Source organism: Rhododendron vialii, chromosome 4a, assembly GCF_030253575.1.
Source record: "Rhododendron vialii isolate Sample 1 chromosome 4a, ASM3025357v1".
NCBI lineage: Eukaryota > Viridiplantae > Streptophyta > Magnoliopsida > Ericales > Ericaceae > Rhododendron > Rhododendron vialii.
In genome coordinates, this window is record NC_080560.1 from 17,053,030 (window position 1) to 17,169,379 (window position 116,350).

Sequence of the window (116,350 nt, forward strand, 5' to 3'; positions counted from 1 at the left end):
AAATAACTAACCTGAAACCAACACAAAAGTTAATCCAAATATTAAGGAAAATGATATTGGCACTCCAAAATCAGTGTAATTCCAAAGCCACTTTCCTTTGTTGTTTTAGAATGCCTCCATCAATTTTTAGAGTGCCAATATCATTTTCCAATATTAAATGTAAAAATAGAAAAATTTATTGACCCCAATAATGTATCGTCTTGAGAGGAGATATCGGATATAAAGCTTTTAGAATTGTTTCTTTCATTAAGTGCACCTCATATATCTTTAATCCTAAACCGTCATGATTTTGGATTATAGAGGACGTGTTATCTTGTTTGATTCGCGAACTGAAAAAGATATATGGAATTAATAGTCTCTGATCCCTAATTTCACCCAATCCCACATTTGATTCGCGTGGGATTACTTATGGGATAGGAATAGTATTTTTAAAAAAACTTATCACAAAACAATTTGGGAAAAGTTGTTTTAAGAACTAATTTTTTATTCAAAAATTTAAAATATTTGAAAACAGATTTTTGAAAATATAAGCTTGTTAAAAAAATTTAAAAAAATTGTTTTTTGAAAACATTTTCAAACAAAATAGTTTGTGAAATCATTTTTTGAGAAAAGAAAGTTTTAAAAAATATATTTTTGTAGTATTTTTTTTAACAAAAATAGTTTTTGAAAAATAAGAAAGTTTCAAAAAAATAAATAAATAAATAAATATATATATATATATATATATATATATATATATTTTAAAAGTGTTTGTAAAACAACTTTTTGAAATTAATATTAAAAAAAATAATTCTGAAAATACTTTTTAAAATCAATTCCTATGTCATCGAAATATTTTGAAAACAATTCCTTTTTTGTTAATCCTATGTAATCCCACCTCCCTTGAGATAATATAATTCCCCCATATAGGGATAAAATTAATACTAAGCTTAATATAGTAACCACATGTTCATCATATATTTTCCTATTAATAACTCTATGCCGATAAATTTCAGGAATCAAAAGTGTACAAAAGCAATATTCGGGTTCACATCTAGTCCCACACAAAAAATTGGATTTCATTTTGGAAAGAATAAATTCTCAGCCTCCCTTGTAAAAATCAATCCTATCGGATACCGATAAGTGCTTGATTATTCATCCATATTTTGATTCAGAATTTGCAGTTCAAAATTCTGAATTGAAAGTTCAATGAATGGATAAAAACACTTATCGTGGTATCCCATTGAGTTGATATTTTCTTGTCAAGGTTTAAACAATTATCCTCTGAAAAAATGAACGACTGAGGTTATTTACATGGGGGCTAAGGTGAACCAAAAATTCCATGTGACTCGAGGATGCTGCCAAGCACCCCCTTGTCAAGTGGGGTGCTGAGTGACATCCAACCATTCATCTCGGTATGAATGGCTCTGATTGAATTTAAGCGCATACAAATATGAACCGTCCATTGCTTTCTCTATCAATATCCAAGCCGTTGATTTCCAATATGAATAGCTGGATCAACTGCTCGACACCGCTACTAAGTGAAAACACCGCCATTTGACAGCATCTCCCAATCGACGAGACGAATCGGTTATTTGAATAAGGACAAATAAAAGTAAAAAGTAAAATTCTTATTTTTTCCAAAATATTTGGGTAAAAGTAAAAAAAAAAATTACTTTTTCGATTTGTCTTGTCGAGACGAATCAATAATCCACTAAAATTTGGCGCAAAACTAACAAACATGAAAAAAATTCGAATAAGGACAAAAAGGGCTAAAAGTTAAGTGGAACGGGATGTCTTTTTTAATTTTATTTCAAAATTTTTAAAAAGTAATGCACATAAAAAATGTTGGGTTGTGAGTTTTTTAGGTGGTAATTTTTTGTCTTTAATCAACTTTCCTTGCTTAATTTTGCCAATTGTTTTTACCTTTTAGTACATTTAGTCTAGACATACTTGAAAAGTGACAAATTATAATAAAAGTTTAAATGAAATGACTAAATAGCCAATTTTGACTAGTCATATTGAACTTTTTTTAATATCCTTCTCATTGTAGTGAATTTGTTAGAATTCTCAAATTATGAGCAAAATCAAAACCTGTCGCAACTTGGCTTTTTCTTAAAAGAATTTGAATTTTGGACTTAATTTTTTACTTTTCTGATTCTTCTCGTCGATACAGACCAATAATTCATAAAATTTTGGTGCAAAACTAATAAACGAAAAAAAATAATTGAAAAAGACAAGTTGGATTTTTGGGAACACCCAGCCTAAAAGTGGAATAGGAAATTAGGAAGGAACTATGGTGAAATTGGGATGTAACTTGGTATGGTGTACACCAATAATGGTTGCAACCATTCAATAGGGCGGTGGTGGAGAACAGGTTAACATCGGAAGCGATGTAAAAAAATAAAGAGATCAGGAAAATGGAACAAGAGGAGGTGCAGATCATAGAGGGCATTTAGGTATTTTTCTCTTAAAAACTAACACCGTTTAGGTTTACTTGACTTGATGGGGAATCTTGCTATTTGTTTCAAAAGAAAGGGAGGTCACTGGTATTTCAGAAACCTCGAGGGAGGTATGTGCTTTTGTCAAAAACCTCAAGGGAGGTCAGTGAAATTTACCCTATTTTTTTTTAATAAATCGGTTATCCATACACACCAACCCACAGTTTGGCCACACCGTCCATTTTAGTAGTGTATAAGGAAGGGTAGGTCCCACTCTAAATAGGTTGTTGGCGATTCTCTCTCAGCTTCTCCGTGACAGCTGGGTTGTTTCTGTTGGGGAAAATTGTTCAATGCCCTGCGACATGGTGTTCTTTTAACTCTTTTTTCACAACACATTTATACAAGGTCCGTTTCACATTTCTATTTAAAAAATAGGAAAAGATCTATTTTCAAACTTAAAAATAATGGATATATAAAAACATTTTTTTTAATTTTTTTTACAGAGTTTGATAGATCTCATTAGATTTATATTGCATTTTTTTTTAGTAAGCCTATTATTTTTAAACTTAAAAATTGCAAATAAGTAATTATTTTTAAGGGGGTAATTCGGAATGGGGCCTGAGATTCACAGACTTTGTAGTGAAGACCACAAAAATGTGTGGTAGAAAGGAGTTTGGAGCACCGACACGTGGTGCCCCATGGGATGGAATAATTACTCGTTAGGGAAAATTACCTCTTCGTTATTTTTTGTTGCACGAAAATGAATCACCGAGTTTTTCTTGTAATCGGCGTCATAAGTGAGTAATTATTCAATGGTCTTTGGTCGCCACCATGTGATGTTTTCACACCTTTATTCACCGTCAATTTTCGTAGAGTTCATATATACTGAGTACTAAAAACCACTAAAATGTGTGATGAATTTTTGTGAAATCCATACACTTTCGACTAAAATTCACCAAAATGACGGTAAATAAAGAATTTGGCGCACAACATGACGGTATCACCAAGTAATTTTTTGTCATGAGTATATGACACCCTCCTCCTAACCCCAACCCGTAACCATTCTTTACTTTTTCCCTCTTTGTTTCCGTAGAAGTGAATCCTCTCCAGAGTTCTACGATCTTGTTGGACTATTTGTGAATTCCTCTCTAATAATCAAAATTGTTCATTTTTAAAAATTGGTAGAAAATATAAACCATTTCAAAAGTTATGTATATTAGATTTTTGTCAAAATGGTTTAAACATACATTTAATGAAGAAATAAATTCTCTCGGAATCCGAACCTATTTACTTCAAGATAAATGTGTTGCGATCATACATTTTTTTTTACCATTTGATGTATATATCTTTTGACATGATTAATGTTCTCCATGACTTTTCAAATAAATACAGTTCGATCATCAAGCGGGTCCAACAAAACCCCAGAAGGACCCTCACATGACGGCCAATTAAGGATATCCTTTCTCTCAATCTAAAACAAAGCTTTTCTTTTTTTCCAATCTGAATCCACCCTCGCAATCCAAATCCAAACTACAAAAACAAACGCATCTCGATCATTCATCTCAATATTGACGGTCATGTTTGTTAAACCATTTTAATCAATAAGAGTATCTTACCGAATCTAAACACAAAAAATATTTTTAGATGTCGCAGAATGTCTCTATAAAATTTGTCTACCTGCGATTCTCCCTTTGTTTTCTATAACATAATTGAGAATAAATTCTATCAACTGTCGGTGGAAAACACTTTTTAGGCACTGCCATTGTAGGCCCCACCCGGGTGTTTATTGCTGTAATATGAACCGTTTATTTTACAGGGCCCTCACAGTAATATATCCATGCAAAAAAATTAACTTGATAAGACATCGATAAGTGTATTAAAATTTGAGTTTTCATTTATAAGATGGACGGTCTAATTTCGTCAATAATTTTAAAGTTAAATCTATCCCTGACTATCCATTTCTACGAAACAAAATCTAATTTTTGATATGTCTATTGATGTTTGATCAAGTTGATTTTTTGCGTGAATATACTATTTTGTGGGCTCCACAAGCTGATCATTTAGATCAATAGTAAGCACACGGTAAGATTGACAATGGAGGTGGTGGAAAACTCACGATTTTTCACCAATAGTGGAAAGACACGGCAGATAAATTGTCTACGAGTGTACCCTATAACATTAATCTGAAATGAATGAAAAAAGATACTCCATTTGTCTCAAAAATTTTGAACTTTTTCGATATTTGTGTCATTCTTTAAATTCTTATATCTTCCAAAATGAATTTTCAAAAATATGCAATATAGATCTTGTTTGATAGTTTTCGATTAGATCTATAATACAAAGTTTTCAAAATTATTAAAAATGTCATAAATTAGAAGATATAAGAGTTTAAAGAATGACGTGAATATCAAAAAAAATCAAAGATTTTGGGAGCGTTGAGAGTATAAAGAAATTAAGAACAACGGAAATCCTTGCGGCAGACACGTGAAATTCTTGTTGAATTTTTAGGCCGTTCGAAAATTTTCTTTTCGGAGTAATTTCGGGAAACCATTTTATGAGTTTAGTCTTTTCAGACATGAGACATGATTTCCATGGACAAATCGCTCCCCTTGTACAGTAGAGACACGGAAACGTGAATTGCGAGTCCTAGAATGAGTCCACCGCTTCCAAAATCCAAACGCATCCCGCTCAATTCTCCCCCCCAAAATCCCCTTTCTCTCTCCAAACAAAGCCTTATCTTTATCCACTTTCTCCATCGATTCTCCCCAAAATCTTCCTCCTACGCTATCCCCTCTCTCTCTCTCTCTCTCTCTCTCTCTCTCTCTTCTCAATCTTAAAAAATAGATTTACGAAAATGATTTTTTAATTTTTTTAAAGGTTTAATAGGTCTTATTAAAATTTATCAATCAAAATTTATATTACATATTTTTTAATTTCAGTAAATTTATTATTTTTAAGCTTGAAAATTATAAAAAAAATACTTATTCTTTAAGGGACAAAATTGAAATGTCACCTGAGTCATATAATTTGGGATTCGCACGCCCTCTCAATCTTTACACTCAATAAATTTTAATTATTTGAAAAATTTTTAAAAAATGTGTTTGCGCTGGCGTTCATAATCCCGCACCCTCACTCGTCTGCGTATTATATGACTTGGGCTGTGATCCATCCAAGCCAAGTCCAAATCGTTATTTTAATAAGTCACCAAACTAAAATAAAATATTCAGAACCCGCAGGTAAATGTAAATCCGCTTTCGACTTGAAACTTCTGTGAACCCCCCGGTAACTTTGTAGTTTGTGCTCCTCACCTGCCCCCCTCCAAAAAACCTCCTCTCTCTCTCTCTCTCTCTCTCTGTGTCTTTTTTTTTCCTTTTTTCTTTTGGTAAACTCTTCGGCTTTTTTTCGCAGCACCTGATATCATTATTCCTGGAGAGAGAGAGACACACACACACACACACACCCCAAGAATATAATCTGATTTCTTCCAACTTTTTGCCCTTAATTAGGAGTACATAAATATTCCTCCACCCAGATTTTTCCTCCGTTTCAGTTTCTCGTTGATTTGATTAATACAGACGGACTTGAGAGAGATTGCTTTCCCATTTCATAATATCCCAACATAACTGCGTTTTATTTTTTATTTTTTATATATACATATATATCGAATTTGGAAAAAAATTCAGAACTAGATTGTGCTGTTCATGAGAATCTGATCGTATTTTACGATCATATCACAAAAGTCTTATTGTCTGTTACGTAATCCATTACCTCATCGAAAAAAAATTCCTGAGTCAAAACCGGTAGGAACTCCCCCTAAAGCTCTGTTCCTCGATCGTTCAACATCAAGACCGATCATTCACGAGAGAAAATCCAAAATCCAGTTTCTGGGTATTGAAAAAAACCTCGATTTTTCGATCTGGGTTCGTCCCGGTTACGGCTAAAAGTCCAGTCTCCGATCATGGGTCTGAAACCAGGAGCCCTGGATGACTGGAGGGATTATTTCAGGACGTCAAGTTCTGATATTTTCGATATAATCGAGCATGCGATTATGGTCGCGGCCTCAGATTGCCCGCAGGAGTTTAGAATCAGGAGGGATCGAATTGCTGAGAAACTTTTTTCATGTAAATTGGCTAAGTGTGTTGTGTGTGACAACGTGGAGCTGTCGGTTCCGGCCGGGGGCGACGGTGGTGGTGAGGAGGGAGGAGGGTGTTGTAAGATTGTGAAATTTGAGGAGGTTGGTGGTGGTGGGAGTAAGGGGAGCAAGGTGAATAGTTGTAGAGATGATCAGGTGGTGGAGATGAATGTGATGATGAACCAACTGAGCAATTACAGTTTCGGAGAGGCTGAGGCATTGACTGATGAGATTGAGGAAGAGAGCCAGATTGTTGGGGAGGTTTTGAGGATCAAAGAGATTCTTGATAATTGTCAAGATGAGGTTTATTTCCTTGAACTTTTGTTAGACCTTTTTGTTTTATGTAAATCCAATTAGTATTTCTCTGTGCAGTCCAGTTATTCTGTTAAACTAAAGATTGGTCTGTGAAGTCTGGTCAGCATCTGTGTTACCATAGTTTTTATGGACCAAATTTTGAAGTTTTTAACCTCTTGTAGTTGATCAAATCATCGATTTTGTTATTCTTTTGAGTTTTGAGCTTTCTGCTATGGCAGATGAAGATTTTGAAGTATTTTTTGTGTTATTTGGAAGATTGTTGGGTTATAGTTATACTTACCTGATAAGGATAGACTACAGAGCCCTTCAATTTTTTTGCCAAATCTGGTTGTTGACAACTTCTGCTTTTCCTTTTTGCGACAGTCTGATTCTGTACTGTTTGAGTCACTGAGGAGGCTTCAATTGATGGTTCTGTCTGTCGATTCACTGAAAGTAAGAACGTTATTTTGTTGGTCCTTAACTTCTTTTGCTAAGAATGTGAAGCTGCTTAAATGCTTTAGTTCATTTTGTTTTGTTGAGTTTTCGAGAGTGTCCTCACTTACCTAGTGCTTTTTATGCCACAGGCCACCGAAATTGGAAAGTCTGTCAATGCTCTTCGAAAGCACAGTTCAAAGGAGATCCGTCATCTTGCACGGACGCTCATCGAGTATGTTGTTCTTGCTTCTGGCTAGGCATCAGTTTATGTTGCAGCTTGACCATTTTAAAATGAGCTGATGTGCAATTGTTTGCTTATGGTGGATACCTTCTGAATGCTTTTGTCATGTTTTCCAATGAAGAATCAGCATTTAGTTTAACCATGCTTTTGTTTTGGAAATAATCCACACTCACTTAGCAGAGCTACCATGCTATTGTCTTCCAAATTATTTGTTCTCTATTAAAGATTTGCAATTCTGTTTGCCTTATTTTTATAGTTGGCATTATTCTTGTTAAGCCAGAGGTTGGACTTTACATCTTTCCATCTCAAACGATTATCAGCAGAGAATTGCACTGCTTCTTGAATTAGACCACCTACTTTTTTCCTTATAGCTGTGCTGATTTCGATTGCCCTGATGGAGGTGATGGTTATGATTGCCTTATTCGAGCAATTATCATTGTATCCTTTCACTATAAGAAACTATCTCATTTGCATTGTTCCAATTTTCTGTTCTTATGGCCACATTCGTTGACAAAATTCAACTTGTTTGGAAACATAGGAATTACTGAAAAGCTTTCATTGTTTTTGTGTTTTCCCTTCATTAAGTAGCTATCTAGTTTTATGCTGCCTATTTGATACTTCGGTGTCTTGACGGAGGAGTGTTTGTTAAAGTGCTCTAAATTGATGTGCTCTACAATTTTCTTTTTGTTTTTGCTACATTAGATTTGTAATCATGCCTTCCATCCTAATTGAAATATTGTGGATGGATTGCAGATTTTGGAAAGACATGGTAGATGAGTGGGTCAATGCTACAGCAGCTATTGGAGGTAGGGATTTGTTTGTCAAGTATTAGTTGTTTTAGATGCATATTTTCTGGTCTCTCATTGTATTCTTTACTGAAACTGAGTTCTAAACTCCTAGTATTGATATTGTACTTCATAGGTACAGAAGGTACTCCGGAGTCTGTAAACCCATCTGTTGTGGATGACGAAGAAGGCCTCCCTTCTCCTCCATTGGATGAAGGAGTTTTCTTTGCTACCAACACTACAATGGAGTTGTCCCAGGTATGTGTGAGTGTGTGTTTGTTTCTTGTATTCTTCACTTTTTCCTTAAGAAATTAAGTTCCTTTATCATGTTTCTGGTTAGAAGCTGACGGAAGTTTTTTTATTCTGTTTCTCAACTGTGCTTACCAAAGTTCTTTGACGGGATGGATGATGATGGAAGTGAGTTGAAATCCCAATCCTTTATGCTTTTATTATAAAAGCTTTTGCTATTTCGGTTCTTTATTGGAATTCCCCACTTTTTAGAGATTCATGGTTTTGAATTGGGGATGTTGTTTCAGATCCTCGGAACAGTGGGGAATTCAACAAGAACCGTGAAAATGGCAGGAAACCTCCAAGGGAGGACCGAAATATTCCCAAACAGAAGCCTCGCGAGACTCATGCACCTGTCATTGACAAAAAGGGTGATGAAATGAGACCTGCATTGAAGAAACAAGGCGCTGTCGCAAAACCCAGTAAGCCCTCATCAAACACTGAATCTGGGCCTGGGAGACCGACAAAAGCTGTACATGTGGAGCGAAAGGTTAGCAATGGGACAAAATTCCAGGAAAAATCAGACAAGGCTACAATAATCCAAAAGCCACTGGCTGTTCAACAAGATGTTAGTATAACACCAAAATTATGTCACGTAGTTCATTTCTTGGTTCATCAACTTTTATCTGATTTTTGGTTATTTGGTTTTGTTTTTAAACTACTGCAGAAGTGTTTGGACGACACTGCAAGACTTGAAGCTGCAAAGAGGAGGCTCCATGAGCGATACCAACAAGCCGAGAATGGTTCGTCTATCTTCCTTGGAAATTGCTAGTGTAGTTTTAGATTTCTTGAGATTCTTGTTTTGATATGATTTAGGTCCTGGCGTCCTGGAAACGAAACTTTTTTATTCTACGTTTATGTTCTCTGTTGCTTACCCAAATCTCAACGCTGGTAGAGACGTCTTTTTTTTTTGAACAGCAAGGTAGAGACGTATATTTCGATTGTTGGCCTTGCAATTGAAACTCCATTAACATTTCGAATCTGGTCATATTCAATTCGGTGGTTGAGTTACCTGTTTTTTTGGTTGTTTTTTCTGATGGTGACCTCTTCTCATTTTGACAGCCAAGAGGCAAAGAACAATCCAGGTTATGGAATTGCATGATCTCCCCAAGCAGGGGCTTGGTAGCCATAGAAATGCAAACATGAGACCTGGGAATCACAACAGGCATTGGGCAAGCGGTCGACGTTAGTTTTGTCCACTTTCGGGAACTCATCTGCTCTTTGACTTTCTCAAGTTTCTTCCATTTTGGAAAATCCAGAAAGTGGAATAACCCGAATAAAAAGTCGCTGGCTTACGATTGGCTGCACGACTTCAGCATTGCTGATGATTGAGAACTTTGTCCGCGGAGATTGCCAGAGATGGACGAATTTGGTAACTTTTCTTCTAAATTGAGTCCAGTTTGAGGTATAGACTTTCTTTTTGTTTTTCCATTCGACTGGGAAACTGGTATATAGGTTATGTGGTCTACATCCTTGGTTTTGTTGGAGGAACCTGATTTTCCCAGTCCCATATGTTGAGTTCTCTCCTCCAGAACAAGACTGGATCAGATTTATATATCTGCACAGAATAAGTGCATTTTGTTAGATTATATCAACTGTATAAATTGACTTCAATGTTAGAAGAAGTAATATTCACTTGTAGCATGAACTATCTGTCTGTTTATTTTCTTGCATACATTTTTTCCTATCATTTGTTAAACCTTGTCTATCCTATCCTAGGGGACTTGGGGAGGGGGATAGGTGCTTACGGGAATCGAACCCTACCCACGTGCATGAGAGTATAATCACCCTAACTACAACCAACTCTACCGACTAAGATTCAAACCTTACCTAACTACAACCAACTCTACCGACTTTCGCCGAGGGAAAAAAAAAAAAAAAAAAACTATGGGTGCTCTTACATTTTGTAGAACTTGAACTCTTGGCATTATCTCTGATTTCAGCCTTCATTGGTTATTTAGACACGTGTCTTCCTAGGAACAAATAAACTTCACTGTTTATGTAATTTTTTTGGTCGATTATCTTGTTTATTTTGTTATGAGATATTACTCGTACTTTAGGAGTAATTTCTTTCATTATGTTTCTTCGTGAATGAGAATAAGTACTTTATTTTCAAATAAGTACTTATTTTTTGAATTAAAGGTGATATATTAATTGTGAGAAAATTACATATCTCGTAAAATGAAAAATAAATACTTAAAACATAAGACCTTTAGCGGAACGGGGTCTAATTAATGAATTGATAAGGCCCTAAAGTTAAATAATTAAAAGCGAATCGAGCAATGAAGACAATTAAACACGACTAGTGTTTTTGTCCGACTTTAAGAAAATTATATAGTGATAAAATAAATAAATTAAAAGAAGATAAATGGAATCCCCCTATCCAATTTTCTTAGTGGTGCCGCATTTACAGATTCTCTCTTTATTTATTTATTTTTTTAATATGCGAGTGATTCGAAATGGTTGATCGTGGCGGAACAACAATGGGCCGACGGGGCTGGCTCCACTCAAATTTAAAATAATTTTTACAATTATATATATAGTTATATTTCTTTAATTTACTCTTTTACAAATTTAGAATGATTTTAGTTCAATCTAGTAAAATAATTAATTATCTGTTTGGAATTTAGGAAAAATGAGAGAAAATAAAGGAAAGTTAAAAAAGTTTTGTTTTACCGTTATTTGGTTATAAGAGAAACTGAGAAAGAAACAAATTCTAGATTTGTAAATTTTTTCTTTCATTTCCCTTTCTTTTTCTTTTCTTTTTTCTCACTATCCCTAAGTTCCAAACAAAGCAAAATTTAATTATACAATCATTTTGTGTTTTCACTATATTTCATACATAAAATTAGAGCTTGTTTGATAACTTAAATTTAGCACTTAAAACTGAATCAATTAAGTAATAAATGATTTAATAGGTTTGATAATGCTATTCTACATTGCTTAACAAATTAAGTGCTACTTAAAATGTAGGCTAAAAAGTTGAAAAAAATTAATAAGTAGATTTGAGCTATTTAATTCTGGCTGAATTCTTGTGTACTTCCATTTAATCATCATACCACCACCACCACCACCACTCCTACAACCACTCCACCACCACCACCACCACCACCACCACCACTCTCCTATCACTTTATCACCACCACCACCATTACCACACTGCCACCCCCACTACCACACCGTCGCCGCCGCCGCCGCCACCACCACAATGCCACCATTGCACAACTATCATTCCACCAACAACACTCACTGTCACCATTACACCATCACTCCACTGCCACCACCACCACTCACTGTCGCCGTTACATCACCATCACTTCACCACCACCATTACGCTACTATCGCCAGCACTCCAATACCACCGCCGCCGTTGCCGCTCCCACCACCACTCTATCACCACCAACACACCACCACCGCCACCACAATCACCATTCTACCATTATTATAAGTACATTGTGACCATTAGTAAATTAAGAGAGAATCAGAACTAAAATTAATTTATTATTTTTTTAATTCAGTACTTAATATATTTATTAAATAGCTTTTCAGCTTAAAAAATTCAACATTTAGCTTTCAGTACTTAATTTTTCAACATTCAGTTTTAATTTTATCAAACAGTCCCTAAGTATATAGATATTTTAGTTGTCTTACAATTCATTATACTTGTATTATACCGAAACAAAAACCATGAACGATTGCATTTCAAGTGAAAATATGTCTCTTAAGTTGCCCCCTCCAACCAAAGTTATGACTCCGACTTAGTGGCGGCTCTAGAAATTTATAGCAGGGTGTTCAAAGATTATCTCAATTCTACTGGCTGATCTATTCACCAACAATATATGTGCATAACCTCATATGCTAGCATAAATAGTGCAGAACAAAAAAAAATAAAACATCTATTCGAAATAAAAAATTTATTTGGCATGCGAAATGAGAACTTAAAAATTTTCTATGTTTGTCAAAAAAATATACTCCTATAAATTTGTCAACAGAAGTTCTTTTTTTTTTTTTTTTTTTTAAGTTATCATATTGTGCAGTGGACAATGTTTTGAGCATGCATGTATGAATTAAATTTTACAATTGTCCTAAAAGAGTTTCTCATATTTTGTGCTAACGTTAAATTGACGTATTAAACTACTAGTATTTTGTTAAAAGAAATTGGAACGAATAGGTTGGAGAGGTGTTTTTTTTTTTTTAAGATAAGCTCTTCTATAGAAGGAATATTGGCCAGGTTAACGGGCTTTGTAATGTAGTTGAATTTTTTTGAAACTTGTCTATAATTCTATAATCTAATCAAACAAAAAAGAAACTAATGCAATTATTGTCATGAATACGAAGTCAACAAATCTAGACTACAGGTAATGAATGTAGAGCACAATTAATACTTACCCCAATAAATTCTTCTTATTGGAAATGTTTTTTTTTTTTTTTCCTGAAAGAGTACTGTTCAATTGAACCTTGTGTTGGCTGACTGTGAAGCTGCCACCTCTGCTCCGACTCCTAATTGTCCATTTTAGCATTATGTGTCCACTACGAGTCTTATCACGATGATTCATGTCGCAAATTTAACAAACAGTCGAGATATGATTATTTATTGAAGTTAATATACTCATATTAGCCTAAAACTGGAGTGTATAACAAGGACGGAATCAGGATTTTATTCTAGCAGTGGTGAAATGTATATTAAAAAAATTTAGTGATGGTGAGACTATATAAGTTGGGAATAATTTTTTTTTTACATATAATAATTATATTTTCTAAAATTTTTGTCGTGACGGTTGCCGCCATTAGACTCCCCCTGATTCCATCCTTGATGATTATGTGTGCAAAAGAAGTTCGTTGATCTCCGCTCCACCCCACTCCACCCTACTCAATCGAGTCTTATCTTTTATAGTACTGAAATTACTACTCCTACTAATAAGAGAAAGTGTTTACACATGCAGTACTCCCTCCGTCCCTTTTTTTGTGTCCAGTATTTTATTTTGGGCTGTCCCTTAATAAGTGTCCATTTTGTAAAGTTAAGAGGGTAAAAGTTGATGTATTGTCTATTTTGTCCCTAAAAGTAGATTTTATTTTGAAAAGTTATTGAGTAAAAGTGTAATGATGATGGGTAAGTAGGGAAAATGGAGGAAAAAGTTGATGTGAAAGGTGTAATGATGATGTCTTTTTAATAAGTTGGAGTTACGAAGCAGGACACTTAAAAAGGGGACGGAGGGAGTAATACTTTTACCCGGTAAGTGGTAACTAACACGTAGTCGGTGAGTCAGTCATTCAGATCAGAGAATTGAATCCCTCAAAGGAGCGCGTGCAGACTTTGACTATTTCCAGAAGAGAAGAGAAGAGAGTTTCGCATGTAGGGTCCACGCGTTCGGATAGATAGATAGATTATACTACTGTAGATATTCCTCCTTTGGGACTTCAGCCGGCGACGCCACATGTCATGTCACTGTCCTACCATACTCTTTTTGCGCACATGTCTGCTCCCACCTTTTTACAATCAGAAAATTTCAGCGTCTCACCTTTCACGCAAATCATACATGGACACATGATCTTAACAAAACATCACATAAATACTTGACGTATTAAAAAATTTATCAATTAAACCCCAACCGTTAACCTCCGTCTAAAAATTAACTAACTGAAAACATGTTTCTCTCTCTAATTTTGCCATCCACACTGACTTTTTTTTCACATATTTTGCACATATTTTGTGGGTCTATTTTTGGACCCCACACAAATTATTCGATTTGTTCACTAATTTTAAAACATATTTTCAAGCGATCTTGCAAAAAATCAGCTCCATAAAGTAAATGTAAGTGTATATCCAATCGTACAACTTTTCATTCTTAATTCTGGATTAAAATTTTGAATAAAAAGTTGTAAGATTTGATCAAATACTTACATTTACCCTGTTGAGCTGATTTTTTTACAAGGTCACATAAAAAATATTTTAAAACTATTGAAATGATCAAATCATTTTTAGGGACCCAAAAGTCGGCCTCACAAAAAATCTATGTAATACTAACCTGTGTGGGTACATTGGGTAGCGTTACTTGCTCCGGCAAAAAATAAATTAAAAAAAACAACTCAGCACTATGCGGGAAAGAAAAAAAGAAAATAATAACGCAGAAGAAAAGATTTGTATTACAAATTTTTTTGTGGGGACCAAAAGTGAACCGATCCGCTCATTAATCTTTTTTTTTTTCATGTTCCTATAAAAAAATCAACTCAACGGGTAAATGTAAGTGTTAGATCAAATCTTATAAATTTTCATGTAGAATTTTGATCCGAAATTCTGAATAAAAAGTTGTATGATTGAATCATATACTTACATTTATCTGATGGAGGTGATTTTTTGCAAAGGTTCTCAAAAAAATATTTGACATAATCAATAGATCAGATAATATGCGTGAGACCCAAAAATGGGCCTCACAAAAAAAATGTGCAGAATGTGAAAAAAAGTCAGGCAAGTAGCAAAATTGGAGAGAGAAACATGTAGCAAAATTGGAGAGAGAAACATGTTTTCCGTTTGTTTTTGGACTGAGATTGACGGTAAGGGTTTAATTGATGAGTTCTTTAATACGTCAGGTGTTTATGTAATATTTCGTTAATGTCAGGTATCTATGTGTGAAAGGTCAAGTGTTAATATGAAATTTTTCCATTCATTTTGCCACCCCATTTTCTCTAACGTCACTCCCGTTGGTGTTTCTATTAGGTGATTTATTTTGTGAGAAAAGCGCAAAACGGATGCGGTTACAATAATGGATAAATTTCACTGACGTCCCTTGAAGTTTCTGACAAATGCAAAGACCTCTCCTAGGGTTTCTAAAATGACACTAACCTCCCTTGCTTTTGAAAGTATTATTCAGATTCCCCCTTCCATTAAGTCTACAATAATGCCGTTAGGATTTGCAACTAAATGACTAAAATGCCCTCAAATATATGTAAACTAAAAGATCAACGCTTCTTGTTCTATTTTTCCCTAATTGGTGTTTTTAAGGTTAAATTGCAACTATAAATATTTGGTCAAATTTGAACAACTAGTAATACATCTTATATTTTAATGATCATTGTTTTCATAAAGTTAATTCGTTTTCCTTCATGTTTCTCATTTTATTTATAAAGTTATTGCTTTGTATATTTCTAAGTCATCACATCCCCAAAAAAAAAAACAACCTTGATTTCTACCTCTTTGTTATGAATGAAGTCAATGTATATTTTCTTTCAATTTTTTTAATGTTTGTATGTTGGTTTTTTTCTTTGACTTGCAACTTAATATTTAACAAAATTAGACTTGAGTTATACATACTTTGGTCAAACTTGTATAATGAGTTATGCATTTTATATTTTGATAATCATGGTCTATTTTTTCCTCTCCTAAGTGGATTTTGAAAAATTAAAGAGGCATATAAATGCCTAATCCAACATACAAAAAAATTATCGTGTATTTTTAAAATTTGTTTTTCGACGATATAAAGTCGGTATAAAAAATTATCGTGTATTTTTTAAAATACGTTTCTTAGAAAAATTGACATAAATAGTCACTTTTTTTTTCTGATCGCAAAGCGTCATGTTTTTTTCCCCTAGTACGGTGGATTAGATATCTCTATGTATCTTCCATTTGGAAAATTACACTTTGAAGAGAAAAAAATGACTGAAAATGAAAAATGCATGATTAATTATTCAAATTCGACAAAAGTTTGTATAATTGGGTCTAATTTGATATTGAAATTAAATTATATAACCAGTACAATGTTACTTTTAATATTTGAAACTTCAATTAAAGTACAAGAAAGAAGAAAAAGACTTGATTGTTTAGTTCAGTAATATTCGAGGGCATATCAGTATATTAATTTCAAAAACTTACGGTGTTAGGGTGAATTTAATAGAATGATGGTATTTGAACAATAGTTTGTAAAATAAGGGAGATAGTATAATTATTAGAACATCAGGGGATGTTTCTGCATTTGTCAGAAACCTTAGAGGAGGTCAGTGAAATTTACCCATTAATTAAATCATGGGAGCCATCACTTTGAAAATCGAAAACATTCATTTTGTAAAACACGTCAAAATAATATCATCATAATTCATATTTATCAGATCACATCACATTTATAATTACTAACTCACACAGAAGATGAATATGTCTTCACATGCATTTATTCATAAAAGATAAATCTGATTTTTTCACGTAATTAATATTCATAATGTTCTCTATAAGGTGAAAGTTTTCGAGCATCAAAATGATGAAACTCCTATGCCAATGTGACAAATCGTTTTTTAAATTTGGTGGTAGAAGTGGAAGCCAGTGTGAATAGCTAGAAAATTTTCTTATTTGAACTGGTATTTCTTCTTGGAAAACACTAACCACGTGCGTTCCTCCTCAAGGAGATCAGAAACAATATGGGTAGGGTGCCTGCATTCTCGCACATGGATAACTTTGGGACCTGTCTCGGGTCCGACAAAGATGATTAGAGCTGTTCATTTTATTCAAAATATCTTATTTAGGATACCTGTTAAAAACCAGCTTGATTAAATATCGGTAAGAACATTTATGAAATATCCAACTTTGTTTCAAAATTCAATAGATTAGAACATTGATATTCTAGAAAAGTATTTTGATATCCGTGAAAATCTATTAGTACCTTAACTTATTTGGTATGAGTCCTACTTTGGGTACACCATTTGGTGTACGCCAAATATATACCGCATTTCGTTGGACCCATTCACATAAATTATCATAGCTGTTCAATTTTTTGAAAACATTTTTTAAGGGTCACTGTAAAAGATCAGCTCAATTAGATATCGGTAAGAGCTTAATCAAACCTTTGCTTAATTTCATGTCAACAAATTGGTTATAGAATCGATCAAGCTTTTATCGATATTCAGTTGGACTGATTTTTTTACAGTTATCCTTAAAAAAGTATTTAACACAAATAGAGTGGCTCTGATAAGCACCCAAGATTGTATGATCGTGGAACTTTAGTCCTTTAAATTGTAGCGTCTTTATTTCTAATTCTTCATTTTTATTTGATATTACTCGTAAGGTAGTTTGTTTGGTGTTACAGGTAAACATCTTGAAAATGGCATGTTTTGATCACGAGGTTAATTAACTCCCAAGAGAGTTCAAGTATCCGCGCCAAGTGGAACTCCTGCCATGAAGACTCAAGAGCGACGGCATGAGGCGTCGAGTGAACTCCGGGGCCGATGGGTGCCAAGTTTTGAAGGCTGGCCTGAAGACCTGGAGATAAGTTTTCCGTATCGATACAGCCTCTAGCCGTATCGATACACATTAGATTAGTGGGAAGACAGATTTTGTTGTATCGATACGAATTAAGGACGTATCGATATGAGCACTACCGGGAAAATGGCCATTTCAACTTAGCAGCGTGGTATTGATACACACCATAAATAGTATCAATACCACGAGCATTTGGCCAGATATTTGTTGCTTTTTAAACTTTTCACTTATGGAATGTTTTCATTTTCTAGTATGTTTTTAGATATTTGATGAATGAGAAAGGTCATTTTGTATAAATAGGATCCTCCCCTCACCTCTTTAGCATCTAGCACATTACACTTTCAAGTCTTTTTCTCCATTAAAGCTCTTTCAAGCTTTTTAGTCTTATTCTCCAAGAACACTTGTAAGTTTTACTAGTTTGTTAAATTTTCAAGTATTAAAGTTGTAGGTACAGACTAGATCTTTACTAATATCAAGTTTATTTATGTTTTTATCGATTAATCATGTTTTCACTTCCTAGCATAATTTCTAGTCTTTTCAATATATGTGAGTAGTTTCGTGGGCTAAGTCTTGGGATACTTTTTTTTCCTATGACTTAGGTTGTTATTTGGTTCTCGAACCCTCAGGCTTAAAATCATGATTTTTGGAATGAGGTTAACCTAGCCATTTTGGTTTAAGCGAGGGGTGTTAATTCCTTGATATGTTGTTTAGCCAAGCGTTCTTGGCACGCGACATATTGAGGGCTCGTGATCTCCTATGTTTTAGATACATTAGCAAAAATAGGTTAGTTTAATTCCGTTTAATCACATCTTTTGAGAAACATAGTTGTTAAAGCTAAATCTTCCGGCGTGAGCACGCAGTCGTGACTCTCACTTGAGTTATTTTGAGAACCAGTAACGGCCTTTGTCAGGGGAAAGACGATCTTTAGACTTGCCTCTTTTAGTTCATAAAACACATTTCTAGTCTTTTTCCTTAGTATTATCACTTTCAAAGTAAAACCAAGTTGGTCGTCTTAAACGCCGAAATCCACCATATACAACCTACAATCCGATTAAGCTATATTCAATTTTCTGTGGGTACGATCCCGGACTTTCCGGTTATTATGTTACCGACGATCTAGCCCTATGCTTGGGGTTTTCCAACCTTATATTTGAAGGCGAGGTTGCGAAATTAAGCAGGCTCCGTTAATTTGTTTGGGATCTCGAAATAGGTCCCAAAGAATGCGGTGTATATTTTGCATACTCCAAATAGTGTACCCTTAGTTTGTTGATTTGGTATTATATGCATCTTATTCACCGGCTACTGAACAACAGTTAGAGTATCCATAATGACATAATCAAAACTAAAAGATTTCTAAAGTTAGTACTGTTGGTCCAAAATATTGTTTACAATGATATAACCAAATTTAGCAACCTATTAATCAATAACCAATTTTCTTTGAAAAACCAAAATTAGCAAACCTTTTCGATTTGGATAACAAAATTTAATGGTGACCGCACTCTCTCCTTTTCCTTTCTCTCTTCTTCCGTCACTAACAATGGACCCACCTATTTACTTTTATTCTCAATTTTCTCTATCTCTATCTACTAAAAACAATTTTTTGATTATGGACTATTGTGGATCTCAACATTTTGGACATATGTTGCGTTTTTTAGGAGATATAGAATCGAATGTCCATGAGAGAGAGCTTGATACTACCAATACCAATAGATCTCTCTCTCTCTCTCTCTCTCTCTCTCTAATTAAGAGTGTGTACCTTGTTTGTTTTGGGCAAATGTAAAGGTGTTCAATTGTAAATTACCAAAATTAATGGTTGTTCATAATATAGGACTGAGTGTTAAAAAAAAAATAAAATTAGAGTGTTCCAGCTGCACACCCCACCCATGCCTGGGTGTGAAGTCGACACTGAACCTCATACACGTAATAATAAACATAGTTTGGGAATGTCATCTTCCTTAATTAAGCTTGTACAAATTATATCTACTCGATCGCAGGTGTCGAAATGACTTGGTATTGTATCATCTTTTAACCAAAAAAAAAAAGCCCGGCAGAATTACTTTGCCAATGCAAAGTCATTTTGAACTTCCTCTTTTTTCCTTTCCAACACGTTTCACCAACTGACCTTTCTTCAATTTTATTTACCAATTACAGTTTCTTTAACCAATATTTTTTCAATTACTTTTTTTTTTGTTGTCTCGTCATGCTATTTTTCCTAAATACAATTTCTTCAACCCATGCCAAAATTCTATTTTTAATTAAACTATACAATCAAATTTCTACAGTAGTTTTAACAAAATGATAAAAGTAAACAAAAAAGAGTTATGCTAAATTTTAACTCGAGCCGCCTAAATGACTTGTGCTAGACTTGCTAATAGTACAACAACAGTTTCCTTAAAGCTTTTTCCCATCTTTTTCTTTCATTTAAAGCGACTCGTGTTTAATACTTTCCTTGGCCCACACTTTTGGTGGTTAATTTTTTCTTGAACCATATACTTTAAATTAGAGTTTGGTAGCTCCTTTTTCCATTCGCACATATGGAGGACCCAAAACACGTATGAAAGCTCTTCTCAGTTTTTTATTTTTATCGGCAAAAAAGATTTTATTAATCTTCGATAAGGAATACAAAGATTAAACGGATCTCGGATATGCCAGCAAAAAAGCCAACCGAGAACCAAACCAAAAAAGGACGGCAAGTAGCCAACTGATACACCACAGGCAAAGCAAAATCCTCACATCCACTAAAATACCCTCCAACGTTAACATACACACAAAACAAACTTACCCAATATATATACCCAAAACAAACTAAAGCCCAAAGGGGAAAAAAAAAAAAAACTACTACTACTATTTATCATCATTGACAATGAACCACTATTATAATTAATTAATTCAAATCAATAAAAAAAATCTTGCTTACTAGGAAATTCTCAAAGTGTGTGAGAATTAATATATTCATGACCTAATGCATGACCTCGTAATTACTAATTACATAGTCAATTACTTACACTCATCAGACTAAAGGTTCATTAATATAAACATAGTGAATAATTTAAAAGTGGAAAGTTTGCGTAAATTTTTTGATCGGAAACTAAATTTTATTGAAATAAAAAATACCCTAACATTTTCCGAAAACACAAAATAATCTTGTTTTGCTTAGCCCTCATATTCTGCAAAAATTTGCAAAAAGCACCTAAGATTTTCCGAAAACACAAAATAGTCTTGTTAGGCTTAGCCCTAGTAATCTGCAAAAATTCACAAAAAGCCCTTAAGATTTTCCTGAAAACATAAAATAATCTTGTTAGGCTTAGCCCTTGTATTCTGCAAAAATTCGCAAAAAGTATGAAAAGTTATATATATAAAATGCTTCATTGGTCACATGACAAGAACACAAGGAAGAAGGCACAAACATAAGGCATGCGTAATAACAGATGCAGTACAATGTTGTACATTGTTCTCTCATATATGCATTCTAGCGTTTCCCAAAAAAAAAAAAAAATATTGGTGTTCGAATCCACAATCAAATATTGGTGTTCGAATCAATTGTTGAAATTCTCTCTCTCTCTCTCTCTCTCTCTCTCTCTCTCTCTCTCTCTCTCTCTCTCAAATTATCATGTTCATGTTTTTGTTTGGCTAGCTAAGAAAGTGACTTCAAAATGTATTGATGATATATTTTTTTTAATATTTCCGATCTATTGATGATTAACCCTCATTGGTTGTTGAGATATGAAAGTTTAGGTTGACAATGTTTTCTATATATATTAATGAAGTACGAACAAGACCAAGAACATGGATCGAATAGGTAGGTTATGTAGATATAGTTGGTAGAGGAGGTTTAGGTGTCATTTTGGGAGCTAAGGAAAGTTGGTGGGATGGTAAGCCATGCTTATCTTCCTCGCTCTAAACTTTTGATTGATATTGTAGGCAATTATTGGATACTCCTGAAGTACCATGTGACGCTGTCATGGTATTCTTCGCAATTAATGGATCCACACCATGCAATATGGGTGACTCCTTATCTCCCAATACCGTACCCAACAAAAAATGAATGATATATAATGTCCTTACTGTACAATTATTTGTTGCTACGTAAATGATTAGGAGTATACCACGTAGACAAACAACATATGGTACTCCGGAAACACTGCATAATTACTCGATATTGCAGTGGTCTCTCTTTTAAATGGACATTACTGATTGGACCAAATTAAAAACAAATTTCAATTTTCAGGGTTACGACTGCCAGAAGTAAACATATGAGGAGCTCATAAAATTGATTGCTCCATCTTGCGCCTCCAACAATGCTAGTGGCGGCATACTTTTATTCACCGGCACACTTGAGTGCCTTTACGCTATGTGTGAACATGTGTCTCTAGATTAGTCCCTGTTTGTTATCATTCGTAAGTTCAATTTGTACTCCTATAATACGTCAAAATTCTGTTAACTACAATCGACTTTCGGCGGAGGAAAAAAAAGTTGCAAAACAATTTATTAGCATGTAAATATCTATATTGTCCGATCATATCCTATAAACATTTGTCAAATTGCTGGCAAAAAAAAAAAAAAAACCTTGGAAAATATTTGTGGAAAACCAAATCAAAAATTGGAAATGGCTCACAGTTATTATGCCCAAATTACTATGTTGCATAAAAGATTGTCATCCAGGGCCAACAAGTAAAAATTCCAAGCATCAAAAGATTCAAAACTACAAATGGCAATATCTTAGCATATTCTATGGCTTTTTGCACACAACAAAAAGCCTCAAACCTCAGACACATACTTCCACAAGTTGGGTGGTTGGAATATTTTTATTCACTTGATTTAAAGGTCAAAAGAAGAGTTAGAAAAGCAATTGCTTATGTGGGTGATTGAAAAGTCCTTTTCCATTTTATTTGGTATAGTGGGTGTGGCAAGAGATTGCTTGACTTTCCTTTGTTCCATAATTCCATTTGATATCAAGTGAGATTGCAAGGATAAGGATCTTTCATATTCTTATCCTTTGCCAACCCATCCCCTCTCTCTCTCTCTCTCTCTCTCTCTCTCTCTCTCTGTGCACATATCAATGGATACATGGTGGCCAAAAGGATAATATTTTAAAAGGGTTGGAATAGTTTTGATAGTGAAAGCAATACGGAATGCCACCTAATTAAATGAGCAACAAATAGCCCACAAGGAATAGATTACCCAACAACATGTTTGTAAAGTAATTGCGTTTTTGGGCACTTGGATCACCATTATTCGCGGCTATGTTATCCAAGTTGGATAGGCGTTACCATCTCATTACATCAAATCCAAATAATTTCACAATTTTATGAATAATATTGAAAATCAAAATCGTCATATACTCGTACCATTCCGACCAGAAATTTGGTACGTAAAACATTTTTGCCCATGACATTTTCCCCAATGTTCAGGTGCCCGGCACTTCGTAATTTTCGATGTGATTGATGTCGTGTACAGAACATGTGGACTCCTTTCTATTTTGTATATTTTTGCCTCTATTATTTAAAGTGGATGAGAGAAGTTAGTAACTCTCAACACAAAACACTCAAACAAGAGGGCACTATCAATCCCACGAGTTTGGTTCAGTGAGTAGGAGAGCAAATAAGTGTTTGTTCTACATGAGGTTTCATGTTCGAACACAACGGAGGTCAAACACTTTAAACTTTGGAACCATCGGAGGATTTGCCCCTGGTCGTTAATCGAGGTGCACGGAAGCTAACCCGGACATTATCAGGAAAAATGAAAAACCAAACAAAACAAGAGGGCACTATCGTTTCACAAGCCGGCCATAATTGAATAATCAAATATGTTCCATGAGCCCTTTTAGGTGATGTGATTCACAGATATCAAAATGATCTAATTTGACACCCAAATAGATCGCCACATTATTTCATTGGCAAATCCTAGCCCAGTGGCGTACTCAATTTAGAATGTTATAAAGCCCAAGAAACTCATAGAGAAGCCCATCTGGCTAATCAGTATATTTCAGTTTTAAGTTTTGCTATCTAAACCCTTTTGCGTCCCATAATCAGTATAATCAGTTTTAAGAATTTTTTGCACCAACTTAAATATGTCAATTATTTTAAAAAATTGATACAAAATATTTGAAAATTATAAATAAAAGCTTTTTTTTAATATATTATTCAAAAACTAGTGAAACCTTTCATAAAGAACTCTAATTATAGGACGGATCACAGAGGACTACTTTGTTTTTCATGCAAAATATGTGAGGGGCTGTTCGTACCTATCTTCAAATCTCATGGGGTGTTTGTGAAATTTACCAAAAAAAGAAATGGGTAAAGGTTTGGTGACCTAGGTAGATGTTTAAGTCATAATATGTACTTTCTTCGTTTTTACTTCCAAAGTACAAGTTCATTTTCGCTACTAATATTGTTGATTATCTGATATTTGTGGTGATTACTTTTAGTTTATTGATAATTCTAACATAAAATTGCATATTTTTAAAATTGTGGTTATACATGAAGTTTTGAAGATATGCATGACATAGGAACTTTGTTGAGTTATTAGATTGGATCAATTGGAAATAGGCATGATAAATGATCACGTTGTATGTACTTTTTTTTTTGGGGAAATTACAGTAAGCCCCCTCCAACTATACCTCGGTAACGAGTTGCACCCTTCATCGTTTAACTCGGACACTTAACCCCCTTCATCTTTTATAGCGTAACACTTAAGCACCTCTCGTTAGTTAGCCGTTATGAATTTAAACGGAAGTCATGTGAGCAGTACATGAGCAGTACCTTGGTAACGGTACTCTCTCTCTCTGATAGAAGGTAGAACTGGGTCTTCCAATGGGGATCCATGTGCTGTGCAATTGTGGCATTAGAGCACCATTGATTAATGTAGTGCATTCCAACCCAGACATAGAGTACTGAAAATGGTAGTGCATTCCTCATGAAAAGATAGAGCTGATCAAACAATTCCTTTGGAAATAGATTTTTCAAATCATGCCTGTAAATTTGAAATTGAGTGTGGCAAATAACAAATATAGATGTGAGAATGAAATCTCCATATAAAGATTTATAAAAACAAGTATGAAATGGCTTGGACCCATAATAGAACATAGAGAGAGAAAGAAAAAACAGAGTGCTCTGTTTTTTTTTGCTTTTTGGCAGCCCCCGGATGAAGGCCCGGTGGCCGGTTGACCTATATTCCAACCATTACACCATTTGCAGAGGAACCAGCAGTTAGCTGCACTGAACAGACAGCAGCTAGCAGTATCCAATCTGCTGATCATAAACAACAGTAGCCGAAGTAACAACAGAATTAACTAGAGCTTTCTCGAAGTAGCAACAACAGCTACATCCACAAGTTTGTACTCTATCTTCTCACAAATCTAGATAACACCTTGAAACATACAGTTCATGATGCAAGGAAGCGTATAAGAAATTGAAAATAGAGCAACAAGGACAATCACCGAATATATAGGACGCAACTCTAACTCTAGAAAGTGTAAAGTAACCATACTAAAATTATTATAGACCCATAAAATAGAGGAAAAAACAAGAGTTCTGAAAAAAGAACGGGCTGAAACAGAGTTTCCTACGAAAAGTTATAAGCGAAACAAAAATAGCCCAAAACGGTTCGAAAGCCCGTTCGGAGGCCTAAATGGCCTCAGAAGGCTAAAAAACACGCACCACATAGCCAAAGGCAATGTGTCCTGACCGTTGGGCCATTTCAGATCGAACCCAAGTAGGCCCAAAGCCAAATTCTTCGGTCAGTTATTCACAAAAATACCTATTAGTAAGCCTTGGAATGCTTAAGGTGATACTCCTTCTCTTTGACAAGAAGCCGAAGGAACAAAAACAGCAGCAGCATCAAACATCCACAAGAGCGAAACTAAAAAACTAAGCAGAGGACAGAAATTAACTGAACACACTGCATACTAATTTAACCACCAAAGCTACATTCCTGATAATAACCAGTTACATTCCATAACAAAACACCAGTTACATTCCTGATAACAACCAGCAATAACAAGTCTGTTTGCCAAAATATGACCACCAAAGCTAGAGCTTTCCGAAATAGAACCACCAAAGCTAGAGCTTTCCAACAAAACAACCACCAATCCTACATAAGTGCTTAACTAATAGGGATAATGACAAGTTTTCCCAACATTAGCATGACAACATAAGCAGTCAAAAGGTTGTCAAACATAGCATGACAACATAAGTAGTAATAAGAAGTCTTCCCAACATAGCATAATAATTAAAATGCAGCATAATCAGAGTTTCCATGGCTGGATTGGGATGGAAGCTGCAACATGCTTATGGGGCTGCTTGATGATGCTTGGGAGTTTTGGAACTCAGTATTGCCTCTGCCCCTCCCATTGCTTCTGCCTCTGCTCCTCCCATTGCCTTTTCTTCTGCCCCTTCCATTGCCTCTCCCTCTGCCCATCTCATTGACTCTTCCAGGACCAGCTTCTATGTTGGTATTGTGGTTCTGTAAATTGGCCCACTAAAAAGTTCAAGTTATTAAGTGTTCATGTGCATATATTTAACTAAGCACACAAGTTGTAGTAGAAAACGTACCATAACAGATGTCATTCCAGGGCTTAGTTGTGAGGTGTCAACTGTGATGGCAGAGGTTTGTGAAGCCACAGTGCTTGCATTTCCCCCTGCTCTTCCCCTGCCTCTACCCCTTCCTCTACCCCTCCCTCTTACTCCAATCCTTACCCCAGCATTCTTTGGCTTCACTGGACCTTTACAAGTCCTTGTGTTAGGCCCAAACTCTCTGCATTTCCCACACCTTAGTGACTGGTATTGCTTCCTTACTTGGTTGGGATTCTGAACTTCATCAGCAGCCTTCCTCCTTGCTTTCTTTGGCCTTCCTGGTGGCCTTCTAAGTGGAGGAGGCATGATAGGGTCATAATTAGCTTGGACCCACATGGTCTCATCAGGTATTGGGGTGATGAAGTGAGAGTAAGTGGCAGTGTAGGTATCGATGTGGTAGTATTGGTGCACAAAGTTCTCGGGCAGTCTTTTATCTACCATTATAGCAGCAATTCCATGAGAACATGGAATGCCAGTCACATCCCAACGCCTACAAGAGCATGTGTGCCTGTCAACGTCACAAATGAAAGTCTTCGAACCAACCCTTACCTCATAAATGAAGTTCCCAGAGTATGTTACATCAGTACCCCTTGCTTCCACTTTCAACTCCTCCAATATGTTTTGAATCTTGGGACATAACTTTCCATTGCATGTAGTGATCCAATTCCTTTTCTGCTCATACCTACTCATGAGTTGCCTCCTTATCATCTCCATCATTGTGATTATAGGTTTATCTCTAGCATCCTTGATGTACTGATTAAAAGACTCTGAGATATTGTTGGCTAACATGTCACACTTAGATCTTGGACTGAACATGGACCTACTCCACCCAGTTGCTGGCTCTTTAATTAGCCAGTCATATGCTTCCTTGTTGATGTCTTTGATCTTGCTCATCTGTCTTTGCCATTCTTGAGGTGTAAATGCACAAGCAGCTGCCCACACCAGGTCTTTCAAATCCTTTCCCTTAAACTGAGTCTTGAAATTGGCATAAAGATGCCTCACACAAAACCTGTGTTCAACCCCTGGCAGCATTTGCTTGAAAGTCTCCACCAATCCCTACAAAAAATTATGGAATCAAATCACAATATAGAAATGGCAATAACTTAAAGCAAGAATAGAATGCAAGTATATTATGAAATCAAATTACATTTTACCTTTTGTCTATCTGATATGAAAGTCCATCCCTTTTCTTCAGGTCTTCCAATTACATCCAGTAGTTTTTCAAGAAACCACATCCAACTATCTTTAGTCTCAGCTTCCACTACAGCCATGGCCAAGGGGTACATTTGATTATTGCCATCCCTTGCAACAGCATGCATGAGCTGCCCCTGAAATGGGCCCTTCAAGTGACAAGCATCTAGTCCTATCATAGGCCTAATACCAGCTAGAAAACCCATTTTCTGTGCACCATACATCACAAACAACCTTTGAAAAACAGGTGCACTTTCAGGTAAAGGCCTTTCCACCTTAACCATTGCACTACTTCCAGGATTCTGCATCCTAATCATTTCACAATAATCCCACAACCTCCAATATTGTTGCCTATGATTACCCTCAATAGCTTCTAGTGCAGCCCTCTTAGCCCTATACACCTGACTGTGTGACACATCAACCATCCAATCTCTTTTAACTGCCTTTCTCATTGCACTCAACTTCCAAGAAGGATCATCACTTAAACTGTCCATGTATTTATTCGCTATCCACCTGGAATTGGCATGTTTCAAGTGATAACTCCTTGGACATTGACAAGGATGACCATATAAACTTTTAATCTGAAAGGCCTTTGTGTCTTGGAAAAATGAAGCATGCACCTTCCACCCACACTCATTCTTACAAACTGCAGTTACTCTATCACTATCATTCTTTTTAAACTTAAAGTTAGTTCCATTACGTATGGAATGTTCCCTAAGTGCAGCCCTGAATACTGTAGCAGAGGAGAATAGCATCCCCAACTTCAACTCTGGTTTGCCCATATCCCTTTCCTCATTGAACTCAGGGTAGTCAAGACCACCCTCAGAGTCAGAATTCATGGGACTATTAAGATCATCATTTTCAACCTCATCTATGTCCACTATGTCCTTTCTTGAATCCTTACCCTTTCCACTGCCACTTCCAATCTCAAAGCATTTTCCTTTCCCCTTAATTTCTCGCTCTTTTTTACCCTTCCCAACATTTTCATATTCATCAAAAATCATATCACCATCAGCAAAATATTCCAAGTCACTCTCACTAAAACTACCACAATCACTGCTAGCATGGAAATCACTGTCACCGTCACTATCCTCCTCCTCTTTGTCACCCAAACTCACCCTATCCTCTTTGTCGCCTAAACTCACCATATCCTCATCATCTCCAGCATGTAAATTTGGGTTCTCTACATAAATTGGAATTCTACTCCTTCCCACATGGATTGCAAACATGTCTAGGACATCAACATCAGTTTTAATCTCCCTCAAACCTCCATCCAAATCACAATCAGGCAACCTATGGTATATGATAGATATTTCTGGGCAACCTAACTGTTTTACTTCACCTAAAATCTCAAAATAGGACATCCTATCAGGGTCTACATCCTCAATCAGTTCAACCTTGTCACTTGCATAGATTTTCTGTGGTATGTAAGCAAATAAGCCCCCATGGTGAAACTCCAATGTGAATTTTTGATCATCCATCCTAAACAAAACGTTACTAGCTATTAAATAATGATTAAGGAATAATAAAAGTAGGTCAAAATTACCAAATAAATAAATAAATAAAAAGTAGGTCAACAACAGGAAAAAGAAAAAGTAACAGGAAAGGGGGAAAACCTAAGATTCTTTGGGACCACTGACAAAATCATATTCAAGCCTCACACCAACACACACACATTAAACGACACCAACAACCAAACACATGCACAATAAAGAACTCTTTGGGACCACACTTTTTGGTTGAAAACTGCAATCTTCTCTTATTTTATACCAGAAGCAACAGAGTATAAATACACGAGAAGCAAGAACCATTACCCACTCGTCTGCGTGAGAGATGAAGATGATCGATGGTTTTTCTTATAGAACTTCACTCGTTTGATCTCCAACTTCTTTCAACCTTCAAGAACCCTAGGTTTTCTAGTCATCTCCAAATCGGCTGTGTTAGGTTATGATGTTAGATTAGGGGAAAAGGGTATGACAAAGGGTAAAATACGCGGGAAAAGGTGAGAATTTCGAGGTCAAATTGGAGGGAAAAGGTGAGAATTGGACGGAAGTAGGTTTGGTTTCCCGCCAATCTCCCGTCGTGAATGACTCAGTGATCTCAGGGCATCATCTTATTTTGACTGAAAAAGGGTAAATTGGTAATTTCAGCACTTCCGTTAACGGCGTCTTCTATTTTGTGCGAGAGAAAAGATGAAGGGGGTTAAGTGTCCGAGTTAAACGATGAAGGGTGCAACTCGTTACCGAGGTATAGTTGGAGGGGGCTTACTGTAATTTCTCCTTTTTTTTTTTTATCTGACATTGTATGTACTTTCCATGCTACATTTTCATACTTAATCTATATCGTCGAAAGTATAGATATTTGTGACCATGGATAAGTCCTGTCATGATAAATATGGCAAAGCTCACCGTGATCATATATTTATGTTTCAATGGAGCAGAAGTAGATTGATTTGAGCTGACATTCATAAATTTTAAGAAAAAAAGTTTGAGATCCTAAGCTTTACAATGTCTAATATTAGGATGACCTATGTGGTCCATGTGGGAGATTGTAAGCAATTTTTTGTAGGTGGGCCTACATGGATCCTAAAATTAAATATTGTACATTGTCGAATAAGGTTTGAGTGATATCAGTATTATCCATTAAGTTGTGGTCGTTTTATAAATGGACCAGATAAATTGACAAGTCTCAATTAGCACGTATTTGGGTCATATCACATGCGTTAAGGGTTGCGGGCTTATTATTATTTGTATAGACCATTAAAAGGCCCAATATAATTCATCTGTTTTTTTTTTATCGAATGATTTCATCTGTTATGATGGGTTATGATAGAATTAGAACTTATAAATATGTGGTTAAGGTTCTCACTCCAAACCCTATTCTCTTTCTCTTACCATCCCATTGTGTGTGTGACAAAAGGTCAAGATCAAAAGAAAGGTTCTAGAGGTGGAATACAAACGACCACCTAAAGGTTTTTATTGTTCATGGCGACAGTTACGCATCCGATTTAATTTTCTTCAATGGTTTGACATGAGATTTTGGATTTGTATTTTCGCTTGAAATCCAACAACCAATTGATCTTGGACAAATTTTTAATGATAAACTAGAGCTCGAACTTGAATGGTTTGGTTTTTTTAGTGACCCTAATTCAATTGTGATAAATGTGCGCATAAAGATTTATATGCGCAGATTCTACACAGCTGTGTGTGGTTGACCTCGGGTCCTAAACAAATGATCCGATCCATTCATTTTGTAAAAACTAATTTTCTACTATGCCTTTGCATGAAATCAGCCCAATCGGATATGCGTAAGAGCTTGATCAATTCATCCAAATTCTGAATTAAACATTGGATGTATTGATCTACACTTACGCAAATATGATTGATCTACACTTACGCAAATATGATTGAGCCGATTTCTCTGAAAGCACTTAAACTTTCTAACAAAATGAGCAGCTTATATCATATGTATGAAATCCGAGATGAACCCCACATGCAGAATCTATGCATAGTCGTGTAGATTCATTGAGGTATAGCCCAACAAGAAAAAACTGCATCACTCTTGAATCCATGAATGTGGACTACAGTAAACTAACAACTTACCTTTCACGAGGTTTCTACCTCACCCTTCTAAGATCTACCTCAGCTCGCAGGTCCGATTCCATTGTCAACAAAAAAAAAAAAAAAATCTTGGGGCCACTGTAAACTTACTTAATCTTATGAGCTTCCAAATTAGTCGAAGAAAAGATTGGTCAAGGGATGGATGAACCTAGACGATCGCCCTACCTAAATTCAAAATTTCTTTAATTTTTTTTCTTCTGTAGATTCTAAAATAATGTTTAAGTTTGTCCGCCAAGATTATTGCCATCTAATTAAATTGAGACGTAGACCAAAGTGTAATTTCATTTTTGATGTCGTTATCTAATATGGTATTATGTAGACTTTGGAAGAAGGTGGGCCTAGCTAGGCCCAGCCTCAAGGAAATTGGGCAGTGGGTTAGGTGATATGAAATGGTTACTTTTAGTGCAAAGTCCATTAATGAGCCTGGTTGGTTGGGTTGGTTGAGACATCATGGTCATTCGACTTGCTTCTACGGGAGTTCTGTAACCAAATAAATTTTCTTTTGACTCGAACCAAATAAATTAGCATGGAAATTTATTTTAAACCACCGCGTCAATTATTATTATTTTTTGGGTCATTCTTTAAAGGGTACTTTTATTGATACAGAAATTATACGCCGGGAACGGCCAGCCACCCCTAATGAGGAAGGAAAACAAATTACAAAGGAGGCCTAAACGGTTTTTTATTTTTTATTTTTTGTCATGCTATATACATCAGCGGAGGTTAGTGGAGGGTGTTAGTATTAGCATGAGGGTCCAGAGGCTATCCATAGCCTTGACCCTCAAAGGGCCTATCTCATGTGGGGCTTGAACCCAAAACCTTTCACAAAGGGAAGACAACAACTGGAGCACCAAGCAGTTGTTGTCCTGTGGTTTCAATGTTACTAACAAATTTCCAAAATTAGTAGTAGCCGGCAATACTTGTTATCAGTTCAAACACAAAGGAGATTTCAATCCCAACATAATTATAAATTCTGAAACACGGACAGGATCTAATAAAGTTATGCAATCTCTCCAAAATGACCACCTTCAAGTGATCGTTTCAATCATGATCAGAAAGAAAAAAGTGATCGTTCTGCAATAGGCATGGCTGAAAAACCTTGACTAGAAAACGGGAGAAATCAAAATCTGAAAACGTAAGCAATAACATTGAGGAAAGACAAAATAGCAAATGATGCATTACATGAAACACAAAACGTTGACAAATCTGAAACGCAGACATAAGTTAGGGTAAAAACCAGACACAGTTGCCATTACCAGCCCCATGTCCACCCATTGCTTAACTAGGGGAGATTTTTCAAAACATAAGCAAACCTGAGTCACTAAAATTCATGAGAGCGGGAATGGGGGATTCTATTGGAAGATTATGTAACCTAACATGAACCCTAATGTTCCATTCCCATGGGTGAAACCTCAAATAGAAAAAATACAATTAGAGAAAACCAAAAGCCATAATTGAATACAATAACATTGAAGATTAGAATATAGAGCAATGATTCACTACATAAAACACGAAACGTGGATGACTCGGAAATTCAGACACGAGGTAGCAAAAGAAAAGGTAGCAAAGAACCAGAACATGCAACCTACACAACCTTATTTGCTCAGTCGCCATTATAGGGTCACAAATAAACTGAATGGTTTCAGACTGCCCTAGCCGGACTACCATAAGACCCATCATCAAATACATAATAGAGTGAACATACCCCAGTAGCATCGGGTACTCATATTCTCTTCACATTTGCTCCATTCCTTCTTCCTCCTCATCCTCATATTCTCCCTCCTCGTCAGCAGTTGCATCCTGATACTGCTGGTACTCAGACACCAGATCATTCATGTTGCTCTCTGCTTCCGTGAATTCCATCTCGTCCATTCCTTCTCCAGTATACCAATGCAAGAAAGCCTTCCTTCTAAACATAGCAGTGAACTGCTCACTCACTCTCCGGAACATTTCCTGAATGGAGGTTGAATTCCCTATAAAGGTGGACGCCATGGAAAGTCCCTTGGGCGGAATGTCACACACACTGGACTTCACATTGTTTGGAATCCACTCCACAAAGTAAGAGGAGTTCTTGTTTTGAACATTGATCATCTGCTCGTCCACCTCTTTGGTGCTCATTTTGCCCCTGAACATGGCGGAAGCAGTGAGGTAGCGGCCATGGCGGGGGTCGGCGGCGCACATCATGTTCTTTGAGTCCCACATTTGTTGGGTCAGTTCAGGGACCGTGAGGGCACGGTATTGCTGGGACCCGCGTGAGGTGAGGGGAGCAAAACCCACCATGAAGAAGTGGAGACGTGGGAAGGGGATCAGGTTTACGGCAAGCTTCCGGAGGTCGGAGTTGAGTTGACCAGGGAATCGGAGGCAGCAAGTGACCCCGCTCATGGTTGCGGAGATCAAGTGGTTCAGATCACCAACTACAATTAAGAAAAAAATGATAAGGCCTTGGTAAAATCAAAATGAAATGAAAGGATAACCGATAACATTTCCCCATTTTATGATACTAGTACCACCATATTTGAATATGACAAGAAGTCAAATGTGTTATATACTGGACCTTCACCTGATGAGGTATGTATCCCATAAGGCATCACATAAGATGGAAAACTTCAAACACGCCGCCAAAATAAAGATATGTATGCACCTTAGTAGCAGGATCCTTCTAAAATAGGTGCGCTCCCAAGACGAGAGCTCGAATCGGCGCTCCCAAGATGGGAGCTTGACGGGAGCTCACTCTCAACTAACATGGAAGCTTATTGGGCGTTTAAGGCAACTATTCTCTTACTCTTAAGGGATTTATGCCATTGTGGGAATAAAAATATGAAAATCTTATCAATCAAGAAGTTTTGCAAATTGAAAATATCGAACTCCCTATAAGTACCCATTAAGATCGTGAAAATTCTCAAAAGTAATCACTTTTCCTTCAATGTAAGTATTTTAAAGATACTTCATATACGTAGTTATATGAAATCTATATACACTTCTTAGGCGCTCCCAACCCTCGGAGCTTCTAGGTGCCTCCGCTCCCCCGCACCCGCTCCCGCTTCGTGCTACTAAGGTATGCACACACATATATGTAAATGAATTGTTCTATTCATGAAGATAAGTTATTCAGACAATCAAGAACATGAAGGTCAAACAAAACAATTGGCAAGCTGTAATCAGAAAACTAAAAAGTAGCAATATCTCAATCAGGAAAATTAAACCAACTGACCTATGCAACACTGACACACGACAAGAGTGTGAAGTATACTCACAGCTAGGAGTGGTAAGCTTAAGAGTCCTAAAACAGATATCATAAAGTGCTTCATTATCAAGCACCATGCACTCATCTGCATTCTCGACAAGCTGATGAACAGAAAGTGTAGCATTATACGGCTCAACCACTGTATCTGAGACCTTTGGTGAAGGGAACACAGAGAATGTGAGCATCATCCTGTCAGGATATTCCTCCCTAATTTTGGAGATAAGCAAGGTACCCATCCCTGAACCAGTTCCTCCACCCAGCGAGTGGCAAACTTGGAATCCTGCAAAAACACAAAACAATTATGCAGCATTAGCAGATAGACAGTCTTAAACAACAAAAAAATGTTGACAAACTCTTCAATGAACCAAAGCTGTCCAGAAAACAGTAGGGGCCCAATTGTTTGTCTCGACTAATAGTAAAGCGATAAATAATCCCATAGATAAGTTACCTCGTTGGACTCACAGTACGAGATGTAATAATATTCCATCATCCATGGTATTTCCATGTTTTGCAGGATTTTATAACCAACGGGTATCTAAACCTGACCAAAATCTCGACAGACTAATAGTTCAATCCTGTACTATGATCCAGATAAAGCAAACTGGCCTGGGGGTAAAAAGAGTAAAACGATTTTCCCTCCACATGAAAGGAGGATGCAGGCCATACAGGGTTCTAAACATTGGTAATTACCATATTCGACAATTTAACAGCCCAGAGTTTCCCATAGTAAAATTTTAAATTCTTCATACATAAACCCTACAAACTTCCAAATAGACAGCAAACCCCTGAAAAGAAGGGGGGAAAAAACATGTAAATATTATACCTTGAAGACAGTCACAGTTCTCAGCCTCCTTCCTCACAACATCAAGAACCGAATCAATAAGTTCTGCACCCTCGGTATAATGTCCTTTTGCCCAGTTGTTTCCCGCACCAGATTGACCGAAGACAAAGTTATCAGGGCGGAAGATCTGGCCATAGGGACCAGTTCGGACACTATCCATGGTGCCAGGCTCAAGATCCATGAGCACAGCACGAGGAACGAATCTCCCGCAAGAGGCCTCATTGTAGTATACATTGACACGTTCTAATTGTAAGTCAGAGGTCCCAATATACCTTCCAGTCGGATCTATGCCGTGTTCATCACAGACAACTTCCCAGAACTTCGATCCGATCTGGTTTCCACATTGGCCTCCTTGAACGTGAAGGATTTCTCTCATTTTTCCTGAAAATTATTGAGAGGTAATGAACTCAATACACCAACACCAAATGAACAATAAAAATCTTCTGAATTCCAACTACACTTCATAACTTAAAGTTAAAAATTATTTAAATGCAGTGATGTTATAATTTTAAGATCAATAATGGGAAAACATACTGTGAAGTAATTCAAATTAAAAGGCTCATCCTTAGTACTATCCATTTGATATTGAATTGATCATCCATAAGATCTACCAACCCAATGACTATCGACCAGAAACAACAGCTCTCAGTTAATAAATGATATAGCGTACAGTACCTAGATTAACTGAAACTCTAAAGATAGAGCATTCTCTATCACAATTCACAGGTATGATGCAATGCAGCAAGAGACAAGAGGATCTAACATCCTTCATTAGCATTAAATGGAAATGTACATATACATACATGAGCAGCAATATCTAGAAGTGTTATTCGAAGTTATTAGATCATGCCAGGCGCCAACCCCAATTTTCATCAACCAGTTTGGTCTATTATAGTGTCTATGGTGTACAGGTCCCAGTATGTACTCTAAAATGTACCTTACTAGTAAAATTTGGAACATCTTCACTAGATCTGCCACTGTACCTCACTCAGAATCGTGTAAAAGGTTCTCGTTTAGTCAAATCAAAGACATCCATGCAATGAGGTCCAAGTTAGGAGATCTGACACTATACATACACTATTATAAGCCTACATATGATCTATAAGACGGAAACTCAAGAGATCTGTAATAGAACTCACTCAAACCATGAAATTCTACTCAAAACAAACGAAATTCTACAGGTCCCGGTACTCAACAGTCGTGATCTTCCGCCCTGCATGGAGAGCGATCCCAAGGCCCGGGAATTTGATCACTGGCCGTTCATTTTACAGAGTTCGTCAGACTTCGGTAGTTAACTAGTTATATAACCTTTTCTCACAACACAGCCATCCAATTTGTTAACAACAAAAGTAATCGGATCTAACAAAATGAACGATTCCGATTACATCACGGACCCAAGGCCCGGGATCTAATGCGTAACAGGTAAAGAGATTCAATGCAGTACAAGATAAGAGGATCTAACAAGTAACATCATTCATAAGCATGTAAATCCAAATGTAGGTAAACATTACTGAGCAATATATTCAGAGAAATTGAGAATCTACAACTGATGTAAAGAACTCGAGAGAAATTATTTACCTGTTCGGAGGAAATGAAGAGACAAGGAGGATCGATCGACGGAGAGAGAGAGAGAGAGAGAGAGCGAGCGAGTGTGGGTGGGGAAGAGGATTAACCGATTTATATGCGAGTGGGAACTGTGACCGTGAGATCCAACGGCTGAGGTTTTCTCCCTCTTATTCCTCATGATCCATGTGATGCCGTCGGATGGTAGAGCTGGACGGCCACGATGAGTTTGAAGGAGGTTTGATTGTTTATAAATGGATATAACTCGATTTACGTAAATGACCTTTGTCAAATGACGGGAATATCCATTGACTTGCGTCTAGGCAGATGATGCGTGCGCGGTAGTGGGAATAATTTATGGAGGCAAAAAGTGTGTTAATCATAGATGTCTCTAAGTTGGGATCTGATCAGCTATTTTTCATATCTCTTCCCACCATCTATCTAATAAAACACAAGCGTGTGGAGACTATACAAACATAAGTTAAAAGAATGGCTGGGATTCATTTGATTCAAAAGTTGATGTGTAATCTCCAACTCTCTTAAGAAAACACTCATACTTTTACAAATATATTACAAAAATGTCATCGGTTCTTTTTACCCACCGCTTGGCTTCTGGCGTTGGCATAAAAAAACAAAAATATTTACAAAAATGCCCGTGCCTATGACACTACCGGGGTGCGTAGTGTCATAGGCACGGGCAAATACTATCTACCTAATAAAATATAAGGGTGTGAGGATCACACAAACACAAGTTAAAAGAATGGCTGAGATTCATTTGATCTAAGGGCTGATATGTGCTCTTCAACTCTCTTAAGAAAATACCCACACTCTTACAAATATATTACAAAAATGCTATCGGTTCTTTTTACCCCCTGCTCGACTTCTGGCGTTGGCATAAAAAACAAAAATGTCCTTGCGCACAGGCAAACACTAGTAACTCTATATGGAGTAATTTATATTCTCATTTCATGAGCCTGATATGATATTGAACTGTTCATCTCGTAGAATACGCAAAAAAAAAAAAAAAAATTAAGCATGTCTATAAAAAATCAAATTGATTAGATATCGATTGATGCATGCATAAGTTACATTTTGTTTTGTTAATCGTAAAATGTTCAGATTTACTATGATATATGTGGTATTTATTTTGTATAATAGAATGTAACTAGTTCACCTGTTATATATCGATCTTCGATCAAATTATTTGTTCGTAAAAGTGTGCATTTCGTGTTTTCTGTGATCTGAACAATTGAATCATTATTGTTGATTAGAGCTGATCGAACTCAGATGGTAGTGCAGATCGAGCAATATGGAGGGATGCAGATGGGGGCAACAAAAGCCTCATGTACGTATGTATATAACTAGATCGTTGTTTCAAAATACCATAGATAAACAAATGAAAAAGAAATAAGCCGTTCAATTTCCTTTTTATTTTAAGTTTATTATAGTCGTGCAATTAGAAAAGATCAAAAGAATCATCTATCAAATTATCAATTCTCGCTACCTCCTCTTTTTTCGTAACGCATCTCTAATCACACGTCTTTTATAATAAGTAATGTTATTGAATAAAAGCACATAAAAAGGTAAAAAGTGGCAACATTCATAGATTTTTATTTTGGTATTTTTGTTTATCTTTTATAAATTTTTGTTTCGTCCACGTTATATTTTTTGAATTAATTATTTGTCTCAACGAGAGGGATCTAAAAGTAAAAAATTATGACCAAAAAGTAAAACAACATTTTTCTAAACACAAAAAATACCGGGTATTTTTGTCTTCAGCATCATATTATATGATTTTTTTTTAAATTTTGGTTCATTTTTACACATTTCTAATTTCTCTCCTTGAGACCTATTATTAGTCCCAAAATTACGACAAAAATATAAACCAAAACTTACGAAAAGTAAAAAATGGAAAAAAAAAAAACCAGACTAAAAAGTTAGAGAGAGTGGGAAATAAGAGTTCACTATAACTAGAGGTTAAAAAAAACAAACTTAAAAATAAGTCGGCTACAAATGTTGTTGTAAAATGAAATACTTAGCCAGAGGCAGGGGTACTGCCATGATCACCTTAACTTTCTGAGAGATCTCTTGTATACATTGCATAATTGGCCAATAATTTTTTTCGTGTGTGTGTGATGTTTTGTTGTATCACTGTGAGGCTTATATTGTCCTAATGACTCTCTTGTTTTGTTTGGTCTATAAAAGCGCTATTCAAAAAAAAGAAGAAGAGAAGTTTCTTTTTTTGCTCATTTCAATGGTTAGAAAAGGCGGATCAAAAAAAAAAAAATGGTTAGAAAAGGGACGATTAGCGTGGAGACCCTCTTTGGTGTGACCATAGAGGTTTTTAATCGTTGTGGAATGTTCCGTAGGGAGAGCTATCTTGCAAGGTAATTTTGGTCTTGCAAGGGGTAGTCCGTCACCACAATCCACTATTGGGCGTGACTCAAATAAAGGTGCTCTCACACAAAGTAATAAATGGTTTACGAAAATTAGCACCACAAGCATATTCAAACTTCGCATGGAAAGGATAAAGCTTCAAACCGCACCTCTACCAACTCAATTATAACCTCGGTGGTTAGCGTGGCAATTATGCTTCCATGAAAAATTCTCAAATCCCTAAATCTAGCTAGATTTTAAAGGAACAGAAAAGAAAATGGAAATTAAAACTACTCTAGAAAATGGAAATTAAAACTACTCTATATAATACGTTGGAGCAACCAAAGGAGTATTTTGATTTTCCATATTAATTCTTTATGCACTCATTTTGCTATTCTAACAAACAAAATAAAAAAGTTCAATAATTCTGTCATCCCCCAAAAGAAAGGAAAGATTAAGTTCAAAGCCATCCCAAATATAAAAATGGCGTAAGGGTGCACGTTAAGCCATCAATAATTTTCATGCCTAATGATAGACAGGAAAGGCCCAACTAATTGATTAAAATATCACATGACATGGCTAAATTCGTCATTCCATACAACACAATGCATGTGAATCTCAAAGAGACAAGGATAAAAAGGTCACTTCATAATTATTAGTAGCACATTATCATCCATCTGGTCTGGGAATTTGTTGAAGATTTTTATGGGATCTAGACAATTGAGAGATCTATGAGACATGCAGCGAGTGTCAATCACGACCTCATTGATTGGAGGCCAACAGTGTACCAAGAGGACATGTGTAACTTCTAATTGACGGCTTGGGTTGATCGGAGACGGACCTAATCTTTGATAATATATGAACAAAGTGATTGATTTGTAAAGTCTTACCACTGGAATAATGACCCCTTTAAAAATCAAGACATTCAAGGAACATTATGCTGTAGAATTACTCTTCTAGATCAAAGTTAAAAGACAACAAAGAAGTTAGACATAAAGACTTGCGGATACAATTTTGTGCTGATAGTCTTGCTTTCTTCATTCAAAAACTTGAGCATCAGTAACACTTTGGACACAAACATTCGAATACAAGTTCAACCACCAATGAGACGTTCGTGCATGTGGATCTCAATCTATGTGCATCAAATAATTTCAGATGCATATGATACTATGGAATATCATTGCTATAAGGATTTCTTAGTGTTACTGTATAATAATGCAACGTGACATGAAAGTCACATAATCCTTCAAAATGTTATGCTCTTCCGTTCTCAATTCTCGTATTGTGATTGCGCTCTCAATCATTATTCTCGTAAATTTTAATAGTGTATTTTAAAAATGTTTGTGCTTTTGTTCTCGCTCGCACACGTGGACACGAATTATATGACGTACGGCATGACCGGATTTGTTAGAGGTGTGCTCTAGCTTAAGTGATTAGGCGCGTGTGGTTGGAAGACGAAGGAGACAAAACTGGTCCAAGTAATTTGCAGCAGCTCACATGAGATGGGGGTTGTCGGCATGTGGGATTGCCAGCCAAATCCAATCTGAGGTATCTGAATTAACCAAGTGGGTAACTCCATTAACTAACTCTAGTTAGATTCCAACCGCATCGTGTAGTTAACCTTGTGGATCCCATACCATGATTGCTTTTGGTGGGGAGTTAAAGATCCCTCATAAAAATTGTCTCGGTCCATCTCCTATTTGAGGAGCAAGTAACAAGAAGTATAGATTCACACACAAATAATTACACATACATATTTACAGTAGGCGGTGGACCCCACATATATTGAATGGGGCGGAGCTAGTATGGGGAGATGTCACGTGCCACTCTGAAAAATCCTAGATCACCTAGGTATATAGATTTGCTATGATTTATCTCTTTAATTAATTAACCCACCAACTGAAAATTAAATCAATCTCACCGATGGAAAGCAAACAAATAAAGAACGCCAGGATATACGTGAAAAACCCTAAAAGGGAAAAAACCACAGGAAGGAACCAAGCACTATAAACATTGTGCAGTTACAAGTAATCTTACCTACGATTTGAATCCTCACAATCGAGCCTAAGACCTACTTGCCGAATCCACGTTCACCACACCCAGTGCTTGACCACTGCTGCCTTGAATCCACAAGCCTTCCGAAATACTTCCAGAAATCCACCGGAAGATGATTCAAATAGTTGAATCAAAGATGTGTAAACTTCTTGAAGTTGTCATAGTATATCGATGATCGAAGATCGATCTCATTGTACTCCAAGACTCAAAGTACCAAACCGCTTCCAATTTCTGTCCCTCAAAAGTGGCGTCTCAACAATGGTTATTTTACCTTCGATTATTTCATACGGCTGTATGATGTCAAAAAGAGCAACCCTCCTGTTTTCCTTTCTCTCAATATATTGACCACTTTTCTGGCGAGCAATTGTAAGAAGTCCTGCAATCTTTTTTATAACGAAAATTGGAAAGCTAAATTGCACGATCAATTGGAAAGATAATCTCGTGATTTTGTCAGCCACCTAGCCAATGATCCGCCTTGCTCTATCTTTCCATTTGGAGCGGTTTCTTCCCTTACATAAACAAATCTTTCCTATTTTATCCGCCTAATACGCTCACTCTCAATTACATAACAAGATTCCTTCCACTCTAATCTTATACAGACTCGCTAGCTTAAAAAAGATAAAAAGAAATTACAACTCGATAAAGAATGGAATACAAAAGAAAATGTGTTTTGTCAATTGAATTGCCAAATAAGAGAGACCACAGAATATGGACCTTACAATCTCCCCCTTTGGCACTTCCATGACAAAACACACCTAACAAGGATAACCTATCCCCTAACAGATTGTGAGCACGATCTGTAAAGCTTCAAACATCTTGAAACACACAATTTGTTATCGTCAACAAAATTCTCCCCCTTTTTGTCACGGAAGGACAAAGGTAGAAGAAGAAATCAAATGCCAACTCAAAAAATATATAGAGAGAGAATGAATAACCCAAATGCCAACTAAAAATAGGGTAATGGCGCAAGTGTGGCTCTAGCAGTACAATAAGTTGGCTCGAGCGAAATTTTTAAGGCCTATGTAAAAACATCTTGCAGCAACAAAAATAGATTCTCCAAAGAAAAACTCCATCCACCAAGAAGCAAGCTAGAAACGAACAATCTGAACCACAAAACTCATAGATAGACAATATCATGTCATGTAAATTAATAAATAGGACCATGCTCACAAAAATTGATGTCAATCAATGATAAAGCCTCATAGACAACATATGGGGATGCTATTTGACATAGATAGAGATCAACGAGCAAAAGTGAGTATGAGCAACATTAGGAGTGAAATGGCTCAACTCAAGAATGACTCGAGAATCTCATGAAAATCAACAGATCAAGCAATTGTCCAATCAAGAAGTCAAACCATACTAGGTCCTGCTAGATTTTTTGTTGAATAAGTGAATGGCGGATTCTCCCCCTCAACAAGGACCCCTTAGAACATAATGCCAATAGTCTCATGATGATATTTTTTTTTTTTTTTAATATGGCCTTTGCTAACTCTTGCACTATCATTGGCGGCTTTCACACAACTGAGAGCGGTAGCCATCTCTGCTTCAAACAGCCGCCTTCCTTTCTCTTATAAGCCGTGAATATATATGTGTAGTATATGCCGCCCTTTTCTTTTTCTTGTGACCGTGTATATGCAGTGTGTGGCTCTCCCTTTTTTTTTTGCCGTCCTCGTCTTTTTATAAGGCAGAGCTCTAAACCTAACTAGGAAATAACAAGTCCATATATGGACCTCTTTTCACGTTGCCTTAATTTTACAAAAACAGTAAATGCCGATTGATAATAGATTGATTCCTCCATCGATCCGTCTTCACCAAAATCAATATCGCTGTAGTCGACCTCCATTTTATCCAATTTGCTTACCCAAATAGGTCTTGTCTTGACCTTCTCAAATTTCTCTACAATTTTAGGCACATGTTTAAACATAACATTCGTATTCTTTCCATGAGGAATTACCCAACACCTAGGTTTTTGGGTTCTATCACAATCATAATCAAAATAATTGTGCCTACGCTCATAGTTATTAATACGACGATATTTGAGAAGAGCAATAGGGTACCCATGTAGTTTAAAGCAATTTGGCCAAATGTGACCTTTCATCCCACAAAAATGACATGTGGGAACAAATTGGGCATGTTTTCGCAAATTCATTTTTCCAGGTGCATTTGAAATACAAGAAGCATGTAATAATTTCTTGCAATGTGGTCTTATATGTCCAATCACTCCCCAATTATGACAAGTAGGCTTAAATTTAAAAGAGCTTACCTCACCATGCTTGGTGGTGGATTTACCACTAACGCCTCTTTGAATCCTCGCATCGGTGGGAGTGGGTTTTTTGAACACATTGGTATCACCAATTTTCTTGATGGTTGTTTTGGCTATATCTCTTGGCGAGACAATTTGTTTTTCAGTGGGCTTTACAATCTTACCTTCCGCCTTTGACTTTGAAAATACTTTTACTTCATATCCAAGTCCACTTCTATCCGATGCCACCTTTTGATATAACAAAATTTGATCTAAAACTTGTGAACCTGCATTTAATTTCTTAAAAGTAGCATTGGCTTTGTCAAGTTCAACTTGCAAATTTGCTACCTTTGATTCAAGAAGCTTGTTAGTCTTAATAAGGCTATCCATATCATTTTCAACATTCATATGTTTTCGCTTAAGCACATCAAGTTCATGCAACGCATCAATTTTCTCTTTCTCACATTGTTTTAGCTTTGTGGCTAACCCTAAATCAGGTTTTTTCTTAAAAGAACGTTTAAAACTTTTCATAACCAAAGCCATAGCTTCCGTATCATAGTTATCTTCTCCATCGCTAGTTCGGTTAGTCTCAACTTCACAAAAAATATTATTGGTACTCTCACTGTCAGATAGAATACTATTACCACCTGGAAACATAGTTGTAGCACATGCTACATATTTGGAGCTGTCAAAAATCGGAGGTTTCATAATGAATTTTTTTCTTGGTGAATCCATAATAGCAAATTAAAAAAAATAAGGATCCGCTCTAGGAATAAACCTAATATTACAAGCGACCCGCTCTGATACCAATTGAAAAATCCTAGATCACCTAGGTATATAGATTTGCTATGATTTATCTCTTTAATTAATTAACCCACCAACTGAAAATTAAATCAATCTCACCGATGGAAAGCAAACAAATAAAGAACGTCAGGATATACGTGGAAAACCCTAAAAGGGAAAAAATCACGGGAAGGAACCAAGCACTATAAACATTGTGCAGTTACAAGTAATCTTACCTACGATTTGAATCCTCACAATCGAGCCTAAGACCTACTTGCCGAATCCACGTTCACCACACCTAGTGCTTGACCGCTGCTGCCTTGAATCCACAAGCCTTCCGAAATACTTCCAGAAATCCACCGGAAGATGATTCAAATAGTTGAATCAAAGATGTGTAAACTTCTTGAAGTTGTCATAGTATCGATGATCGAAGATCGATCTCATTGTACTTCAAGACTCAAAGTACCAAACCGCTTCCAATTTCTGTCCCTCAAAAGTGGCGTCTCAACAATGGTTATTTTACCTTCGATTATTTCATACGGCTGTATGATGTCAAAAAGAGCAACCCTCCTGTTTTCCTTTCTCTCAATATATTGACCACTTTTCTGGCGAGCAATTGTAAGAAGTCCTGCAATCTTTTTTATAACGAAAATTGGAAAGCTAAATTGCACGATCAATTGGAAAGATAATCTCGTGATTTTGTCAGCCACCTAGCCAATGATCCGCCTTGCTCTATCTTTCCATTTGGAGCGGTTTCTTCCCTTACATAAACAAATCTTTCCTATTTTATCCGCCTAATACGCTCACTCTCAATTACATAACAAGATTCCTTCCACTCTAATCTTATACAAACTCGCTAGCTTAAAAAAGATAAAAAGAAATTACAACTCGATAAAGAATGGAATACAAAAGAAAATGTGTTTTGTCAATTGAATTGCCAAATAAGAGAGACCACAGAATATGGACCTTACACACTCCATTTCAAAAATATCAAAAAAATAAAAAAAATACACATAATAAGGTTTTTTTGAAATGAACATAATAAGGTTAAATATTAATACATGAAAAATTTTACACAAGCAGCTTGCTTGGTCAAGTGACAACATGACTTCTTTTATGCTGTGTTTGAATAAGTTTTTGAGAATTTTTTTAAGAGAGAAATAATTGGAAGTAAGGGTAATGAGTGGAGAGAGATAGAAAGAGAAATGTGAATAATGATTGGAGATAAGGATAATGAGAATAGAATAATGATTAAAAGTAAGAGTAATGTATATTTTTTTAGTTGAATTTTTTTTTTCAAAAAGGAAAACGAACAAGGCATTAAGGTTTAGACTGCCGGGGGTTCTAATCCTCTGGTAGCCTATATTTTTGTGTTTTCCGAACACACTCTCTCTCCCTCCCTCTCTTTGGTAAGCTGGAAAACACACAATCTCTCTCTCTCTCTCTCTTGTTGCACAAGGTCTTACAAGATTTGTAATTTTTTTTCCACTAATCGGAAAGGAGGGTGACCGATTTAAAAAGTCAATGATCCATATAATAGTTGGGTAAATATTTTGATCAAGAAGTGCCCCCTCTACACTTAATTCCTGGCTCCGCTACTGATAGAGATGAAAGGTTTTGAATATTCCTGGACAAACAGAGCCTTTTCATTGTATTTTCAGAGTGAACATACTTGCGCAGTGGAGTAGATATTTAGAAGCAAAAATGTGATCTATAGTAAGTAATGAGATAGGGTCTATTGATAGAGTGCTAAAAAATTGTTTTGCAGGTGCAGAATTTGAAGCGATTTTTATGCAATTGGTGGTTATACCAACACTCGTCGTAGAAGAATTCTTTCAAGATTTGCATGATACAATTGGGTTACGTTCCAAGAGATTGGGTGTACAAAGCTGCTATGAGTACATATGTTTGAGTATATACCCCATGTATCCTACAAAGATGATCGAAGTTGTTCATTTTGTCCAAAATACTATGTGTATATTCTCCACACAAAAATTAGCTCAATCGAACATCGACAAGAGTGCTTACGAAATATCCAACTTTGTCCCATGCCCGGGAAGCTTGGCCCATGCATGTGTTTACTTGTTTTTCCCCTCAATCGAAAGTCGACAGAGATTTCGGAAAAAAAAGTCAACAACACAAATACGAACAATGCAGCTTGTTCCCAAAGGTGAATCCATGATTCCTCGCCATATTTTAGTACTTCATCGAATGCGTAGTGGCAAGCGAGTCAAATGCAAAATTGATGGTAAGAAGAATAATAGAAGACTAACTAAAGATAATTTCATTAATCTTCAAAGGTGTATCGATACATAAAAGTAAATCGGTGATTCAAGGCAAAAACCAATCTTGAAGAATGAAATTGCAACAACCCGTATTTTTTTTATTTAATAATATTATTAATAGCATTAATAATAGTATTATTAAAATTATTTTCTTAATACATTAATACAAACATGCATGCATTTATATTACATGCACACACATGCATGCACATAACATGCATGCACCACTCTATCTCCTTCACCTCACTCTCTCATGCAATCTCTCTCTGTCTCTCCCTCTCCCACAGCCCACCAATTCCCATAGCTCACTCTCTCTCCATTTCTTTCCCTCCAAGAAAACCACATTCATTCCCCCACGCGTAAACCAAAAAAATCCTTCACAACTGAGAAAAAATCTGAATTCAATTCATTCATATCCATTCCTTGCTTCCTCTCTAACTCTGCCCCAATTCGTCCATTTCAAGTCCCATGAACCCAACTCCATTAAATTCGGTCTTATCCTTCTCTTCCAAAATCCACCTATAAATACCCCACCCCATTGACCACGGCCACACCACGATACTCCCCACACTCCACCAGTCCGAATAGAAGAGAAAAGCAGAAGAAAACCTCTAACCCATGGAGTTTTAGAGGGAAAAAGAAAGAGAGAGAAACGTGGGTTTGTATCCTAGACCCAAACGAAATCCAATTCAACACTTCTAATCACTTCCCTCCACTCCTAGCATCACCAAACAACCATCAATTCGAGCCCAAGGTCCCCCGATCAAAGAACTTGAAGTCATCTTCTCTAAAATTCAAAGTTTCGATTTTGAATCAATTTGATCAAACCAAGGTATTATAATCCTATCCAACTCTTCTCTAAGTATATTTGAGTGTTTTTAAGCATAACCATGATTCCCCCATAGTCCCATGCATCAAAACCAAAGCAAATGAAAAAAAAAAAAAAAAAACAGTTCCAATCTTGCGGCACCCGCAAGGTCCAGAAAAAAGTAGCAGTGAAGGCTCCAACCGCAAGGTTAACCGGGTCAAACCTCGCAACCGAAGCTCAAGCCTCAAACTCCATTTGGTATTATTAAAGAATGATCGAAACGATTTTGGGACCTTCCGAATAACGTTTTTGACACCCGAACTATTTTTTGTAGACTTTTCGTATCTCAAATATGATATCTTGTTAAATTCAAAATTTTTTATTTAATTATCTATTTATTTTTTATTTTACCAAGTTTTCAATTGAAACCACTTTGCGACCTCACAAACCATTTCATTAATGCCGATTAATTTTTTTTAGACTCCTTACACTCCTAGGATAAAACCTTGTTAACCTCAACATATTTTATTTATTAGATTATTTATTAGCTAATTATTTTACTTTCGGTAATTTTTGGTAATATCTTTATTTAAAATAATCTCGCAACCCTCCGGACCCAATTTTTGACACTCAATCACGTTATGTAGGACCGTAGGAATCCTTTTAAGGTCATGCTAATTATTTTTGATATTGTATCTATTTATTGTATTTATTATGGTTATTAATCAATCTAAATTCTTAAACAAAACTAATACAAGCCTAGGATTATTTTTTTTTATAAAATTCTTTATTTAATAAAATTTCTTGTATCAAATTTGATTTCTTGGCCACACAAAATTAAGGACAATGACCCATTCATAAAATGTTTCGTGGTTGTTCCGTTCATTATTTATTTAATTTATCACTCTGTTTACTTGTTTTTTTTTTTTCAACTCTTGATTTATATGCTAGATTGGACCTAGAGACATGGGTTGGTTTGCAAATAGAATTCACTTAGATGGTGCTAGGTAATAGATAAATTGTAAAGTTTTATGATTTTAGAGATTGTCTGCATGCGGGATTTGAGATGTGAATTGAGATGGGTACTAATGGGGACCCAGTCTCCAAACTGGTGGGAAGTACAGTGCTGATTTGAAACTGGCGGGAGTCTTGTTGTAACGCCCCGAAATTTGAGAACATTAAATAAACATTTTTATTGGAAACCTAAATTGTAATGCCCCGAATTTTGGGAACGTTAAATACTCCCTCCGTCCCAAAATATCTGGTATTTTTCGATACTCGCACCGTTCTTTAAACTCTTATATCTCCCAATTTATGATATTTTTTATTATTTTGAAAACTTTGTATTATAGATCAAATCGAGAATTATCAAACAAGATCCATATTGCATATTGTCGGAGATTCATATTGGAAGATACAAACGATTGAAAACTGACACAAATATCGAAAAAGTCCAAATAATATGGGACGGAGGGAGTAAACAATTTCATTGGAAACTTAAATAGAGTCTGACTCGTTATTACAGCATAACTCTCGTAAGAGTACATTTATTACACAAAGGGAGGGAAACTAGGGTTTCTATCTATAGCTCTGTTTGCTCCTCCATCCTAGCCATCTTCTCGGCTCTGAAAGCATCCAAGGTATACAGCTCACCTTGATCATTTATAAAGTCTAACACATTATACTAGCGTTGCTCCCGGTATAATATGTCTATGGAAGGTTGAAAAACTATGAAAAGCTGTCAGTAAGCAATCTGTATCCATACAACCAAAATGGTTGTATGGACACCGAGCTGTTAAGCCTGTGTTGGGAATTCTCCGTAGAGGAGCTGTGTGGATATATACAACCAAAACGGTGTATGGATACGCTGGAAGCTGTCCAAAAGATAAGGCCACTGTATCGATACAACCAAAACGGTTGTATGGATATAGCCTTGTTAACTGCAGAAATGGCCTCTAGCTTCAAAACTTGGCACTCGACGCTTCCGAACTTCACCCGATGCTTCGTATCTTGCTCAATAGAGAACAGTGGCACTTCGCCACTTGGTCTTGGAAGCTCGGACTCCCTCGAGGCATGTCCATGGTGTTTAAACGCGCCTTATTTGTACGAATTACCTGAAATACACAAAAACCTACCTTACGTACAATATCGCATAAAAACGACAACATATATGTACAAACACAACATACTAGAGGACTTAAGCACCGAGAATATGCATTGTTGGGTGCTTATCAGAATGCTGATGGCACTATTTCTAGATATAAAGCCAGACTAGTGGCTCAGGGTTTTCAGCAAACCGAAGGTCTTGATTATAATGAAATGTTTAGTCCAGTTATAAAGTAGCCTACTATTAGACTTTTATTGTATCTGGCTCTTCATTTTGGGTGGGACATTCGACAACTTGATGTTTCTAATGCTTTCTTACATGGTACTATTCAAGAGCATGTCTATCTTAGACAACCCCAAGGTTATGTCAGTTCTCAATTTCCTCATCATGTATGCAAGGTTCACAAAGCTTTATATGGTCTTAAGCAAGCCCCCAGGGCCTGGTATGATATGTTATCCACAAGTCTACTTAAAAAGGGGTTTCATAACAGTTTAGCAGATTCTTCATTGTTTATTCTCTCTCAAGGCTCAGATCTTGTGTATGTGTTGGTCTATGTTGATGATATCTTGATCACTGGTAACAATCCATCATTAGTGACTCAAATAATTCAAAGTATGGGCATAGATTTTGCTCTCAAGGATCTTGGCCACCTCCACTACTTTCTGGGCATTGAAGTAGTATCTGTACCTTAAGGTCTCATGCTCTCTCAAGCTAAGTACAGTACTCTAGATTTACTTAAGAAGGCAAGTATGACAGATTGTAGGCCATGTGCCTCCCCCTCTTCTCTCAAGCCTTCTCCTATCTTACCTGATGTTCCTTTCTCTATTCCAAAGTTTTATAGAACCTTGGTTGGGTCCTTGCAGTATCTCACCCTAACTAGACCTGAAATATCCTTCTTTGTGAATGCTGTATGCCAACATATGCATAATCCACTAACTAGCCACTTCACTGCAGTCAAATGCATCCTTAGGTATCTCCGGGGTACTATTAATTTGTAACGCCCCGAATTTTGGGAACGTTAAATAGACATTTTCATTGAAAATCTAAATAGAGTCTGGCTCAATATTACATCATAATTCTCACAAGAGTACTTTTATTCAACAAAAGGAGGGAAAACTAGGCACTACAAGAAAAAAACACTTTTGCCGACTAATATAATAGTCGCCAAAACCTTTCCGCGACTAAATTTTTGGTCGCCATTTTGGTCGGCGACACTTGGTCTGGGAAAGTTTTTGCCGACCAAAATTTTTTGTCGCCGAAGCTTGGTTTTCCCGACAAAACACTTTTGTCGCGAAAAGTATTCGCGACAAACTTTAGTCGCCATATGTAATTAATTCAAACCCCTTTGCAAAATCATATTTACATACGGTGACCAAACTTTTGGTCGCCGAATACAACTTTCCCCGCCTAAAACGAATTTGTCGCCAAATGTCATGCGAAATAAATAATATTAAAAAAATTTTGAGTGCCACGTGGCCCCCATCTTTGAACCGCCACGTCGATCATTTTGGATCTTCCACGTGGCACGCGTGGAATAATCCAACTTCATGCCTTTGCCAAGAATCAAACCGCCGACCTCCCATGCCTTACGAGGGCGCACAACCGCTGGGCTACATGCTTAACTTGTGCTATATTCCTAAAGATAATATATTTATTACATAAGAAAATAAAATAAAATATATAAAACAATATTTATATAATATAATATAATATAATATAATATATTATATATTATTTGTGAAAAATTATATATATAATATAATTATGTTTATTATGATACAATATATAGTAAAAATATGGTTAAATTAATTACATTTATAATTTACCCTTAAATAGTCATAATTAATTTTTAACTTTATGCTCTCATACTAGAGTCATATGACCAAATGAAAAAAATATACTTAATTAGAAAAGCCCTAGAAAAAATATTAATTATGGCCCGTTAGCATAAAATGATCAGAAATCCTCTTCGTATATTTTTCATTATTGATATAACTATTTTTTTTATTAAAATTCAGAAATTCCTAAGGACCTAATCTAAATTGATACTCCACTATCGCAAGACCCCAACCAAAATCCTTTCTTCTACCAAAAAACGACTCTCTAAAACACTACCTTTGAGTCTTCGACATCTAAAAAAAAATTCTAACTTCTAAAAAAAATTATCCTCATCTCACTCCATTTCTTTTTCACATTGAAGCTACCTTCTTCTTCTTCTTCTTTTTTTTATAATTTTGTTACATGCCTAAGGTCATAATAGTCGAACATGTACCATATCAAATGAGTTTAACGCAACTTTTTCCTGTCTTGCTTTTTTTTTTAAACGCTTCATGGAATGCATTTTTAATTGTAGACATTGTAGACAAGAATATTTATTTTAATTTTCAATGGCTGTGGATCTGTGGTTATGTCTTACTAATGGACCTGAAAAGCGTAAATTAAATTAGTGTTTAATTTTTTTAGTGCCTTAGTAGCATAGGAGGATTTTTTTTTCATTTGAGTTAAAAATAGAGAAACCATGGCCAGATAGAGATTTGAGAAGTTCTTCGTAATTCATTTTTTTTATAGGGGGGTTTTATGACGAGAATTTGTGCAATGTACCAATGAGCATCTTAGAAAAACTAAATGACCCATAAACAGCATGTTATTTTCATCCGCTCGGGTACATTTTGTAGATGCACACTATTTTGATTAGATGATGAACGTGGATCTCCTCCTGGCCCGGTAGGAGGACTTCCTTCAACCTCAGACACACGACAACCTTTCATTGGCCTAAGCTAGCTCCTTTCTCCTTAATCTCCCTAACCTCTACCTAACGGAAGTTAGCCCAACCCATATTCCACCGTAGGGAAATTAATTCTTTTCACCATTAACTCCAACAATTCAATGTCCTTTTTTTTTCCTCATCCATGAATTAGTTATAAGGCTAGACAATCTTTCTTTGTCTGAAAATATAACAGAGAAAATATAAAAAGACCAATAAAAAAACATGAAACAACACATATCCAACAGATGAACGCCAACAGAAAACCTTAAAAAAGAAAAAATTGGAATAGCTAATTTGAACGTTCAATCAAATTTAAAAGAGTCCGGAGCAAAAATGTCATTGCCTTTTGAATTCCAACAATGTCATGCCGCAATTGAAAAATATTTTCATCGGTGTAGATGGGGAAAATGATATCGGTAACTCATTTTGCAGTGGCTAAAAGTTGGACTATATATGATTCATTGAATAGCAAGATCATTCAATTTGATTGATTCTTGTAAAGATTAGCGTAAGAGTTAATTGGATAAATTTTATTAGATTTTTTCTCTTCCATATTTTAAACGAAGGTTTTCTCCATTCATAGGAGCATTTTTTTTGTTTTTTTGCTTTGTTGAGAATATATGGAACAGAGACAAACTGAAATTTAAAAAAAAAAAAAAAAGTGTAAGGAGAAAAGTGAGATTTAATTAAGGAGCCTTTTTTTTTTTTTGCTTTGGTAGCATTTAACATTTGATTTAAGGAGTTGCTATTTAAAAAAAAGTGAGATTTAATTAAGGAGTTAACGGTAGAATATGGGTAAAACTTCAGTTAAGTAGATGGAATAAATATATAAGTTTATTATGATATAATATATAAATTGTCATCGACAAAATGACCTTTGGTAGCTAAATGGTAGCCTTTTGCCGACTAAAGATGTTTTAGTCGCCAAAGGCTCAAACAAACAGCGACAAAACAAATTTAGTCGCCAATTGGTAGCTTTCTCCGACTAATATTTTTGTCGCCTAATGTTTTTTTTGCTGACTATTGGTTGGTCGCCAATTGTTTGTTTTCGGTGACCAAATTATGGTTGGTAGCCAAATGGTAGCACTTCGCCGACTAAAAATGTTTTAGTCGCCAAAGGTCTACAAAATCGGCAACAAAAAAGAATTTAGTCGCCAAATGTCTACGATCGGCGACGAAAAATATTTTAGTCGCCAAAAGTTGACAATCAGCGACAAAAAATAGTTTGGTCGCCGAAAGTTGGTTGCCAAATGTGTTTTTTTCTTGTAGTGAGGGTTCCTATCTACTGCTCCGCCTGCTCTTCCATCTAACCAGCTCCTCGGCTCCGAAAGTCTCCAAGGTGTAGAGTTCTCTCTGTTCATCTACAAAGTCCGACACATTATACCAGCGTTGCCACCAGTATAATTTGTCAGAGTCACCAAAGGTAACACCATGAGCAACGAAAGCTCAGCAGAACAATCTCATGCCCGCTAACCCATAACTTACACATAATAAGGCATAGAATCAGTGAGATCCACATAGTACATGCGTATTTAACAAAATAATTAACAATGACACATCTACATTTACTATTCAACTAACGTTGGTGTCCGTGATTTCTGAGTTTCTCCTACGCAATATCTCGAAAACCGTGTCTCCATTTTCCACTTTTCATTTTCCAAATTGACATTTCCAAAATCATTTTTTTTACACACCCAGCCTCGGTTCCGCGGCTCCGGGTTCCCGAGTATCCGCACAATGGTTCCACCGCTCCAGATTTTCATTGGCACACAATTGGCATTGGCACCTCTCCGTGGTAACCAAGCCAGACACCCTACCTCGGTTCCACCGCTCCGGATTCCCGGGTATCCGCACAATGGTTCCGCCGCCCTGGGTTCCCATTGGCACACAAAACACACGCTACACAATGGGCTACCACGTCTGGCCACATTGTGGTTTTCAAAACATTCTCGATTTTCGTGTCTCATTTTCATGCAACGACTCCGCGATAGGACTTTTCACATACGTAATCACAAATCATTCATTGTAATCTTGAAACTAAACTGGCAAGATCATCCAACTCTATATCATTCTATCAGGCTCATATCACAACTTAAAACATAACGCCACATGTACGGACTCCTTTGGAGTGAAAATCACTTATGTTTTACAACAAGACAAGTAATGCAAGCAATTCATGTATACATGCTCATAACCATCTAAAAATCAAAATACGAATACTTCTATCAACGATAAGTCTTATCTTTAAAAACCGTTCTTTCTTCCTTTGTGGAAAATTCAAAACAACACATGTTTACTAGAGTAAAAGTTGTTTATTCCAACATGCTCATACTTCTATTAGTGAAAATAAGTTATTAACTATCATGCATTTCAAACCCATAGGTGATAGATAACCTTATATACAGAGAATCTACTTATACTTCCAATATACGGTTCTACGTTATACTTTCCAACATACGGTTCTATGTTATACATTGAGTTTAGTGGATAAAGGGACTCTACATATACTTAGAGATAGGGGATAAGATGATTCTACCATTCTTCCTGGCGGTAGGGCGGCTACGGAAAAGTAAGTCGGCTATCGGATAGAGTAACTTCCTACGGTAAGCTTCCGGTAGCTTCGAAAGAGAAAGGTTTCTCTCAAAACTAGTTCCTGACTAAAAACTACTAACTTTTGGATTGAGAGGGTGGTCGGGTGGTGGTTTAGTGGCGGCTTAGGATGAGTTGCAAGAAGAACTTCAAGAAAAACTCAAGTTGAATAAGAAAGAACAAAGTAAGAACTCAAGTATATCTAGAGAGAGAAGTTGAAAGGTTGGAAAGTGTAAGTTAAATGGCAAGGATGAGGTGCTATATAGAGCAAAAGTCTTGGTTATTACCCAAGGAACAAAATTTTCCCTAGCAATTATCGTCCAATGGTTAAGATTTTCCTAGAAAAATAATAGGCCAAAAGGTACATGTACCCATATATAAATATATTTGTGTACTTAGAAAATCTTGTAAAATACTTTACAAAGTACTATATAATCTTTTAAGATTTTCAAGTATCCAATGAAAAAAATATAAAATCAAAATTTCCTAATAAACTAATCTAATAAACACATGTTCCTATTATATTATATATATATATATATATATATATATATATATATATATACATATATATATATACACACACACACACACACACGTCCAAATTTTCAAATATAAATGTAGGTACTATTAGGTACCATATGATCCATCAAGATTTTCAAGTATCAAATAAAATATATGGCCAAGATTTTCTTATTAGAATAATTCAAGAAGCACTAGTACTTATATATTTATTAGTGTACTTAGAAATCTAGAAAATTAGATATTCACATATCTTTAATGCATATAAACACATGGAAAAATCTAGGAAGTGATTTATTTAATAAATCCTAGTACTAGTTAGTAAGACTAACTTATTATCCAATGGATAATATTTTCCCTTGCATTTTTTGACCAATGGATAAAAGGAATAAGGTAATATATATTTGAATAATTTTTAAAATAACCAAATGTCCTTTAGGCATGTGTATATAAGTCTATATACAACTATATATGAGTACTTTATCAAATCTAGCACAAAATATCTTTGACAGAAAATCTAGGTTTTCTATTGTTCAATGGATAAAAGTTTTCCTAACTTTTATTGTCCAATGGGTAAAGGTTCATCTATGGTTAGGAGATTGTAACTAGGTGAATTGGTAGTTCGGTTTGTCCAACTAATCGATTGAAAAGCAATTCTACTTGCCAAGTAGGATTTCTAGCGAAGAAATAATTTTAAAGGACTAAAATCTAATTCTGACGGATTTTTAGAATTAAAAAGGAATTTTAAAAGAAACTAAGTAATTTAAAATAAAAATTCAAATATTTAACGAAATTTTTATTTACCCAAAAAAAAAAGGGTCGTTACATAATCAAGGTCTTCTTTTTACAAAGGGTGCTTTGAAGTTTTTTGCATTTTTTGATGCAGACTAGGCCGAAAATAGTGTTGACAGAAGATCAACAAGAGGGTATTGTGTTTATTTTGGTTCGAATCTCATTTCTTGGTCTGCTAAAAAGCAACCAACGACGGCACGCTCTTCCACTGAGGCAAAATATAAAGCCTTAGCCAATACAGCTGCTGAACTAGTATGGTTAATGCAATTAGTTAAAGATTTGCATTTACCTACTCCTGTTCCTCCTCCTTTCTTATGGTGTGATAATGTTTCTGCTATCTCTTTAGCCTCAAATCCTGTTTTCCATGCCCGAACTAAACACGTAGAAGTTGATTTTCACTTTATTCAAGAGAAAGTGATTCAACATCAATTGGTTATCAAATATGTTCCCTCTCAGTATCAAGTTGCAGATATTCTTACAAAGCCCCTAACTATTGCCAGATTTCAGTTTCTCAAGACCAAACTAACACTGTCACCTCTTCCAGCATTAGTTTGCGGGGGTGTGTTAAAGGAATTATCTTCATGTACTCCAACGGCTGTAACAACCTCAACGGATGGTGATGTAAGCTGACATCAGCTTAGTGGCCAGCTCATCCCACTTAATCTTTAGTTAGTGCGTTTCTGTTAGGGATTCTGTTAGTGTGTAAATGCAGTTTTAGTCTGAGCTAATGACTATCTTGATTTTGTATAAGTACAGAGCTAGGGCGTGGTTGTATTGTAACTTTGTAACTCTGATAATCAATTCAATGAGAAAAGTTACTTCAGTTTACAAAAGTTTTCACAAACCCTTACGTTTCAATACTTGTTTTGTTATGTTCTCTCTTCTTTCTTCTCAAAGCAAACAATCGAAGAGAAAATTTCCTCTTCTCTTCCCTTGCGTTTACATTATTTAAAAAAAAAAAAAAGCAATAGAAACGAAGGTTTTGAATATTCCTAGAAAAATAGAGCCTTTACATTGTAGTTTCACAGTGAACATACATACGCATTGGAGTAGATTTTTAGAAACAAAAATGTAATCATATACTAAGTAATGAGATATGGTCTACTGATAGAGTGCTAAATTGTTTTGGAGGTGCATAGTTTGAAGCGATTTTGATGCACGGGTTATCGGGCTTGGATTACTGAACAGACAGCTCTGATGGTGCACAGCACCGTCCCCTAGTTCCTTCGAATTGGTGGTTATATCCATCTTTAGGTTGGGTCTTTGACAGCGGCTTACAGTCACAAATGCGAGCACCTAAATTCACATGAATATATATTTGAGTACCATCACTGGTTGTAGAAGAATTCATTCAAGATTTGCACCATACAAATGGTTTGCTTTTTGTGTGTATTTAAACAAAGCTGCTATGAATACATACGTTTGAGTACATACTCCATGTGCATATATGGCTTTGGAATTCGTATCGGATTTCACAAAGATGATCGAAGTCACTCATTTTGTTTAAAATATTTTATTTATAATTCTAATAAAAAATTAGAACATCTAACTTTATCCCATGCTCGGAGAAGCTTGGCCATGCCTGATCTCAAAATTGCTCCACTGTAAAAGGAAAAGGAAAACAATCCCAACTTTATAAAATTATTTACTTGATAAATGTGGATGTGAAGTTAAAGTGGGAAATTATTTGAAGGGTGTGGTTGTTTTCCACGGCGAAAGTTTGCCCAGAAGGACAAAGACAAACCCTTCTCATAAATCAACTCCAATCTTATATATCGGATGAGCCAAGCACACCAAATATACACCAAATTTCGTGATATTAATTTGGAACGGAGTTTTCATACCAATAACCTGAGCCGTTTAATTTGTTGACCACATTATTTACCTTAAAAAAAATCCAACTCGTTAGAATATCGGTAAAGATTTTGATCAATTCATTTAATTTTTCTCCTGGCAAATTCAGAGACGAAAATTGATCAACCCTTTACTGATATCCGGATGAACTGGTTTATTACAGAGACACTTAGAAAAATATTTTTATAAATGAAACGTTCTGATCATTTGTGCATGTATGTTCCCGAGATGAGTTTATCTTGGTGTATATTTGATGTAAACCAAATGCTTTAATCATAGTTTTTAAAAAAAAAAAAAAGGAAACCAAAGCCAGCATTATTTATACTACCTCTTTTAAATGTACGAAGATGTTTCCTCCTTTTCCTTTTCCACAAATGCCCCTACCACTTGCAATTAATACCTGCCATATCTTGCACCTCTTCCCAACCGACACCATACATTGCTTCAAAGAAAACGACACACCCAACGAGTTCCGGCACACCCATCTACAGGGCAACCCAGCCCACGCTTCTTCATGGAAACGATTCTTCACGGAAACAACACCTCCAAAAGAACAAAGTGGCACAACGACCACACGACCGTCACAAATCAAACTGCAACAGAACTCTAGGTGGCTCTCTCTCTTTGGCGGCAAAGGGTAAACGGTTGGTTCTTCGTCAACTTCACCATTAGTTTATTTTTTGATCTGCACTCTCTCCCATTAGATTATGATGATTGATGTTTTCGAGTTCTTTCTGATGAGGGTAACGTATCCCTCATGCAAACTTAAACCAGAGCTTCCATGTGATTTGCCTACCATGTGTTTGATATAATGTTTCAATGACAATAACAGAATTCAACATCACACACCCACACATCAAAAAGTTAATTGAATTTGGCTACAAAGATACAAAACAACAGCGGCCGACGAGCAAGAGTGAAAAGGCGACCCCATTCACGTACTCCCCTTCCTCGCAGATTGACTATACGCAGAGAAATACAACTGCAAAAACTTTTCCGAACTGAACTCAATCTGTCTCTGCAAAGGTAAACGGTGGGTCTTTGCTTCAATTTCACCATTACTTAAATTGATGTTCTCTGACTGTTTCATGATGAAGGCAACGTATTCCTTACACATACCTTGTGAACAAAGTTCTCTTATGTGATTTGCATACAAACTGTTTGATACAATGACGCAATAATTACTCAATTTCATCATCCCTTTATCTTTGTGTTTTCTGACAGTTACCTAATGAAGGCTACATATTCCTCGTGCAAACATAAGGAATCCGATAAATTTCCTTCAATCGTCCCAAGGTATGCGCTCATTCCTAATCAAAGTCTCAAACGCTGGGCCTTCAACCATTTGATGACCTTTCCGTGAAGGGATCAAAAGTTGAAAGGCGTTGATAGAGTAAACGACTGTGCGTACATGTTAATTTATAGAGTAAACAGTTGTGACCTTCCACACCACTCCTCCCAAAGACAACGATCTGTTACGAAACCGTTAGCAGGCTCGGCACTTGAACATGTTTTAGGTAGTTGTCCCCCGGAAACTCCGTACTGAGAGAGAGAGAGAGAGAGAGAGAGAGAGAGAGAGAGAGAGAGAGAGGAACTTTGAAGAAATTGCGTTGTGTAAATTCGAGGATGACGTTGATCGCTAGCGGCATTCAAAGGGAATTTTACATCTGATTCGAATTGAAGCTCTTCCTCGACAAACAAACTCTCACCATCTTCACATCTCACCTTTCAAATGAATTTTGGGACTGTAATTAACCCATCTTGTCACGGGTCGTGTGCCGTCGAATGCGAGCACAACACACAACATCCATATTCTGCGAATTAAGACATTGAAAGCGCATGGACATGGTTTGTTTGGGGTTTATTGTTCAACCATTGGGACAATCCTTTGAAGAAATGGTTGCTTAATGACCTTTCATGATCAGAATAACTCAAATTGGTGAGAACTTTTGGTTATTTTTTTTAGGTTTTTTTTTTTGCCAAAATGTATCTGGAAGCATCTGCCAAATCCATTTTATTTACCACTCCATGGCGATACAGTTTTTACTTTGAAAGTTGAAATTGAGTGTAGTTACTCCAATATTGCATTGCCCATCTTTTATCTCCCTGGTTTCATTCCATTTGTAGATGTACCTAACCTTGTGGACTTCAACTTCATGATTCTTGGAAATGAAAATTTTGAAATTGGGTTTTTGGGATGCCCAAATTCCGCCGCCCAAGAGTATTCGCATAGTAAGTTCAATAAACATCCATTGTTAGGATGTTATGCCCACCAACTATTCGGCGAAATCCCTAAAAATTGTTGGTTGTTTCATTTGAGGGCTTTCTTTTATCCGGTGGGTGATTTTTTTTGCAGCCCTCTCAGTTTCTATGCATTTTGGATTTTGGGTGGTAGGAATGGTGGACAAAGAACCTTTTTGCCATAGCGAGAAGGAGTGGGTGAGGAGAAACCGGTGGATTTGATGGTCGTTGGTGTGAAGCATGTGCACAGCTTCGGTTTGGAGGAGCGAGTCAGGGTGAATTTTGCTTCGGTTTGGAGCAACAGGAAACTTCATTGCAACAAAACTTTGATTGTACATGGTGAGTGTTGCCTCAAAACTTCATTGCAACAAAACTTTGATAGTATACGGTGAGTGTTGCTTCAAAACTTCATTGCAACAAAACTTTGATTGTATACGGTGAGTGTTGCTTAAATTTCACCATTACTTTAGTTTCTATTTTCTGGCTGTTTTCTGATTAAGAGACCATGTTGGTCATGTAAACTTAATGATCATAGTCCTTCGGTCCTTCCATGTGCTTTGCTTGTTGTTTGATTCGATGATCCAATGACAACTCATTTCATCATTACATTGTTTTCATGAGTTCCGACAGTTTCATTGTTGGGTGTTGGATTTCATGGGTTTATTTTCCTGCGGTGCGAATGGACCACTAATTTTACCGTTTCATCATATTATATGTGCCTAAATTGTTCGACAAAATGTCCGGTCTTTTTTCCATTTTGAGTAACAAGAAGCCTTAGATATCATATTAGGCCCAAGAAGATACTCATCGATGAGTTCAATGGAGGGTTACAACCCCACGAAAATGTCTAAATAGAAGATTGGGATTTTGAAGGGAGTGAAAATTCATAGTGGAGGGAGTTAAGGGATCTCTCCAACATGCGTGAAAAGGAGTCACTTTATTTGTTTGTGTGTTTGCATTGAGAACTCCATCACCCAAAACTGCCTTCATTTCCAAAAATAATACCTGGGCATAGTTTTGCATAATATCTTGCAGAACTCAGTACCTGGTGAATATGGGTGTCTTTGCTCTCTAATAGGTTGTTCTCGCTAGCATGCTTCCTACGTCAATTAATTTCTTCTTCGTATCTACCAATGTAAATGTGTGTTGCTACTTACTAACTATTTTTGGTTTCTGCATATGCCACATACCCATTGCCTTGAGAGAGCTATCCCTCCAGGTGAAGAACATGATTTCATTCTGCAACTTTTATGTATAGGTCGCTTTGTTGCTTACATCAAGGACATTGAGGCTTGTGTCATCAGTCCTCACAGCTACAATATCATTTCTTTGACTTAATTAGCTGTGATCCGTTTACCCATTTCATGCCATTTTCTCGATTAACTATGATCTTTCATTTTCAATTTTCTTTTTACTGGGCATCCATCCAAAGGGGCCTGGCCATTTTATGAGAGGACATAAAGAAAGTGGATACTTATTCTCAGCATTCAGCATTAGCAAACACATTAGCATTTTGCATGAAGTTTTTGTCCCTTACTTACCAATCTCAAAAGACGTCCAAACATAAAAGCACCCTATTATTTGTTCACGCATTTAAATGTCCTGTTATCCTTTGTATTTATCAAGCTTTATGACTGAAACCAGTTAGATTAGTTCTGCATAGATTTAAGAACTTCATCCCCCCTTAGGACCCAAAAAAATGCCTTAATTACCTAAAAAAAACACCACGTGGAACGCATGTGTAGTTATACAAAAACTATCGGAAGACAAATCTAATAACAACACAATCTAAGATCAATTAGTAGATATGATGACCCAAAAGCATCGCAACCTATACCAGAAAAGTTCGAGCAGCACTGCAAATTTTTTTGGATTCAGCTAAGTATTGTCATGCTTTATTCGTGTGTGTTAAAAATTTCGGCTTCCCAGGTACAATCTGCAAGGCATATACATTACCATTTGAAGCTCAATGAGATCATCCCATTTGGGATTGCCTGAAATACATACCCCACAGGTATCATACTTACTCTAACGCTGGCTTCCTAATTATCCCCTTGTCATCTATGTGAGTTGTATTGATATTCTTTGCTAGAGAGAAAAGGTCAACAAAAAGGATAATTCCTATTAATTGTGGCTAACCTATCTTTCTTGTCCAGTATTCCCATAAAGCCTTGTGTCGTGGATTTATTTTTCAAAGGTAGATGGATGTTCTTTTAGTTTTTGTTCTTTTCTTCTATGAAATAGGGTTGGTAGTTGCCACAAACTTTTTTGTAATTCTCTATTTGTAGCATTTACTGAAGGCAACAATCTTGTTTGGTAAGAAATTGAAATTAAAAAATCAATACTCCTGGTCATGGTCATTGTGTGGCCCGTGATCCTCGATCTCCTCCTCCGCTGGTGGATTGGTGGTCGAGTCTTCTCCTAGCCTGCACAGTGAGCGCACGACTAAAGACCAGGCCGGGGATTGTCCCGGCAAGGCCCTACGGCGCGAGGATGAGTAATGTGCAGAGAGAGTAGGCAGAAGATTACGAGAGTGAATATGTAGTAGCGTGTACCTCTTTAGGGTTTCCACCGCTAGGTATTTATAAAGCTCCTTCACTTGCTCTCCAAGTACCAGCACGTGCCTTGCGCGGGTCAGGCAGTGTCATCATGACGTCACCAAATAGATCTGGTAACCGTTTTTAGGGCTGAGCTGGCACACCCATGTGCGCCCACGATCATCTTCTGTTATAACCGCTTTTACATGTGGAAAGACATGCAAATCAGCGGCTAGCCATGGTCAGCAGTGGCCTTGCTCCGCGGGTGGCCGAACACGCCTTTGCCGATCATGCACAAGATTGACAGGAGAGGACAGTCACAAACGACCGCCGTGGAAGGTGGCCGAGAACGAGATGACCCGACGACGAGTCCGTGGCAAAAGAAATGGTTGACGTAGAACAGGGACGGAAGTCGTGCTCAAGGTGCGTGCTCGGCAAAGCACGGGCTCGGTCGTTATATAGCGAACTCATGTTCGGCCTGCTACAATAGCCCCTCAATCTCGGTCGTCGCCGAGTGCACGGTTGGGATTGATGTTAACTTTGGCCGAGCATGGAACTCGATTATTGGGCAGAATTGAGCCGAGCCTAAAACCCTTTTCAATAAAACGGCCAACGACGGGGACCAATGGGGATTCGCCAGGTGTCGATTTCTTGTTGGGTACGGCTGACAGGGAGACGGTGGGCACGCGTGGAGCTCTGCCGGCCCGTCTCATCAGGCCACGCGTCAGCTGTTTATTGGTTGCAGGTTCGGCGGTACAGTGACATGGGCGGGAAACTCGAATCTCAAAACCCTACGTCTATATAAAGAGCTGGAGTTAGAGAGAGAAGCCACCGCTGCTTTCTCTCTCTAGACCTCCATTGCCAGAGCTTCGTTCCTTGCCCGTTCGCCTTCCAGCCTTGATTCTCAGCAGATTTTCATCAAATCTCGTTGAAATTTACAGGTATGTGTTCGATCTTTATCTCTCTTATAGTTCGTGTCATTTTTCCATGCTTTCCTTTCTGCTTTCTTGGGTTTTTTGGGAGTTTTTTGTTCTGAGTGAACAGTAAGAGGTCTGGAGATGAGCGACTGTTCATCTTCGTCTTCGATCTGTTCTTCCGAGCACGAGTTTTGTAACGACGCCGTGCTCGATCTTTGTTGGGATTTGCCGAGCCCAGCATCGGGCGCAGATAGGCCGAGCCCCATTTCGTGTCTTTAGAACTTCCCGAGCTTGAATCTCGAAGGGACAAATAGGGTGGGCCAAATAGGGTAGCCGAGCATAGAGATCCTTCCCTCCTTGCCGATGACGAGGTTTCTCATTGTTTTCTTCTTGTTTTTGTTAGGTCTGGCTCACCCAACCATTGTCATCTCTTCCGACTCTGAAAGCTCAGGGGGAGACTCTGGGGATACGTTTTTCCGAGAGTGGTTGGAAGAACACAGACGCCGACACCAAATATCGTCCATTGCCTCAAATATGTCCGACTCCTCTGACTCGAACGCCGAACGTGTTTTTGAATACGGTGCCGACGAGTTCATAACTGATCCTGAGATATCATTCACACCATCGACCCATTCTGATGCCGAGCCTCAACTGGGACCAGAGGCCGAGTCCAGATTCATCCCTCAGGCCGACGCCCCAACCCCTATCCTTTCAGGGCATAGTGAATCCCAATCCGAGGGTAGAGGGTTAGACGATCTTTATGAGAGGGGCCAAGTTTGCCCCTATGCCCATTTCTTCACCGGAAGTGCTAGGGAGTACCAAGATTTTTGTCGAGAGTACAGCATCCCAAACGACGTAATACTCAACCAAGTGGCGAGCAACAGAATCACGGATACGAGGGGGGACCATCCCGAGCATATCACTGTCCCATTGATGGCGATATGTGAGGCTGGTTTGAGGTTCCCTCTCCATCCCTTTTTGAGGGAACTTCTTGCTCGGTTCAGCATTGTCCCACATTATTTTGCCATCAATAGCTACCGAATAGTAATGTCGGTGATTGAGCTGAAGGAGCTTCACAACCTTGAATTTACCGTAGCCGACCTTTTCCATACTTACATTATGTCTAGGCACGGCCAAACCGAGCGTCGGTACTTGTCCACACGTGGCAAGAAACAACCATTAGTAGATGGTTTGCCCGACACTGACAAATGGGCAAATTTTTATGTCGAAGTGAGGGGCAACTTTGAGTTCGGCGACCAGACCGTACGTAAGTATACAGTGCCGAAGACGAAAGATTTTCGAGGTAACTACGTTTCTTCTGCTCAGCCGACGTTAACTTTTCTTTCGATGCGTGTGATTTTCCTAACAGTTGAATACTTTTGCAGATCACCGAGCCATAACAAAGACTCAGCAATCTTTGTCTGTTGAGGTGCACATTGACATACTCCTGTCTCAGGCTTGTAGGGATGCGCCGACGCTTCTTGGCTACGAGCTGTCTTACAAGGGCAAGCTAAGGAGGAGGGGAAGGGAGGCGGCGCCGAGCACAGAAGGTCAGGGCCGAGGAAAGAAAGCGAGGCAGACAGGAGGCAGTAAGCAGCCGAGAGTGAAGTTACCGTCGTTCAGGAAACCAGCTGAGTTTTGGTTCGAAGAAGATCAACAAGCCGAACACCCAGGAGTTATCGTTCCATTAAAAACTCTCGTGCCCGATCTTGCCAGTGACATGGGTCGCCGAAACGTTGTCCGTGTTAATATACGAGATGGCAAAGCGGTTCGTCAGGAATCCGGGTTTGCCGAGCCTAACGAGAAGAGGCAAAAAGTCACCCATGACTTCTTCCCGACCAAGCCGCCGAGTTCTAATCCGAGCGAGAGGGAGAAGACAGAGTCGTCAGCGGCTGGTGGCTCAAAGACAGCCGAACGGCCTTTGGGTTCGGCTGGTCCTGTCGTTGCTCAGGAGTTCTCTCCGTCATACGCCTTGGCCGAGGGCAGAGTTGTGACGGTGGAGGACTCTGTGAAAGCTGAACCTGGGTTGGCCGCTGCCATTCTGCAAGGTCTGGCATTGCCGAAGGATATGCAGAAAATCCCTCAGGGTCTCCAGCCAAGTTTGGTTCATGCTGGTGCTTATCTTGTTCAGGTATCATCCGACCTTGGTCATTTTATTTCACTTTCTATCCTCGAGTATTTATATGCCGACGCTTTTTGTTTACCAGGCTGGACAGGCCTTGCTGCGCTCATCAAAGGATGCCGAGCTTGTGCTAGCCGAGCGCGCTCGCTTTCATGACGATTTGAAGGTCGAGCGAGAAAAAGTGAAAAGCTACAAGGGTAGTTTGAAGACGGTGAAAGCGCAGGTGACCGAGCTTGAGAAGGAAAGAGATGAGATGGAGGAGAGGATGAAGAAAGCCGAGGGCGAGGTGGCCAAGGTGCTCAGGAGAGAGAAAAGGAATATGAAGGAGGTGGACGGGGCGGCATATCAAGCTGGTTTTGACCGTGCCGGTGCCGAGTACATGCGGGAGGCTCGGTCCATGGTCAATGACGCCATCCGAATGAGGATCCCCATCGCCTACCGAACAGGATACAAAGATGGGGTGAATGCAGCTGGAGGCTGACATGAATTTGACCAAGTCTATTCCAGCCCCAGTCACTCCCGAGCTTGTATTGTCGTATACCGAGGAGGAGTGTGCACCTCTTGCTCCTGAAGAATTTCCCGAGAGCGAGGATGAAGTTGAGGACCTGACCGACGCCAACGTCATTGCGCAAGATCTGACTAGTTTGGAGAAAGATAGTGATGGCAAGACAGCTGCCCCTGATGCCGAGCAAGAGCCTGTGATCGTCAATCAGGATGCTCTTGCCGAAGATGGTGCTGGTGCAGATGTAGCTGGGACAGGAGTTGCAGTTGGAGATGCTACCCAAGGTTGAGAGAAGTTGTATGCGGATGCTAGTTTCGGCAAAGATGTTGCTGTAGTTAATTTCTTTTTATTTTTCGTACTTTGTTGAACTCTTGGACTGGGCGGGTCCAAGTTCGGACTTTACCGTTCCAGATGTAATGGTCTTTGGCTGTAAAGTTTTTGCCGAGCTTGCGTTACTTGATCTTTTGAAATGAATGACTTCTATTCTGCAACGCTTTTTTGAATGTCATTTTTGCTCGATTTGAAATTTGTTTGAGATTATTTTGGTTTTGCCGAGCTTGAATCAATGCATAATAGAGCCGAGCTTGGGCCACATTAGATGTGTTGATGTAAAGAGTTGCCGAGCCTTGGCTAATGGTAGTAGTTATCTTGTAGCCCCCACATTGGTTTGGGTTCGGCCTATTTGTAGGAATGCTTGTCCAATTGTTTAAGTTACTAGCTCTAGGTATTGCCGAGCTTGAACCAAAGTAGAGTAAAAGAATAAAGAGAGCTTGCCGAGCGTGTGTTGGTCTCGGCTAGTTGCTAGTATAGTTGATAGTGAGATTGTTCGCCAAAGTTGTGGAGGGCATACAACCGTAGTTTGGGGCTCGGTAAATTTTTTTGGCCTTAGTCTGTAAGTAAAGTGTCTAATGTTTATGGGTGGTTTGCTCACCAAAGCGTGAGTGTAACCGGGCTGTAGCCGACCATAATGTCTTGCTAAGCCGTACCGGAGCCCAAATTCCAGCCGTATTGTGTGTCTTTGGGCTCGGTGGACCAGATGTCCGTTTTGCTTCTTTGGGCAGTAATAGTGGCCGAAGCAGAGGCATATGAGCCGTTTGTGGGTGTGACCGAGGTCAACGTTTGTGGTCGGCTAAGTTAGCCAAGATAGTATATATAAAGTAACAAGGAATAGCTTTGAATTGCAAAATGAAAGCTTTGTCAGATAAAATTTCTTTGATTCTTCAATCATGAAGTACATGTTGAAATTGTAAAGACATGGGCCTGGGCTGAAGCCGAAAGAAAAATAGGATAGGTAGTGGCCGAACATGTGGCACACTGTTGGGGTTTCGGCTACATGTATGCCTTCTTGAGGTTCTGTGCATTCCATGGGTTACTGAGAACTTTCCCATTCATGTCCTCTAGCACGTAGGCACCTTCACCAGTGATCTTGACAATGCGAAAGGGACCCTCCCAGTTGGGTTTGAACTTCTGCTTCTTGCTAGCTTGCACCACCTTTCGCCAAACCAAGTCGTCTGGTTTGAAGGTCTTGGTTCGAACACTTCGGTTGTAGCCTCTTGCAACTTCTTGTTGGTATTCAGCGAGCTTTAGCTGAGCGTCGTCGCGCTTTTCTTCTGCCAAAATCAATTCTTGTTCCACTGCCTCTTCATTAGTCTTTGGATCAAAATTCTCAGTCCTCAGAGTGGGAAACTTGGACTCCAGTGGGATTACTGCTTCCATGCCGAATGCCATTGAAAAAGGGGTTTGGCCAGTCGAGCGTCGGGGTGTAGAACGGTAAGCCCAGAGGACACGTGGTAATTCTTCAGCCCATTTTCCTCTCTTGGAGTTCAGTCGTCGCTTAATCCCGGCGCAGACAGTCTTGTTTGTAGCCTCGGCTTGTCCGTTCCCTTGGGGGTATGCTGGTGTGGAGTTGAAGAAGCGTATGCCAAATTCCTCACAGAGGCTGGTTAGGTCTTTACCGACAAATTGGCTTCCATTGTCTGATACGATGGCGTATGGTACTCCAAATCTTGTAACAATGTTTCACCAGACAAATCTGCGAACGTCAGCTTCTGTGATTGTCACAAGTGGTTCGGCCTCTACCCATTTGGAGAAGTAGTCCGTTGCTGTGATCAAGAACTTGAATCCTCCTGGAGCTGTTGGTAGTTTTTCGACAATGTCGAGCCCCCATTGTGCAAAGGGCCAAGGGCTGGTAATAGGGGAGAGGTTCTTGGCGGGTTGCTTTGGTATAGGTGAAAACAGCTGGCAAGGTCGGCATTTGCGGACAACTTCTTCGCAGTCTTTCTTCATGTTCTTCCAGAAGTAGCATTGGCTCATGGCACGTTGACAGAGGGAGCGGCCACCGGAGTGACATCCGCAGCTGCCTGAATGAAGTTCTGTCAGAATTGTGGGCACTTGGGTGGGGTGGACGACGAGGAGATACGGTCCGGAGATTGATTTCCTGTATAATTGGCCGCTTTCAGAAAGCCAGTAGTAAACGGCTTTGTTTCTCACACGGTAAGCCTCCTTCTTGTCTGTGGGCAGGGTGTCGTGCTTTAGAAATGCAACGATCTCATCCATCCAGTTGGGACCGAGTTCAATGTTGAGTACCTCTGGATTGGGCTCAAAAGATGGACGTCCAATGCTGCTGAAGTTGATGGTTCTGAATTCTGAGGCTGTGGATGCCGAGGCGAGGCTAGCAAGTGTGTTCGCGTGTGCGTTGTGCTTGCGGTTGATTTGCTCAATTTTGAAGTTAGGAAAGTTTGTGATTAGTTCGGCTACGGTCGCCTGGTATTTTGACATCCGCGGATCCCGAGCCTCATAGTCCCCAAGTACTTGGTTAACTATGAGTTGGGAGTCACAGAAAACAACAAGGTTGGAGATTTCCATGGCAACGGCAGAGCGTAAGCCAGCTAGGAGCGCTTCATATTCGGCTTCGTTGTTGGTGGCGGGGAAGTCGATGCTGATAGCACTTTCGTGTAGTGTTCCGCAGGGGGAGACTAGGATGACCCCGGCCCCTGCTCCGTTGCTGTTTGACGCTCCGTCGACATGCAGACGCCATATGACGCCTTGGAAAAGGTACCAAGGTGTTGGTGACAATTGATGCTCGGCGACGGTTTGTGTTGGGATGGGTGTGTTGAGGAGTTCAGTGTCTGCTGGCGTAAGCTCAGCAATGAAATCTGCAAGAACCTGTCCTTTGATTGCCGTTCGTGGTTCGAAACGGATATCAAAGTTTGCTGGCTCAACTGCCCACTTGGAGACCCTGTTAGACAGATCCGCCTTTCGAAAGAGAGCTTTGAGGGGGTGTTCTGTTAGGACGACGATTGAGTGTGATTGGAAGTAGGGCAGGAGCTTCCTGGCCGCTGAGACGAGAGCAAGGGCTAACTTTTCAAGCGGTAGGTAATGAGTTTGAGCTGGAAGGAGGGTCTTGCTTGTGAAATAGATGGGCTTGTCATCGGCGCCTTCCCGCCGTATAAGTGCAGAACTGGTTGCGTGGGCGGATACGGCGAGATAGAGATAAAGAGTTTCGAACTCTTTAGGTTTTACCAACAGCGGGGCCGATTTCAAGTAGTCTTTTAGTTCGGCAAAGGCTGAGTCACAATCTGGGGTCCATTCAAAGCTGCGTCGGCTTTTGCCCTTCAAGGCGTGGAAGAATGCGTGGCATTTGTCTGAGGATTTGCTGATGAATCGGTTGAGAGCCGCTGCCATCCCAGTGAGCCTTTGAACTTCCTTGATCGTCCTGGGTGGGCACAAATTTTGAACAGCTTTGATTTGGTTAGGGTCGGCTTCGATACCTCTTCGAGTGACCAGGTGTCCGAGAAATTTCCCAGCGCTTACCCCGAATGCGCACTTCTCAGGATTCAGCCGTAGCTTGTGTAGCTTGAGGATGTCAAAAACTTCGGCCAAGTCTCGCAGGTGGTTAGATTCCTTCTTGCTTTTGATGACCAAGTCGTCAATGTAAGCTTCCACAGTGTGGCCGATTTGTTCTTCCAACATCTTGAATATTGCTCTGTTGAACGTTGCCCCGGAATTCTTGAGTCCAAAGGGCATGACGCGGTAGCAAAAGATGCCATATGGCGTGATGAAAGCAGTTTTCTCCATGTCGTCGGGGTCCATGGCAATTTGGTGGTAGCCACTGTAGGCGTCCAGAAAGCTAAGCCGAGCATGTCCTGCCGTTGCGTCCACAAGTTGATCAATTTTCGGCAGTAGGAACCAATCCTTTGGACAAGCGTCGTTGAGATTGGTATAATCCACACAAACTCGCCATTTGCCGTTTTTCTTTTTAACAACCACAGTGTTGGACAGCCATGTCGGGTATTGTACTTCTTGGATGGCGTTGGCCTCCAGCAGACGCTTGACTTCTTCGACGACGGCGTCGGCGTGTTCGGCTGCAGATCGCCGTGCCTTCTGGATGACAGGTTTAACGTCCTTCTTGATGTTGAAGGAGTGACTAATGAATTTCGGGTCGACCCCCGGCATTTCGTTGGGGGTCCAAGCAAAGACTTCGATATTTTTCTTGAGGTATTGAAACATTTCTTCGCGGTCAGCCTCGTTGATGGAAGAGCTGATGAGGAAGAATCGGGAGCCGTCCTCGTTGATCGGCATCTGGACGAGGTCTTCCTCTGCTTTGTCTTCTGCTTTTTGGCCGACGTCGTCGGTTACTACCATGTCGGGGACTTCAACCCATTGTACTTGTTTGGCTTTGGCGGAGTTGTGGACGGCAGAGACATAACACTTTTTGGAGGCCACTTGGTCACCCCGCAAATCTTCCTGTCGTCCTGTGGCGTCGATGAAGCGGACGACCTGGTGGTAGGTAGAAGCAATGGCTTGCATTCCGTGGAGCCAGGTTCGGCCAAGGATGGCGTTGTATGGGCTTGGTGCGTTGACGATGATGAATTCGACGGTCAGAGTTTTTGAGCCAACGACAACTGGGAGGAAGATTCGGCCAAGCGGCCAGACGGGTGCACCGTTGAAGCCGATGAGGGGTACGTCGGTAGGTTGTAGGGCTGACTCAGGTAGATCCAGCTTTTTGAAAAGGTCGTAGTACATGACCTCTGCTGAACTTCCTTGATCGACTAGAATGCGTTTGACGTCATGCACTCCAATTTGGACGGTTACGACGAGAGCGTCGGAGTGTGGTGTTTGCACACGTTCAAGATCGCGCTCGGTAAAAGTAATCGTCCATTTGGGCAACTCTTCTGTTCGTGGACGTTTGGATCCAGGTCCTACTGCGAGTACCTGCTTGGAAGTTGATGCGCGGCTAAGGTCGGCCTGAAGAGTTGATTCAAATTCTTTTGACACTGGGCCGTGGATAACGTGTATTAGTGGGCGCTGTTCATTAGGGTTGGGATTTGTCTGCCGGGTGGGCGTTTTTGATCGGTCAATGTATTGATCGAGATGGCCTTGAGTCACCAAACGTTCCAACAGTGCCTTGTAGGGGGCACATGCCGTCGTGTAGTGGCCGAGCTCATTGTGATCCGAGCACTTCTTTCTCGGGTTCTGATCAGCTTGGCCATTGTCTGTGCCGAGCTTGCCCGTCGGCCACTCGAACCATGGTTGCCTCATTATCTCTTTCAGAAAAGACCAAATGGGTTCCTTGAAGTGGGTGGTTTCGGCCACGTAGTCATGCTCTTTTGGCTGGCATTTTTTCCCTTCTTTGATGTTGTGCACCTGCTTCTTGGGTTGGGGGTGCTGGATGATTGCCGGTGCCGGCAGTTGGGCTGCGGTCGAGGTGAAGGATGCTGTCAAGCTCGGGATGCCCTGGGCCGCACGGTCCGCATAAAGCTCTTCAAGAGCACAGAATCTCTCCACGACGCGCATTAACTCTCCCATGCCGTGTGATGGGCGAATAGCGAGTTCGTCTAGGATCTTACTGCCGGTTTCCAGACCGTTTTTGAAAGTACGCGCAGCCCAATATTCATCGATTCCAGGGATTTCGTTGAACAGCTGCCAATAACGTTCAGCATATTGTCTTAGCGTTTCATTTGGGAGCTTCCTCATCTGGGACAAGGATTCAGGTTCCTTGGCTGTCCTGTTACTGGTGATGAAGCGAGTGTTGAAGGCGCGTTCAAGGTCGGCCAGGTTCCGTATGGATCCAGCGGGCAAGTTTTTGAACCACTGGAGTCCAAGAGAGCCGAGGCTGGATGGGAACGCTTTGCATTTGATTTCGTCTCTTGTAGTGCATAGCTCGATGGTTTGACGGAAGTGAATAAGCTGGGTGTAGGCTTCGCATGTGGTGGGGTCAAACTTTGTAAACTTAGGCAGGTGGAAGTTGGGTTCGGCCGTCATGTTGATTATGTGGGGGGCGAAGGGAGAGACGCCGAGATCCTTTAGTTGCCGCTCAAAACCAGGGCGTGGCGGCCTGCCGTGCTCGTTCGTCCTTGTTCTTTTGGACTCTCTATCTGAAGACTTCTCGCGGTTCCGGCGCCGGAGTTTGTCTCGTAGATCCGTTGTTACCCGGCAATGTTCATCAATCATTTCCCCCATGTCCTTTCGGGATTTGGTCTCCTTTGGCTCGTCAATACGCACGCCCTTTCCGTTTCGTCGGCCACGGTTGCTGTTTTCGGGCTTTTCTGCAGGGATTTCTCCGAGTCGTTCAGATACATGGCGTCTGGTCTGGGCGGAATCTCGGCTACGGTGCGAAACTGTTGTGCGAGAGAATTCTGCGCGGCCAATGGAGTAGGTGCTTGTGAACGACTCGGTATCTCTTGTGTTGGTTCGATCGCGGTGTTCTTTTGAGTAGTGTGTTCTGGATGCGGTGGGTCGCTTGTAAAGGATAATTTCTCTGGCGTCGCCCGGTGCCGGGGTGAAGCCTAGGCGGTCTTTCACGGACCCTCGTTGGCCTTCCTCGTCCTGACGTTTTTGTGGTGGTGGAGGTGGAGGTGGTGTTCGCCTTCTTCCACCCCCTCCTCCACTAGATCTGGATGCGGCGGGGGTGGTGTCTTGCTGCATGTGTTTTTTCATTTAGGCCACCTCCGCCTTTAGCGCGGCCAACTCATTATCGCGTTCGTCATCGCGACGCTGCAGCAATCGGATGTAAGCCGTCGTCACGTCATCCGTGACTGGTGAGAGGCCGGATCCTTGTGCGAGGGAGATGGACATGTGCCTTTCATGGGGTGTTGTGGGGATGACATTTCCGCTAGCGTCTTTAGTCCCTGAGATAGCTACACCCGTCTGATCTCCGCCCATGGTGAGTGGTTTGGTCGTCGTTTCACGGAGGAGTGGGGGGTTTGGAGGATGTGAGAGCCGTTTGAATAAGAAGCGATTTCACGTCGGGTTCACCAATTGTGTGGCCCGTGATCCTCGATCTCCTCCTCCGCTGGTGGATTGGTGGTTGAGTCTTCTCCTAGCCTGCACAGTGAGCGCACGACTAAAGACCAGGCCGGGGATTGTCCCGGCAAGGCCCTCCGGCGTGAGGATGAGTAATGTGCAGAGAGAGTAGGCAGAAGATTACGAGAGTGAATATGTAGTAGCGTGTACCTCTTTAGGGTTTCCACCGCTAGGTATTTATAGAGCTCCTTCACTTACTCTCCAAGCACCAGCACGTGCCTTGCGCGGGTCAGGCAGTGTCATCATGACGTCACCAAATAGATCTGGTAACCGTTTTTAGGGCTGAGCTGGCACACCCATGTGCGCCCACGATCATCTTCTGTTATAACCGCTTTTACACGTGGAAAGACATGCAAATCAGCGGCTAGCCGTGGTCGGCAGTGGCCTTGCTCCGCGGGTGGCCGAACACGCCTTTGCCGATCGTGCACAAGATTGACAGGAGAGGACAGTCACAAACGACCACCGTGGAAGATGGCCGAGAACGAGATGACCCGACGACGAGTCCGTGGCAAAAGAAATGGTTGACGTAGAACAAGGACGGGAGCCGTGCTCAAGGTGTGTGCTCGGCAAAGCACGGGCTCGGTCGTTATATAGCGAACTCATGTTCGGCCTGCTACAGTCATGCTCAATATCAAATCTGTCATCCACTATCTCAAGATTTGACAACTAAATTAATCCGTTCTTTTCTTTATTGCTTTTGTTGGTTAGGTTAAGCATTGGTTTCTCATGGCACTATACAAGAACTGAAGGATCCACTACGGAATCAAGTTATCGGGTGGCGACTGATCTAGAAGGCTGGAGTAGGATCAAATTGCCAAGGTTGGAGATACTCTGTGTGTGTGTGTGTGTGTGTGGGGGGGGGTAGACGGTGAGTCTCTGTGTGTGTGTGTGGGGAGACAGTGAGTCTTGCTTCATATGTACCATTACTTTATTTATATGTTTCCCAATTGTTTCCTGCTTGAGGCGACTGATATCCCTCATGCATACTTTCGAATAAACCCCTCATACGTGATTTACCCACTAAAAGCTTGTGCACATTCAAAAGCTATTAAAATGATATGAAGAAAAAAACACATGCAAACAATTTGAGATCGGATATGTTTGTTGGAAATGATAAATAGACTATATTGTGACATTTGAGCCTGTCTTTTACTGCAAATACAGGTAATTGAGGAATTTGCAAAGATTGATATGCTTCTCAAGCCCAAGAGGGGGGAGACAAAGAGGAGAACAAAAAAAGTTCAGGTGCACAAGAACAATGAAGTACAAATTTATGCCTGAATTAGATGGAGTTGGATCACTCTTAGACTCATTCAGAAGTAAAAAGACAAGCAGCAACTTGGCAAATTAATCACAATTGGAGTAATTTCCCTTGCTCTTTTTGGCGGTTACAAATGTCTTTGACTTAATTTTTTTCCCTCCAATCAATGGATGGGTCAACAAAGATGGCAATGTGTACATGGGCCTTGTATCCCTTGTATAATGACTCTCTTTCTAACATGTAAGGATATTTATACATGGGTAAGTTTCATAATGCTAGATTGTACATACAAAGCTTCAAAGAAGTTAGGAAAGTTTCTTTTAGAATCTTGCGCATTCTTTGATTACATTTTGAGTATTATTTGGATACTAATTTTGCAGTGTAGTATTGCATTAAAATAATGGATACATAGCCACAACCTGAAATTCAACTCCGGCAAGAGATCTTTGAATTCTCAATTTTCGGCTTACAATCACTCAAGAACGAAAGGACGCAATTACTCCATACCATTCTTCCACTGGGTTCGTATTGATCCGGTTTTGTAGAAATTGAAGTTCCGAACCATTACTTACAAATCCAGGAATTGGTGTTCTATCATGATCAAATCCCAACAGCCTGAACCAACGACTCCGTGAATTACAAAAACCTTCAATTGTCTGGTGTAGGTTATATGCAGGGCCGGCCCAAGGTATTTGGATGCCCTAGGCCAAGTGGTGAAATAGTGGCCTACATAAATTTTCTAATTTAAAAACAATAAACAAAAATACTTTTCTATATATAATTTTCATTCATGCTATTTAACATGGTAAATATTTTGGCCTTAATGGCTTGTACGGTTGCAATAATATTTAGTTGACTCAAGTTTGAATCACAGCAGCTCCAATTTGTGTGATAGGAGGAAATTTAAAAAGACACTACAAAAAAGTACCTTACCAGGATTTGAACCTACGCAACTAATGTGAAGAGCAAATACTCTACCGTTGAATCATCAAAGGAATTTGTATTATAATTACACACAGAAAATATATATACTTATCTAGAAAGGGGGTGCCCCATTTTTGGGCCAAAATGTGGAGGCCCAAGGCGGCGGCCTCTTGGGCCTCCCCATTGGGCCGGCCGTGGTTAAATGTACACATGTGCCCAACCATGTGCAACGCACGTACCCAACCACTAGTTAAGGTAAATGTGGGAGGTGAAGTAAAGTGGAGGGTTGGACTTCTCCAACCCATCATTTATTTCTTCAAATATAGAGGGTTGCCTTTTGAATTTTCCGCAAAGAGTCTCAAAGTCATAAAGGGCAAAGTTTCTCCATGCCTTGCTTCGCTGTTATTATTAAAGGAAAAAGGAAAACAATGGCAATTTTATTAAAGTAAACATGGGATGTGAAGTAAAGTGGAAAATTAATGGAAGGCTATGATTGTTTTCCATAGGAAAAGTTTGCTCGGAAGGATAAATCAAACTATTTAAATCAAACTATTCTAAGGTTTCGCACTAAGAGTATCAACAGTGGAATAAGAAAATGTGAATAATCAAAACATGCCACATCAAATTTTGATTATTCATTTAGATGTTGTTAAAGTTAGCAATGTCAAATCCCACATTGGTTATTTTTTGCCCATAATCAAAACCAATGGGCCTTCCAAACTTTTTTCTTTCATTTCACGCATTTATTTTGTAAAAGTGATTTTTGAAGGGAAAAAAACAGTTTATGTTAGAAACAGTTAAAAAAAAAAGTTTTTTCAAAAAACAAACTATGTTCACTTAAAAACTGTAAATACAATTTTGAGAAATTTTGAAAGAATTATATTTATACAAATAGTTTTGAAATTTTAAAAACTATAAATACAGTTTTTTTAAAACAGATTTTGTGTAAAAAATAGTTTTCTATAAAAGAGTTTTGAAATTTGAAAAACAGATTTTTGAAAACAAACTTTATTTACTTATAGTTTTTAAAATTTTTGAAAAAATTGTTTTTTGTTAAAAAAAAAATTTCTGAAAAAAATAGAAAAAAAATTGAAAGTTACAGTTTTTTAAAATTATTTTTTGAAAACATTGTTGAGAGAGAGAGAGAGAGAGAGAGAGAGAGAGTGGTAGAGAGAAGGTTTTTGTGTAATATTGGTGTACTTGATTGAGAGATAAAATTTATTTATTGACAAAATATTGCTAGCTTTGATTATTGAAGAGCCAAAATTTGATGAGTTGTAAAGAGGTTGCTAGGTTTTGTTATTCCAATGTGAGCACTTTTTTGATCCAACATTACTAACTTTAACAATTTTTTGTTTTGCTTATTTCACTGTGAATGCTCTAATGCACTATTTTAGATTCCTTCAAAAAATTAACTTATTCAAAGGTCCTAAAAGTTTGATTAATTTACTCAATTTTTTTTCCTTGCGAATTGAGACAAGAAAATCGATCAAACTCTTAACGAAATTCAAATGAACTGTTTTTTTACTGGCACTTTTACAAATATAATTTAAACCAATTGAACGGTTCTAATCAATAGATTGTGTGGGATCCCAATAGGAATTTTACACAATGGATGCATATTTGGTGTACAACAAATGATATACACAAATTTTTTTTTTTAAAGGGAAGCAAAGCCAACATTATTAAAGTAAATTTGGGATATGAAATAAAGTGGAGAATTATTGAAAGGCTATGATTGTTTTCCACCGGTAAAGTTGGCTCGGAAGGACAAAGACAAACCCACCAGATATAGTAGAGCCATTCTCATTCCCCGGGTATTGGATTTTGCTTTTCCTGCTTTCCTTTAATCTCATCTAAAACCCACGATCGATTGATTGCTTTGATAATATCGATTCAAAGGTTTCATTGGGAGACTGTTTAGTGAATAGCTTTGGTCTTCAAATTCACCGTGTTCATCAACACAGAGGTACATTTGCAGAAGTCTTTAATTTAGTTCTTTCCTCATTCCCCACTTCCTCAATTACGTTGTAAGAACAAAAAACAAAACCAAAAAAAAAAAAAAAAACGGAACTGAGCTTTCTGTTGAATTGTATATTGTAGCTTCTCTGTCTTCAACCATTTTTTACACCGCAAAGAAAAAAGAAAAGGAAGCCACCCTAAATCCTCTCTTGGGTTTTAAATTAGTTATATGGTCTACTTCTCCACCTTTTTTTTTTTTGGGTGTGTTTGCTTCTCCTTTGTATTCCCTTTTTATTCCTAATTGTCTTGTACAATTACCAAAACAGTAAGTATTCTCTGCACTTTGTTCTCATTTCCGAACCTCACTTTCTTCGTTTCTGCGCGTTTTGTAGAAAAGCCTTGTGTTGTCTTCTTCCGGTATTACACAGACACAAAGAGAGAGGGGTGAGAAATGGCTCTCGATTGTGTTCTTTCCATCGGAGGGAAGACAGCAGAATATCTGATTGACCCAATCGGTCGTCAGTTTGGTTATCTGATTTACTACAACAGTAACCTTGAAAGACTTAAAAATCAAGTCAATATGCTGGAAGGGAAAAGAGGCGCGGTTCAACTATTGGTTGATGAAGCAAAAAGAAATAGGGAAGTCATTGGACCCGATGTTAATGAGTGGCTGGCAAGAGTAGATGTACCCTGCAGAGAAGCCAACAATATTCTCATAGAAGGTCAAGCAAACAAAGGGTGTTTGAATGGGTGGTGTCAAAACCCGAAGTCATGCCACTCAATCAGTCGGAAAGCAAAAAAGATGGCAGAAGAAGTGGCTAAGCTGCACGGCGATGGAAACTTTACCCAAGTGTCGTACCCTGCACCTCCACCCGGGATAGAATCTAGACCCATTGACGGTATTAATGGTTTCGAATCAAGGATTTCGATCCTGAAGGAAGTAATCGAGGCGCTTACGGAAGATGGCGCCAGTAATATGATTGGGATATGTGGCTTGGGAGGTGTTGGTAAGACAACACTGGCAAAACAAGTTGCCAAGAAAGCAAAGGAAGAGAAATTGTTCGATGACGTTGTGATGGCGACAATTTCGCAAAAGCTTGAGGCGAGGAAGATTCAAGGTGAAATCGCAGATTTGTTGGGTTTCAAATTTGAGCAAGAGAGTGACTCTGGAAGGGCGGATGTGTTGCGTGACCAACTCAAACAAAAAGAGAGAATTCTTGTCATATTGGATGATGTTTGGAAGAGATTTGAACTGAATGATATTGGAATTCCATTCGGAGATGACCATAAAGGTTGCAAAATTTTGGTGATTTCCCGAAGTGAAGAGGCCTGCAACGATATGGGAGCTCAAAAAAAATTTCCAGTTCAAATCTTGCAAAAAGAAGAAGCATGGAATCTTTTCAAAGAGATGGCGGGAATTCCAGAAGACGACACTAATTTCCGATCCACGAAGATGGCAGTTGCAAATGAATGTGGAGGCTTACCGATTGCTCTTGTTACAGTTGCAAGGGCACTCAAAGGCAAGAGCAAATCATCATGGGATTCTGCTCTTGAAACATTACGCAAGTCAATCGGAAAAAATGTTAGAGAGGTAGAGGATAAGGTGTTTAAATCTCTTGAGTTGAGTTTCAATTTCTTGAAAAGTAAAGAAGCCCAGAGATGTTTTTTGCTTTGTTCATTGTATTCGGAAGATTATGATATTCCAATCGAAGACCTTGTGAGATATGGGTATGGACGAGAGTTGTTTGAGCGCATTAAAAGCGTGAGTGAAGCAAGGGCTAGAGTACATGACAATGTTGATCACTTGAAGAAATGCTTTTTATTGATGGATGGCAAAAGTAGAGTACACGTTAAAATGCATGACGTGGTACGTGATGTCGCTATATCGATCGCATGCAGAGAGGAACATTCGTTTATGATTAGGTGTGATGACACACTGATAGAATGGCCAGAGAAAGAACGACGCGGGAACTATGGTGTAATTTCGATGAGATGCACTGGTCTGGAGTGGGGGCTACCCGATAATTTAGAGTTTCCAAAGCTCCAACTTTTGCGGCTGGAGTCTGACGATAGTAGATTTCTCATAGAATCCCCTGGGAGTTTGGACCAAGGGATGAAAGAACTCAAAGTGGTAGCTCTTTCAAGGATGGTGATCCCTTCACTGCCGCCATCACTCCGATGCTTAGCCAACCTTCAAACCATGTCACTGTCTGATTGCGATTTGTTGCATACAGATTTGTCAGTAATTGAAGGGCTAATGAATCTGGAAATTTTGAGCTTTACTAGATCTAAAATCGAAGAGTTGCCAAGAGAAATAGGTAACCTTACTCGTTTGAAGCTACTAGACTTGTTGCAGTGCGCAAAGACAAGGATTCCTCATGGCGTTTTGACAAGTTTATCGAAGCTAGAAGAGTTGTATCTTGGGAAGACCTTTACAGGGTGGGATGTTGTTGAAGAGGGAAAAGATGTGCTATTAACTAATGCGTGCATAGCTGAGTTAGCATCCTTGCCGAATTTGGTGGCTTTGGATATTAATGTACCAAAAATTGAGTGTTGGGTCTGGCCGAGAGATGTGGTGTTCCTTGGGAAAATAAGGGCATTCGATATATCTTTGGGGTCATCAGGTTATAAAGTTAAGTGTCAATGTTTTCTTCCGTCAACTAACCAATTGGTACTACGAGCTCTTGACATCAATCGTGGTGCTATGGAGATACGTGGGCTTAAGATGCTTTTGAAGGTCACTACAAAACTGCACTTATTTTCAATGATTAGGGCGGGGCACGGTATCAGCGATTTGGATGAAGATGGTTTTAAACACTTGTCAGAGCTGAGAGTGGTTAATTGTTTAGATTTGGAGTGCCTCGTCAACACAAGCGACGACCAGCTAGAAAAGGTGGCCTTCTGTGCGCTGGAAACTCTGTACCTATACGACTTGCCTCAACTGAAGCATTTGTGGAAGGGTTCCACTCAACTTGGATGCCTCCGCAATCTGACGCATGTATGGGTGGGTCAATGTCCAAAATTGGGATATTATGTGTTCTCACTTGCCATAGCTAGAAATCTAGTGCAATTGCATAGGCTTGTGGTATGGAGTTGTAGCGAATTGGAAGTGATTGTTTCTAATTCTAATGGAGGAGGAGAGCAAGAGATGGAAGCAGCAGGAGAAGATGATGATATTGTGTTTCCGAAACTGGAGTCATTGCATCTTGAAGAGCTGCCAAATTTTACTGGTTTTTGCAAAGGCATGAATGCAATTAGGATGCCTCAATTGAAACTGTTGGGACTTGAATCCATTTCAATGCTCAATTGTCTATGCCCTGCCTCAAGGAGTAATAATGATACCACCATTCAGCCACTGTTCAACAACAAGGTATGCTTCCGATCCAAGAGTTCAATTAATTTATGCTCAATTATTTTGTGGAAGGCTTTTAATTTAGCTTATTAGTTCTATATTTTCAGTGGAGATCGATTTCAGGTTATATCGTGCTTCCTTTATTTTGCTTTGTTTCAATGAATGTGTAAATGTGAATTATAAACTTAATTTTTATGGATGTTACCAAATTAAATTTTTTTTTTCTTGTACTTTTTCCAGGCAAATAAAGCTACTATAGTTTTCTTATACCTTCTTACTCATTCCGTCCTTTTTGAGTGTCCAATTTCGTAAATCCAAAATTTCAAATATCGCAACATCATCTTTTACTTCAAACGACCGAAAACTTTCCAAAATTACCCTTTTATGGAGAGATTACTTTTTCCCACTAACTTTTCATAGAGTAATCTAATCAAAAGGGCCAAATGAAAATTTTACTAACTTTTAAAAAGTTTTTTTTTAAAAAAAACTTTTTAAAATGAACATTTATTAAGGAACAATCCAAAATAAAATACTACACTTAAGAAGGAACGGAGGGAGTATATATTGATAAAGCAACGTGAGACCCAGAACTTGATATCCAAGATACTGCATGAGATCCAATTGCGAAATCTTGAAAGCCTTTTATTTTATTTATCATCTCCTAAAAGCCTTTAAGCCACACTTTTACATACAACAAGTTTAGCAATATCATGTATTCATTTTGTGTAACAACTCATTATAAATCTCATCATAAAAACATACGCTAACATATATTATGCCTCCTATATAATTGGATCGTTTTTCTGTTTATTTTTTTAAGTCAAGAAATAAGCCAAGAAATCTATTTTCCTTCCATTGCTGGGATCAAAGTTGTCAAATCCGTTCCGTACCGGCCGGTACCGGCCGGTACGTAACGTACCGGTGCGTAAACGGAACGCAAAAAGTCATGTTCCGTTCCGGTTGAAATACCGGCCTGTTCCGGCCAATACCGGGTGTACCGGACAATACCGGCCTGTTCCGGACATATTCCGGTGTTCCGGCCGGTACAAAATTACCCTCTTTTTTTTTTTTTTTTTTACATTTTATTTATGTTTATACTTAAAATATGGTAGATATATATTAAATATATATATAAAATATTAATTGCGGTAAATCCGGAACGGTACCGGGATACAGCCCGGTACCGGTACGTACCATTCCAGTAGTGAAAACGGTACGCTGGCCGGTACGGTATTGACAACTTTGGCTAGGATAGGTGTTCATAATCAAATATTATATTCTAAATTGCTATCAATTCCGTCCAAACTAAACCTATCCTTAAAACAATTGGCATCAGCTAGATGAATTCTTTTCTCTATTGTGCTCTATCAAGAGCATTATATTCCATGGTATCTAGCAAACCTAGATCCATTGAAACTACCGCTCCTAAAGTCAACTTTGGTCTACCTCTTTTCTTAATGCTACCATCAACCATAACTTTATCACTCCTTCCAACCGCCACATCAAACGATCTAGGAAATCAATTGATCAACACATTTACTTGAATTTTGTTTCCGTACATATCCTTGTGTGAGTTGTATAGTATAATTATTACTAACTGCATGCATACACAATATGTTTTAGTATGAGGTGAAATGAAATTGCTCTTTATGGGTGAATTGTCTGCGTCAAACCTATCCTTAAGTCCCAAACAATTGGCATCGGCTACATGAATTCTTTTGATCTCCACTGTGCTCTGCCAATGGCATTATATTCCACGGTATCCAACAAATTAACCTAGATCCATTCAAACTACCGCCTCTAAAGTCAATTTTGATCTACCTCTCTCCTTACTGCTATCATCTACCATAACTTTATCACTCCTCCTAACCGCTATATCAAACGATCTACGAAATTAATTCAACCCATTTACTTGAATTTTGTTTCCGTACATATCCTTGTGTGGGAGTTATATTGTAACACCCCTAATTTTGGGAACGTTAAATAAACATTTTCATTGAAAATTAAATAGAGTCTGGCTCAATAATACATCATAACCCTTACAAAAGTACTTTTATTCAAATAAGGGAGGGAACTAGGGTTCCTATCTACTGCCCTGCTTGTTCCTCCATCCTGGCTAGCTTCTCGGCTCCAAAGGCTTCCAAGGTGTAGAGTTCACCATGTTCGTCTATAAGATCTGACACATTATACCAGTGTTGCCACCAATATAATATGTCAGGGTCATCAAAAGGTAACACCGTGAGCTATGCAAGCTCAATAGAATAACCCATAGCCACTAACCCTTAACTTACAGACATTAGGACATATTATTAACAAATTCTACTTAGTACATACATATCTAACAAACAAATAACAATGACACATCCGCATTCACTATTCACTATCGTTGGTGTCCATGATTTTTGAGTTTCTCCTACGCGACTCCTCGTAGACTGTGTCACTGGTTTCAACTTATTTAACCATATCACATTTTCAAATTTGTTTTTAACACACCCAACCTCGGTTCTGCCGTTCCGGTCTCCCGAGTATCCTCACAATGGTTCCGCCGCACCGGGTTCCCATTGGCACACTTTGCATTAGCTCCTCTCCGCAGATAACCAAGCCACACACCCAACCTCGGTTCCGCCGTTCCGGTCTCCGAGTATCCTCACAATGGTTCCGCCGCACCGGGTTCCCATTGGCACACAAAACACACACCACACAATGGGCTACCACATCCGGCCACATTGCAGTTTTCAAAACATTTCACCATTTCAAAACACGCCTTTTCATTAACCACACCCTAGGTGCCATGTTTCAACTTTCTCGATTTTCGTGTCACATTTTCATGCATAAACTCCGCGGTAGGACTTTTCACAAAAGTAAACATAAATCATTCATTGCAATATTGAAACTAAACTTGCAAGATCATCAAACTCTATATTACTGATCATGCTCAAATCACCACTTAGAGCATAACGCCACATGTACGGACACCTTTGGAGTGAAAATCACTTATGCTTTACAACAAGACAAGTAATACAAGCAATTCATGTATACATACTCATAACTATCTTAAGATCTAAATACGAATACTTCTATCAAACGATAAAGTCTTATCTTTCGTCATGCTTTCCAAACATTATAAGTGATGAACGAACTTTATATATACTTAGAGTTAAAGTATAAGAATAATTTATTTTCCAACATACGGTTCTACGTTATACGTTGAGTTAGTGGACAAGGGACTCTACCTTTCTTCGTGGCGGTAGTGATGACTACGGAAAGTAAGTTGACGATCGGGCGGAGTAACTTCCTACGGTGAGCTTTCAGTAGCTTTGAAAGAGGAAGGTTTCTCTCGAAACTAGTTCTTAACCAAACTACTTAAACTTTTTGGATCAAAAGGGTGGTCGAGTGGTGGTTTAGTGACAGCTTTGGATGAGTTTTAAGAAGAACTTCAAGAAACTTAAAGAAACTTGAACTTTGGAACTAAGAAAGTTTAGAAATTCTAGAGAGAAGTGAGAGCAAAGAGTAAAGGTGTGAGAATGACTTGAAGTGAGCTTGCTATTTATAGGCCAAGGGCTCTCTCTCTCCTCCTCTCACCCGAAATCTCTCTCTCTCTACTATCTTTGATTTTTTTCTTCCTTTGTCATGTCAAAGCATGGCTTGGTGGGTAGGTTGAAGGGTAGTGTACAAGTAACCATCAATAGAAGACTAGATTTTGTACTTTGGGTAAATTTTAGGAAGATTTGAAGGAGAAGGAAAGGATGGTTCAAAGATTGGGTTGGTATGTATGTGTGTGTGTGTGTGTGTGTGTGTGTGTGTGTGTGTGTATATATGTATATGTATATATGTATAAGTACACTTTAAGTACTATGTGATCTAGTCTAGGAAGGAGTAAGGCTTTCAAGTGTCGATCTAAAGAAGATATGGTCAAAATTCTTAAAAATAAAATAAGCTAAGAAGTACTCATATCTATATATAACCATGTATGTGTACCTAAAAATCTTAGTACAATATCTTTGGAGGTCAATGGCAAGTCTAGGTTTTCTATTATTCATGGGGTAAAAATTCCCTTAATATTTATTATCCAATGGACAAAGGTTAGGAGTATGGTCTAGGATTCCCTAGAAATATAATAATGGCTATGAGGTATATATTCCTATATATAAATATATAGGTGTACTTAGCAAATCTAGGAAAAATAACTTTATAAGGTACATGTACCTATACATAAGGTTATTTGTGTACCTAGAAAATCTAGTAAAATACCTTATAAGGTACATATATCTATATATAACCATATATGTGTACTTGAAAAATCTAGGAAATTGACTTTGGTGAAAATCTAGATTTAGGGCTACAAGTCTAGGTTTGTCCAAGGGATAAAAGTTTCCCTAACATTTATTAATCAATGGATAGGAGATAAAGGCAATAAGTATGGCCTAGGAATGACTAGACAAGTGATATATATATATATATACTAGTGCTAACCCGTGCCTACGGCACTACGCATCCCGGTTGAAAGAGGATGGCAGTTGTGTGATTTAAGTAAAAATCATGGACACTTAACCGGAAAGTGGGATGATGCACTACAGCCTTTGGATCAAATGAATCTGAGCCGTTCCAACAACTTGTCCCCACACCCTTCTGTTTTATAATAGAGATATATACACTATTTTGGTCCAAGGGGTTCTATTAGGGTTGGAAGGGGTTCATAAGGCTCCAAGATAGTCAAAAAAGTCCATCAATGGTTAGGAGATTGTAACTAGGTGAATTGGTAGTTCGGTTCTTCCAACTAATCGGTCGAAAACCAATTCTATTTGCCACGTAGGATTTCTAGCCAAGAAATGTAATTTAAAGATTTTATTTAACTCGTTAGGAAAATATACAAATGCTTTTATAAGCATACTTGTCTTTAGAAAATGACTAAATTGTTCGGTGTTAAAAGATATAATTTTAAAAGTCTCAAATCTAATTATAACGGATTATTAAAGTTAAAAATGTAATGATGATGTTTTAATAGAGGGTAAGGAGGGAAAGTGGAGGTAAAAGTTGATGTGAAATGAGTAATGATGATGTCTTTTTAATAAGTTGAAATTACGAAGCAGTACTCTTAAAAATGGACAGAGAGAGTATAGTATAACTAATACTAACTGTATATACATACACGATATCTTTTAGCATGAGGTGAAATGAAATTGCTCTTTATGCAAGAATTTTCCGCGTCAAACTTGAGATTATGCTTGCAGTTAGTTCAAACAATGGTCTTTTTAGAGAAATAATTTTTCTTAGTACGTTGACCCTTTTATTTAAAAATAATCTAACCCTTTTATTTTAATATGCACGAACTACTTTCAGCCCTTTAATTTTAATATGAAACTACTTTAAACCCTTTTATTTTAATATAAAACTCTTTATTTTAATTTAAAAATAAAACTCTCAGAACATGAAACTACTTTCAACCCTTTTATTTTAATATAGTTTTTGAATGAATAATATGGAAATAACATATTATTTCACCTGAATTTCTTTTGAACCAGGAAAAACGGGGAAATGATAGTTAAAAATTACTCCATCCATCCCAATTTGTTGTGCCCTTAATCTTTTTTGGGGTATCCCAAAATGATTTGTTTGTTTCAAAATTTTCCATTTTAAGATATCTGTATTACCATTTTGCCCGTCCTTTTCTTTTACATTTAAAGAGGTTATGTTTTCAAGAAACCAAAACATAGCAATCATGGACAAATCAGTTTCTGAGCATGGCAAGGAAACTTCCCGCCTTATTCAAAAGGAAAATTCTAAAATGGGCTGACAATAATAAGTGTGTAAATGTATATTAAAAGATATAAAATGTACATAGAAATACATGTTTTCCTTGTCTTCTAGTGTGTCTATCATTAGCCCAGTGGTCTGACAATAGCAAGACCGTATTTAAAAAGATTAGAATTTCACTTTTTGCATAATTTAAATATTCTGTCAAGGGGTAAAATGGTAAAATTGACAAAAAGTCAGTGTAATTATGAAGCTTTCTTGAATTACGTGAAAGTCAATATAGGTGCAACAAATTGGGACGGAGGGAGTAACATTCTAGGCTAGAATACATACATGGAGGCATTCACAAGTGAAGTGTTGGACACAAGGAGCGGGACAAAAAGCGTATTGTATAAGTCGGACTCTAGAGGCTTATATTAAGTAAAAGAGAAGTTTGATAAAACTACACCCCTCTTTCATTAGAAAACTAAGGCCTATTTTGGCCAAAAAAGCAAAATAATTTATTTTTTTTGTCCTTATTCAATTTTTTTTTTTTGCATTTGTTAATTTTTTTTTTCAATTTTTTGTAGATTATTGTTTCTTCATGATGAGATGAATCTAAAAAAGGAAAAAAAATTGAACGAAATTCAAAATTTTCTAAATAAAGACAAAAACAATCCATTCTTTTCGTCTTTATTAAAAAAAATTGGGTTCCGATCATAATTTTTAGATTTTAAATTCCTTTCATCATGACGAAGCAGTTATCTGTAAAAAAATTGACACAAAACTAACAAATACGAAAAAAATTTAAGTAAAGACAAAAAATAAGCCTGGCTTATTTATTTGGCCAAACAACCCTTAAATCTTTTCACGAGAGGTTAATTCTATGATATATGAAATTTATCATAGAGAGTAATTCTAATTCTATCATCTATGAATTTTTTTTTGATAGGCAAAATTTTATTAAAAAACGGAGAGAGGGGAAGGGGAAATCCAACAAAAAATTGGATAGTACATCACAAGGGCCGAAACCCAGCCCAAGTGGTCAAAATCGGGAGCCCAAAAAATAATCCAATCTAGCCCACTTGGAACCCAAAAATACAATAAATCCCAAACAAAACAAACAGGCCAAGGAAGACCCGCCCAGCAAATCCAACCCCACAAAACCCTAACCTGCTCCCAAACTGCCTCTGCACAAAACACCGAAAGCGACACCGCCCAGACCAACACCACCACGCAACCTCCTCGCCGTTAAGCATATCCGGTCACTCCCGGATGTAAAACACTAGCGGCAGGAAGGGACCCAACAGACCCACCAAGGTAGAACTAACGGCCTACGACGACGGAGAGGACAACAAAGAGAGGGCAGTGGGAGATCAAGATCTGCAGCCTAACACCGCCTCTCCACGAGCCCCCAGGATCACGAACACGAACAAAAACTAGAACCATCACCGCGAAGTTGACCACTCGATCGGACTGCACCTCAAAAGCGGTCGCCGGCCGAAAATAGCACACAAAGATGACCAGAGACTGCAAACCATTGGGATCGCAAACCCTTTGCAACCATACCTCCAAACCTCTGCCACCACCGCGAAACCCAAATTGCCTATCAGATCGGAAAACCTGCAAAAAAGAGTTAGAAAGCCTAAAAGCCCAAAAAGGAACCGGGCCCAACCCAGACATCACAACCTACACCCTATCATAGCCCAAAACAGAACCGAACCGAACCATGGCCACTACAACACACCGCCGCCGTCCATCAATCCCCGACGCACCACCACCACAAGCAACCCACGGGCCACAGATCCATATCCCCCAGATCCAAAAACAGAGCTTCGTCGCCAATAGCTAACGTCACCAAAAACCCATTAAAACGACGAGTGCAACAGCAACATGGCCATCGTCACCGAACACCGCCGTTGCCGGAACAACCCAATGAGCACAAGAGCAGTAGCCCAGATATGTGTCACTCCAATGCCAAACGCGAGCCTCCATTGCCGTTAGGCTGAACCGTACTCACTCAGGAATGAGCCGGTTGGAGACCACGTGATCTACACCCCCTAGGCCTCGCGACCACACCTCGCCGTTAAGCCAAACCGATTCCACCATGAGTGAGAACCGGCGGTGGATTGACGGCCAAAGACCATTGAAGCCGAGGGAAGCGAGGAAGGAGAAGAGACAAGGAAGGAGAAGCAGCAACTAGAGCCGAACCGCAAGGAGTAAGGGAAGGGAACTGGGGGAGCCCGGGGGAGGAGGGCAGGAGGCGGCGCCTCCCCCTAGGCGGTGAAACTTGGTTTGGGAAAGGTAGAGAGAGAAAGTAGAGTCTATGAAATTTATCATATTCAAATGAGATCCTGATCATTTTCATCATAAAGCCACTAGATACCATTGTTAGGGAAAAGCTCCAATACATACCACGTATAACTAAAGATGTTACGCTTATTTTGGACTAATGTTATGCCTCTAAGTGGTAAATGTTATGCCTCTAAATGGTAAATGTTATGTTTCTCAATGGTTAAGGATGTATACGGCATGCGCCGTTATGCCTTCTTGGTAAAATGTTATGCCTATGGGTAAAATGTTACGTCTCTTGGTGTTAAATGTTATGTCACTCAGTGGTAAATATTATGGGTGGCATATCGTACGTTAGGTGTGGACTATAGCCGTTACCCCATTGTTATGTTTAATCAATGGACATTAGAAATTTTGATGATGGACATATTGTGTCTATTATGTTACGCCAAATGTTACGCCTAGTAGTAAAATGTTATGCATCTTTTTTTTTTGGCCAGATAATAAAGGTCCATTGATAGTAAAACGATAACAACATAAATAAAAAACAAGGACTCTCTTAACAACTTTTAGAAAGAGAAATAATATATATCTTGATTACAACAGAAACGAGCCTGAGCTCTACATTTATACACTAGCTAACCCAATACACTTGGACACTCTCATCACAACATGGAATGAGCCTAACAAATTCTACCTGCCTAACTCACTCTTAGTTGCTTGACTGCCTAACTAACTTTTCAGTTTGGTCGATCATTGAGTACTCCAGTACGTAGCTTCCTTCTTCATCAACTGATGCTGCTCGAGCCTCATGGGCATTGACCAATACACTTAGACACTCTCATCACAACAAAGGGGGAACTGATATCCAGTTTTGTACGGCTCCCCACGCCAAACCCCTTCCTTTCTAGTTCATGCGCGCATCACTTTGTTATTGTTTACATCCAATTTTGGCCAAAATTTAATCATGGTTTAATAAGATAATCTCAGGCTTATAGGGTGGGTTTATTAAAATCACCTTTCAAGTGGGCCAAAATAAATTTGGTTGAGCCGAAGGAATAACCCAGCTAAATGCTAAATATGTTTAGTATTTGGCCATATTAATGTCCAAAATTTCATTAGTAAGGAGGCCCAGATTTACAATGGCCCAAAAGAATGCTAGGCCTTACAAGGCCCAAATTCAAATTCCATGGAAACCCATGGGATGGATTGGTTTTGCACGAAGAACAAAGGGCTGGGGAGCAAGCTTCCCATCAGGCCTGAAAGTAGGTCCAAATCAATTAAAGCCCATGGATGGGCCCCATTTGAAGGAAAAGGCCAAAAGGCATACGGTGGAGAAGCAAGCATGGGATAGTTAAATCCTGTGCAACCGGCGACCTTTGGGGTAAATTGAAGCCAGGACACTTGGCAGCCATGCAACTCACCAAGGGTGATGACTCAGGCCAGAAGCTGATTCGTAAATCAACTTGCTCAAGCCTGGGTGAGCAGCTCAAAGGCTGAGCCAGCTGAAAAGAGAGGGAGAGTTCCAAGAAATTCCTTTGCCTTGAATACTTAGCAAGGAACGAAGGTATTTCAATATGGAAGGCCCACAATAGAGGGCTAAAAGTTATTTAAAAGTAACTTTTAGTCCATGAATTAGGGGAAAAACTACTTCGATCTGCTTTTTATTTTTGTAACCACGAAGAGCCAACTTTGGAAATCCCTAGGGCTTCCAAGAAGCTCTAAGCTGCTCAAAGGCCTGAAAAACAACCGGTATTGTCTTCCAAAAACAAGTTCCCATGCATGCAAATGGCCTTGAGGTTTAAGGCCGATTTCTTGGACTAAGATGCAAGAAAGAGGGGTACGTGGCAGGCCCACATAGGCTGGGATTGGGCTGCTTGAAGGAGAGAATGGAGTCTATAAATACCAGCAATGGAGGCCAAAAAACAGGTCCCAGCACCAACGAACCCTGCACTTAATCAATCAAAAGCTTTCTCAAGTTCATTCTCACTTTCCAAGCAAAGTGAGCCCTTTTTATCTTTTGGTTTGAACTAGCCCAGCCTAGTTTCTCATTGTATCTTAATCATTTGTATCGATCAACTTCACTAAGCCATTAATGGAGTTTGTTTGATTTTCATCCAGTTTTGCTTCCTTTCCTTTGTTTATCAATGATTAGGAAATCTTTAAGTCCTTATCCTGCAAAGCCAAACCACTAACCACTATATGGCTTTCCCCTTTAGATCGTACACAACCGCTTTATAGAAGTTAGATCTAAGGTATTTGGGCCTTGGCACAAATTTGGACTACGAATTTTGTCTTGGCACGCTGGTAACCAAACCACCCAACCCGCACGTGGTACTTTGTGGTTTTGCTCATTTTTGATGAAAACAGTTACCCATACGGTGAACAAATTGGAAACAGCTTGGACTTAAAGCCCTGGACTGTACTTGATCGATCGAACATCATAGGTTAATAATACTACGGTTATGCCCATTGAACAAGTTGAATGCTTAGCCCCTTCCTTGCTTCCTCCTGTTTAATGCTTATGCCCATTGAGCATGTCAGTCAAAGCCTTCGCGTCCCCCTCAATGAGGACATTCCTGTAACCGTAAGAGAGAGCATCAGAGCAACCATCACGGCCTTCCTCAGCGCCAAGGCTTCCACTACTTTTGCACTTCCTGCGGCCTCCACCTCGCAGGAACGGGCCACTAAAAAATTCCCTTGACCATCTCTTGCTACAACTCCAATTCCACCGCATTTTTGGTGTTGCCTTGGTCTCGAAAGGCCCGTCGAAGTTCATCTTCACAAAATGCTCAATGGGATTACAGAAAAGACTTAAACTGCCTTGTTATAGGAAATACGCTAGAGATTGGGAAATATTTTACTTTTTCAAATCTAATAATTAGTAAGTGTATTGTTGGGTTGGAAAAGATTAAAGAATCAAATCAAAAGTATCTCTATGGAATGTGGTCGTTAATTAATAGGCTGCCCTTTTGTTTAAATAACTTTTAACTGTACTTGAACTTTGGACTATATTTACTGAGACATTCAACGGAATGAGTTTATTTGAATTCTATTTTGTTAGGACTTAGGTGCAGTGATTTTCTTAACGTTGTGGATTTAATTAATTGCAGGATGCATTAACTAGCATAGAAGAATTGTATATGACTTCAATGGAAGACCTGAGAGAAATATGGCCTGGGGATCTTCAAGCAAAACTAAGGGAGATTAAAGTTTATAGATGTGACAAGTTGTCGAATATTCTTTTTCCATCTAATTTGATCGAATGCATGGAAAAGCTAGAACAACTTACCGTAGAGTCCTGCAAGTCAGTGGAAGTAGCATTTGACTTGGGCGAACTAAATATTGGTGGCGAAGGCAATGGGAATATAGCCATACCATTCCCTTGCTTAGCTATTTTAAAGCTTCAAATGCTACCAAAGTTGAGGCATGTTTGGGCGAATTATCCACCAAGAATATCTCACAGCTTTCAGAATTTGAAATCCCTATTTGTGTCTTCTTGCCGTAGTTTGAGAATTCTGGTCTCGCCTTTCGTTGCCAGGTTTCTTGTGAACCTAAAAGAACTACATATAAGTGAATGTGAGGTGATGGAAGCAATTATTGACCGGGAGGAAGAAGAAGTAGATGATGGAGTGAGAACAGATACAATCGTCTTTCCTCAACTAACTTCCCTCGGGCTTTGGCAACTTCAACTCCTGACGAGTTTCTGCCCCCAAGGTTGCACTTTCCAAGGATTATTTTTGAAAAAAGTGCAAATTTGGGATTGTCCGGCATTGAAGTTTCTCCCTTCGGCAGTCCAACGCGTAATTAACGAGCAACGGTAAGTTTAGGAATGATACAAGTACTCCGATTCAAACATCATCATTCTTACATTAAATATATTCTATTATAATCTAATCGGCATGCATTATAATCCAACGCGTAATTAACGAGCAAAATGGTAAGTTTAGAAATGGTACATATATTTCAAATATCATCAGCCACACATCTAATCTATGCTATTATATTCTAATTGCCATGCATTATTGCATTCTATTTCTTCTTTTATATGCTGTTTATTAGATTAGATGTACAGAATCCAAAAATAATAATCTATTGATTTTGAATATAATAATAAAACATAGAGATAACGTTAGAGATAACGTACGGAGAAGTGCTACAATACACACCCTTTATTTGGGTGTGTATCATATGCACCCTCTTTAATTACCATTAGATGCTTGAAAAATGATCTGAACCCTTTAAAATATTACGATAAGTTACTAACAAAAAAACATGTTACCAGTGCTATAGGTAAACCCTGTGAATTAACCAAAATGGAAAGAAAATCTCACCCCTCACTTTCTTCCCAACCAACGTTTATCTTTCTTTTCCTTCGACGAAACCAGCCCAATTTTATTTTTGATAATTAATTTATGTTAAAAATAATAATTTTATTTTTTAAAAATTTTAAAGCTAAAATTATTTCAAGTGGAAATAATTTACTTCATTAAAATAGGTTCTCGATAATTACTAAAGGAAAAAGATACTATCATTATCATAATGTAATAAAAAGTCAAGGCATTTTTTACAGGATTTTTAAAGTGTTTCATATTTGTAGTCATTTTTTTTGAATTTTTTAAAAATATTATGATGTTTAATATTTTTCACAATATCTTTAATTGCATAGTGAATTTTCACATAAATAGTCCAACTAAAAAGAATAGCGAAGTCGATCATCTGTATTAATAAGTAGGAAACACTAACAAAAAAGTTAATGGGTGATCAAGAGAGTGATGGTGACGAGATAAATTTACCAATACATTTTAGGTTACATGTAAAAGACAACAATATTTAGGACGTGCTATTTATTTTTTGGTCAATAGACGTACTACTAGTATTTAATTTGTGAATTAGTGCAAGCATCCAAATTATAAATAACTAATACTCGTACTTGATAATGTAATCGATTACAAGCGTTATCAATACCAATCAATTACGTAATTGAAACCGCATAGAAATATAATCTATCATGTAATCAATTATTTGTGTTATTTAGAACAATTGATTTTTAAATCTATTGCAATGTTGTTTTTAACTTATTTCGCAATTGATTAGAGGACTTATTGAGGCCCATCAATTATCAAACCGATTGAGTAATTGACTTCACATTGTTACCCAATCATACTCAATTCAATTACAAAATTGATTATATTGTCTTATCGATTACATAATTGAACATAATAGAATTGATTACATATTTGATTATGATGTCTAATCGAATATGTAATCAATTGCAAAATCAATTACTATATATTTATTATAATATCTAATCAATTGAAAAATTAATTATAAAGTCTAATCGATTATGGAATTGAACATTCACATAATAGATTACATATTTGATTAACTACCGTTCAAAAAAATTTGATTAAGTAATCGATTGCACAATTGATTATAGAAAAGTTATGAAATGGACTAAAATGTTACGATTCTGTAGTGAAAATGTTACGATTTTTTTTATAAAGTTATGAAACACACCAAAATGTTATGATTCTAAAAATGTTATGAATTTGTCGCTAAAAAGTTACGATTCATTCGTAAAAGTTACGATATGCACTAAAATGTTATGATTTGTAAGAAAAATGTTATAAATCAAAAGTTGCGAATTTTTGGTATAAAAGTTACGATAGACCTAAAATGTTATGAATGACAGGTTCAGCAAGTAATTTTTTATGAGGTAGCACAATATGGACCACTCAATAGATGTGTATGATATGCACCTTAAAGAGGTGTGTATTGTAGATTTCTCCTAACGTTAGAGGTAGAATTCTCTTGAGTTGTCCGTTAGAAACAAAAAAGGAAGGGTTTGAATTTTATTTGTCCACTTTGCATGATTCATTGACTCATCATTCATCCATGTAAAAAGCTACTCCCTCCGTCCATTTTTTAAAGTCCAGTATTTCATTTTGGGTTGTCTCTTAATAAGTGTTCATTTTGTAAAATTAATGTGTAACGCCCCGAATTTTGGGTACGTTAAATAAAACATTTTATTGAAATAAAAACTGAGTCTGGCTCTTTTATTACAACAAAACATGAAAGAGGAGTACTTTTATTACAAACGGAAGGAAACTAAGGCTCCTAACTACAGCTCCGCTTGTTCTTCCATCACAGCTAGCTCCTCGGCTCCGAAGGCTTCCAAGGTGTAAAGCTCGCCCTGCTCATCTATGAGATCTGACATATTATACCCGCGTCGCCACCGGTATAATATGCCAGGGTCACCAAAAAGGCAACACCGTGAGCCAAAAAGCTCAATAGAACTATCCAAACCCTCTAACCCTTAACTTATGAACGAGGAACATAATAACAACAATTTCCACTTAGATCATGCATATAGTCCATACAAGTATTCAGATCCACAATCCTTACTTGTCTAACGTTGTGTTCATTACTAAGACTCATCGTAGACCATGTTATTACTTCACTTTCCTTTTTACCCAAAAACTCCTTTTTAACTCACCCAACCTCGGTTCCGCCGCGCCGGGTTCCCGAGTATCCTCACAATGGTTCCGCCGCGCCGGGTTCCCATTGGCACACAACCGCATTGGCTCCGTACCGCGGATAACCAAGCACACACCCAACCTCGGTTCCGCCGCGCCGGTTTCCCGAGTATCCTCACAATGGTTCCGCCGCGCCGGGTTCCCATTGGCACACACACACACCACTCACATAATGACTCCCAAAACCGGTCATTATGTAGTTTCAAAATATTTCTTCCCTCGGATACACATTTTTATCTTCGTTAACACACCTTAGGTGCCATGTCTCTATTCTCTTGGTTTTCGTGTCATGTTACATACATAGACTCCGTGGTGTAGGACTTTCCACATAACAAGCAATTTATAAATTTCCAAAATGAATACAACAATATTATTCAACTCTTGACCACACAACATGCTTGAATCACAATAACAACATCATGCATCTTATGCATCTTTAAACAAAGATAACCTTATCTACATAAGCTTATTAATCAAAGTTACTTTCAAATGAACTTATTTTAGAGTTATGATACAAGACTACTTATACTTAGGAATAGAGATAAGAAGTTCCTACACTATATTTGGGGTGGATGATAAGAATATTCTACCTTGCTTCTTGGCGGTAGTAGTCGGCTAAGAAGATTTGTTCGTCGGTTTTGGATTTCGGCGGCGTAACGGCGTCGGTTTGCTTCGAAAGGAAGAGGGTTGTACTTTCTCTTCCTAGAAACAACTTTCTAACTAACTAAGTTACTTTAAAAGATCTAACGGTGGTTTTGGGAGGTGGTTTGGTGGTTTCTCTCAAGAACACTCAAGAACACAAGAAAAGAAGAACTTTGAAAGCAAGAACTTTTGGAATTTCTAGAGAGAAGTTGGAGCAATGGTTTGAGGTGTGAGTTTAAGCTTTGGAATGAGCTTCTATTTATAGGCAAAGGCTCTCCCTCTCTCCCTCTTGGCCGGCCCCTCTCTCTCTCTCTCTCTATGTCACACTTTATTTCACATGTCAAGGTTTGATTGAAAGGTTGGAAGCTAAATTGGTAGGCTTGCATGGCTATGTTAGTCCTTGGATGGGATTCTTGGAAGATATGTTGCAATGGAGGAGACATGGGTACAAGATTCTTGGCTTAAACAATTGAGTTTTGTACAATGGAGGTTAATGGGGTTAAGATTTGGCTAGGAAAGGAATCACCAAAGATTTGAAGTACTTTGAAAGACTAATGTCACACATCAAATCCACCTTCTTCTTCCTTCCTCTTTCCTCCTCTCTCTCTCTCTCTCTCTCTCTCTTTCTCTCTCTCTCTCTCTCTCTCTCTCTCGACCTCTCTCTCCTCTCCTCTCTCTCGGCCTCTCTCTCCTCTCTCTCCCTCTCTCTCTCTCATGTACTAGCTATATATGTATATATATGTATGTACTAACATGTAGGAATACATTTAAACAATAGGTACTTTTGGTACAAAAGGGTAATTTAGTCTTTAAAGGGTCAAGATTTCCCCAATAAACAATTATAAAGTACGAGTACTTTAATTAATAAAATAATGTACTTTTGTACTCCCGGAAATCTTAACAAAATATTATTTTAATGGATTAAGTACTTTGGTTGAAAGATGAGCCTATTACCCAATGGTTAATAGAATCCCTAATGGTTATTATCCAAGGGATAATAAGGTACGGGTACTTTAAATATTAAATTAAGTTTTTGGAAATGACTACATGTCCTTTTTATTCTTACACATGTGATATATATATATATGTACTTACAAAATAAAATAAGAAAAATGCTTTTGTCCAATGGGTAAAGATTACCCTAATGGTTATTATCCAATGGTCCATAGTTACTTGGGTACTTTTATTAGTAAAGTAATTGAAAATTACTTTTCAAAATAATTATAAATGTCAATCATAGTACTTTGCTTAAATCTTTCAAAATCCTTATAATATAAAGAAATGGGTTTCTTTTATCCAATGGATAATAGTTCCCCTAACAATTATCGTCCAATGGATAAAGAATAAAATCAAAATAATAAAAGAAAATAATTAAACAATTATTAGTCTAAGGTTCAAAAGGTTTAACATGGGCAAAATGGTCCATCTTCGGTTAGGGAAAACGTAACTAGGTGACTTCCTAGTTTGGTTACTCCATCGAGCCGGTTAGAAGCTAACTAGGCTTGCTAGGTCGGGCATATAAGTCAAGAAACGATCCTTGAGGATCCAAAGTGCGATTAGGGTTTCTAGTCGAGAAACACGATGATAAGGCGATCGATTGTTTAAATACAAACCACAAGGAAATCAAATAAGAGATTCAACGAGCAATAAAGAGAAATTAAGAAATTTCAAATAACAACGAGATTTTTATTGAACGAAAAATCGTAGTTGTTACATAATGGGTAAAGTTGGTGCATTTTCTATTTTACCCCTAAAAATGAATTTCATTTTGAAAAGTTAGTGAGTCAAAATGTAATGATGATGTCTCCATAGAAAGTAAATAGGAAAAATAGAGGTAAAAGTTGATGTAAAAAGTGTAATGATGATGCATTTTTAATAAGTTGGAGTTACGAAGCTGAACACTTAAAAATGGACGGAGGGAGTATTATATCCCCTTAGCAAAAGGGACACCGTAATGAAGATTTTGACCGATCAAACAGACATAACGAGTATAACATGCATTTACCATGCGGAGGTATAATAATATTTACCACAAAATAGGCATAGCATAAAAAACAAGATCACTCAATGGCATAATATAAAACCAAAAAATTAAAGTAATAACCTTAGCCACAAAAGGCAAAACATTTTAAGGAACCAAAATATTAACCATTTGAAGGCATAACATTCTTCAACCAAACCACTTGCATAATTGCATATGTAACATTTACTAAAAATTAGGAGTAGCATAACATTGACACACCTCGATTCTAGTGCATAGTAAAACCATGAATAGGTATAACATTAAAACATTTAACCACATTCAAGCATAACAATAACCAACGCTAAGCGTAAGATATTGCACAACCTTTCATAACACATAAATATTCGATGGTTATTCATGGCCACCTTACGGGTATACTATGTTCTCATTTATGAATATTCATTTTTATAAAGTTGAGATGTATTTTCATGGCATTTTTTTTTACAGAAATATGCTATGATTATTTATGATCATTTTAGGGAGAGGAACTTTTGGGTGCAAATAGGGTATTGCTGACTTGGTACCCGTGTAGTGCATCCAGACCGTCCAAAAATGCAACCGACGGTCCGGATGCAAAGGTACCGAACAGATTTTTAACAAAAAGGATAAAGAAAATGAAAAGGTTGTTTCAATTCAGACTGTCGGTTGGTCGGCTTGCACAGCTCGGATGCACTAATCAGGTACCCCGTGGTACCTTATTTGCACCCAAAAATTTCTCCTTTACAGATATACATTATTGTTTGTGAATATTCATTTTCAAATTTATGCTAGATGTTATTTTATTTTAAATTTACTTTTTAGATTTTAGGCAAGAGAAAATTGGGGAGAGAAGTTTAGGAGATTAAAAGTTATATAGGAGAAATGGGGGGATTCACAATCCTCTTGGATTAGCAATCTGGCCAATCAAAACCAAAACAAACAAGACTTTCGAATGCCCCTTCACCTTCGTAACCATATCCCACCCCTTAAACCGGCTATCAAACACAGCCTAAGTGTAGAGCAATCACTACATCTAAGTGTATGTCAACAGGACATTGCCTAGGCCATACGTTGCGTAACATCAATCGACTTCGACTTTGACTGTCAAATGCTGCAAAACTCTTGGATTTGTAGTTGTGTTTAACTAAGTATTGTCGGTTTGGTTTTCTTATCATTTTATGTACAATATTATATGGGCGTTCCACAGAGGAGCCCCCTACCCAGCCCTCCAAAAATACAAAAGTACTCATTTGTTCACGTACTGATTTTCTAATTGAATGAACCTGCCATTTTGTGGCGTGGACAAAATTCTGAGGCTGGCTCACACTTTTGATTTCCCAAATTGTCACCGATCGATAGAATTTAGGATTCACATCTAATTAAACCTCCAACACAACATAACTGTAGGGGCAAAAGTGTACAATAAATTTACACAATCCTTCCACGTATAACCTCAAAACAATTTCAACTACACGTTGACATGGCCATCGTAGCAATTCATACATGCATTTCGTCCATGCTCTCCCATTATGATTCATATATACCGATGTAAGTTTCATTTCCTTTTCCCATCTTATACTCTGGTCATTTTTTTTATTTATTTCAATCTATAATCAACTATCAAATTTTACGAGTACGTGCATTGCGTGGACACCGGCCGCTAGTTGCTAATTTTATTTTACTATGTTGATTATATATGGCAAACTACGTAGAAGTAAGCAAATAAAGTCCATTTTACTTGTATTGCGTGCCTTCATCAACATCTTTTCGGAATCTCATTTCTTCCTTTCACTTTGTTGTGAATTGGTTTAGGTAACTTTTTGAACCGAGCATTGGAGATCTCTTCCTCTGAGTAAGGGGGCTCAATAATGAAATCCAAAGAAAGTAAGAATTTGGTACGACTCCTCCAACACATACCAGAAGCCTGTAAACCCGTGACATTCACTTAATTTAATGTATTGCAAATATCTATAGTGACATACACACATACTAGTCGACAAGTTGTGGATTCAATTATATATATATACACACACACACACTAGTCGACAAGTTGTGGATTCAATTATATATATATATACACACACACACTAGTCGACAAGTTGTGGATTCAATTATATATACACACACACACACACACACACCGACAAGTTGTGGATTCAATTAATGCTTAAAAGGTGCCCTGGTATTTACTTACTTTATTTATCTTTACCTTGATCAATTAATGGTAAATGGGCAGTTTGGCCATGTTTCTAACAGGAGTAACTGAGGACAGCACCGGTGAAGAGGACATGGAATTTGGAATGAGTGCGCGTACTCCGTGCAATCAGCGATGATCTGCTCCCTCTGGTTTCAACTGTAATGCTTTTCGGCTAATTGTTGTACCTTCTCTTATAATTATGGATTCTGGTACACTTTGTGGATGTTGGAGTAAACTTCTTTAGAGTTTGGAATTTGACTTGTTTTGTGGTAGTTGATCGATCGACATGTTAAGTATTCTAAACAGTAGGAGTTGGAAGAGTGAAAACTCAAAATGTTATAAGCACTTGCAGTTTGATTGCTAATGTTGCACTCTAATTTTCCTCACTCCTACGATGTCTTGTGAACGATTGAACAATTTTAGTTATGTCTGATACCTGCATGGCTGCATCCTTTCGGAAAATATCACCATTCTTGTTGCTTGTCATGTTTTCCGACTTAGATCTATGTAATTCCTCACTTTGTATTTATCACCAAAACGACCCCTCTGTTTGGATCACACAGAAATGTTACACTTACGTAATTAAAGAAAAACATAAGTTCACTATATCAATATGCCTGTGTTAATTTTTCCGTAGCATTGGTTGCAACAACAAAAATTTTCTGCTACGTAAAAAGGCTAGGGCAACCTTAATTTGGTTGCAAATTGCAATTTCCGCGCGTGTTGTTGCTTCATTGGAAAATAGGTAGTAAATATTATAGCGTTGTACTTTTTACTTGTCTAGGGTTATAATGGCTCCTCCAAAGCCTTAGCTATTTGCTGAATTTCGTAATTTTTTTACACCTCGTTATTAGGGGTTGGAGTAAATTGGCCTCTTGTCATTTAAAAACAGCAATTTAGAATGATATTAGACTATTTTTAGTGTGACTAACTGTGATGGACAACACATTAATCAACTAAAAAACCGTCTTATCATAATCGATACCCTATTGTCCACAACAAGTCTATAAAAATTTGCACACACCTAGAGATGTTGATGCATCCAAAATGGCACAAGCATGCAATTGGAAGCAACACAAATTTCATCGACAAATAAAAATACAAAAGAATGTGAGTGTGATAATTAGTAACATACAAAGATCATAATATTATTATTAGAGACAATAGAGGCATCACTTTTTATCGTTTCATTATTATTATGGCCTTTCATATTTTTCTAAGGCTGTAGTTTGAAGATGTCGGAACAGAATCCCTGATCACCACGATGACCGTACCACATTCCAATGATTGATCACTCGTCTTCTTTTTTCTTTATTTTTTATTTTTGGGTTCTAACTGGCCGGCCCCGTTTTGTCTCCATGTTTCCGTTCAGCCCTGTAACGATCTGGATTTTTGACCCAACTTTTTTTAATACAAATTTATATTGTTAAATTCCTAATTCAATAATTAATTAGATTGAATAATTAAAATATATTATTATGTGTACAATTGATATTATTTGCACTATTGTATAAGATATGTATTTAAACTTTAGATATACAGGGAATCAGGGATTCATATTCATCTCTTATCTTTCTTATCTAAACTCTAGGTAAAACTATATTCAAACTAACTCTCCACTTCTCTCTCTCATCCTATACATACACGCGTCCAGATACATTCTCACACTGTACATACATGCGTCCACATACATTAGAATTGAAAATCCCCCAAATGTGGCACTTGTTCCATATCCTTTTATCATTATCAGTATCACTCTCCTTCACTCTCCTTCCACATTCTACCACTTCTACACTTATCCTCTCACCTTCTTACTACCTTATTATCTCTCATTATACGTACCCACATAAATCCAAAAATTGAACACCAGTATATTATTTCACTCCAAATTCTATTGTTGAATCTAGAATAGAGAGAGAGAGAGAGTTGTGGCCGTAGGTGTGTGCACACCGTGAGTTTCGTGGGCACACCGCTGCTGCGGGCCCTGTCGGAGTGCCGCCGGACGCTGCCTCGAGATTTCAAAACCACCATAGCGATCTACGGATACCGTACAACACTTATTCGGACTTAGAATCGCGTTTGAGGTAGTTTTTCGGAAACCCGAAACTTTAATCTGCATTTTAATGGAGTTAAGACTTAGATTTAAAGTTTATTGAAGATGATGACCTGCTGTTAAATTGTTAATTTATTTTTAGTCCTGTTTATATTAAAATTCAATCCGATTGTGTTGGAATGATTAGTGTTATACCCTGTGAAAATTTATGATTGTTTAACAAGTGTTTGATTGCGAAATTACTATTAATGATGCATTGTTAATTTGTATTTGAGTGGACGTTTACGTGTTTAATAAATTATTGGGATAGATAAATATTTATGAAATATTAACAAGAAATATTTTAGATTATATATTAGTTAATCTTTAACTCTAATAAATATTGCCTAAAATAGCCTCGCATAATTTTGTTATTATAAAAATCTCATATTAATATTTAATATAGTTAGTAAATACTAAATTTAGCAATAAGTATTTTCCAATAAAAATTAGTTGTAAAATCTATGAATAATATGTAAGTTAAAGAAAATGTTTAAATAGTAGAAATGTTTTATAAAATTTCTAAACGAGAGAAATAGACTTAATTTTAAGTGTAGTAATTAATTGTTTGACTGAATATTATTTTGTTACTCGCATGATTAATTCTATGACAAGATTAATTTTATCGCATGGTTATGTGTTGTTAGTACTTTTAGTTGAAATATTGAACCGTGTGATATTTTGTTGTGACCGTAGATTGCACAAATAGATTTCCGGGGTGGTTACGAGTAGTGAATTATGTAAACGATGATAAGTAAATGAAAAATGGTAAAGTGTTGAAAGTGTAAGTACTGTGTGGATTGTGAATTGAGCCATGACGATGGCAAAGGTAACCTATGGGGCCCTGTGTTGAAATGGGTTACCTGCGGGGCCCGGTGTTGTGACGCTAACGTATGATACGTCATGGGAAGTTTTTCTTCGAGGAAGAGAATGAGTCCCATGAGACGGTTATAGTTAGTGAGACGTTAATGTATGATACGTTATGGGAAGTTTCTCTTTGCGGAAGAGAATGGGTCCCATGAGACGGTTATAGTTAGCGTGGGGTACTGGATGTCCGACCCTAATGTATGATACGTCATGGGATGACTTGATCCTCTTGTTATGGTCTTAAGTGAGAACATGCTCAGTACATAACTTAGGTGCGCTCACCTAGGATCCTGGTGCAGGATAAACAAGAGGAATGGTGGACCCATGAGACGGTTGTAGTTAATGGATGTGGAAGAAAAAGATCTCGCGGAGTTGATCCTTAGATTACATGTAAGATGATGGATAGTAAAGAAAAAAACGATGTGTTATTATTCTGTACCTTTTGTGTATTATGAATTATTATATTGTTGATCTGCATATTGTGATATTGGGTTTTAGGATTTCTACTCGGTGAATTATCACTCAGGATACGTTTGTATCCTGACAAATCGTTTGCTTCGGCATTCAATTTGTCAGAGTATGCAGGATTTCACAGTGGATCAGTTAATACAGGTGGGACCCCCTAGAACGGAGTCTGGGTCAACGTTGCTTGAAATTCGTGTCAAAACTAGAATCCCTCTGAAGTTGCTTTTGTTAAATAAATGTACATAGATTTTTGTATTATTTTAATATTGTAATTTTTGTATAAAGATAAATAAGAGCTTAATAGTTTGTAAAATTCAGTGTATTTTAAGGTTATTGCTTCCAAAATTTCTTGAAAAATCGGGGCGTTACATGCCCCACCCTGCGTCAAGCCTGTTCCGCATAAGCCCTGTTTTGAGCAAACTACCTGAAATACCCCTTCCCACCTAACTCACCGCCATATCCATACATCTCTTGACCCCGTCCCCTCCTCTCCTCGCCTTCTTATATGCCACCGCGGAAGATTTCTGTGGCAATTGCGATCGTCGGCGCTCAATTTTTTGTGGAAATCGTGTCCCAGTCGACCATGAGGGACCAATCGTTCCTGTTCACACCCCTAAACACAGGTAAGAAACAATAACGAGAAGAAGCCTTGCCGCCGACCCCTAATCACCTACCAGAGGTGACGGTGATCTTGTTCATCTCGCGAGTGACGGTGACGGAGTCAGCTAGAGCACCAGCCTTGGCACCGACCTTGATTCTCTCCTGGAGGAATTCTCCTAGAGAAATTACTCTCTCTCTCTCTCTCTCTCTCTCTCTCTCTCTCTCTCTCTCTCTCTCTCTCTTGAGATTCCTTTCTTTATCTCTTTCTTCCCATCTGATTGTGTAGCTATATCTATATGTGTATGCATTGTTTGAAAGAGTTGAAGATCACTTCTCTCTCTCTCTCTTAATTTTCGTTGTATTTGTTCTTATCCGACCACTTTCTTAGATATGTTTGTAAGCATGTATAGGTTTTATTCAAAAATAAATAAAAAATTCTCAGCTTTGAAACTTTGTATTCACATTAGTTTTTTGTCGAGCGGAAAGCCGGGCGAAAGCATGAAAAGAATTCACATCATGTATTTTTTTTTTTTGGAGTGGTGTGAGTTCATTGAAAAGATACGTAAATTCTACAAGGAGATGTGAATTTTGTGCAGAGGTGTGAATTATGTAAACAAATTAAAATTTTCTTTATCGGCCTCTAAAAATGAATTAATTTGGTTTTACTAGCTGTAATAAATTGTTAGTAACTGTAATAAATCGTATTCTTTCTTCTAAAGAATAAATCTCGATTTATATGATGGATAGATATGTAAAGAAGATTTTCCCTTTGCTTTGGGCGTTTGTTGATATGAAGTTTTGGTTTTGATTATGTTTCTGGCTCCATATTGGTATTATTTCCTTGCATTTTATTTTCTTAGGGCTATTGTGGGCAAATAACCCGAATTCACATCCAGAATTCAAACCAAGATTTTACCCAAAATTCACAACAAGAATTCACACCAATACTTCACCCGGAATTCAAGCCAAGACTTTATCCCAAATTCACACCCAAAATTCACAGCAAGTCTTCACCCAAAAATTCACACCAAGACTTATCCAAAATTTCACACCAAGAATGAGTGTGAATTTTTGAAAGGGATGTAAATTCTGAGGGTATGAATAGTGCAGATGGGGCATGAATTCTGCAAAAAAAATGTGAATTTTAGAGGTGTAAATTTTACAAAGGGATGTGAATTCTTGAAGATGTGAATTCTTGGCATGGGGATGTGAGAATTCTTGGGTATGTGAATTTTGAGAGATGTGAATTCTTAAGGGTATGAATTCTGAGAGGTGTGAATTCTGAGAGGTGTGAATTCTGGAGAGTGTGAATTCTCGGGGTATGAAAAGTGATAGGGGCAAAATAGTAAAAGCATCTTTAAAAAAGGTCTAGATGGAATAGCACTTTAAAAAAGAATTTGCATGGAACCCGCGTAAAATTTGAGATCGGCCAAGAATTTCCCCTATTCGGAGGTGGAGAGAGAGTAAGGTTTTCTCAGACGATTTTCGGTGGAACATTCTAGCTGAGGCCCAATTTGACCAGCTCAGCACTGGACGGTGCACTGAACTTAGACTTAAGAGAAGAAGACAGTGTTTGGAACATAGATTTATGGAGGGATTACATTTTTACACACACAAGCTGAGAAAGGGAAAACAGAGGAGAAACGAAATATTTCAGTGGTTTTGGCCTTGGGGCACCTTTTTTCCCGATGGCTTCAATTCTTTTTCACAATGGTCTGATGCGGATGACCCAAACCAGATTTGAGGTCAGAGATCTTGCCTTGTTCTCTTTAGGATTCAAAAAGCATTTTTTAAAAAATTCCCCTTAGATTTCCTCTACTCCCAACATTTCTCTCTTTATCTCTTTCCACTTATTACCCCTACTATTTTTCAAAAAAATTTTCAAACATCAATCCAAACATTAATTTGCCATGTTAGGTAGTGGGTCCATATTGGATTTATACCTGACTTTGGTGAACAGAAATACAGGATCTCTCTCTGACTTTGGTGAGAGAGAGAGAGAGAGAGAGAGAGAGAGAGAGAGAGAGAGAGAGAGAGAACCTGTGCGTGTGTCAAATAGGGCAATTGCATGCACAGTCGTGAGTATCCTAAATGAAATGGGGTCCGTGACTGGTAAGGCTGCACTAAAAATTAAGTGGGGTCTGTGACTGGTGAGGCTGCGCTAACTCTTCCGGAGGTTTGAATTGCACAGTCGGATCTGTATAGTGGCCTAGTTATAGGGTTGTTCCACCGTTAAAAAAAAAAAAAAAAGAAGAACAAGAAAAAGACAACGACGACTAACGACTATTTAAATGAACCATAGTGATGTAATTCAACTTTTTTCAACATGTAAAACACTCTTTCAAATTTGTCTTGTTATGTAAAAGATACATTCTTAAAAGCCGTTAAGTTTTATGACCAATTTTGAACGGTCACTACTCGACTCGGCAATCGAGCATCCACTGCGCATAGGTTAAATTTTTGCATGTTAAAGTGCTCTTATAGCTAAATTTATAGTAGTTCATTTTAAGTTAGTTAGGTAATGAACTCATATGATGCATTATGGACGAGTAAAAAAGTTCATTAGTGAAAATAACTACCTCCAATTAAAATTTAAATTTAAACCCCCAAAAAATATGTTTCTCCCCCATCGGCTCAAGTTTGTTCCATGCAACAACTCTATATTTTTTAATTTGAGACTTCTTTTATTTAATTGCAAGTGATATTATGCAATTGTGATAAAGTTCCCTTCTTCTTTTTTTCCTTAACGGCAATGTGATTAAAAAAAGTGTTAGGAGTATTTGGAAGTGATTATAAATACAGATCAAGTGGACGTACGGCTGTTGAATTCAATTTTTTCAGATGTTAAAAATTAAATTAATGCATTAATTTGTTGGAATTAATGGTCCATTCTTGTGATGATTAGAAGGTTGGCCAAAACACTTTATCACTTGCTAGATTTAACACATATACTCACTCCGTCCCTTTTTAAATGTCCTACTTCGTAATTCCAATTTATTAAAAAAACATCATCATTATACATTTCACATTAACTTTTTCCTTCACTTTCCCTACTTACCCATCATCATTGCACTTTTTACTTACTAACTTTTCAAAATGAAATCTACTTTTAGGGACAAAATAGACAATGTACTAACTTTTACCCACTAACTTTACCAAATGGACACTTATTAAGGGACAGCCCAAAATGAAATACTGGACTATAATAAAGGGACGGAGGGAGTACATATTATCCATTGCATACTAAAAAATGTCCACCTACTAGCTAAAAATAATTAAATATCCCCCTACTCTTTTATCCTTAACTTGATTACTAGTTAACTCATCCATAGTGGATGCTCTAATGTTTTGGGACAAATACTAAACTACTCAAACTCAGTTCGATTAAAATGCACTTGAGATCCATTGGAGAAAACACCTTGCTGTAGAACATTGTTGAATTTGTTATAGAATTAACCAAACATCACCACAAAATTGCAAATATATTATATTATATTATATAGTACAAAACAGAAGGGTGTGGACCTCACATAAGTTGTTGGAATGGCTCAGATTAATTCCATCAGACCAATGGCGGAGATCTCTTCAATCCTACTCTTAAGAAATCGCCCATACTTTCTTAGTTTATTACACAAATGCCATCAACCTTTTACTTCACTGGTTGAGATCCAATGTACAAAATTAAAAAGGTAATTCCAATTAGGGTGAATAGTGCCGCGGGCACAGGCACTTTGCTAGTGAAGCAAATAACACAAACCCCCCCCCCCCCCCCCCCCCCAAAAAAAAAAAAAAAAAAAAGAAAGAAAGAAAGACAAGAAAGGGGCGGGCAAAAAAATTGGGCCGGACACCAACCGGCCATCGGGCCAGATGAATTGCAGAAGCTGGCCTCTCAAGGACTCAATTATTGGAGTTTACGCACGAGGTCACGTGGGTTCCCTAGCATAATGGGCTATAAATCTCAATCATAAGGCTTTTCATAGGCAGCCAACCGAGAACCCGCTAGGGCCTGCGTGATCTTTTATGGTTAGAGTCGTGCCTTCGACTCGGCACAACAGATTTGGCCCGTCTGTGCCCCCCGACGGTGTATAAGAGTCTGTGGCTCGGGTTATGGGCTTGCACCACCAAGCCTGGGCAATAATAGCTTGTTACGTTCACCCTTTTAAACTACTCAAATATTTTTAATTTTTTCAATGTGGGAACAGTTCTCTCTCTCTAAAAAATAAGATCTCAAATGTATAATAGATAAGAGCAACGCAGTAAAACGATCTTAATAAACAATTTCTGACATTCAAAACCGTTACGATACATGTGAGTCTACATACCTCGGACAGCTCAAAAGATGATTGTGTCCGAAAATTCCTAGACTGTTTTGGTGATCTTTACACAACCAACAAAACCCAGCATTGGAAAACTGTATTTCATGAACCAATTCTCACACCCTATTACCATTCTGAAACAATTACACACATTCCTATCGATTGCTTTCTCGAAGAAAAGAGTCTATATATCCCACAAGCAAGGAAATAAAATTAGCGAAAACGAAAGAACGAAAAAGAAAAAGAAAAAAAGGGGGTATTATATTCGAGGGGAGGAATAAAAATGACGGCCTGCAGCATGAGGTAAATTTCAAATCAAAACAACATACCTCCCAATCCAATGTCTCAATGCCGAATTCTAATCCAACTATTAGTATTTTCGGTCCATCTACAGGTGTGCTTCCTTTGGAACACCATAGCTTCTACTCTCGGTCAGGTCGGCCGAGGACCTCCGGACCAATTTCCCAGCTCCCGCTTCTCCTTCCCAAACTGGACCGTCATGTGTCCGACAGTCGGACTCCGACTGAGATTGAACAGTAGGGGGTCGGCGATCGGAACCCAAAACAGAATCAATATCCGATGAATCATGGCGAGGCACATCGCTTCCTCTGCTGCGTATATCGGCTTCGATATCTTCAATACTATGACGCTGTGAGATCTTTAATAGATCTCCGCCGATGTCCTGGTCATCTTCCACCTTGGTACGCCGATCATCCCCAAAATCCTCTGATTCTGCTCCCCTGATGGAGGGCAAATAAGGTCTTTGTATCTCCTCCAGCACAAAGGATCAGAAATTGTTTCTTGATGGCTTTATTGCCGTGCAAAATACTTCTAGAAAATTGCTTAAACAACCCCGGTTGTAAACATTGATTCTATTATCGGATCTATATCGGAAATTTTCATAGGTAGTCTGCAAAAAAAGGTAGATAGAAAAAATCACGCGCATGATACAAATGTGTCAAGAGAAAGCCTGTCCATGAGTCCCATCTATTTTTCGTACATCTGTAGTTGCTAATTATGTTTAGCAGATCTCAGGCTACATTATACGGACTCTTCTAAATGTAAAACTGTGTTAGACGCTTGGATAAGTGATCAGATGTTCCAACAAGAGCGGTTAAATGTCCACCAACAATCATATTTTTATATCTATGCCTAAAGCTCTCAGATTATGCATAAAATGTCTCAATGTACCTTGAACACATTGTTATCAAAGAAAATAAAAGGACTAAAGTAGAAGATTATGGAAATTTTCCCCATTTTCATGTGTCCTAGACAAAGGAATTGGACGCTCTGTTACTTAGACACATATACGCACTTGACACATCTACTTAATACGATGTAACATAACGTAGATCTTAGGGTGGATGTGTATGGAACCCAAGACCAGTCCATTCAACAAGAATTCGAAATCTACATTACATATTTCAACATAACTCGTATTCGACGAACCTATAATTTCTTTAAATAAATAACACGATTACTGGACATTTATGAAATGTCCATTGTGTCTCGTTGGCCGGAGATGCATAGTAGTAGTTAACTGACCTGGTTTGTGCTAATAAGGTACAAATGAAAGCTCGTCAGTCCACCTACAAACCATAGAGAGATGAAGCAATAAGCCATTAGTATCACCAATGCAGGAGATTTCTTCATTGCCTCCCACACAGTGCCTTGATGATCATCCATCAAAACCTTGATGTAGAAAGCTGACATGGAGAACACATAGATGCAAAGGAGCATTGAAGACGACACGAAACAAAAGAAGAAACGGTAGTTGCGCTGCACATAATCAGAAATGGTTAGATTCAAGATCATACAGCACACAGAAGCAAAATGTCAACTCAGAACATCAATTATGAAAGAGAAAAAAGTAGGGGTAAGAAATAACAGGGTTAAAAAATAAAGAAAAGAGAAGTTGAGCGGATGTCAAGATACCAATCCGACGCATTGGCCCACCCAAGGACAATGGTGATCAAATCGCTCCACACAATTGTTGCAAATGGAACAATGTGAGCAACGCGGAGGGCGATATAGCATGCAGGTGTCACAATATTTGACTCTCACGGAAATGCTATTAACCATTACTTCTTTTGTCCTGGGAAACTGTAGGCTAGGTGTTCGTCTTCCTCCAACCTCAATCGACTGCGCAGTGAACTCTTCCTCCGGTGGATGTGAATTACGAGGAACAATGCCTGGATCCCGGACTGAAGTAAGAAAAAGAAGCCCCAACACCTACCGACAGAAAGAAAGAAATATACATGTACGGTAATTACAAAACAAAAGAAATCATTCAAATGACATTAGACAAAAAAAAATGCATTAACGCGAGCAAAAGTATGTGAAACAGGAAACCTAGAGCTATGAGTATGTTAGAATTTAGGATAAATCTGGTAGACCAACACATTATATACTCCATAATATTGCCTACATTATTAGTTAATGCACTAACAACCCAATTCTATACTAGAAGGTGAATTTCTTCAAGAGATCGGGCTGGATATATTTTCCAAACCAAACACTGCAAAATAACCTGATGACCATCACAACCACCTAAACCGACGAATTGTAGAGAACAAGTCCAGTGAAACATGCGCATAATTTAGAAGATTCTTAAAAATAATTTAGAACCTATAGTCCGGTGACTCTGGTCTCAAGACTCAGGTGTCAGGTAATGATTTAGAACCAAGTACCCAATAATCAGCTCATTTTTTGACAAACTCTGAGAGATGATTGATATTCAACGTCAAGAGAAGAGGACTAACAAAGATAGTGAAGATGATTGGTGCCACCAAAACTGCATATCCTGAATTATGTGGTGAAAACTGATGCCGAAGATGCCATGCAACACATACGCAAAAGACAATAATTGGAGCAATTATCAGCAAGAGGGTGAAAATCATTGACCGGGCATCTAGCCCAAATATCAATCTCCCACCAAGGAGGAATTTCTGCAAGACAAAAACAATAAGTTAAGTCAGTACTAGTAACCATAGAATTTTGTTTCTGACGTGATTTCATTATAAATCCTCACACAACAAAAAGATAAAAACCAACAAGAAAGGACAAAATCAAATGAAAATTTAAGAAGAAAAAAACAGAAACAAAGTTCCCTAAGCAGATCCTTTTCTTTTTCTTTTTTAAAAAAAGTTATATAGTTTTACATGTTATACATAGATTGAATGTAAGATGTGAAGTTCCACCAGCTGAAGAATGGGAAACAAAAGAGTGGATATCATTCGCCCGAACCAGAGAAAATTAGAGAGGCCATGGTAATGAAGCAACCATGCTAGTGGACAGTTGCACCTCAGGTATGAAGCACATATACTTCTAGAAGGGAGTCATATCCATATTACAGATTCAGCGATGCTCCTTGGATACTCAACCTTTACGGGGGGGTTTCGGCAAAAGTCAACATTGTTAGTTTAAGTTAGTGAGTTTTGAACTCTTGTCAAACACATAGGAGTACATGGTGCCCACCACTCCACTTGCCTACTCAACCTAAAAGTTTCCATAACTTGAAAGTAATTTTCATTAATTAAAGGAGTATATGATATTTTTGGAATTATCCAAAACATTTTGAGTATATGTAGCATATTTTGAAAAAAGAATAGTATTATTGTCCCGAAGCTTAAGCCATTGGGAAATGGTTCATTATACATCTACTTATTCCAACTCTTCGCAGTTTGCACCATAACATCTTGAATTCTAATATCCACTCTTTTTCCCTGATCATTAAGAAAACATTACTTGTAATGTCGATTAATAAGCGTAATTGATAACAATAGTTTTGGAAAATCAAATCTCCAAGCGGAGATAAGGTTGGGTACATATAGTCTGCATGGCATAGCCTGGTAACATTTCATGACATAGCCCAAGAATAGATTTTGTAAGCGTTTGGAGAGGAAAATTTTATCTTTCTATTACTTTCTTTACGTCTAAGCAGATGACAACAGTGCAGTTAACATAAGAGTCAGAATAGTTTGAATTAACAAATTCTTGTTAAATTAACAAATTTTATTTTTCTATTACTTTCTGTACATCTAAGAAGATGACAATTGTGGCTGTGTGCATCCATATTCCAACAGATTGGATAGTGGCTCTTCAGATAGTACCTACTTCCTAAAACGTTAAATATGTGTATCAAGAATTGCTAAGAAAAGAACATAAAAATGTATTCAATTTCAATGTTTCTCGCTAAGCATTAAATCTGCTTCATTGTGGCTATGAAATGCATGCATACGAAATACCAACGTATCTTGGCCATATCAGTATAGAAGATGATGCATGCATGCATATATTTGGTATCCTTATTGCACATATAAAACTTTTTTTTATTTTTTGTATCGGCGTATCTGCTTCGTTGCTTCATAGACCCTCATCCTGATTCGATATTGTTCTCCTTATCAGCATACCAGCATGAGTGAACATCTTCTCATACAGTCCTTCGGAGAACTCTACGTCAATGTAAATGCTAAATAAAGAAGCATTGTAGTTGCCGGACCATTTTCCTACTCAGTGCTAGACTGAATATTTGCAGAACTTGTACTCTACTGTGGGAAGTATTAGATAAAGAAGAGGTCCTTGGCCCCTTGGAAGTGCGCTACACCAGCCTTACACAAAGTAACCTTCCTTGTTGCTCGAAAGTAGCCTTGAGAGGGGAAATTAAGGAGGAAGAGACAAAATTGCAAGGATGGATTCTATTCATAATTCAAGGGTTAAAGGCTCAAGACAACCAGTTCATGTTCATTCCCAGTGACAAGAAAGGTCACAAGATCACCATATCAGTCATCGTCGTATAAGAAACAAGCACAGATCCCGCAAAGTAATACCATGAGAGTGATATTCAAGCATTGCGTCGACATTACTGCATAACTGCAGCAATTTGAGGAAATGAATGTGGGAGGAAAGGGTGGGAGCAATTTATGGAGAATAGGTTTGACGCATAGTTTTAAATCGCGGTATCGGTCGCCGTATATCGGTATCGGGACATATCAGTGATACGTCGCGGGAATCAGGTGTCGCGGTTGTGAATTTTTCAAAATCATCAGCAACATGTATAAAACTTGAAAAATATACTTTTGCGGCTTTTGCCTCCAACATTAGCTTAAATTATCACATTTTAATTAATTTAAGACATGTAATAGCTCATTATCTTCATGTGAAATATCCGATAATTTATCAAAACCCGCAAGTCAATAAAATTTTACAAATATGAGAAAAATGTGACATTATAAATTTTGATATAATTAACATAAACAACAAAAGTAAGATGAAGACGTTAAAATAAACACACCATAAACCTTTTCTCGAAAGGGATACAAACAAACAGACAGCAACGTGTTTTATTTATACAGTATAAACAGGAGTAGTAATTAAAGTCTTTTTTCCTTTTTCTTTTGTTTTGAAAGGGATACAAACAGACAGCTGTATAGGACTAAAACTTTTTGCTGTTAAAAAAATAGGACTAACTTTTTGTCTTCCCCAAATCTGTCCTGATCGTCAACAGAGCTTTTGGAAAAACAAAACAAAATAAGCTTTGAATCCAAACAGCCCCCTCTCTCTCTCTCTCTCAACAACCTCACCCAGAGATACCACGAAAACCCAAAATCTGTCGCCGGCGACCGCCTGTGGAAATGATGATTCTATGCCTACGAGTACAACCAAACCGATTTCGCCAACATCGATCTTCAAATTGAAGTCGTCAGTTTCAGATCTGTACGTTTGGGTTTATCATCGTAAGTGTTTTGATTCGTTCATTTTGAAACCTAGTCAGTGCAAATCCTGGAAACGTTTTTTTTTCCCCTTCCGGCAACGTTTTTTCCCCGAACCGGACGAACCGGCCCAAAATATCCGTTACAGACTGATACGTATCGAAAATCGGTCGGTTCACCTGTGATTTTCGGTCTCCCTATTATACCGGCCTATATCCGAACCGAAACTCTCAAATCCCGGTACGAACCGGTTGATACGGTTCGTACCGACCGATATTTAAAACTATGAATTGACGCAAAGTGGGCCTAGATGGGTACACACTTACAAAAGTGGGCCAGCTTGGAAGAACCCCCTTCGAATATCTAATGGACATGCAGACCGTCCAAAAGTTCGACGATGCCACCTCCTCCTCGCTGTCTCCGCCTCCTCCGCCGTTACCACCGCCACGTCTCACCGTCAACTTTTCTGCCTCCGATCCCTGTCGCTCCTCAAGACGATGAGATTGACCTTTCCGCACATGCTGAGCTTATTGTCGTAGAGGGATTTCCTTTGCGGGTCGGATAAAACCGCCCAGGAATCGTCGGGGAGGCAGATCGCAGCGTTGGCAAAGGGGAATTCGTTCTTGTCGGGGTGGAGGAGCAGAGCGAGGCGGCGGTATTGCTTCTTTATGAGATCGGTGTCGTCGAAGCGCCGATCAAGCTACAAGACAGCATACCTAGTCGCGGTGGTTGTTGATCCACTGAAGGAGCTCGAGAGCATCTGTAACCCGATCATCGCCAAGATGTACCAGGTGCAGGCAATGCCGACATGAGAGGTGCTGGTATGGATGATGATATTCCTTCTGCTGGTGGAAGCAGCGGTGATTTTTTATTTGCCGTTGATAAGCTTTCGAGGATATTGGTTGTTGTTCAAAACCAGTTTGGAATTAATGGTTTATGTTTTCTAATTTTAGTTTTCATTCTCGTAAATTCCTTTTTGTTTCTTTTTCTTTTGATGTTTTTGCTTGAATTATAAATTTTGTCAGGTGCTAAAATATGTGTGAATTCTTCGTTTAGGGATGCCTCTGTCTTTTTCAAGGGGTGAATTCTTCATTTGAATGTGAATTATTGTGAATTATGTCTTTTTCGAATGTGAATTCTGCATTTAGGGTGTTAATTGTGTAAGTTAAAGGGTGTGAATTTTTGCAAATTAGTGTGAATTTTTGAGATGTGAATTCTAAAAAAATGTGTGCATTCTTAGTGTGTGAATTCAGTAAAGAACTGTGAATTTTGAGGTGTGAATTCTTAGAAAGGGATGTGAATTTTGCAAGAATTGATAATGAAAACATGGAAATTTGAAATGGAGGACTTTGAATTCTGGGGGTGATTTTTTTTTATTATTCAGATTAAGTGTTTGCTTGTTTGTGAATTATTTTAGAAGGGTGTGAATTTTGAATTTAGGGTTGTGCATTGTGTAATTTGGATGAGTATGAATTCTGCAAAGGGCATGAATTCTAGATGTTGTAAAGGGGTGTGAATTTTGAAAAGGAATGTGAATTGTGCAAAAAAATGTGGATTCTGGAAAGAAGCGTACTGAGAAAAAGTGTGAATTCTGCAAATTAGTGTGAATTTTGGGGGTTGTGAATTCTTGTAAACAGGTGTGAATTTTACAACGGATGTGAATTTTGGGAGGTGTGAATTTTTGGGGATGTGAATTCTACAACGAATGTGACTTCTGTGG

General features: G+C 38.0%; 4 protein-coding genes and 1 pseudogene across 15 annotated transcripts; 3 read left to right on the forward strand and 2 right to left on the reverse strand.

The window, feature by feature from the left end:
• The first annotated feature begins 5,693 nt into the window (after positions 1 to 5,693).
• LOC131322225 (probable mediator of RNA polymerase II transcription subunit 26b) lies at positions 5,694 to 10,239 on the forward strand. The gene is made up of 9 exons (XM_058353480.1): positions 5,694 to 6,855; positions 7,231 to 7,299; positions 7,431 to 7,513; positions 8,276 to 8,328; positions 8,444 to 8,565; positions 8,697 to 8,724; positions 8,844 to 9,163; positions 9,263 to 9,338; positions 9,658 to 10,239. The coding sequence occupies exons 1-9, from the start codon at positions 6,379 to 6,381 to the stop codon at positions 9,783 to 9,785; spliced, it is 1,356 nt and encodes a 451-aa protein (XP_058209463.1). The 5' UTR covers positions 5,694 to 6,378; the 3' UTR covers positions 9,786 to 10,239.
• Positions 10,240 to 32,671: 22,432 nt separating this feature from the next.
• On the reverse strand, positions 32,672 to 37,043 carry LOC131322226 (tubulin beta-5 chain). The gene is made up of 4 exons (XM_058353481.1): positions 36,884 to 37,043; positions 35,288 to 35,686; positions 34,475 to 34,744; positions 32,672 to 33,634 (listed from the first exon to the last, which is right to left on the reverse strand). The coding sequence occupies exons 2-4, from the start codon at positions 35,679 to 35,681 to the stop codon at positions 32,955 to 32,957; spliced, it is 1,344 nt and encodes a 447-aa protein (XP_058209464.1). The 5' UTR covers positions 35,682 to 35,686; positions 36,884 to 37,043; the 3' UTR covers positions 32,672 to 32,954.
• Positions 37,044 to 58,551: 21,508 nt separating this feature from the next.
• Positions 58,552 to 75,603, forward strand: LOC131322227 (uncharacterized). Of its 10 annotated transcripts, none has more exons than XR_009198758.1 (6): positions 58,552 to 58,695; positions 58,884 to 59,077; positions 59,276 to 59,590; positions 59,625 to 59,990; positions 74,384 to 74,543; positions 74,840 to 75,603. XR_009198758.1 is itself a non-coding variant. In XM_058353483.1 (6 exons), exons 2-6 carry the CDS (start codon positions 59,283 to 59,285, stop codon positions 74,841 to 74,843), a joined length of 375 nt encoding a protein of 124 aa, XP_058209466.1. In that variant the 5' UTR covers positions 58,941 to 59,077; positions 59,276 to 59,282; the 3' UTR covers positions 74,844 to 75,603. The 10 variants fall into 10 exon arrangements, 1 of the variants encoding a protein (XP_058209466.1); XR_009198755.1 differs by having other exon boundaries at positions 74,384 to 74,494; XR_009198757.1 differs by lacking the exon at positions 59,625 to 59,990 and adding an exon at positions 62,222 to 62,489 and having other exon boundaries at positions 59,276 to 59,347; positions 74,384 to 74,494.
• A 1,966-nt stretch (positions 75,604 to 77,569) lies between these two features.
• On the forward strand, positions 77,570 to 100,965 carry LOC131322228 (disease resistance protein At4g27190-like). 3 transcript variants are annotated; one of them, XR_009198764.1, is made up of 5 exons: positions 77,570 to 77,829; positions 78,215 to 81,192; positions 92,313 to 93,019; positions 100,195 to 100,277; positions 100,639 to 100,965. XR_009198764.1 is itself a non-coding variant. In XM_058353484.1 (4 exons), the coding sequence occupies exons 2-4, from the start codon at positions 78,274 to 78,276 to the stop codon at positions 100,646 to 100,648; spliced, it is 3,636 nt and encodes a 1,211-aa protein (XP_058209467.1). In that variant the 5' UTR covers positions 77,570 to 77,829; positions 78,215 to 78,273; the 3' UTR covers positions 100,649 to 100,965. The 3 variants fall into 3 exon arrangements, 1 of the variants encoding a protein (XP_058209467.1); XR_009198763.1 differs by having other exon boundaries at positions 100,195 to 100,266; XM_058353484.1 differs by lacking the exon at positions 100,195 to 100,277.
• A 7,999-nt stretch (positions 100,966 to 108,964) lies between these two features.
• Positions 108,965 to 111,879, reverse strand: LOC131322229 (protein S-acyltransferase 8-like; annotated as a pseudogene).
• Positions 111,880 to 116,350: the final 4,471 nt, after the last annotated feature.

Excerpts from the sequence above, each read along its gene's own strand:
- LOC131322225 (XM_058353480.1), top strand. The coding sequence starts at position 6,379 with ATGGGTCTGAAACCAGGAGCCCTGGATGACTGGAGGGATTATTTCAGG. Across the intron at positions 6,856-7,230 it reads TTGATAATTGTCAAGATGAG|TCTGATTCTGTACTGTTTGA; the intron begins GTTTATTTCCTT and ends TTTTTGCGACAG. Across the intron at positions 8,566-8,696 it reads CTACAATGGAGTTGTCCCAG|TTCTTTGACGGGATGGATGA; the intron begins GTATGTGTGAGT and ends TGCTTACCAAAG.
- LOC131322226 (XM_058353481.1), bottom strand. The coding sequence starts at position 35,681 with ATGAGAGAAATCCTTCACGTTCAAGGAGGCCAATGTGGAAACCAGATC. Across the intron at positions 34,745-35,287 it reads GAACTGTGACTGTCTTCAAG|GATTCCAAGTTTGCCACTCG; the intron begins GTATAATATTTA and ends GTGTTTTTGCAG. Across the intron at positions 33,635-34,474 it reads TAAGCTTACCACTCCTAGCT|TTGGTGATCTGAACCACTTG; the intron begins GTGAGTATACTT and ends TCTTAATTGTAG.
- LOC131322227 (XM_058353483.1), top strand. The coding sequence starts at position 59,283 with ATGAAGGCTACATATTCCTCGTGCAAACATAAGGAATCCGATAAATTT. Across the intron at positions 59,348-59,476 it reads TTTCCTTCAATCGTCCCAAG|AGTAAACAGTTGTGACCTTC; the intron begins GTATGCGCTCAT and ends GTTAATTTATAG. Across the intron at positions 60,632-74,383 it reads CAAAACTTTGATTGTACATG|GTTAAGCATTGGTTTCTCAT; the intron begins GTGAGTGTTGCC and ends TTTGTTGGTTAG.
- LOC131322228 (XM_058353484.1), top strand. The coding sequence starts at position 78,274 with ATGGCTCTCGATTGTGTTCTTTCCATCGGAGGGAAGACAGCAGAATAT. Across the intron at positions 81,193-92,312 it reads AGCCACTGTTCAACAACAAG|GATGCATTAACTAGCATAGA; the intron begins GTATGCTTCCGA and ends AATTAATTGCAG.